Genomic DNA, 120,757 nt, shown 5'->3' on the forward strand with positions numbered 1-120,757 from the left:
ATGACCATCATTTTAAGGCTTCATTGAGTATGATTTTCTTCTTCTGAAAGGAGTTAATACTTTTATCAAGTCACAAAAGACTTATATTTCAATTAAATTCTGTTGTATTAAACTTTTAGGAGGGGGGGGGGGGGGGGGGATCACAGATTCCACAAAAATATGACGCAGCATAACTGTTGATAATAATGTGAAATGATTGACCACCAAATCAGCATATTAGAACTTTATGAACAATAAATTGCATTTTAAAATGTATTAAATTAGTTTTTTTTTGTTTTTTTTTACAATATTACTGTTTTTACTATTTTTGATCAAATAATTGCAGCCTTGGTGAGCAAAACACATTTCTTTCAAAAATCTGAATGTTGACCCCAAACTTTTGAATGTTGCCGTATATTAAAAACTTTTATAACCTACATAAAGAACTATAAGTCAAGAAGTAGAATGTATTATTTGCAAGGTCAAGACGCATTGTCCTATTGCTGGCTTCATTAACATATGAAACATCATCAGCGCAAATGCCTCAGGGGGCATTGATACAGGCAAAGAACAATAGTAGCCATCTTAATGCATGCAGAATACAAATGGCCTAGTTCTTGATATAGATAAGCCTTATTTATCTTTTGTAATTTACATCAGTGTTAAGTCGTTTTCTCATAATGCAGCACAAATAGTCTAAGAATTGTTAAGATGCCAGATTTAGGTTGGGTTGCCAGGTTTAGCCTCTCCCTCCCACTTTTAGCATGGCTTAGGGCGTCTAGGACTCACTCCGTAGGGAGTCATGCAAAACCAGCACACCCCCTCACTCTTTTGTTCTGCGATGGTTCTTTCTCCATGCCAAAAATGACGAAAACTCCCAATTCTGTCATCAGCAAAGTGTCGGAACAAAGCCTCGGGGTGGGAGGTCCCTGCTGAGTTCTTAGCCAATCTGGTGCCCGCTCTTTTCTTACCACCATGCATGGCATTTTTACCATTATACTAATGCTGTTTTGATGATGTCCAAAGTGTCCTGTACCAAAGCCATCTCCACCTCTTGATGTTGGATGCTTGTCCTATCATGTCCTCTGTTTGAGTCTGTGGCATTACATTTTTTTTTTAGCATTACATTCTCTTTATGTTAGGTGGACCCCAATATGAAACAAAGCAGAATAAAATGAAAATGGATAGCTGAATGTTTAAATACTTTCTTTTAAATACTCAACCCACGAGATTAATCCAACAAATTCATATTCATTGCATGCATTTACTGACAGTTTTTGCTGGTCAGACTCAAACTCTGCCTATAAAGTGAGGGTTCATTCTTCTTCTCAAACTTTTTCACTGACTCACTGTCTCTTTATAATGTTTTTGGCAATGGATGCAAAGTAGGAGACAATTTGGCTCTCTCTTCAAAGTCTCTGAAAATAATGAATATATATTTATATATATACTGTATGACTATTCAAAATACTATCCTTTTGCAGCTCTGGGGTCCTTCAACTACTTACTGACAATATGAAATGTTCATAATTAATGAATCATATTCTGTGCCCTGGTTTGCTAAGTCGTGTGCTTCATGGTTACAGAGCAACCAATGGCATCATGCTTGTGGGACAAGGTCATAATAATGATTAGTTAGTTCGACATCTCACAACATTGATTATATAATTCAATACCTGTGTTAAAAACACCTTGAAAACTGATGCCTAAGTAAAAATGCCACTGCATTATTTTCTTTCTAAAACTGTATCTGTCTCTCTAAAGTGCAGGTAAATGGACTTTCTCTCCATCTCATTTCATGTTGCACTACCAAAACTTTATAGATAAATTCATTCTCAACATCTGGAAGGGCTCTGCAATATGCACAAATAGTGCTGTGAGTGATAATTCTTCTGAAACATATGCACAAATAATTAACTTGATCCAACTTCTATCGCTCACGAGACAACAATGGCCAATTTAATTTAATTACAGCTCTGTGATGTTATGAAAATTAACACATGGCTCCTGTTGAAGATTCCACTAAGGTTTATGCTTTCTAGTAATAAAGGAGAAAAGAGCTTTGAGCTAGGCTTTATTGGTCAGACAAATGTAGACATGTTGCTGTAGTATTTCAGACAAAAACATTTGGTTACACTTTACTTCAATAGTCCACTTTTCTACTAACTATAAGTCATTTTGCAACTACATATCAACTAACAGTCATTAGACTAACACTAAGTCATTAGAGTATTAGGTGTTTGGGTTCAGGTTAGTAGAATAAGTTGACATGTACTTGCAAAGTTACTTATAATCAGTAGAATGTCTGTTGGAGGATCATCACAATAAAGAGTTAGCAGATATTAAGCAGACAGTCTACTAATACTCTAATGAGAGTTAGTTGACATAGTTGCAACTTATAGTTAGTAAAATGTCTAAAGTGGACCATCAAAATAAAGTGTCAAAGATGCAAATACTTTTGTATGTTGCATTTAAAATCCACTTGAAGATTTAATGTACATGATGCATCTGGTGATGATCAATAATGGCATCAACTCTGCAGTATGATGTCATGATTATGATGTAATAAATATAGTCAGAGAGTCTAAATAGCAATGAAAGGACGGTTATAGAGTCATTTTGCAAATTCACATATTGTGAGTGCTACTACAGGCGTGCCGATGACAGAATATGAAGGAACGCAGCAGACAGACCTTGGACATGTCAAGCCATCTGTTCTGAGATTCTGAAATGAGATATTGATGTAACAGGTTTGATGCGTGCTCAGGGAAAACTTATTGAATCAAATCTGAATGAGTATTTGACATTTACACTTTATTCTCACACTTATTCTCTGCTGCTCTTCTAAACACGTACACGCATGTATATTTTAGATGCAATATATATTCCTTCCATGCCATAGGATTGGCCGATGCTATTGATTTGTTGAGTTGTTGGGGCTGGTGCCAGGTTTGAATTCCAGCAGGTGCTGCGCATTGGTTTCCTTGGCGACAAACTTCAAACTGTCTTACAAGTCTCGTTCGGATTCTCTGTCCGTGAAGTGGAAAGCAGTGAAGATGGTCTGCCAAAACTCATCACATCCTCCAACATGTAATCCATCATCAGATTAGCATGCAGAGAGATTGACAAAATGCATGACTCTAAACATGTTCATTCGTGTGTGTGTGTGTGTGTGTGTGTGTCTCTGTGAGTGTGTGCGTGCTCGGTCTTTGTCTTTAATTTGACTCTTCACTTTGAATGAGAGAACTGATCTCCCACCATCACCAGAAACACAGCTTCCAGTTGCACAGATGAACATTAATATGAATATTTGCGTGGAAGATGCATTTCTCTGCATATTTTTATAACTCTGCATATCAAAGATATCTCCAGCTCTGTGTCAAGAATGTTACACTGAATTCCATGGTGATTTTAAAAGGCTGATAAATCCTGTTTTAAAAGATGAAAGAAATATTCATTTTAAATATATGAACTTGGAATGATCCCAAAAATGATAAAATCATTTTTAGCATTTAGAAAATTGGTTAACTGATATTGCTTCAGGACCCAGATGTTACTTTGAACATCAAATACCAAAATTGGCATTTGCTATTGTACAAAAGTAAAGAATCTAATTGCCCGTCCGTCTGTCCATCCATCCATCCATCCATCCATGTTTTGTTTTGGTTTTCAGTGACGAGGGTTTCATGTTTGGGTCATGGCCTACCGTTATAGTATTTTTGTTAATCGAATGCTTAAAAAGCCTTTAATGAATTGCTCCAAGAATTCATGTTTGTTAGTCAGTACTGTAGCCCACGCACAGCAATGCCTACAGTGATTCCTATGAATATATTATCTCTGAATATCTCACATGTTACATTTAAAATATAACCAATATTTACTTTGCGTATTGCTGCAATTTGTTTGTTTACAAAGCAAGAGCGGCAAATTTAAGGATGTACTTGTAAAGGGGAGTTCTGTTTGTGTTTGCCTTATGATTTACTGTTTACTGCTGCCCACTTTACATTTAATTACCTTGCTTCACTTTTCCAATCTGTAAAACAAAAAAACAAGTGCTGTGAACATAGTGAACTTTTTGGCTGGCTTCCTTTTAATAGGGTTTTTAGAGGATACAAATTAAAACGATGTCCTGCTGCTTGCAGGCAGCCTCCAAAGAATATAATTAGCTGGAACATCGAGAAATCAAAATTATTCAGTGTTTCTGTTCTTTTGTTTGCTCTAATGAGATACGAAGAACATGTAAGCTATATTTGTGCAGCGAATAATTTCTCCAATGACTCATGAAGCAAGAAATGGGATGCTTTTCAGGAAGTGTGTGTGCGCTCTCCAGAGAGCCTTGCACATTATAGAGGCAAAATGAGTGCCCTGAATGTTGATATCAGGCTATTCACACCTGCAGATCTGCGGGAGGTTTAGTCACCTCTGAATTCCAGTGCACAAGTTAGTCTTCGTCCCCCTTCTTTACTGACCCTGCAGTTGACCATGTGTAAATGTGGACTAGTACTTTCATCTAAACTGCATCTGACTGGGTGTTGTGCGTATTATGCAACTTTAACTTTGCACTTAGCTTTTTCTGTGGAAGTAGCATTGATGGTATCATTGTTGTTGGATTTTTATCAGCATCTCTTTCCAAATTTTGGCAAATGTCCAAAGTAGAAGAGATAGCTGGAAATGAAATAATACATTTACAGCAGTTAATGCTTCACATTCAAATAAGTGCAAATAGCGTTAAATGCTATTTATATTTAGTGCAAATATTGGCATATACTATTTGCACCTCAGTGTATTGTAGTATATTATAAAACATGCAATGATAACATATTCGGTGCATATGATTATATTTGTTAAAATCATAAATGGGTGCTGCTTTATTCTATATCTCTATAAAGCCCTCCACCCCAAACCCTAACCGTTAAACACTTGGTGTAATCTCTAAATACACTTTTGTACATGGTTTGAACAATATATTTAAGATGCATTTTCTGTCTCAAAGGAATTCACCCAATATCCTAATCAGTTCCTCACCCTCAAGCTTGATATCCAATGCTTTTATGGAAAAGAGAAGCATGAAGATTTTTCGAAATATCTGGTTTTGTTTTTGACGGAAGAAAAAAAAACATATGGGTTTGGAAAAATGGCATTGATAAATGATGGCAAAATTAAAGTTTTAATTTAAATATCTTTTAGAAGTTTTGCTTTTTATGTATGTTTATCTAGATTTAAGGATGTTTAGATATTCCTGATAAAAGGAAAGTTTTTCTCCCCAGTGTAGTCCAGAAGTTTTGCAAATGGCAAAATGCTTATAGGCCAAAAATGTAATCTTTAGAAAATCAAAAACTTTAGAAATCAAAAGTATCCATTAGTCACACATTCCCTTGCGTTTATGATTTCCAAGAGACACAGCCTATAAAAGCTAATAACAGGCATGTCAAAATCCTGACATTTTCTGTGCTGTATTAGCACTTAAAAAGAAAATAATTCTGCCAATAAATCCTAACATACACTTTGCTTCACCTGTTTAAAGCTCCTTTCAGATGGTGATTGAGGACAAACCTCTCCTTTCGGACTCCATTCACTCCACCCTTCATTTTTGTCACTGATCTTTTCCATCTTGCCAAGTGACTTCATCAGTAAGTGAAGAAAACTCGTATTTTACATGATATAAAACTTAACTAGCCCAACAAAACCAACTCGGTCAACCAGCTTAATCGGAAAAAAAAAAAACCTTGTTGATTGACCAGCTTTCAAGCTCCTGCTTTATGCATGGCTTTGCTGATTTACCAACTTTACCAAACCGGCATGTGACTATCGATCTCATATTTGCGGCTTTATTTTTCAGAAACACGTCTTTGTATCTCACAAAATGATTTTAAATCAAACAATGTGTCCTTTATATGTGGCAGTGTTACTTTATTTTGAACGTTTCATGTGAATTTGTGCTGGGACACAAAAGCAATTTGGTGTTAAAAACAATTTTGCAAAAACAAAATCACAAACAATTACAAAGAAACAGCAAGTAACACATTCAATTAAACAGGAAATTTGCAGTTGTTTGAAGTATTTGTATATGCTGGTCTTTTCAGTAGAGAAGGAAGTGACATCAAACAAACCCTATATGCAATATTTTAAGGAGAAAAATTATGCCAGAAAGAGGCTGACACCTAAATATCCCTGAGATCTCCTGTGTTGCTCTGATGACCCCTTTGTATCTATATGATGAATAAGGTAAAGCGCTCTGTCTTTAACTCATAACTATGCAGATCTCTCATGCACCACCGTACACACACACACACACACACACACACACACAGAGGCAGGAATATCAGGAATCGAAGCACGTCCCAGCGCCCTGCGCTCTCCTCCCCGGTGTTTGCATGCGGCTCTGTCTGACTCCAGACCTGCTGCCGAGGTTCATTATGATCTTCTGTAACACCAAACCGCTGTTTGATCTGCGGCTCACTGGCTTTATTATTAAGACAAGATACCAGACCCCCCCCCCCCCCCCCCCCCTCTTTACAGACCATAAAGACAGACGGAGCACCTGTCCGCTATTGAGCGCCGTCTCTGAGAAAGGCAGCGCATGCTTTTTAAACATTTTTGATTATTTCATAAAAGCAAAGGAACATCAATCCGTTGAATAAATATTTGAGGTGCTTTGGAGAAAGGGGTTGTGGATTTCCGTTAGGATTTGTGCTTTTGAGACAGTGAGATTAAAGATTACAGACAAACAGATGTCGTAGATTTATCACTTTAGACTTTTTAGATGCTTTAATTTTCAGTGAAATGGCTTCTAGTCATGTTTTGCTAGAAATTTGACCTCTAAATGTCAGTCATGTAGAAGACGATGGAAAGTCTCACATTTTTGGTTGTTTTTTTCTTGTTTGTGTGGCACAGAAATTTAATAAGATCTGTCATCTACACTCATCATCTCTCTCATCAGATACTCACGTATACACCTGAAAGAATGAAGGTCATTTTGACTTTGTCTTGTAACTTGTTTTGCATTTTACAATTGCACTTTATTCTAACAAATATGACTTTTATCTTACCCCTCAGATTTCTTATCTAAAGTCATTCAACTTTCTTGTAACTGTGGCTTTATTTCTCACAATTGCAATTTTTATTTTTTACATTGTGACTTTTTCAATACCTTTCATTAACAGAATGTTTTAGTTGAAGCTCTATATCTAGTAACTTTATATCTAATAAAATGTTAAAAAATTAAATTTTTATTTCACAATTACCTGTTAATGCTAAATCTATTGCTCCCATCCAAAGAAATGTAAAGGAGAGTCAAATAATGAGGTAAATTAAGATTATTATTCAGGTTTTATTATGACACTAACTTGACTAAAACGCACTGAATTTATTAGGTTAAGGAGCGTTCACACAGACAGCTATTAAATTGAAAGTCACTGTTCTTTTGAATGATGGTGGATGTCATGCTAAACTATATCTGTATCCGGTTATATATCAGGCGATGCCAGCTCTGATTGATAATGAATGACTTTCAGTTTCTTTCTTATAAATCGTTGGCCCATTACTTCACAAACACTCACCTTGTGACGCACACACTCAAAAGGTGCATTAGAGTACGAGTTCAACTGTCCTCTAGAGGTTCATGAGGAAAAATGAAGTTTGTTTAACTAGATTGTGTGCCTTCCACATAAACTCCAGCCGTCAAAGGTCCACGGTGTTCTCCACACATCACTGCGGGATGCGACACAAGACTCCATAAACCACATAACAAATTCACCCGCAGACGTCTCAGTTCAGCAAGCGTGAATTCATATTTCAGCTTCTAATCAGCATTTAACACCTCTAATTCTCCTCAGTTAGTTTCTCCCTCGATAATGCGCCGATGTGTACGGTGTGCATATGAGTGCATGTTTGTGTTGCTCTACAGCCCACCTGGGATTTCACATCAGGGTTGAAGAGTCAGCGCGCTGCAGTAAAGGCAATGACCCAATTAACAACAAAGTCACATCACCGGGTGGCCAAACAAGCTGCTTCAGTGAGGAACAAAAGGAGGAGGAGAGCCGTCCCACTTCCGTTTGAGGGGGGATAAAACACCGTCCGTGCGCGTTTCCATGGTGAACACCCCCACACGCCGTGCGTTTTGCGTGTGCTACCTTTGCAGGCATTAGTCATAATTAACAAGGCTACTCGAGAGATTATTTTCTGGGCAAACATTTTAATTAAAATTGTTCCCTCTGTTGCGCGCATGCCATCTCTTCACTTAGTGCCAATTTCCACCCCTCTGTCCTCTAAAAGCAGGGACCGCAGCGAGGGGGGCCCCCAGATGGTGGCTAACAGCGGGGACAGGGTGATCGAGTGGGGTAAAAAAAGAGAAATGAATAAACAGTGTGTTTGTTCTAATGAGATTCTCTCCTGGCCCAAACAATCAACTAAATTGCCCTCGGACAATAGCGGTCTGCCCCCTCCCTGGATAATGTTTGCGGAGTTGGAGTTGGAGCGAGCACCTGAAGGCATTGTGCTAGGATTTTAAAACAACTTGTTGTTGTTGAGGAAAAGGAAAGACAGAATAAAAAAAAAGAATTTGATGACATTTAAGGGGATAAATACTTGAAATAAAAAACAAGCCTGTTGAAGAGTGCACATGCACAAACAGACAATTATGATTGTTTAAACTTCATTCGCATCCTATTTTATTACATAAACTGACATTTCTGGTGAAAACAGAATCTTCAGTGTTTTATTCATTAGGAATTGATTGGATTTGTGAATATTGGTCTCTGTATGACAGGTGGTTGTAGGGGGAAGGGATGAAAAATAAGAACTATTTGTGATGTTAGACAAAAATAATTGCTCTTAATGAGACCAGAAGTGTTTAAATAGGATCAATTTTGGGTAAAACGTCCCTTTTACCCACCAATATCCGAAATCCTTTTCCTTATGGGAACATTTGTTGGTCCCCATGAGGAAAACGGCTTATAAATCATACTAAGTGATGTTTTTTGAACATTTTTAAATTCTGTGATGGGTAGGTTTGTGTGTGTGTGTGTGTGTGTGTGTGTGTGTGTGTGTGTGTGTGTGTGTGTGTGTGTGTGTGTGTGTGTGTGTGTGTGTGTGTTTTAGTCTGTGTCTGGGTGAAGACATTATCTGACTTCCCATCTTGGACTCTTTCCTCTCTGATAGTCATGTTCAGGTTCATCTCGCTGCATTATATCAACCGTCACTCAAGCAAAAGCTCTGCCTTCTTTCTGCTCTTATCGCTGACATATCTTTTTTATTTCACAGCTGCTTTTCACTGCATAACCTCCCACTGTCTCAAATTTACTTCAGTCTGAAGTCTGAGATGCATTCATAGTAATTGCACAGGAAAGAATGACCAGTATCAAAATGTCTCCTTTTGTCTTCCACAGAAGAACAAAAGTCATAAGGGTTTGGTATAACATGAGTGTGAGTAAATGATGACAGAATTGCCATTTTTGTGTAAACCATCCCTTAAGCAACTAATTATAGACTATATAATGCAATCGCAAGCACTGTTATAGCTTTAACATACTTTTCTGTAGCTCTTACACAATATGTTGTTTTGCAGTAAAAGCTAAAAGATTTCAAAATGTGATTGGCACAGTATCATTTTTACAAGTCGGATAGGGTGTGAAGCTGGCTGCCCGGGTTTACTGTATGTGTGCTAAATGCAGACTAATAAGGGACCTGGCTGAGTGAAAGCTGAAAGCAATTAGACGCTGTAGAAATGAACCTGTCACTGCGTATGCCCATGAGTCTCATCAAAATCCTGATGAGGAAATTTGACTGCCAGGCACAAAGTTTATGGGGAAAAGTCCTTGATGGAAAGGAGGGTTTTTCTGTCACTTCCCATTTTCTGTCATAATCACCCTGGTGCCTGATCTCTGATTGGTTACAATCCAGATGAGATGGTGTCCTAATGCCTAGACCCGCAGAACCGAAATGTAAGAGCTGTTGGATTCATTAGCCTAAATCCTCACATTTCCCACTCCATCTCTTTCTCTTTCTGCCGCTGTTCTCGTTAAACAGCGATTCCTGATTCTCCTCGGCAGCTCGAGCTGAAGGACGTGTCCATGTTTGTTCTAGGTGAGCAGGAAGAGAGCCCCGGTCACTGCCTTTAGGTTAGCTTCAATCTGCAAAGTTAAAAAGCCAAATGGGTGGGAGCTCGTGAAACTGCCTCGGGCCTGCTGAACTTCTGCACCCTTACCATCGCTTTCATCTCACAAATATATGCTGCAATTGATGTGTACGCCTTGATCTTACTGCGTGGAGTCTGCTCCCTGAAGCGTGGACAAGCAGGGATAATCACAGTCATCAGTACAACTCTATCAGAGAAATACTTGCTAGGGTTGAGAGGATACAGGGAAGATACGCAGGTGAATGTTTTTGAAAGAGTTGTTTAGATGTGTTTTCTAGTGATTGTGCCAGCAGTAATTCATCTAAAAGCTCATCTAAAGGAGAAGAGCATTATAAGTGACTATATATATACAGACGCACATATTTTTGTTATTTTAAAAGACCTTATTGGTGTCTGGATCACAGTGGTGAATTGATCTCATATGTCAAATTCCATTTGTTTTGCACCATTACCTTTTTACATGATACCTGTAGTACAGAGGCTTTCAAACATTATGATGCCAAGGACTCCCAAATATAATGATCCTCTGTGACCAAAATATATATTTTGCTGCTTAAATTATGTTTTTAATATGTGTTAAAAAGGATTATATTAAACATTTGTATACATCTTAAGTTGCCCTGTTAAGGTTTTCTCAGGCTACGTCGGCATTAATCCAGAAACATTTGAACACATCTTTTTCTATACTTTTTACCTTTCGTCCACACTGAGATGGTGTTTTTGTCCTGCAAATTGTAGACGCTTTCCAAGCAAATACAATTGAAAATGCAGTTTTTGCATTGTAGTGTGGGAAATGAAAACAGGTATTTGAAAACTATGTGTCATATTGTACCAATAGATATCTATGTGTATGTGCTATGTTATGCATAGTTTCTGTTACTTTGTACAATCTTCATATTGCATTCCTTCAAAGATGACAGAAAATGTACTCTCAAAACATGAGAGCAATTGCGTTTTAAACCAGACATGGAGTGCCGATTGACCAGATATTTTGCTAAAAAAGAGATTGTGCTAGAAGAATAGCATCTGGTCTCTAGTCTGTTTTCTCTGTATCATCTCATTGAGCTTTTATGTTTTACACATGTGCAGTAAGATTATTTAAGCATCTTCCGACGTTTCAGAAACTTTTGAGATGCGCTCAAAAATGCTAGTGTAGACGGAGACCGTTTTGAAATGAAAACGCCATTTTCAAATGTATCCAGATTAATAAATAAAGATTTTTTCTGTAGCCCTCCAGAGGTCTCCAGTTTGAAAACCCCAACTCTTGTGAACGGTTCTAAAACAAGTAAATAATGTGACGCTAACCATTCATTCTTAGTGAATTCCCTCAGATAATGACTGTGCGATAGTACTTTTCTGCAGGGATGTGCATTAGCTAGGCACCTGCAGTTGGACTGTGAAACCTGGCAGATTTATAGCAGAGCGAAAGGAGTCAGTCATAATGCCTCGTGCAAATGGACCTCCCTCATCATCCCTCAGGTCCTGGCACGAGAACGGAAAGAGGAACAGCTACTATATATACCCCACTGACTCCTGGGTAATCACATCCTGCTGTCGCCCAAAGAACTTCTGCTTTAATTGAACTCTTATTAGGTCCGCTGCCAAATCAAGCTCTGAAAACGAGAGTCTCCTCCCAGATGTGCTTTCGGCTGCCACTAGCCTCCCAAACTTCTGGTTAGCGGCTCAGAGGAGACTAAATGAGGGCTCGTTCGTTCTCAGATCGTGCGCTCGAATGACAGCGGCATCACTCGGTTTCACCTCTGCGCAGACATTGCCCGAGGAACATCATCTCTTTTATCATCTTGTCTGTCTTTTGTTTTCACTATGTCTTTTTGAATACACATTTCTGTAATTAGTAGCATTGCAACATGGAAAGGGGTAAAAACTTTTCATATCCTACAAGCAGGACAATTACAGCTGCATTAACTTAGCTTTACAATTCAGTCTGTGGTGAGGAAACATTGGCAGTTGGTTTTCATATATATATATATATATATATATATATATATATATAGTTCACAAGGCTTAAACTTCCTGAATTAGGAGCTAATTAGAAGTGTGTTAAAATCACAAAGGAGAAAGGAACGGATATCTTGAACAATTAATGAGCTGAAAGATAGAGACCTCATCTCATTTCTATTCATCTATCTTATTTTATCCCCTTGTCGTTCCCGTTGCATGTGTTCCCTTTAGCTTTCTCCCTCTCTCTTGTTCTCTCTCGGCAGAGCCAGCTTTCCATTAAGCGTTCGTCCGCTGACTGGCTTTATTTTGAGCTTGGCGTCCTGCCATACTTACAGCATGTGTGTGTGCGCGCGTGTGTGTGTGAATGGCTAGAGGACCACCAGACCTCAAAACATTTTCATGAGTTTTATCGCCAGTGTCACCATGTGCCAATTAGACGTCCATAATTAAACAGGAACAAGGGTACAGGGCATCTGTGACAAAATGTGTGTATTTGCAGCTTACGCAACCTCTAATAGATCCTCACTTTCTTTTTCCTTGTCTTTTCTCTTCTAAAATCCACCAAGGATTTAATAATTTTTTTGTCTACGAGCATCAAAGACACAAAAGAAAAGACTTGTTGTGTTGTCTGTTAACACAGAGTCCCACAATGCAACAGAGAGCTGAAGAGAAACTACATAACCTCTACTGTCACAATAAATTATACAGGCAATGATGCTCGGCTGATCAGTCTGTTTGTTGTGTTATGTTTTGTGTTATGTGTTATGTTTTATGTCGGCTAATCGGTCTGCTTGTTGAAGTGTTTGTTATGTTATATGTTGTTATGTGTTATGTCATGTTATGTTTTATGTTATTTTTATAGTATGTTATGTTTTATGTTATGTTGTGTATTATGTGCTGTTTTGTTATGTGTTATGTTGTTTTATGACGGTTGATCGGTCAGTTAGTTAATGTTTTATGTGATGTTGCTATGATATATGTTATGTTATGTTATTATTAACTTACGTTATCTTGTTATTTTTTGTCTTATGGTGTTATTATATATATTTTGTCTTAAGATGTTATGTTTTATCTTATATGTTTTATGTTATGTTACAGCAGATAAACTGAAGTCAGCGTTCTTTTAAGCATATTGCCACTTGTACTCTTTTTGTAGGCTTTTTACACTATGCATAACCCTAACCTTTTTTAAACAATATGAAGCAATATTTCACACTTGCCCATGGGAAAATATGAAAAGTTTGAAACCTAAACAGAGATTTAAGTCAGGGTTAAGAATGACCATAAGAAACTGCATTCACAACCAATTTTACTTCAGAATTTCCTGAGTGAAACAGGATATTTAGTGAGAGAGCGGGAAAAGGGGCGGGGCTTGATGTTGACTCTTGATTTGATTGGATAGTGAAAAGTCTTGATATGAAAGGGAGATGTGAAAAAATAAGTTGCTAGAAGATGTTTAAAAAAAGGACTTTGAGACATCAGATGAAAAGAAAACATTTTAAACAAAAAGTTCTTCACCATAAAACCAAGAGTGTGTGTTCAGAAAGTAAATACAGTCAATTTTATTTAGACTTTTAACTTGTGTTAAAAGCCCAAATGAGGTGGGAAATCAGAAAATGAAAAAGAGGGGACTAAAGTGAGTGTTAGACACAATATTGGTATCAATACTCTGTCTCTGAGGTGGAGGACTACTTTCCTCATAGAATATTGCTAACTGACGCCAGCGTGGAGGAGGAAGCATCTGTGACGAAGTGCTTTATCACTTGAGTGTGTGTATGTGTTTAAGCACATCAGTCATTAGCCTGAACAGCTGTTCTAAGCATCACACCACTGCTTCTAACAATAATCACCACATATACTGGAAAGCAGGGCTTGATATTAACACCCGTCAGCCCACCAAATGCGGGTGATTTCAGCAGTGGCGTGTCACACAGTCACTCCTACTAGCCACTTTGGCATGTTGAATTTTATATATAATAAATACTTTTTCAATTGTAGTCTTTTAAAAAGTCATCGGAAACAATAAATGTTGTCAAAAATATCTGATACGCTTCCAATACTCATTTTCTGCAGAACAGATGCATGATTTCAGCTGCGCTTTCTCTCTCTCTCATCTCTCCGACAGCAAGTTGACATATACAAACACACCTCTTCCAAATGAAACTCACTTGTTTCATTTGGTCTGGATGAATATTATTGGTGTTACAGGGCATGAATTTCGGTGTGGGATTTCACGTATTGCGCATAATTTTAGTCATTCCCGCAGATTTTGTGCTCACACCCAAAGTGAAACTCAATAAACTAAAAAAGTTTAAATTGATTACAAGTATTAAATTGAGTTCTTTTACCTTGCCTTTTACCTTGCTCACGTAAACGCAGTCAGTTTTATTTTAAGTGAACGTATACAGTTGAGAAAGAAAATGCATAACAGTATTGTATCCGTGTGTCAGGTCTTAAAGTGACAGCAGCCTTTATAGACCTGCTGCTAAATTATGAGATTATATAAAAAATATCTATATTGCAGTTTTTCCACATGGTATCGATGTCAAAATTGTGGCCAGTGAAAGTGGTAATTTTGGAAAACCACTAGGAATTGTTGTTTGAATTCTTTGGGATTTTTTGGTAGATCACAAAGCTTACTTTGTGCACATTGACTTTGGAGATTTAAAAAAAAAGACTATAATATAATATAACATAATTTCATTTCATTTGTAATAAAATTGAATAAAATAAAATGGTATTTTATAGTATGATTTTGATATATAAAAATGTATTTATTTCGATTTTTATATAACTATAGCTTTATATAAATACAATGGAAATCTACTGAATGTCTTTAGTTATCTAGGTAAACGTGGATAAATGCAAATGTCTGTTTTATTGCTCATTCTGCAAATGTGATGGTGGTGGAGAGGAAGGTGGTGTTACAGATACACAAACTCTGAAAAGAGGGAGGAGGCTGTTTGGAAAGAAACGAAAAAGAACAAAGAAAGAGAATGAACAAGGGGTTCAAAGAGGGATTGGGAAAAAAGAATGCAAAATGGATAAACAGAGACAGAACGAGTGGAAGGTGGTAAAAAGGAGAATGAAAGAGTGTCTCTGTAGGTCTAATTTGCCTACTTTGATTTAATTTAGTAAATTTCTCAATTTCATTATGCGGCGAACAAACAACCTACTTAATATCGGGAACATGAACAAAGAAAAACAAAGTAGGAATGCATTATTTTAAACCACCTACGCTTCCTGGCTCACTCTGCCTGATGCAGATTAATGCATTTAGCCCTTGAATAAAAATAACCGAGACACAAAAATGCTATTTGATAATCGAGTCACGCTCTTTTTTTATTCTAAATTAATTCGTAATTTGCAGGAAATGATTTTACCAACTGTACAATTGAACTTGTTCCATGGAGATTAAACGGTGTGGTTCAAAGTGAGGTTGTATTGTCACGTAAAATCATAATTATATGTTTATAAACTGTTTTTTTGGGGGGCCAGAAACAGATCAGAGGTCAACCTATTTGACTAGTAGCAGTCAGTATGAAGTATAGATTATCTCCAATGTCTCTTTTGAATTTGATATTGATCATAAAACGGTGGAAGCAGTTTTTCTTAAAGCTGCAGTTTTTTCTCATTAAATGTTTTGAATAGTACAATCTCACCTGGACTATAATGTCACACTAGGCAAAAATCTGTTCTGACCTTCCTTGTCTGTGCCTGGTGATGTGGTTATCTGCAAACTTGAATCTTTTTGGATGTGTTTGGTCCTGTCCTGTGATTGTATTGTCTATTTGTCTGAAAATCTGAAAATGCTACAATAAATATAATAAAAAAAATAATAAAAAAATGTTTTGAATAGTGCTTTTGATCAGTAATAAGACATGAGATGAAGACTCCAGCCATGACACTAGCCTAAAAAAGGTCTCCTCATGGGGGCTGACATGATCATGTGACCATCTAAATATATTTTATCTCAATAACCCCTTTATTATTGGACACTTTCGCTCACAGAATAAATTAGTCACTGCTGACTGCAAATAGCGTTGTTTGTCTTTGCCTGATGCTGCATCCACGTCACTAGATGTCTAAGATGACTGAGTGCACATTTAACTTCCTAACTGACTTAAAAGCATGTCTTGATTTAAAGCTGTGTATATTGTGCGATCCTAGAGCGGAAGTAAAAAGTAGGAAGTTTGAGTAACACTAAAAGTGGCCTCACATGGGAATTCTTGTTTTTGCAGGGTTGCTCAGGGACAGGACTTTCAACCTCAAAACACACACGCTGCACAGTAAGCAAAGCATGCCACACGCAAGCAGACACCTATTTCAGTCACGCATAATCAAAGCACAGTCTCCTATGAAGCGCTCTACATCCTGAAAATGCTCTAATCCACCGCACAAAGTCCCTGAAGAGTCAGTCAGAGTGGGTCCTATAATAGAGCGCATAGTTTTTCATTAACACGTATCTACTGCGTGTGTGTGTGTGTGTGTGTGTGGCTAATGGAGCCCGGGCTGGGCTCTTAACACTAGCGCATTCACAGAGGACTTCGGCAGATGGCAGATCTGGCACTGACTGAAGCCTCTCTTCCATTCAGTGATGCACCAGGACTGACAAGACAATGCATTAACACTCATTTTACTCTAGTATGATGCTTCTCTACTGGGTTTGCTTGGGGACCTAGATTGGACATCAAGTGACAAGCCAAAATGGGTCTAAAATTATCGTACAAAAGTAAACAAAATCATCCTTAAATAACACATTTGAATGTTTTAATATTGCACAAACCGCGCAAACCATGTTTGTTCTTGGTGCAAGTGAACCTGTATTGTACTTTGGGTCATGTTTTCTTTACCATGTGAAGTCTTGATCATTTTCAAGGATGCAAACATCATGCATCCTGTCTGTATTGGCATCTGTCAACTTGCATTTAAGGTTTACATTTTTGCAATTCATGCATTCCCTGGGAATCGTATGGAAGCTTGTTTCCGCCACAAAATAAAACATTTTAAAAGATAATTGTGACTTTTTATCTCACAATTGCGAGTTTACATCTCGCAATTCTGACTTTATTTCTCAGAATTGCGAGATATAAAGTCAGAATTGCGTGAAATAAAGTCGCAATTGCGAGATATAAAGTCAGAATTGCGTGTTATAAAGTCAGAATTGTGAGATATAAAGTCAGAATTGCGTGTTATAAAGTCAGAATTGCGTGTTATAAAGTCAGAATTCTGACTTTTTTTTCTTGCAATTGCGACTTCATATCATGCAATTCTGACATATTTTCTCAGAATTGTGAGATATAAAGTCCAATTCTAAGGAAAAAAAGACCGTTTTTTTTTTTTACCTCAGAATAGTTCATATCTCACAATTCTGACTTTATAACACGCAATTGCGACTTTGTATCATGCAATTCTGACTTTATATCTCCCAATTGCGACTTTATTTCTCAGAATTGCAACTTTATTTCTCACAATTCTGACTTGATATCTCGCAATTCTGAGAAAAAAAGTCACAATTCTGACTTGATATATCGCAATTGTGAGAAAAAAAGTCAGAATTGTGAGATGAAAAGTCGCAATTATTATTATTTATTTATTATTCAGTGGCAGAAACAAGCTTCCATAGAACCCATGAATTTGGCGTAGAAACTCTATTGTTTAACTCCACTGTTTACAGGAATAATTTGTGCCAAACTACTTGCACAACCTCAACAACAAAAGATTTATATTATTTGCCATAAATGTTTTTATTAGCTTTATCAGTTCGTGCATTTCCTGGGAATCGAGCCCATGACTTTGACGTTGTTAGCTCTACTGTTGGAACTACAGGAATAATTTGTGCCAAACTACTTGCGCGACCTATGACCTCAACAACAAAAGATTTACATTTATGCATTTGGCATACGTTTTTATCAATTCATGCATTCCCAGGGAATCGAACCCATGACTTTGTCGTTGTTAGCTCCACTGTTTAAGCTACTGAAATAATTTGTGCAAAAACTACTTGAAAGACATATGACCTCAACAAAGATTCACATACATTTGACATACTTTTTTAGTTTTATCAGTTCATACATTCCCTGGGAACCGAACCCATGACCTTGCCGTTTAAAGCAGGCTAATGAGAAGCATTTTCTCCTCTTATTTATTTTTCTGTCTGAACTATGCATATCTATATTGTTAGTTGCATTTTATTATTTTTATGTTCATTGCTTTCCCCTTCTGTCCACAGCCCAGAGCAGATTTTGGGGTGGCGATCCACCCAATGAGATCCACAGTCGAAGTGCCTTTTCCTTGGACATTTATTCACCCTTTTTCTCTCTGTCTACGATAAACTCTCTTGCTCCCTCTCTTTTTCTTCCACCGTCCCCCCACGATTATTCACATGTGTGTTCTTTTCTCATCTATAGCAATGACTTGCATGTTAAATAATTGATCAGTGGAGAAGTGCGCCCAGCTCTCAATCTTTATAGAGTGCCCGACAGCATGAGAGAGAGCTATAAAAATCAAAGAAATAATAATAAAGGCTGAAACAAGATGCCAATGGCGTGTCATTCCCAAAGCGCAAAGCGTCTCCAATAAGGCGCATCAAAATGTCAGGAGCACAGCAGCTGTTAACGTTAGCGAGGAGGATACGGGCCCGTAAAGTAAACTTTCCCCAACTTCCCTCAGACGAGGGAGGAGGGCTGATATTATGGAGGACATCAGTATGGAGAGGCAGACTGAAGCGAGCAGTCAAACTGTCAAATGGAGGCGGCCAGACGGAACAAAGACGTACAGAAAGACAATTATGACCGCGCAGCAGAGCCGCGGCAGAATCTCACAAACACACACTTGACGTGACACTGATGCGCACCGCTTAAACACACGCTCTCTTCTCTTGCACTTACATTTTGCCTAGTGCAGTTGGATGAGGGAAATTATTGCACACCTGAACCTGCATAATTGGAAATATTTCTTCTCTGTCTTTGACACCTTAAGGGGGAGCAAATAAGATGTTCTGCAATATGGTTTAGCCCAGTTGTAATTTATAGGAAGGAAAAGTCACCCTCAGAAAGGAAACCGTGTGTGTGTGCGTGTGCATGTGTTCAGCATAAGTGGGGGACTTATAACCAGTCCAGATTGTTCTTAAATGAACAATTAACTTGGTAATCTTCATTCCGTCTGCCACGGTATTCTTAAGATCAGTTTAAGGAGAAAAAAATTAATTGTTTATCTTGTAGGGCCAATTCAAGTAAAGGACAATTTAATAGTCTACTTAATCTATTGTCTATTTAATAGGCCTATTGGTAAAGTGGTTTTATATTCTGCAGGCTATAAATAATATATGGAAATGTTTGGAATAATATATATTTTTTTTTTATATATATATATATGAAAAGCTGCATATTTTCGTAAAACATTTTTTTTATTAATTCTCATCCTTTCAAAGTAATTACAGTCAAAATAAAAGTGTGCTATAAATTCAGTACATCATTTTATAGTCATATTCAAGAATGACAACACTGAATAATAACAAAAAAAATTTTTTTTTAGTTTATTTGACCTCATTGTAATGTTTTAAGCATTGCTTTCCAATGTCAACACATCTCTCTAGATCTACATGTACCAGGCCATGTGCTCTTGTCTCATATAATGCGCGTAGTGTTGTAAATGTGAACAGATACATGATTTATTATTAGAAATAAGTGAGTGGATTAAGGTGAGTGGTTCATGCTGAGCCATCAGTTGTGTATGAAGATGATATATGTTCTATATTGCCACTAGAATAATATCTGTTAAACTTATTTTTTCTAAGCAGCAACTTTGTCAGCAGATATTACAAGGGTTCTACTGAGTTTTATTGTCATGTTTGGATATATATGTATATATATGTGTGTGTGTATACATTGTATTGTAGGTATTGATTAATATATCTGGTCCATTGGTCCATTGACCATGTTACACTTATAAATAATAACACCATATTCTTTAAGAATTGTTAAAATAAACATCAAATAGTTTATTATATTATATACAACCCATCTTAACTTAAGATATCAGTAGTCATAATTGATGTGGAGAGAGCAGAAGTGGGCAGCCAGGGGTGCTTGCACAGACTGACACAGCAAACAGAATCTCTCTCTCTCTCTCTCTCTCTCTCTCTCTCTCTCTCTCTCTCTCTCTCTCTCTCTCTCTCTCTCTCTCTCTCTCTCTCTCTCTCTCTCTCTCTCTCTCACTCACTCACTCACTCACTCACTCACACTCTCTCTCTCTCTCTCTCTCACACACTCTCTCTCTCTCTCTCTCTCACTTCCTTAGTTGCACTTTCAGCTGCAGTAGAACTTGTAGAAAAGTCTGTAAAGCATCTCCTTCAGAAGAAAAAGAACAATTTTAACCCCCAAAGCCCAGGGCTGTCAATGCCTTTGCAGTCTTACAATAAGTGTGTTTTCCTGAGTTACAGATACAGATAGACATGCTGACAGTTATACATGTGCAGATTCCATCGGGAGAGAAGTCCTGGATCCAACACATTCTCTGTTATTCTGCACGGCTCCAACAGGAGAACCGGGGAAAAATGAATAATAATGAGTGAATTTTTTACTAACTTTCTCTCCCAGAGGACAACGTTTTTTAAATAACCTTATGTGTTTTTGTTTTGTTTGTTTTTTAGTAGATGTCCATCTTAAAATGTCACTCCTGTTACCATGATTTTGTAAAATATCTACTTTAAAACTGAAAATTAAAAAGGAGATATAATAACTTCTTTAAGACAATTTTTCCTTTCACCATCTTGAGCAAGTCAAATTAAACCGTGAAACTGTCATCAATGTTACCTTCTGAATGCATAATTATATCCCAATAAAGATGACAATGTTTGTTTAATTTAGCTTAAGATGGCACAATGCAGATTATTAATTACGTGTTGAAAATCTTACCAAAAAAAATGCACCAACAACCTTATCAAGCTGGAAAACAGAACACCTGTTTCATAGAATGCCCCAAAGAATAAAAGATCAATTTTAAAATGTTTCTGCAATATTTCTGCCTTTAGACTGCACTGCCCTCTAGTGATCACCAATCATTAGTCACTAATGGGTGAGCACTGTGGTCTTTTACTAATAAATGCTGTGGGATTTATTAATATATTTTGAGATGCATAAATGGAGCCTTCTTTATATCATTTGCATGCATCTGGCATGTATGAGAAGATGATGTTTGAGCAATAATTTCAAAGTCTTCAGGTTATTCACCATATGAATGAAATTTAAAGATCAATGCAGTGATAGGAGGGAATTATTAATTAATTAAAATACTCAAATCAACCGGTATAATTTTAATAATCTATCTAATGATAAAATTCTCAGGAATAATAAATAAAATATTTATTTTCTTACATGACACTAGTTTTTGCTGTAGTTCTCAATTTGTTTAATTAATAAAAAGGGGGTAAATAAAGTAATAGCATGGTAAAAACATGGTAACATTCAAAAGTGCATTCCCTCATTAATGAGAAGGTTCTGATTAGATACAATATGATTTTAATAGAAAAATAATAAGTTATGACTGTTTTATAAGCTTATGTTCCACCAGGTCCAAACGGACCCAGAAATGTAACCGTAAAAACAGTTATTAATGCATTATGAGGGTAAAGCTTGTAACTTTTGTCTCTTGTAAAGTTAAAGGGAGTTCACCCTCAAATGATTATTTGTTAATTGGGAGCAAACTATTTCTTAATAGCACTATTACCTGAGACCATGCAATGGTGTAACAGTAAAATACAAAGTTGCACAATTATAAAATACAAACTTTCTTTTTAATACCTGATTGGCGTTTAAAGGACACATGTGTGTATCAGAGGCACTGATTTGTTGCCATAGGAACTTAACTTGTCCTTTGGTGCCATCTGTGATTGTTCAGAAACCTCTTTGTACTCAGCATGCTTCAGTTTCCAACTGTTGTTAATCCAGCATCTTAGATTTAAGCCGCTGTGTTAGCCGTCTTTTTAATACTGATACGTTGTATTTACGCTCTTGGCAAGAAAAGAAGCAGTAGGCAAACTGAACTCCAAGGCCTGAAGATGTCACTTTATTAATAAACCAGCAAGCAAGACTGACAAAAAATAAAAACAATGTGTTGAGTTACATAAAACAGCATAGCAGTCTAAATCTGCAGAATGAGCAGGACATGTTGATAGTAGCCAATGAGTTTCGGTTGAGACCCACACAGTAAAGATGTGGGGAATCAGGCTAATACCAGAGACAATAAGCACTGGAAAGGGAGTATGAGCGTGAAGGAAGAGAAAATGGTGTAGAGGAATAAATTCAGTTACACTGATTGGATGTGAGGTTTCAGCCTCTCTCCTGTCTGTTCTCTTCCTGAATTAAGTGATTCGGAATAGCATACTACTCATACTATTTGCTATATGGGGAGAGAGTATGCTAGTGTGCCATTTCAAATTCAGCCATGTGCTATTTCCTAAATAGCATACTAGCATGCTACTCTTACTATTTCTATAGTACACAGTACAGTGTGCGCAGTATGCAAATTTTCTGTATGCATTAAATATCGGATTACCTACTAGCTTTTTCCAAATGTGCATTAGCGCACACTGCACAGAAAACAATGGAAGCTTGTTTCCACCATTGCATATAAAATATGTCAATTGTGAATTTTTATCTCACAATTCTTTTTCTGGGAATTGTGAGTTTATATTTTGCAATTTGGAGTTTATAGCTCACAATTGTGAGTTTACATCTCACAACTCTGAGAAAAACAGACAGAATTGCGGTATATAAACTTGCAACTGCGAAGAAAAAATTTAAAAATTGTGAGAAAATAAAACTCGCAAGAGAAAAAAACTATAACTATATAACTATGAGATAAAAAGTCTAAATGATGTTGTTGTTTTTTTTATTCCATGGCTGAAACTAGAAAACATAATGCCACATTAAAATGCACTCAACCTTTAATTGAACCAGATGTAATATCTATGTTATCGTGTCATTATATGATCAGAATGCCAAGAGATTTTTGGGATCAAAAATGCAAAATAGTCATTTTATTTTCTGACACAACCATCGCTCTCTGAATTAAACATGCGCTTAATAAGGTCATGTGACAACTGATTGAACTATTTAGTGGCATAATGCATACATACTATTTTTTTAACAATAGCATACTGTAGGCTACAGTATAGTATGTTAGTATTCCATTCTGAACTCAGCAATTGTTGGATATGTGAGTCACTTTGTTATGAGTGCTGGTATCTGAGTTCACCTTGCGCATCTTTTATACTTTTGACCAAAACATAATGATGAAATACAAACTCATATCTGCTCATAACAACACTTCTGATGCATTATTTTACGATATGCATGTAACTGATGTGAAATGTTCTAAAAAGATCCCCTTCCTACTTTTCGACAGAGTGTATGTTCATGTGAATGATCCTGGGGATGATGCAAATAGATGTGATGCACTCAAAAATGAAAATATAGATGTAATCAAGTGAACATAACCATGTGAATTACCTTTCGTTACGGTATCAATGAATAGCCATACTATACATACCATATAAGTCAAAGCCATCTAGAAGCCACTAAGAGAGGTGCACAAGAAGAAGCGAAATGACATTCCACACATACTGTAAGATCTTTTGGCCAGTAGCCAATCAGCATTCATCATGAGGCTCAGGTTTTCACGACCTGAGTTGTGATTGGATGACTGCATATTTGGTGCATCTATTAGCCAATGATTTCAAGAATCCTCCTGAGAGTTTGTCGTAAGGGCTTTAGCATATAGAATATAGTCTAAATCATTTTAATTTCTAATTTTTAATAAATACACATTTCATAAGCGCCTTTGGGATATGGAATAGCTCTGTACAATGTGCAAACGCAACAAGCACTGTGCTTACACTTCGGACTAGCACTGCTGATGCAATGTTAATGCAAATACACAAGAGGAAAAAAAGCCTCTTAGTAAATGTACTAAGAATTAACTTTCGAGTAGCTAATGAAAGCATTGATGAGCAAGAGATGGTGGGGATGGAAAGATAAAATCTGGATGGGGAACGTCCATCAGGTGACATTAAGCACAGCAGGTGATTGGTTGGTTGGTTTGTTGTTTGAGCGGTAACGGATAGTCCAGTGTCGCTTCCTCACAGGTTAAAGTCAAAGGTCAGGTCAGACTTTGCCATCTTCTGTCGGTAAACACCGTCAAACTTTTCGTTCATGGACACAGTGAAAACGTCCTTCCAAAGCCCAAAACGACCTGAAGCAGATGAAAACAGAGTTAGAAGAGCTCTTGATTTCAACATTACCTCACAGTTTTGGTTTCAACACTAGTTAAACTGTATTGGCAGCATTTGTGGCATAAGTTTGATTGCCAAAGAGAATAATTCATTCCTCAGTTGTGTTTTCAAAAAAAGCACTGACTGTAAAATCTTTCAACTTAAATATCATGCATATAATGCTGCTAACTTTTATATGATAGACCTTGTAGGAATTACATCAGTCAGACAGGTTAGGTAATCCATCCATTTTAAAAAGGACAATTTAGATTAACTATAACTATACACCTCAAATAATAATAAAAATTTACTGAATAATTTATGTTTTAATTAAGTGTGTCACGCTTCACATTTCTTCTTCATACCTTCCGGAATGTTGGCTTGGTTTAATTGCATTGTAAGTGCATATTTTTTCTTTATTTAAATTTTTTACTTTTTTTTTTTTTTTGACAATTCAGAGTTTTTTATGGTAACCAATATTATGGCAATCGGATCCAGAACATTGCTTAAAGACTTGACATCACCCAGACTCACCTTCTTGTACCTCTCTCACACACATTTTCCATCTTCATGTTCACTGTTTATATAATAAGTACTCCCTACTGTACTGTATGTAGTGAGTTGTCAGCATCATGCCAAGCCAAGAATCCATGCACTAAAAGAAAATGGAACAAGACACAAGAAAACAACAAAACAGAACTAAAGTGCAAATGATAAAATAATCTAAAATAAATGGCAAATCCTCTCTTTTATGTAAAAAGGGGGGGGTTCATAAAGTTTATTAAATAATAACAAAATAATAGGAAAAAGACAACAGATAGCAACAGAAATTTCCATAGAAATAAAGATGCACCATGCATATTCACCACATGATGGCAGTGGTTCCCAAACCGTTTCTGCCGGCCCGGGGCCCCCCTTTTAGAGGAAAATATTTTCATGCCTCCCACATAAAGACACTCTCAGACATGACCTTGCTTGAAACATTGTACAGTACAATACAGTACTACAGTTCAACAAGCTTCTCTTTGTGTTTGTGATGTGAAGTCTCTTAAAGACAGTTGATGGCACCCATTGACTTCCATGGTATTTTTTTTCCTACTATGGAAGTCAGTGGGGTCCGTCAACTGTCTGGTTACCAATATTCTAATTAAAATATATTTTCTGTTCAACAGAAGAAAGAAACCAGGTTTGGAAGAACTTGAGGGTAAGTATTTGTTTTAATTTTTGGGTGAACTATCACTTTAAGTCTGGGACACACGTTTTTGTCTTATTTTTTTGGTTGGCTCTTGTCAGACGCGTCTGCGTTTTTCGTCCGATTCATGTCGAATCAGAGGCGGAGCTCATCGGTGAGAGAGATCACTCTGATTGGCTGTTCAGCTTAGTGAATCAGCTAGTTCTTTGACGTCGGCGTGGTGTGTCACAGCATTAAGTGCCGTCTTTACTTGTTTGGCTTGATACTGTCAGAAGCTAATCTTTTGAGGCACAGCAGGCAACACACTGTGGTCTCTCTTTATTACCCACCGTTGAATTCAAGGGCGAGATATGTCTCATCATATTTTCTAGTCTTTAAAACACAGTGTCTACACCAGTCGTGATGGTTGTCGCGTCGCACAGCAACAGTTTGATGAGGCTGTCTATACTGGACAAAGCAAAAGTTGTGTGAGCGCTTGGAGTAGGCCTGCGTTAGAAATAGAACGGGGCATCAGTTTACTGTCCGGGATTTGTCGTGCCGCGATGCATCCAGTGTAGAAAGCATCACTGATTATAATGGGTTGTGTTTGCTTTTTTCTCGCCGTGCCGCTCGCGTCTGGTGTAGCCACGTTGTTGTTGTGAAGTAGATTCGTCCAATGCTTTACGTTTACCTGGAACAGGCAGTCCTTTTATAAACTTGTCCATGCTTAGTGCAGAACCATGCATCTTTCATTTATATTTTTACACGGCTCCCTGCAATACTCAATTCTGATTCTTCAATTACACCATCTAGCGGTCTGTTACTAAACGATAGAAACCACTACAAGTGATAACAGTACTGCGAGTCATCACAGGGTAATAAAATGTCAAATTAATATTTTGTGCTCAGTTATTTACTTACTGAGGAGGTTTCTTTTGCATAACAATCTTCTGAATGTACACTATCCCTTAGCCTTGCTGCGCCACCCCCCTTTATACCTTCAAGCGCCCCCTTTTTCTCCTGTCGTCTGTCTCTTACCCCGGTAGATGGACAGGGCCTCGGAGTTGCAGCACTGCTCAATGAGTTGGTTACAGCTCTCCACCATGCTCTCCCGCTGGGCTTTATCACACGCGATGCCCAGGAATCGAGCCAGCTGCTCCACCAGGGTCCCCAGATCCTCCAGAGTCAACAATTACAGGCAGCAGGAAAGGTGGAGAGAAAGAGAGAATGACAGTCTTTCAGTTATGTAATTATGACTCACACCTTGGTCTTACTCAGATGAATACATGAACACGTAATAGGCTTACATATTTAACTTTTTCAAATGATTTCAGGGACCTCGAGGTGCAGCTGACTTTTTATCTACCAGCTGTTCTGTGTCCAGAGAAAATTAATTGTTAAAAGTGCATTATGCAAAGCGACTAATTCATGGATGTGCAACTTTTGCTATTTGTTTATATTTTATGTTATTTTAGTTTATTATTTATACATTTATAAACAGTAATAGAAATGTAATTAATATTTCTTGAACTTATGAAGTGTTGAAACAATGAAGACAACAATTTTAAATATATGATAACTCTTTACAATAAGGTTTCATCATTGTTAGTTCATGCTAGTTTATGCAAATGGTGCCTTATTGTAAAGTGTTACCATATAATATCCTTTATGTTCAGCATATAGTCTCTGACCTCTGACTCTGCTTAAAGAATAACAGACTCCTGGAACATGGTGTCCTATCTATCTGTATTAGAGCCCGACCGATATATCGGCGGGCCGATATTATCGGCCGATATTAGGCATTTTCCAAACTATCGGTATCGGCTTTATAACAGCCGATAAATGAATATTTAAAAAATAAAATAAAAGCGGACGAAACACCCTGCAACCATGTTATGAGTGTTGGCGCTGCATAGTTTGTCCACCAGAGCGCACTCTACAAGGAAGACTGCTAACATCAATGAGCTTGGAAATCACAACAAACTTATTCTGCCTAAATAAAGTAATGATTACTGTATTTATAACTAGCATATCTGTAGTTCCAGTCCCTGCATTGTAAAACGTAAGTTAGGCACGCGAGGAGTGAACATTTAGACATAGAGAAAAAGTATCAAACATAGCAGCTAGCCTGTGCATAAAAGTTAGCTTTTCTTTTACACGCGTGTGAAATCCAAGTGTGCGTTACTGTAGGGGTAATTAACACATGGTTACCGAGTCGATCGTTCCCTGGGATGCGTTTTCATGAAAATCGAATGTAAAGAGTTTTATCTCTAAAAACAGATGATCTTATAACGCTAGTATATGGGATACAGAGTAAGTAAAAGTAAATCGCTAGTTAATACCACTAACAAGGCTCAAAATAGCCTCACACTAACACGGTAGCATAATGAGGGTCCCTACATGCAAACCGAAGCATTGAGAACTGTGTAAGTGTACAGACAGTTTAATAAGAAGATACTTTATAAAGACAGTACATTACGCGTTTACAGCCATTCGTCATCTTGGAAAACAGTCTTGACTAATCGAGTCACGAACGCCGTGCTAAGTGAGCTGGTCGATAGGAATTACGTTTGTGAAATCTAACGTAGCACGGCATTCGTGACTCGATTAGTCGAGACTGTTTTCCAAGATGATGCCTGTAAACGCGTAAAGTACTGTCTTTATAAAGTCTCTTCTTATTAAACTGTCTGTACACTTACAAAGTTCTCAATGCTTCGGTTTGTATGTAGGGACCCTCATTATGCTACCGTGTTAGTGTGAGGCTATTTTGAGCCTTGCTAGTGGTATTAACTAGCGATTTACTTTTACTTACTCTGTGCCCCATATACTAGCGTTATAAGATAACGTTAATCTGTTTTTAGAGATAAAACTCTTTACATTCGATTTTCATGAAAACGCATCCCAGGGAATGATCGACTCGGTAACCATGTGTTAATTACCTCACATAATGTACAGTATTTAGTGCATCACTAAGTCGTAGATTTTAGAAGGCAGGCAGCAAATGATGATTGAAAATGGTTTGTTGTAGCTTGATGGAATAGATGGATAGAATTAGGAGTGACCTTTGTCTTGTTTAATAATAATACAAATGATGATGATAATAATAATATCATCATCATTGATTTTTTTAAATTATTACTGTCAATATTAATAATAATAGTTGATTTTTTTTGTTCAAAGGACTTTAAGTTTCATATCTTAAGTTTGTATTTTTAATATACATTATATTTATCAGAACTTTAATATATTCTGTTCTGTTGTGACAATAAAGTTAATAAAAAAAAAAAGAAGTTTATTTTTAAACTGCATTATATTATTTTAGTAAGGCTGAGGACTCTTAAATAACTACAAATAATTAATGTTAGGGAAAATCTGTTCATGTTTTGTTACACGTTTCTGGATTTGTAAAAAAATATATATATCGGCCGATACATCGGAATATCGGATTTTTAAATCACCAAATATTTGTATCGGTATCGGCCTTAAAAATCCTTTATCGGTCGGGCTCTAATCTGTATGTTTCTATACATTAGTCTGTTGCCTCTGTCACATGCAGTGTGTCTCTGTTTGTCTGTTTGTGCTTTCCTGCTGGACTCTGAGCTCTTTTAATCGCATTACCCCATAAAGATATGGAAACAAGATATTCAAGCAGACTGACTATCAGTGATCCCCCTCCTATACACACATAACACACTACTATCTAACTTACCAGGAACTGTTAAGAATGAAATGTACTAACTGTGATAATGGGTGATTATCAGGGGCCTCTTTGTACATAGACAAATGTAAAAGAGGGTATGTTTAAAATACAAAACTAACGCACTGCTTCCTGAAATAAGAAATAGTGAAGACTGAATATACTGTACACTACTATTTTTTAAAGATCGTATGAAGCGGTATGCGTACATACACGCTATGAGATCATTTACCATCTCTGCATCACAGTTTACAGGAAACTGAATTAAAGCGGAAAGTAATATATCAGTGTTATTATTGTTGACTAAAAGTATTTAAAAAAAAATGTCGATACTTGAAATAAAGCTAAAAATTAAATAATAAATTTTAATAAAACATAAACTTAAAAACTTAAATGAATATTAGAAATGTTGCCTTGGCAAGTACCTGAAAGAAGTTGACGTACAAGTACTACGATTTCTAAAACTAAAATAAGAATGACTAGAAAGCTATACTGTGTGTGTATGTATGTATATATATATATATATTCTGGTATGTGATTTTTATATATATAAATATATAAATATAAATCACATACCAGAATTACTAAAACTTGAAAATATAAAAATAAATGCTAATTCAAAATATTCATAAATACTGTAATAGTATATAAATAATAAAAAAAAAACACTGATACGTCTACAAACAAATACAATCGAGCAATAAAATCAATCAATTACAAAATAGATTTTAAAAAAGCAACATTTTCGTTCAATTTGCAATAACAAAATCGAAAAACTGCACACTGTGGTAGGAGAAATTCTGTGCGTGTGTGTGTGTCTCAATGCAGGCGGTACCTTGTACATGTCCTCATATTTCAAAAAGAGAACATTAGAGTCCATGCGATGCTCCCAGAACTCCTGAACATGCTCAAACCAGGAACCGTATCCCACTGCAGAGACACAGGAAACAGTTTTCATTTTCATTCTCATACACTTTCCTTTTGAGCAAACCTGTCACTTTTGTGTCATGTCTCTTACTCACACTTGTCGTTCATGAATCGCCTGCAGAACTCCTGGAACGTTCCCCGGTAGCTCATGGTTCGTAGAGAGCGATGAAACTGGTAGTAGGACACCACCAGGTCTTTAGGGTTCCTGGCCATATATATCACCTAGAGGACAAATATTGATATGTTTGTCGAAAGGCATATTCATACCAAAATCTATACAAAAAGTGAATCACTGATGAAAAGACTCTTCAAGTAAAATACTAATGCAATCCATTGTACACAACTGTACTACTCTTATGCTCATCAAGGCTGCATTTATTTGATCAAAAATACAAAATACAGTTAAAAAAGTAATATTGTTTTCTATGTTTAATATAGCCTTTAAAATGTAATTAATTCCTGTGATGGCAAAGTTGAATTTACATCATTACTCCAGTCTTCAGTTACCCTGGTAATCCAGAGTTCTCGCGAGAGCACAAGTTGAATTTGCTCAGCGAGTTACTCTGGTGTCGAGTAATGATGCTCATTAAATATGCCCCTCGATCTGAGCTGCACCAATCACATTGGGTTATCTGATATAGGCGGGCCAGAGGCGAGCTAAACAGAAGACGACAGCGCTGTGACGTCGAAGTCATTAGTAAACATTGCAAGATGGCTATGGATGAACACCAACGGCTTTAGCCGCTACAATGAACGAGTCAGACTTGGCTTTTTATTTAAAAGAGGAACAGAAGACGGCGCTCGAATCGTTCCTTTGCAAGAAGGGCGTTTTTGCTGTTTTGCCGACCGGAGACGGCAAGAGTCTGATCTACCAGTTAGCTCCGCTGGTAGCTAAGCGTATGGGGCTTGTTGTGATTGGTCGTAGTGTTATCCAATTGCATGCAGTGAGATTTTCAAATACATGCTTGGTGCCGCCCCTCGAGCTGGCCGATTTTCATTAGTCGATGCCAGACCATTAATCTTTCAGATTTAGGCTAGTCTTCAGTGTCACATGATCCCTCATTCTAATATGCTAATTTGCTGGTAAAGAAACATTTCTTATTATTTTCAATGTTGAGAACAGTTGTGCTGCTTAATATTTTTGTGGAAACTGAACATTTTTATTTTCAGGATGCTTTGATTGAATAGAAATGTCAAAAGAGCTCATTTATTTGAAACAGTAATCTTTTGCAATGTTATAAATGTCTTTACTGTCACTTCTAAACACTTTATTGCATCCTTGCTGAATAAAGGTATCAATGGTATGTACCGTATAATAATAGAGAAAGTTTTGTGTGAATAGGCCCTGATGAACGATTGGAAGTCATGATTAATATGTTGGATTGTGTTCCAGCTGACCTTGCCTTCTCCGTTGTGCATGGCCGTGGGCAGGAATCGGTACGGCAGGTGGCTTTTGATCAGACGAGGCGACGTCAGTTCCTACGTAAACAACAAATAAAACTGCGGTTTGTCAGTCAAAGAGGTCAGAGGTCAGCATTCTCACGCTGAAGGCCATAGTTTTGGTAGAGAGTCTACCTGGATAATCTCCAGCCCAGGCTGTGGGTATTCCAACACAGGAAGCTGCTCATCAATATTCATGAGGCCGATTTCATCTGGGTCCGCACCCTGGCTCACCAGATACACCACCTCCTGTAACAAACTCGTGCCTGTGTGTGTGAGAGGCAGGAAGGAAAGCCATATCGGATGTATTATTGATGGGAAAAAGATGACTTTGCCTGCTGCACTTAACTGAATTGAGTATTAGTAAACGTATGCATTTGCCTGAATATAGCCTGACCTGCAATCCAAAACCATTTTAAAACCATTCTTTGGTTGACTTTTTTTTTTTATAGATATAGTGATAATAATTATTTTCTTTTCTTTTTTTATTAGTTTTGACCATCCCAGCTAATGAGGAGCAGCCCCTCCGTTTAACTCGTCCTACAGAATTACTATTGATAACAGGTGAAGATCTGATATTTTAATTTTATTTTTATTTATGTATTTGTTATAAGTTTGTTCTGACATTTAGCTTTGATGTTAAAGGGATATTTTGTTTAATGTACTGACCAACAGGAAGATGTCACATTCCAAGAAAACATCTTGCACAAAATGTACAAATGAAATATTTATAAGCCATAACAAATTAATTGTAAGAGTAATTATGCAAGACAGAAACACATGACAAGCATTAGACAACTGGCAAAAGAGCCTTTAAAGCCGGACAAGTTTTATTTGGATCCTCTAAAAAGCCGGAAAAATGCAAGTTTGTGGACTGATCGTATTAAGTGTATATAAGCAAGTAGATTTTATTTTCTCACTCTTTGTTGTGTGTGTGTGTGTGTGTGTGTGTGTGTGTGTGTGTGTGTGTGTGTGTGTGTGTGTGTGTGTGTGTGTGTGTGTGTGTGTGGAGGCGTATCAGTGTCCTCTTTCACTTCTTATTTTTGCTCATTTTAGATGAAAAGAACAGGCCGGCATGTGACTATTTTCCGTTTAGTTGAGGTTGTTTAGTAGTAGTTTTGCCAATTCAGCAGAACTCATATTTCTTCATGAGTTTTCAGGCCTTATGGGAGCACAAAACAAAGGCATAATGCAAAAATGACCTTGAAATGATCATAATGTGTCTCTTTCGCTCTCATCGAGCAGTTTAGTTTACTCTTGGCTGATTTGAGAGCAGATAAGTATAAATTAACTTCATTAATTAACAGAATAAACACATAATGCCTTCTGACGGGCGCTTCCTCTTAAAAGGACAATCAAGTTATTCTAAAATGTATGTAATCATACACTGGGCCATAGCTATGTTAACCGGGGCCATGGTGCGAGTGGTTCATTATATATTATGCAATTATATAATTTAACCATATTATATGTATACCCTATTATATATATAACCAACGTATATCCTGTATATATATATATATATATATATATATATATATATCCTACAACAGAGGTATCAACCTCAAATGACATATAGCCAGTTGAGGTTCACCATTAAACATTCTTACAACCATTAATTTGATCTATTTACAGCTATTGGAATAGTTATACAGATAGTGTACATTTTATTTTTAGGTTGGACTTTGTGTATGTAGCTAGCAACATCATTTTGCTTGTTTTTTGGTAGGGGAATCATATACAGTAGAGGCCAAAAGTGATGTCTAGCCTAGGAAAATTGACATCTTCAACTTTTATTAAAAATGTGTTTAAGATTTTGTAATCATATTGCATAGTTGTGTTTGGATTCAATTGTTTGTGATAACGCAATGAAACATGGCAAATTTTGCGGACATAATTTTTGGCCAAGCTGTTATACAAAGAAATCATGAACGCATGCAAACAGAGAAAAAAAAAGAGAGAACCAACAAAATATTAATAACTGATCATGTTGTATGTATGATTTTCCTGTGAGCATTTAGTTTTTCTATGCATTCTGTTTTTGCATAGTAAAATAAACCTGTAGCTGTGATTTTTGCCTTTTTTGCCAAATACTTTTGCCAGATAAATACATTAACCATGTGTAGGGGTTTATTCTTCCCTCATATATATATATATAAATTTTTTTTTTCAAAGAAAATATGTTCCTCATATTTCGAAGGTTTAATCGAACTTGACTGGATTCAGTACATCATTAATGATGATTAGAGAACATTAAATTCTGCATGCTAACTTTTACAGTAACAACATACACAGAAACACACAGAAATGAATACAACCCCACCACGTCTCTCCCTGTTATATTTAATAATGTCAAAATAAATCTTGATTTGCTGCACAGATTCCTAGAATATGTTAGCTACTTTAAAGATCTGGAACTAATTTTATGAATCCAGGATTTTAAGGGCATAACAAACATAAGGAGGGTCTATGTGTCAGTATGACGATGACGTGGGTTTATTAATCCATTTTAAATCAATTTTACTCCTTTCCTGACAGTCAAATAAAAGTGATGAATAAAATGAGAATGTGTTTGATTTGCAAATGATTTTTGTTCACAAAATCAATCCGCTTCAAGAAAACACACCAACAGGGTCACATGACCCTCCTAGTGGCCACTTCCTCTCACTGGACTGGAAAACAAAATGAGTCACTCAAAATAAATAAAAAATTGATACTTTATGCACTAGCAAACTATCTCGATTGATATCATTTTTATTTGAGAAGTATCAAGAAGCTTGTAATGTTGGACTCCCCCATTCCCACAACACCTACAGTATCAACAAGGCAATGTCTGTTTACTCCGCAGATTCGACTGGCAGTGCAACGTGTGACAGTGTTGACCTGTCATCCATCACGGCCCCGCTGGAGACACACATTTCAGTGTGTAACGCAGCAGAGCTCGGCCTTCCCTCGGCTCTCCGGACTCAATTACACAGATGCTGGTGCGACACAACATCCTCTGCAGAGCCAAGCCATTTCAGACCCTATTCTCTCTCACTGCTGTCTGTCTACCTCTCAATTCTTCTCTTTATAACGGTGCAATCATGGTATATATATATATATATATATATATATATATATATATATCATTTAGACTGTCCTAATGTTGTTTACAAGCCAAGGATGGTTTTCTTTTTGGCTTCTCAAAATTGCAAGCAGGTTTGAAAGCAATGTAATGCATATGCACGTTCCAGTCTAACTTGCTTTTTTTGATGCAGGACAACAAAAAAAGTTTGTCTGTTTTCAGCAGCCTTATTACACAAGTAAACTGACAAGCATGCGTGGGAGAGGGAGCAATATATCCTAAAAGGAAACAGCGCCTCTGCAGTGAATGAACACGTGTGGGCATGGCAATCATTTCATCTTGCTGTTTTTATTTCACATCAACACACAATACAAACACGCACCCAGAATTCTGATTTGTCATTCTTATTAACCAAACATCACACAATCTCTAAAATAAGCAACTTTACACCTTATTTTTTTAAATCAAACTCATCCTCTAAGATGTAAGGTGGCCATCAGACTCTCAGGGTGGACCAGACATGATTAGGGCTGATTTTATAATATTTTGAAAATTATTAATGTTTGAAACTAATAATATCGCCAATGCCATCCAGGCCGTTGATGAGACACATAGAAGTAAACATATTTTTCATCGTCTAGAAGTGCTATTTTTACTAATCAAACATGCTATATAAATATGCATATTAGCGTGTTTGTTTTTATTCATTTTATTATTTTCACAAGCTATCTGAAACATGCTTTGATGCAATCTAAATCATATTGTCTAAAAATAAATATGCAAAAAAGTGGCGTGCAGTGATCACGTTTATTTTGGTAAAACACCTCTGCATCCGCTATGAAGGAAAAGCGTGCGCATGTAAACTGTAGCTATATGATTTCATACCTGATTTGGGGTATGTAACGATCCATATGTCGCTACTTCTTAACGAAAAGTTGGCGATCTCGTCCATCTTGCCCCTGCAGAAAGGAGGGAGTCGAACTCCATGATATTCGAAGTATTTGCTCTCGTATTCAATCGGGGTGCTCGGCGTGTCCACCTCGCTTTCCGCCATGCTTTCAAACGATTACAGCACGAAAAGCTCGTAGGGATTGATTTTTTTTAAAAGATTTGGGGAGAAGAGGACGCATTTAATATCCACCAGCCCTTGATTGTTTGGTAAAGACGTGCCGCTTTGCTTGCGCCTTGACCTTCAGCCAATCAGGTGGCGTAGAGATGATGTAATAGACAGGATTCTCTCAGTGATGCTCAGCATCAGCACCAGTCAGTCGTCCGGGGCGGATCCTCGAGCACGCCAGCTCTTCATCAGTTATGTAAATAAACAACGCGTTTCTACAATTAAAACTATAGAATTGTGGTTGCTGAGTGAGAAAGCTGAATCCATTCATGCTTTAATAGCCTTCAATAATGCACTCATATCACGTTTGACTGATTTCTCAGTCAAAGCACACATTTTATCGTGCATGTACACTTAAATACGAGTGTATATTGTAGCCAATATATCAGGATATATGATCTAGGCTATTTTTAACATTATGTAATGACTAATAATGTTTGTTAATGATATGAATATCAAAATAGAGTGTTTTAAATGCCTACTGATAACTTGGAGAACTAGCAGTAACAAAAGCATCTATTGAGCTGCATTCAGTTCTCGGGATGATTTTTCCCTGGAGACATTCGTACTGTAAGAATTATAATAGTTTAAATTTCATCATGAAGTATTGGTATTTGATATAGGCCTATATAAATTATAGACTACAAGAAGTCTCAATTAAATGCTTAAACCCCTGGTTTCAAAGAATAGGCTTACGTCCAGTCCGAGACTAAAATGCATGAATGAGCTGTTTTATCTGAAAGCAACTTGCACTAAAATCTATGCCAATGCCATTGTCTCAAGATGATTGGTTTGGCTCGGCGAATGCATAGACTGTAAAAAAAAACAATAGGGCGAATGTAACGCAAACCACGTGACAACGTTGTGGAGAGAAGGCGCAGTGTGGACTGAAGAAACAAGCCCCGCCTATTCAGGAACTTGCTTACTCCCCTTTTCTACCTTTATTATGCAGCAAGTTTCCTATTGGCTCCAATGCTGACAGACGAAATAACTCGAGAGCAAAACTCCTAAACATCAGCAAGCAACTCCTTCTGCACAGAGACAAGCAAGCACCTTTACAGAAGGCATGCTAGTTACAACGCGAGCAAGAACAGCCTGAGATTTTGCCGCAGTCATGTTTGATTTAAAGGAAGGGTGGAATCTGTCGTTCGCTGGATGCGGGTTTTTAGGGATCTATCACATCGGTGTTTCGAGCTGTCTTCTGGAGCAAGCGCCGTATCTGATCCGCGGGGCCAGTAAGATCTACGGAGCCTCGGCAGGGGCTCTCACTGCATCCGTGCTCTCTACTGAGGCGTGCTTAGGTATACAGATCATCAGCTTGCCCCTTTCAAAAGTGCTGTATTATAATAGGCAGCTTACTAGACTTTTGAGTCATTTTGCTGATTTTAGTTTTCTAGGGGATTATTCAGTCTGAATTCAGTCTTTTTTCTTTTTTTTTTACTAAACTCATCTTTTTCGGGTATAGACAGTCACCAAGTCACACAATTCCTACTAGACTTGTTTTATGCATGAATTTAGAAGGCAGCTTATTTCATTTTTTAAGCATGCAAGCCATGCATAATCAATACAGTTAATGATTCTGAAACCATTATATCATGTTTGGTGAATCTCAAAAGTGGAAGTCTGTGTGATATCATCTGCATGACTGTATTCTTTCACTTTCGTGTTATATCTGAACTAGAAAGCTGATTCAGGAGCTAATCAACCTTTGGTTTATTACAGGATCAGAGATTGTATTACTAAAAGCAAAGATGAAAAATAATGTGCAATATCTGTGTTACAGTTAATTTTTGTTAATTTTATGTTCTTGACTTCCTTTTCATATTTCTTAAATCCACTTTTTGTGTCCGTTTCTTTTCATTGCTGTAGAGAAGTGTTGTGAAGATGTCATCAACGTTGCCAAGGAGGCACGGAAGCGTAATCTGGGCCCTTTGCACCCAACATTCAACATAGTAAAGGTGCTACGTGAAGGCCTGTATCGCGACCTGCCGTCCGATGCGCACACGCTGGCCTCTGGGCGACTGTGTGTGTCACTTACACGGGTCATGGACGGGCAAAATGTTCTGGTGTCGGACTTCAGCTCCAAAGATGAACTCATCCAGGTTAGGGCATCACTTTAACATAGAAACATGATTTTCTGTCAACACTTTTATTACTTTAATAACCCACGTTTATATACCGTTATCTATATGAAAATGATTTCATGGGGCCATAACATGACATCACACTAATTCTCATGATGATAATGCTCTTAATATTATGTCATTAAATTTCATTGGAGGAGTTTCCAAGAATCAGGCAAATTCCAGTGTTTGTTCATTATTGAATATTGCAGTTAAGCTAATTTCAGCTGTCAAAAGAGCTCAGTTGAACACATTTAGGAATCAGAATTCCCTCAAAAGTAGTGCAAAATAAAGTACAAAAAAGCTGCAGATTCTGTCTGGGTCATAACAATATCGTGGTATGGCAAAAATGCAATTTAAAATAACTTCATATTTATTGCTTTAGCTGAGCTAGAGTGTGTTTTTTTTCTTGTTAATTGAAATAAAGCAGAAATAAAATAAAGTAAAAACACGAGATTAAAAAGTTAAAAGACTTTGGAAACTATAACTGAAATGAAATAATTCATAGTTGAAGTACTAACATGGCTAAAACTAGAACTGCAATACAAAAATTAATTAAAGCAAAATATAAATATTTTTTAAAAAGCACAAAAATAACAAAAACCTCATTAAAATAAAAAATATAAAATGAAAAGCTTATTCAAAATCATAATACATACTATACTAGTATATAAATGCTGAGGATTGACACAAATTTCATGATTTGATTCAATATCGATTAATTGGGGCCTGTCAGGTACAGTACATATACATATAATAAAAATATTTTTATATTTTTAACTACAGAGAACCCGTTGGTACATCACTATAATATTAAAGGTTAGAATTAACTGATTAGTAGGCTACTTGCATTTAAATTACACATAAAGAACTTATAATAATGTTATAATACATTTTTAATTTATAACATAACATATATTTTTCTACTATTTTTTTTAATAAATGATGGCTGTCATAAAAATATTATTATTAAAGAACAGATTAATGAATATGTAATATATTTAGCAAAAATAGAGTTCATTTATCTTGCTGACTAACAAGTTTATATTCAGTGAATGGCTTTTCTGAGGTAAATGTAATATTACGTTACATTTACAAGCTGTTTCCTTGACGTCTCTCCAATGGTTTGAAACACTGATTGAGTGATTACATGAGACATGATTCAGAATTCAGTAAGTTGTACTGTATCTTTCAACATACCTTCTGATGTTCATTCATGTTTATTTCGTGCTGTAACTAATAGTAAAGCGAAAGAGACGATCAGTTCATGTGGCTTCGCTTGATCTGAGGCGTTACAGCGATCTGTCACGCCACATTAAAGAGTGCCAAAATGATGTTTATTGTTTAATTTTCGTAATAAAAGTGACAAATTTGAACTCTGAGACTTTGGATCATATCAGAAGTAACAAAGCACAAAGTTTATTGCGATTTATTGGATGGGAGGCACTACAAAGCTTTATTTAAAAGATCGATTCTTGGGATTTAAGAATTGATATCGGTTCTTCAAAATGAGAAACGATTAAAATAGAGATATCGATATTTTTAACCCGGCCCTAATAAATAACACTGCTTTAACTCTATTTACACTTTCTGTTTTCTCTCCATTCCCAGGCTCTTGTTTGTAGCTCCTTCATTCCCGTATATTGTGGTTTAATCCCTCCTGCCTTCCGTGGTGTGGTAAGTATTAAAGTTCATAACAGAAATGATGTCATTTTTAACTTCAGCCAATCCATGAGGCAATTTATGAGGTGACATGGCTAGAAAGTTGGATTTTATTAAATATGGAAGAATTGGGACATTGCAACTGGAGTTCATTGCACTTCAAAGAATTCAGTCACTGGGGTACACTGACCTAACATTGGCCTGAATAACAGTGTTACACGTGCTTATTGTTTTGATCAAGATCTTCAAGTAGAACTGTTACCTAGTGTGTCTGCAAATAAACCACCCTCCTCTCTATAGTCTGTACATTGTGTACTTGTTCTTTAGAAAGGGGAGGAGACTTCAATGTATAGAAATAGCTGAAAGGTCAAACAGTTCCTGTAAAGCTTCGTCTCTGTTTACCTTGACAGTTACAGCCCAGTGCTGTTCATTATTTAGTTACTGTATGGAACAATGTTCCTGGACTTTATTCAGGCAATACAGATGATACTTTACTCATACACATGCCAATTACTAATCATGACTTGCATTAAAAAAATAATAAAGCCAGATTAAGGAAAATCTATCAAAACTTTAAGTAGATTAAGCTGTGGCTAAAGTGGTTCATTGAGTAAATTTAAGCTGTGAAGTTGACCTATAAAGGCTGTTATATAAGTATTGTGGTCTGATCACACCACCAGTCCTGAATCAGCCCACCCTGAACTCGCATAGCCTGCAAATACCTCATTACAAACAACACATGTCCCATCAGGGATCAATAAAGTGCTGCGTTCTGGCTAGCTATCATTTAGTCATCAGGATCTGGTGAATGTGGGGTGGCTTCCTTTATATATTTTTTTATATTATAAACTTTTATCAAAATAGTGGTTCTAAAATGTATATATATTATTTTATTGTTCTGTTAGTCAAACTCTAAATGTAAAACTTAAAAAGAACAGTGGAAGAGAGGCGAAGTAAAAGATTGTGGGTAGTTTTGACATTCTATATTGAAACAAAAAAGTATAATTGTATAATCTGTACAAAATATTTAATTATTATATATTCAGCTTGTTGACATTAATTGAGAGGCTGCATGTAATATTTGTACTTTAAATTTGGAAAAAAGTACTACATTTATAAAAAAAAAAAACATCTGTATTTAAAAGAATATGTATTTTATACATAAAATGTTCAATTATAAATGTATAAAACAAATAGACATACATATACTGTCATGTGAAAAAGAAAGGACACCGTTTTGAAATCTATGGTTTTAAGTTTCAGGACATAATAAAACATCATCTGGTCTTTAGCAGGTCAACAACACATGACATATTACACTGTGTCGATTCTTTTCTTTGATTCTTTTCTTTTTCACCCATTCTAGTGTAGATTTGCAGGTGTGCTTGTGATCATTTTCTTGTTGCATGATCCAATTTTGGCTCACATTTGATTCTAGAATACTTTGGTATAGAGAGGAGTCCATGGTCGACTCAATGACTGCAAGGTGCCCAGGTCCTGTGGCTGTAAAACAAGCCCAGATCATCACCCCTTCACCACTATTTGGCTTTATTTTTGTTAAATAAATAATGACACAGTGTAATATGTCATGTCATGTTGTTGTTCATTTGAGGTTGTATTTACCTGATATTCAGACCTGCCAAGAACCAGATGATTTCCTGATACATAAAACCACAGAATGTGTGTGTGTGTGTGTGTGTGTGTGTGTGTGTGTGTGTGTGTGTGTGTGTGTGTGTGTGCTTGTACAAATATCTTTGTGAGGACCAGTTTGAGTTTTAGACCATTGGAGTGAGGACAAAGAGAGTAAAGTGAGGATATTTTGGCCGGTCCTCACTTTCTGAGACCCCTTTAAAGGCCTGTTTGAGGGTCAAGACTTGGTTTTAGGGATAAGGTTATAATTAGGTTAAGGGTAGGTTTAGGGTAAGGGTTCGGGTAGGGCACTTAGTTGTGATGGGTAAGCGGCTAGAGATTGCATTGTGTCAATGAATGTGCTCATAAAGATAGATGTACAAGAATGTGTGTGTGTGTGTGTGTGTCTATATATACAGTATATATTTATTCTTTTTTTTTTCATTCACATCAAAGAATGATCAATGAGACCTAAAATAGCACATCTCTCTCTTTTTCTTTCTCGTCAGCGTTATGTGGATGGTGGAATCAGTGATAATCTGCCCCAGTCGGAGCTGAAGAACACCATCACTGTTTCTCCATTCTCAGGAGAGAGTGATATCTGCCCAAAAGACAATTCCCCCAGCTTCCATGAACTGCGTTTCACAAACACTAGCATACAAGTCAATCGTGACAACATGTACAGACTGAGCAAAGCCTTGTTCCCCCCAGAGCCCAAAGTAAGAACACCAAGCACACACATTCACATGCCTGAGCTGCAATGCAATTACACAATCACCGTCTTACATATGCCTTTGAGAAACGTGCTGTTAAATGCCTCATATTTATTGCTCAGTGGCTGTTAGATGCACCTTTGGTCTTCCTAGAACATGCACAGTACATTTCCAAATTTCAGATTTTAACATAAGCATAAAACTTAAAGTCGACATGAAACAGAAGTTGTGTATATGTGAGTGAAACAGCTTTTCGAACAAGAAAAAATGTAGGAGAGGACTTGGTTTTGTCCATGGGGAATTGATTGGATGATTGTGGCTTGCTATTGGTAGATCTCATGTGAGTGACAGGTTGTCCTTACCTTCGCGCCAGTGAACACGTCATCAGAGAAGAGATTAGATGTTGCTGCCAGTGGGGAGGGAAGTTGTTTTAATTAAAGATTACGAGGGCACATGAATACATTTTTTTTTTTTAAAGTATTGATGTACACAAATCAATCATTTATAAAATACTACAATATTCCATAAAAAACAAGAATTATCAAATTTAGATTTTATGGTGACCCTAAAACGTATTTACTGTCAGATTAGCAGTCTCACTTTGATGGATATTTTGGATCATTTAATTTATTTTATAACAACATCTTAGTTTTCACCCATTTAATTTGCCATGATAATTTCTGTCATTTCTATCCGGTTTTAAATGGTTAAGAAACATGAATCCAGAGTTAAGTGTAGTTAGAAAATCCCTATTTCCTATTTCATTGGAGTCACTCATGTTCATATTTATCTAAGCATCATTTTATTCATTTAATTTTTAATAATGAATTAAATCATGGTCTCTGCATGTGTTTGGCAGGTGCTGGCAGAGATGTGTCAGAGTGGGTATAAAGACGCCTTCCGATTTCTCCAGGAAAACAGTGAGTGCTTTTTATCTTTAGTATCTCAAATGTTCATTTAGACGTTATGCCAAATATGAGCTTTAGAAGATAACCACTTTAGAAGATAACCGGTGATGTCTCTTTATAGATTTGCTCCAAGCGGCATGTCCTAGAGCAGACATGGCTCTGATTCAGGCGTCTCCCACCTGCTGCTGCCCAGGCAATCAGAATCCTGTCGTGGTAGAAACCACAAAAGAGTGGGTGCTGCGGAGACTCCGCCTTTTGAGAAAACACCACTGGTGGTTGGATGAACAGCTTGTCGATAACCTGCCAACGCCCATTAAGAAAGGTAGCACTGAATTATACTTAATGTTAGATATTCCAGATATTACCTTTCATGTAGTGTGTAAAATAGCTGTTTGTGAATGTAAAAGCTCTGCAAAGTTTCAAAAATCAAAGTGCACGATAAATAGAGTTCTTGTCTCCCAAAAGAAAGAACCGATTCTGAACTGCTGAAAAGAGTCATCAGTAATTCCAGTCTTATGAACCTACATTTGTTACAAATTTGCATAATGGCTGCCCGCAAATAATGTCTACAATGACCCGAGATGACGCTGTTGCATGCGCTTTCAAAGGATGAGGACTTGAGCTTGAATTGATATGGTAAAACCGATGCCATCATTACTGTTGGTATCAGTGTGTATCAAGTGCTGAAGATGCATGAAATTCAGATGTGGTAATGTGCGTTTCGTTTCTGACACTAGCTGTAAGCGGTAGACCAATCACAGCAGACTGGGCCATCTGACCAATCAGAGCAGAGGAGACCAATCACAACAGACTGGGCCATCTGACCAATCAGAGCAGAGTTGACCAATCACAACAGACTGGGCCATCTGAACAATCAGAGCAAAGTAGACCAATCACAACAGACTGAGCCATCTGACCAATCAGAGCAGAGTAGACCAATCACAACAGACTGGGCCATCTGACCAATCAGAGCAGAGGAGACCAATCACAAAAGACTGGGCCATCTGAACAATCAGAGCAGAATAGACCAATCACAACAGACTGGGCCATCTGACCAATCAGAGCAGAGTTGACCAATCACAACAGACTGGGCCATCTGAACAATCAGAGCAGAGTAGACCAATCACAACAGACTGGGCCATCTGACCAATCAGAGCAGAGGAGACCAATCACAACAGACTGGGCCATCTGAACAATCAGAGCAGAATAGACCAATCACAACAGACTGGGCCATCTGACCAATCAGAGCAGAGTTGACCAATCACAACAGACTGGGCCATCTGAACAATCAGAGCAGAGTTGACCAATCACAACAGACTGGGCCATCTGACCAATCAGAGCAGAGTAGACCAATCACAACAGGGGCACGTTCAAGCTCAAACGTTTTGCTACTTTTTCCGGGATGAACGACATGTTTCCTGGAAACGGTGTGCAACAGGGTTTGATATATGTTTTCTACTGTTTGGTGAGTGTGTCAAAAATGTCAGCTCAATCAGCAGCAACATATATATATACAGTGAGGAAAATAAGTATTTGAACACCCTGCTATTTTGCAAGTTCTCCCACTTGGAAATCATGGAGGGGTCTGAAATTGTCATCGTAGGTGCATGTCCACTGTGAGAGACATAATCTAAAAAAAAAAAATCCAGAAATCACAATGTATGATTTTTTAACTATTTATTTGTATGATACAGCTGCAAATAAGTATTTGAACACCTGTCTATCAGCTAGAATTCTGACCCTCAAAGACCTGTTAGTCTGCCTTTAAAATGTCCACCTCCACTCCATTTATTATCCTAAATTAGATGCACCTGTTTGAGGTCGTTAGCTGCATAAAGACACCTGTCCACCCCATACAATCAGTAAGAATCCAACTACTAACATGGCCAAGACCAAAGAGCTGTCCAAAGACACTAGAGACAAAATTGTACACCTCCACAAGGCTGGAAAGGGCTACGGGGAAATTGCCAAGCAGCTTGGTGAAAAAAGGTCCACTGTTGGAGCAATCATTAGAAAATGGAAGAAGCTAAACATGACTGTCAATCTCCCTCGGACTGGGGCTCCATGCAAGATCTCACCTCGTGGGGTCTCAATGATCCTAAGAAAGGTGAGAAATCAGTACAGAACTACACGGGAGGAGCTGGTCAATGACCTGAAAAGAGCTGGGACCACCGTTTCCAAGGTTACTGTTGGTAATACACTAAGACGTCATGGTTTGAAATCATGCATGGCACGGAAGGTTCCCCTGCTTAAACCAGCACATGTCAAGGCCCGTCTTAAGTTTGCCAATGACCATTTGGATGATCCAGAGGAGTCATGGGAGAAAGTCATGTGGTCAGATGAGACCAAAATAGAACTTTTTGGTCATAATTCCACTAAACGTGTTTGGAGGAAGAAGAATAATGAGTACCATCCCAAGAACACCATCCCTACTGTGAAGCATGGGGGTGGTAGCATCATGCTTTGGGGGTGTTTTTCTGCACATGGGACAGGGCGACTGCACTATATTAAGGAGAGGATGACCGGGGCCATGTATTGCGAGATTTTGGGGAACAACCTCCTTCCCTCAGTTAGAGCATTGAAGATGGGTCGAGGCTGGGTCTTCCAACATGACAATGACCCGAAGCACACAGCCAGGATAACCAAGGAGTGGCTCTGTAAGAAGCATATCAAGGTTCTGGCGTGGCCTAGCCAGTCTCCAGACCTAAACCCAATAGAGAATCTTTGGAGGGAGCTCAAACTCCGTGTTTCTCAGCGACAGCCCAGAAACCTGACTGATCTAGAGAAGATCTGTGTGGAGGAGTGGGTCAAAATCCCTCCTGCAGTGTGTGCAAACCTGGTGAAAAACTACAGGAAACGTTTGACCTCTGTAATTGCAAACAAAGGCTACTGTACCAAATATTAACATTGATTTTCTCAGGTGTTCAAATACTTATTTGCAGCTGTATCATACAAATAAATAGTTAAAAAATCATACATTGTGATTTCTGGATTTTTTTTTTTTAGATTATGTCTCTCACAGTGGACATGCACCTACGATGACAATTTCAGACCCCTCCATGATTTCTAAGTGGGAGAACTTGCAAAATAGCAGGGTGTTCAAATACTTATTTTCCTCACTGTATATATATATCTATATATATATATATATATATATATATATATATATAAACCACGCGGTATTAAAGAGACAGCTCGCACAATGGGTCCAAGTAAAGTCGTTTACAAATGTGTCCGCTGCAGCTCGGTTGCATACGCAACAACTGAAGATATTAGAAGACATGTTTGTCGTAAGAGTTTTATAGTAAAAATATAGCATATCAACAGTGATCAGCAATAATGATAAGCCTAATACTTACAATAAAAATAATAAGGTCATATAGATCATAACACAGTCTCTGAGGTAAGTGGATTATCCTTCACCTGAAATGCTTGTCTTTTCATCTTGAAATGCGAGGCAAATGTTGGATCACAATAATTAGGAACCACAGTTTCCACAAATCCCTTCACTTGATTGGGATGTTCTCTTTTATACTGGACGGCAAGGGCAGTGACTGTAACATCGAGCGTATTTTGCAGTATTTATACAGATTTCATCAGGCTCTGAAAATTCTTCAAAAAGAACACAAAGAATGGCCTTCTCAGCTGCCATAGTTGCAACTCTTGTGTCGTTAGAACAGGGTGTTCAACACGCCACCGTTTCCGTTTAAAAAAGCATTTTTTGTCAGGGCGTTTTGTTGAACACAGCCCAGAATGAGCCGTCTGACCAATCAGAGCAGAGGAGGCTCTCGGAAAGGAGGGGTTTAGCGAATTGAGGTGATGCTGCAATGTATTTTATATATGAAATATATTGGATGGATAGAAAATATTGTAGGAGACCTCCAAAACAAAATTAGGAACCTTTAAAAAGCACAATTTGGGCAATTTAAATGGAGGAATGTACTATTTAACTTTAAATTGTGACTGTGACTGTATAACTTCAATCTATGCTATATGCATGTGTTAACAGTGTTTTGCGACGCCTGCAGAGAAAAGCATGGTCTACTGGCACAGGTGACTGGTTTGCTGCCGCTGCGCGTAGCCTCCTACATGCTGATGCCGTACACGCTCCCGGTGGAATCAGCGTACTCTGCAGCTCAGAGGTCAGGAGCATCACTTGAACTCTTTATAGCCCAGTGACTCCCTTTCAGGCTCTGCTGATATCTGTATGGATGCCAGAGTGTTGTGTCCAGATGATTTTTTTAACTTCGGCTGTGTGCTGTTCATGTTTGAAAGGTTTTGGGAGTGGATCCCAGAAGTCCCTGCAGATGTGCGCTGGCTTGCTGAGGTAGCAGGCGGTGTTTACAAACTGGCTTGGAAAGGTGCAGCGTCAGAGACGAGCAGGTAAGATCCCTCAGGAATTGTTCAATTGTTACTCTCAGCCTCAGACGTCACAAACCGTTGGCTGAACGTCTGATTTTTTATTTCAAATCTGTAATCTTAAATATTTGAAATTTGAATAAATCCAAGTTCATTAATTTTGTGTTTGGGATAAATATGTGAAATATAAGTTATAACTTAATTGAGAAATGAGAGATCAATGTTATTCCACTAAACAGCCAAAATCAAAATGTCTTGATTGTCTTGTCGTCTTTTTTATTGTGCAGTGACGCCCCCTTGAAAAGATGCGTGAGTGAACCGCCAATGGTAGATTTACAGATGCCCGTCACAAACTACAACGGACACATACTTCATTCTGCCAGCAACCTTGATAGTTACAACTGGACTTTTCCAGGAGACTTTAATGCGGCTTCTTCTCTAAACCCACCGGACAGTCCTATTAACAACACAAGCCCTTCCTCTAAGCAGATGTGCTTTATTGTTGGCTCACAAAGTAATCATGAGAAGCAAATGGACCAATGCAGAACCTTTTCAGCTTAGGAAACTATATACATGACTGCCCTGGTCATTCATATCAAATTTAGGCAATGGGAGAGATGAGCTTGGGTAGGTAAATGCTCTGGAATCCAGCGTCGACAGTAAATATATCATGTCAAGCACTCCTCCCGTGATATTTTGAACAATCTCCAAATGTGCCTTTCTCTATTCAGAACCAAAGATGTGTTTTGTAGTTTGATCTGTTGTATCAGCCTGTACCTTGTGTTTTGCTGATGTGGACAGTGTATGCATGTCAGAGTTTACATTATAATTGGTGCTAGTACTTCTCTAAGACCTCAATATACTCTGATATGTGCCTCACAAGTCCATGCCACAAATGTGTACAATCAAATAAAACGTTTGGGCCCATTAATCTTTTGATTTAAGATATCATGCATTAAAGAGCCTGTTCATCTTCCATTCTCTCCCCCTCACAGCAATTTCTTGGCAAATGGTGACATTTGTAAAGAAAAATGGTACTGAACATGATAAAAGACAGAATGTGTTGTTATTAAAGAACTTCAATATATAAAATAATGTAATTTGTGTATGTGTATGTGTGTGTGTATAAAAAACAAGACAGTTTTAGAAGAAATACACTTTTAGTATTTTTTATATGTTTGCATGGAAAAGCATTCTGTCATTGTGCTACAAATTCAGAATGTATTATATGTATTTAATTAATTACAAGTGATTTTAATATAAATATGTGTCTAATTTTTTTTTGACCATATCGTCATTTCACTATCAAAGGTTATTTGTAAAATAACTTGGAAAAAGTAACCTTACTTAAAGCGTTGCTTGCAGATTTCTGGAATGCTTCATTCTGATTGGTCAATCGAAACAGAAATAAATATTTTGAGCATAAAACGTTTTATAGATAAACAGAAGTTGTGAAGAACAACGAACCGGCAAAAAGTCCACGAATAAATGTTAATTTGCAACTAAAAGTAACTTGGATTTTATATTAATGATAATACATAAAGCAATATAGTTCGGTATTGGTCTTGTTGCTGGGCAGATTGTTTTATACATTGTAATTTTTCTTAGCGGATACTAATCTACAAATCCGATTTAAACAATAATAATAATTTGAACTCCATTAATTAATTGATTTATCTACTAAGTAGCCGTATTCTTACAGTTAATTCAAAGTAAAATTGAAAGGATAATAAATTAATTTTATACTGTGTGTCCCTCATTTATTGACCGCTTTTCAAACTTAAAATTGGCATAAAATGATCGGACTCTCTCATAGACTGTAAAAAATACAGAATTCTCTTGAGTATAATACAACAAACTAAATCAGACGCGCTGGCCCTTTAAAAGCGTTACCCATAATGCACCGCTGCCTGCACAGTGCACACATGCAAGTTGTCAGAAAGAAAACTAGCAAAGATGCAGAACGGTAAAGTGGACGGAGAGGAGGATGAAGAGTATCAGGTCTTCCTCTCTCTGCACACTCCCGCTTTAAAGGCGGCAAGAATCCCTCCGCTTTACTGGAAGAGTTTGTATTTAAAACTAGCCAATGAGGTAAATTACGTACACAACCATCACTGCAGTGAATGTATGTGTGCCAGTTTGACAGCGTCTGGAAGTAGTTTTATTTTTATGAAACTGAAAATATTCATAAATATTTTTATTTAAATAATAGTCTTACTGTCCCACGATTAAAACCAAGTATCAAGGCTCCAATGTTGTTTGAACTTGTATGGAGAGGTAAATGAATAGATTTTCTTTCTCGTTTAGGTGTTTGATGCTGGTGAAGTATTTGGGATTATGCATGTGGAAGAAGAGGAAGATGAGGACAGTGAACGCAGAGCCAATCCCCAAACTGAGATGGGTTATAAAGTGATTGTGACCAGCGAGAGTGGCCTGCAGGCTGCTGATCCCACCAGGTGAGGGCAGCAGGGAGTCATTTGGCGGACAGTCAGGGAAGTTTAATAGGCTGTTCGATTCCGGATTTTTTGGAATCGATTCCAATTCCGATTCCTGTTTCTGGAATCAAAAGAATCGATTCCAAGAATCGATTCCTCACTGTTATTTTCGATTCTTTTTTAAAAAAAATCCATTTGTCCTTCCTATTAGATGTATTGCGAGTGCAGCTTGGTCATAAAAGGAACGAGGCATTTACTAAGGGGATTTGTCACGTTGTGCTTCCTGCGTCAGGTGTAGACAGTAGACACAGTGTAAAGACTAGGAATATGTTCATATATGTGGTAGATTCTATTTTACATACATTACCTACCTACACACACACACACACACGTATACATACACTTGACTTATGTATGTGGATAGATAGATTTTTATTTATTTGTGGTACGTATATTTCATCCAGTATCATAAAACTATAGCTAAAATTCCTGTTAAATTCTAAAAGCATTTTGTTCAGGAACTGACTCATGCACACTTTACACACACAAACTTTTTTTTACGGCCTTTAGTTTACACATATAAACTTTTTTTTACGGCCTTTACACATATTAACTTTTTTTTTAGGCCTTTACACATATAAACTTTTTTTTAGGGCCTTTACACATATTAACTTTTTTTTAGGCCTTTACACATATAAACTTTTTTTTTAGGGCCTTTACACATATTAACTTTATTTAGGCCTTTACACATGTAAACTTTTTTTACACGCACACCTGCAAACTAACACCGTTTTTACGGCGACACAAATAAAGCACGAAAAGAGCTCTTTTCTGTCTGTGTCATATGTAGGTCACGTGCCCACTATAATGTTCGCACCGTCTATGGTTCGCACCCCTACACACAAGCACTGTTCCCACAGTAACCATTCCTCCCGCTCACGCTGCGAATGCAATAAATGTAGGTCACGCGACTTTGAAGTGCACACCACTTCACATAGCACTGTTCCCACAGTTTCAAGTTTTCGTAAAAAAAAGTTAAATACCTTGGAGGCATTCTTCTTCGCGTGACTGTGATTGATTGTTGTTGTCGATTGATTTAATAAATCAGATTTATTCTTCTTGTCCTAAACTACAACGAGTAAGATCAAACCCTGCCCAGCAACCGATTCTAAAGATTTCATTGGGTCAGTCATTGCGCTGATTGCCTACACAATGCTGAAATAATCATCCTACCCTAAACCACACTCTGTGTCACGACTGGATCCATTTATTTAGTCTGAACTTTATTCTTTACAGGTGACGTGGTTGTGTTGACAAATGAAATCGGCTACAGGACGATTCTTAAAGAGGAGTCGATTCCTCTTAATGGAATCGATTCCAACCTTTGGAATCGACTCAATTCCCAACGCCTCGGAATCGATTCTTTTTGGAATCGATTCCCAGCCCTATTAATAGGTTTGAAGCATGGTTTGAAGACTGTAAATATGTATTGGGCTCTCAGTTCTCTTATGTAACTAACCAGCCCTCCGGTCTCACACTATTATTACTCACTATATATATAAAATACCCAACAGAACGTGACAGGTGTCAAAACCCACACAGGAAAGAGAAAGTTCACTGAGATGGAAACAGGGTCTTTATCTAATCTACAACAGTTTCATGTCACAAAGGCGAGTAGCATTTTTTTTTTTTTTCTGGGGAGTGCATATGGAGAGGACACAAATATGCTGGAGGCTGTTTGGTTTTGATTTGGTAGTCTAGAGTTGATAAATATTGTTGTATTTCTATCCGGCTGTAACCTCTAGATCCTTTCTAAAACATTCCCATAATTTGCTGCAATCAAATATTGCCCTTACCTTTAGATTAAAGATGTAAGATGTCGATTCAGGGTCCTCGGCGGTGCCTCTAACCAGTTCAATCTTGGATTCGAATGCACTGGGCGTTTGCCAATATTAATATTTCATTACAAAAATCATGGAAAAATTAAAAAGTTTTACGAATCGCCACAACATGATTTCGTTTCATTTGAAAAAGATTCAGAATAATACAAAGACAAAAAAATTCCAAAGTCAAAAATAACATAAATATGTATAAGTTCACCTGAATTGCGGTCCCGAAAAAACCTCCTCAAGGCTTTTTATACTAACCTTGCTATAGTCCGCCTTCTAACTATGGGCTGTCATTATAGAACAGCCAATTCCCTTATAAGGTAAAACTTTGGACTTATCTTAGTCCTTTATTAACATATGCATAAGCACATATTCAAAAATATCTATTTCCTTTTCGCACCCATTTTATGCAGCACATACACAAAAGCTTTATTTGGTACGTTTTTCTATCACTGCCCTTTTGACCTTTCTCTAGTTTCACACATTTTCTATGTCTGAGGCAAGCGACGTTCACAGTTCCCCTTTTAAAAATACATGTGGCCCTAGAAACCTAAACATGCTGCGACATATACACCCACACATAACACTTCTAAAAATGACCCTTAAGTTCAACACATCCTCATTTGAGCCATCTACTTCATTTTCAACCATAAAACTGTTCACAATGTGTATTATTTTCTTATTTAATCGTTCGACTCGTCTGATCATCTTTATTAACTGCTGTGCACGATGAATCTTCTCCAGCGCCTCTCCGTCTTGCGAACTCTCCTTGCGTTGTCCCTCTGGAGATGTTCAACCATAAGATCGTCCATAAAAATATCAACCTTGCCTGTTACATCAACATTTCTTATTTCTGGGTCATCTCCATCCGTTACATTCAAAGCATGCAGATAGTCTTTAATATATACCATTTTTGGGGATTTATCATAAGAATTCATAATCATTTGTTCTCCATTTCCAACATTTATTACAATATGCACATGCAAAAAATAGAAGATTTATCTGGGTTAGTAGCAGGTGTCTTATGTCAGAAGTAGAGTTTTTTGAGGAAACTTCTACCACAGTGATTTCATTTTGAGGTGAATGATTACTTCAACAAAATGTGCAATAGATGGAGGCAAACTGGTACAAACAAATTCACAAATGACAGTAATAAGCACGCTTTTAATCACCATGTTCTCTGCCTTTACACAAAAATGATGCCATGAATGATTAATGAAGAAAAATAAAAATAAATATTTATTGCTTATGTTTTATCATTTACTTATGTTTTATCATTTAATCATGTAGATCTTAAATATCATAGCCTATAACCAAATGTAATCAATCATATTTTAAGAAACCATTATTATCATTTGAAATGCATGTTGAATTTTATTCTTTTATCAATCTTTATGTTTCAAATGTAGCTGATTGACTTAGGGTGAACTTTTGTACTTGATGTTTAAATGAGGTCAAAAGTCTATAAGTTTCCAATAGACAGACCACAAATGCTCGAATGTCTCAGAATAAAGTGGTAAACGAATGTTATCTTGGCTAAACATCTTGCAGAAGAGACGTTGTGCAGTAGTTTTTTATTGTGTATTGTAACAATAACAACTTTTAACAACTTTCGGACACATTGGGGTACAAGACCATGTGTACAAGATCATGTCATCATGGTTATTTGTCCAAAAAAATATTATGGTAAATACAATGGTACATATCCATGAAAACATTGTATTACCATGGTGAAGGTTTTTGAGAGTTTTTTTTTGTGTGCAGACATGAAGGTTGTTGTTGTTGTTACATTTACATTTATATGCGTTGTGGTGGCAAATTCACGATCTTTGGTTCAGGTCTTAAAAGAAATCTTTCAGAGTCAAAGTTTCAGGTCTCAGAGGAATAAACTTTATTGAGCAGTTCAACAAAGTGAGATGTCAGCTGTTCATCTGATCTTACAATGGTCTGCACTCAAGTCTTATATCTTTTTCTTATCGTTTGTTGTCCAATTAGCGTTCATATAATTATCTTTTTCTTTTTGCCCCTCCTCGTCACTTCGCCACGATTAGAAACACCTGCATCGATGTCTTATTTTTATTGGTGGCAAGTCCTTGTGCATGCGCTTTTTTAAAAATGACTTTATATATGATTTTTAGGTACTTTTCCTGTCTTGTCTTCTCACAACCTTTGACCTAGTTTTTGTCTTCACATACTCTTTGACCTGTTTTCTCTGTCTTCCCATAGTTTTGTCTTCCCATACTCTTAGGCCTAGTTTTCTCTAACATTACAGCATTTATTTGGACCCATGTATGAGACAGATGAAATTCTCCAATAGCGTTTACAGTTATGAATTTAGCAAAGCGACTTGAATGTATCAAAGCTATATTTATTATTAATATTATTTATTTCATTTATTAACTTTTTTCTGATCAAGCTCTCCCTTGGAATCAAACCCATAACCTTGCCATTGCTAGCGCTAGCGCTATGCTCTACTCTATGAACAATTGCAAGAACGCTTGGATTTTTTTGGTTGATTTTGAAAATGTTTTCTCTCTTTTGTTTTGTAGTGTGTTTCTTGTAGATCACGCCTGGACGTACAGGGTGGAAAGCGCCCGGCAGCAGCTGCTGGAGATTCCCGGACTGCTGATCCGTATGGCCAGTCTGATGGGTCTGCCTTTCCACGGAGAGGCTCCTGATCCGGACATTGTGGATCTGGTCCTGGACAACATGTGGAAATACAACCAAACCTATCAGCTTGCCCAAGGGGTAAGAGAAGGAGAAATATTAAAGGGGCCATATGTAAGAAATTCATGTTGTAATAGCCTTTTTTTGCCAATGTGTGAACAGCCTGTAACGTTCCCTAAATGGGGTCAGCCCTATGTTCCCACGCCCCTATGTTCCCACATTTCTACGATTTTTTTTTTACTGAAAATTTAGAAAATTAGGCCCTATGTTCCCACAACCATATGTCCCCACAGTCCTATGTTCTCTCATTTAACTATGTCCCCTATGAAGTAGGGGTGCGCCAAAATATCGATATGGCGATATCTCGCGATATTTACTCCCGCAATCGATTCTCGATGCGCTCTTGCCAAGTATCGATCTTAAAAGCCGTTAGGGCGGGCGTACACGGTGCGAGTTCGGACACTCGGGAGGTCGTCAGATATTGCACACGTTGCGAGTCAGTTTAACTGATAATCGCGTCAAAGCAGCTGGTAGGACTGTCCTGCATGAATTTTATCCCGAGCCGGCAGCAATTACGTGGGCTTTCGCGCTAAACACAGAGACCGTCATGTTGCATGCATGCAGGCAAAGCTTCAGTAATGTGTGTGCAAATGATTTGTTGAAAAGCAGAGAACAGTAGCCATTCCTTTCAACATAACAACTGTATGGTTGCTGCCACTGAGGTATAGCCCCATCAACGTGGTTGTGTATGATTTGGCAATAGGGGACAGCTGGTGAAAATCGGGCCGACTCCCCAAATTTTTTAAACATGTTTAAAAATTATCGGGAGGTCGGGAGGTGCTCGTAACGTGCTCGGCTCGGCTTGTAATTCCTCTCACACGCTGCGAGCCGCAACCATGCGAGCATCACCGATTCCACTCGATTTCTCCCGAGTGAAAAAAATCATCTGCGAGGAAAACAAAAATAGTGTCTGTGACTGTTTTGTTGCAACTGATAAGACACAAGTTGTTTTTGTTATTGTGTTTCATCCAAAAAAATAAATGGAGATTCATTTTCCTAATTAAAAAAAAAATCTTTTTATTTATTAAAACATGATATATTGTGAGTTATTACTGATAATATATCGATTATCACAGTATCGCCATTTCGTGATATTATCGGTATCGTGAACAATGTATCGCGTATCGTATCGTATCGTGAAGTACCCAGTGATTCCCAGCCCTACTATGAAGAGTAAGTTTTAGTGCTTGTGCTGGTACAGGGATAGCCCAATTACATCCCAGACAAGTCTCCCTCCTGTGAGGGGTAGGTTTAGGTATGTTAGGGTTAGGGTTAGGGCTGTGGGAACATAGGCAAGCTCCCACCTAAATATTGAGACCTTACCCGACTTCCTAGGTTGTCCGTGAAAGCCTGTAGACTGATTATTATGTGAAGGACTCATAATGGAAAATCAATAGCATGTGATGTTTACTCGTGCTCTCGAGATCCTCTCTTCCGTTCTAAGACACATGTAATTAATCATTATGTTCAGGATAATGCCGAAAGAGCCATTCTGTACTGTAATGTCAATGTGTCATGCAAAGAAAATGGATTCATTCAAACTATACAGTAGTCTCACATAACCAGTAGGGGTGTAACAATATATCGTGTCACAATATATCGCAATAGAAAAAATCCAACATTATGTATCGTGGAAAGTGACAGTATGTATCATGGATAGTTCACCCAAAATAAAAATTACCCTGTGAGAAAAAATTGAAGTTTTCAGAGTCAGTACTACAATATATTATGTTGAATATAATGTATAATAATGGGGGATTATTTTAAATCATAATTATTATTTTAAATATATCTAGCCAGTGACAGAGTGCAAGCATATTCGTCTAAAATAATTCTGTATTTTCAGAATCATGAATATATTTATTCTGGTGTCACCATTGTCCAAGCCTATTCATTTACACCCACAATGTTATATAAAATTTAGCATTTAATCAACAGTACATTTTTTCTTAAACTTTTATTATATGTCTTGGAGTATTGCAATAATATCGTATCGTGAGGTTAGGATCGTGATATGTATCGAATCGTGAAATTAGGGTATCGTTACACCCCTAATAACCAGATATATAGATGCTGGTGAACAAGGGTTTCTGAAATCTACATATACCCCTTTTATCTATCTCTAAGTGTGAGATATGATGTTGCTCCTGAATTGTGATTTGATGATGATGATGTTGCAGTCTGCAGAAGAAAAGGTGCCTGTGTGGTACATCATGGATGAATTTGGATCTCGGGTTCAGCATTCTTCCCAGCCGACTTGCTGTTTGGCTCCTCTGTTCTACTCTCCGCAACAGATCGCTTACTCAGTGCTGTGGCCACTGCAAGACCTGGACAATGGAGGTATGCAAACACTAAAACAAGTACAAAATCAGAGCAAAGACACAAAATAAGAATAGTTTTGCATCTCAACTTTCTGTTGTACTTTAATATAAATGTTATGTCAGATGCCAGATACCAAACACAGACACCCTGAGTGCACTACACTCCCTACAATATCTAAATGTCTTTTCCAAAATTTATTCGTGAGTGTTAGATCATTTGTCATATAATTTAGGTCATGAGCTAGAAGGTAAGGAATGTTCAAGGATGTCTGATGTCTCCAGCGTAGATAAGGAGCAGGGAGGGAGATAAGTGATATACACAATACACACAGAGAGCAGGTTTTTATTCTCACGGTGAGTAATGGTTTTGCAGTATTCCCTCTGCAACATAATATATAATACAAACTTTTTTTCAATGAAGCAGTCAAGCTAATTGCAGAATTGCTCTGAATCAAACACACGCCATCGGAATCATTTGAATTGGTCAGACAACACACTTGCACAGTAAATCGGCTCAGATGATTCGCTCTCTCACTGAACCACAGGTCATTATGCTTCTGTGTAATGTGTAATTAGCAGCAATGTTAAATGGGTCATGATATGTCTATTTTTCATTATTTTAATATGTTTATTGAGGTTGATTTATAATTTTAATAACGTTTTTTACACACACAAAAAAACAAATATGTGTGGAAAAATGGGTTTCCAACCCCTCTGTTTTTTAAGGGGCGGCTCCTTTTAGACTTGTCAGTAAACGGCCACTGTTATGATTGGCTAACGTCATTGCATAGGAAACAATATCGACGCCCCTTTGCTGTTGCATGTGAGTGTGAGTGTTGTGAAAACATCCATGTAAAACCATCATTCACAGACAAAGCATTATAGTTTACTTATGGTTTGCGACGCAGCTGCTGTCAGATCTAATACAGCTGGCTGCTTACAACAAAACTTTATTTGCTAAATCTCCATTACACCTTGCCTCTTTTACAAAACAATCTGCAGTCAAATGCTCTGAAAAGAGCTGCACATTTCTGGATAAATTGAGTGTCATGATTTTTTTGTGTAAAATGGTGATCGCGATTCTTCCATGATTCTGCAGAAAAAAAACATTGGAGAAATATTTGTTTAGTTTCCACCAAAGCTTGCTCTTTTTCTCTGTAGATCATTAAACCGTTACACTGCCTCAGAAGTCTGTCTGAAATAAGTTTTGTGAGGTGCCTTTGTTCACAAACGCTGGCTGTGAAGTCATTGCCTGACAGGGCAGAGAAGCAACAAGTCAGACTCCTACGTTTTCGGAAATAGCCTTTATCTAGTGTGAATGGCCTGTCCTTGTCTACACTGATAACAAGCTTTCAGATATTTGTTTTCTTAAGGGAGAGCAGACTCAATCTCCAGGTGTCTGCATGGTTTTGTAGCTTTGTGCCTTGTGCTCTGTGGTGGGATAATTCATCTTGCTCCAACATTTCCTGATGGATTCTCCCTGTAGGATTTTAGCAGAAATAATTAGGCTGTGTTTAAGCAGTACATGGCTCTTTCCTTTTATTACAATGACAAATCTACATTAGAGTGAACAAGAGTTGTTTTTAAGAGTCATTTACTGGAATAAGCCAATATCTGTTGTACTGATATTGATATCTGATTTGATAAGTATGTTTTTAGTATTTAAAGGCAGAACCACTGTTTTGTCATGTGCATTTGCATATATCAGGCATTTCTGATGTTAAATGCTGTAGTTTACCTCTAATTTTAACATATGTCAATGGTTTATTATATATTCACTTATGTGTCACACTCATTTTTCATTGGCTTCTTCTAATCTTGTGATTCTTTGATCATAAAAAATATGAATTATGTTCCAGGAACAGGGTTATTATTGTTACAACTATTAAAAACATTTCTGTTCATTTAAATAATGCTGAAATAAAAAAAATAATAATAATTTTTTAATCAAATCAAATCATTAATCAAATTAAGTTGGTGATGCAAGGAGGAGATCCAGTCAGGTGATAAAATCTATTTTATTTTCTTAGCAGCAGACGATCAAATAATAAATAATATTTCATCCATAATCAGGATTTAAAGATTAATAAAGAAACATAACATGAACAGTTAAAAATGACTTCTAATATTTCTAAATAAAATTTGTCACACTCTCAGTATAATAATATTCTTGCCTAAAAAAAAGTTAAGTTGTTGAGAGATCTCTCTTTAAAAAGACAAATTGCAAAAAAGTCCAAGGATAGACTGACCTGAAATTGATCTCCCTCTTATACAGTTGCTTATTTTCATAGTATCCTCTTTTCATAGTATGTTGCAGCAAAACAGCCCCACAAAACATAAAGATATCTAGCTTTTATGGTTTCACACCCTGAGATGTGGGCACATACACACATCGTCCCGTACCACCATATGTGTCAGGAAGTCGTTAATATCAATGCAATGCAAAAGAATGAAACTGCTATACAACATCTTCAACAGATCCACATTATACATTTTATAAAAATTTCTCTCAAATTCCAGATGGGGTCTCCCCAAAACTCTGGCTTTGTCATTATTGTTCTGTATCTCCTCTCCTCCAGTTTAGCCTGCACCTCCAGTCTCCAGTCAGGACCCCTTTCTCTTTCCCTCCCCTCTCGTCTGACTAGATCTTTTCCAGATGTTTCATGTGCATTTTTCTTCTCGTTCTGTGGCTTCAGCTATGTTATAGAAAATCTGCAACTAAGACTTTGTGACTAAACTTAACTTACGAAACAAAATTTTCAATGGAAAAAAAGACCAATTGACCAATTAGACATTGTCTTTATTTTGGGGTGTAACTATTTTCTCCTTCCATCACATTATAATCAACGTTATCTTCTCAGTCACATGGTTCCATATATTTTCGCTCTTGCAGTGTATATATTTTAGTCATGATTTCTATAATGAGAATATGATACATTTTACCCAGAACTGATTAATATCAGCATTTGGGATTTAACAAATTCAATTAACAATCCATTTGAATTAACAGGACGTTAGAGAAATTCGTATTTCACAGGCATACTTTGCGATATTAATCCCGTCTGAATCTGCCAAGTCATGTTTTTCCTACACAACTTCTGTAAAAATTCCAGAGCAAATTACCTACTATTTTCCCGCAAACGCAATGGTCCTCTGAGAAATCGAATGCCGTCTGCGATTGCGAATGCCTGTGATTGCCAGAATATTGTATTACATTATACTAACGCTTCTCCGCATGTCTTTTTTGACCTACCTGAGCTACCATTCGCTCACCAATCTTTCGCATGCTGTCATTTAATTTCGATGTAGATGGTATCCGACGAAAAAATGTAATTAATAATTAAAGCTGCAAGCAGCCTCACAGGGGCCAAGCCCTCCAATGGTTCCCTGGGTTCAAAAAGTAGCTAAAAATACTTTGCTTTCAAAACTTTATAAGAAACTTTAATAACCAAAGTATTCTTACTATAGCAGTGCAGAGCCGCAAGAACAAAAACAGCACAAATTGAATATACATGTAAATGTACATCAAGCACAGCAGCGCAGCAAGCATTTAAGCACCAACAGCAGTGCAGAGCCGGAAGGAATTTAAATGACAACTTTATACACAATTTTAAAGTTGTCCCACACAGGATTCAAACCCACGACCGGAATGGTTCGGTACTCGTGACATGTGGTTTAGCAACTTGCGCCACTCAGAGGACGTGAATTATACAGCTGCTGAGGAGAGGCTTCAGTGTATGAATGAGCACACAAAATCATGTTAACGAGATTAGCATGCTAAGCTAGCTTAATGCTAATGTAGCTTATGGTTATCCTGATAGCTGAAGAGCCACATTAGAAAGAATGGCATCTGGTTAGCATGCTAACCAATTATTATGCTAAGCTAACTAGCATAAGGCAACAAACACAGGCTAGGTCAACTTTGGAGACGAATATCTCGGGAACGGTAGCGAATATCAAAAATCTATTCAGTCATTTCTGTGCGGCTTGGTCCAAAGATCATCTGAGCGAACTTTGGGCAAAATTGAGCAAGATTTGAAGGAGGAGTAGCGAAAAAACTGTTTACCATTTGCTTCAATATGGCGGACAGTCACATTGTTGGAAAATGACAAATGAGATATCGTCGGAATCTGCATAATCCAAGGAACGTAATGACATAAAGAAATCAAATTTTAACCTATGTTTTCAAAAGTTATAAGCATATTTGCAAAACACCTTATACCTCTGGAACACTAGGTGGCGCTGTGTTCAAAGTTCTCAGGTACCTTCAGGCCATGCTAATGATGATCCTTACCAATTTTGGTGCCGATATGTCATATACTTTATAAGATAATGCAATTTATGACAAAAATCAAAATGGCGGACAAGTGGTTCATCCAATCCTGGCAAAATCAGTATCCACGGATTCGTCATGACCCAAGGAATCCATAGATACCAAATTTATGATTTTCTGACAAAAGTTATTGGCCAAAATAGCCATTTTCCATATCTCATGACCCGTAGGTGGCGCTGTTCCCAACTTTGGCAGGGCATACTTCCGATGAAGCGTACCAATTTTCGTTTCGATTGATCAATTTTTGGCTGAATACAGCCTCTGAACCAATTTTGGGTCGACCTCGTTAACTTTGTGACACCATAACTTTGAATAAAAAAAATCTGTTCACTCACTTCTGTGCGGCTCAGTCCAAAGATCATTTGAGCAAATTTTGGAGAAATACTGTATTGAATACTGTACTTTTCAAAATGGCCACTACTGTAATGGGCGGAGTCTTAATGTAAGGTATTGGTTGTGATCAGCATGATGAGAGGAATCAGATGTACTAAGTTTCATGTCTCTAGATCAAAGGGTTCAAAAGTTATAACCATTTCAATGTTGAAATTTTGAACTGGTGGTGGCGCTATAGAGTTGGTCCTAGAGGCTCAAAAATTGGTCTAATTACTATTCATTAGCATCACTAGAAGTGTACCAAATTTCATCATTTTCCTATGTACGGTTCATAGGGCTGCCATAGACTTCCATTGGCGGAAGAATAATAATAAGAAGAAAACTAACAGATACAATAGGGGCTATCCCCTTCGGGGCTTGGCCCCTAAATAGAGCCAAATCGCGGAAACTGCCCATTTTAATCTCAGTGTCAGGTCTCTTATGTGGGTTTATTATTAATAGCCCACATAATCTCCCACATTTTCATAATAAATTAAAATGATATAAATAAATAAAAAATTAAAAGACTGCACAACACATGATCATTTAGAATCAGAATCATATTTGTCCTACTAGCAATTTTTTTATTTTTTTAGAGCAGTGTTTCTCAACTGGTGGGTCGCAACCCAAAAGTGGGTGTGCAGTCAAAGAAATATCAACTCTCAAACATTGACTCTTCTGTTAGACGCAGTTTAAGTAAAGAGTGCCTGAGGAAAAGCGTGTTGCCTGATTCAGTATCTGTGGTCAGATGAGATGTTGTCAGGCTATAGTGTCGTTGTTTGTGAGCATAATTGTTTGCACAATACAGCTCTCAGCCTTTCTCTCTCTCTCTCTCTCTCTCTCTCTCTCTCTCTCTCTCTCTCTCTCTCTCTGCATGTTCACATATGTATGTTCACATCTGTTTTTCGTTATCTGCATATATGCTTCCAAAATGTACTTTTGCAGTCGGTAAATGCAAGATGGGTCAGTGGGATTATTTGTGGGCCAACAAGGCAAAGAGGGAGAAATATCTCTTTTGTTCTAGAAAGCTCCTATAGATGGACTTGTTATTCTCCGTATTGTTTTTGCGGGAAAGGATTTGCATGCAGGTATTATGTTCATTATATTCATCAGGAGCAGTTTCTGCATGTTTCATCAACAGTTCATGTTAGGATTACGTGTTTTCCATGGTAGCTGTTATCTCTGTGGTATATGTGACATTTTTCATATTCAAATTGATTCAGTTTGCATGCGCTTTTGCATGCCTTTTGGCTTGGAGAAGAATATTTCCTGATTGGAAATCAAGCAAACCATCTATTGTTTCACTCTGGCCTAGTGATGTGAAGCTGTTTTTGAAATTGGTCTCTATAAGATCAACTAAACGTTTTTATTCAGTATGGACTCCATTGATCTCATGTTTTGAATAGGTTGATTGTGAAATGAAAAGGCCTGTGCACATTGTAACAGATAACGCAATCAGACACAATGGGTTAACAGTTATGTAAATTATTTCCTCTGTTTGTATTATCAGAACTTCGAGATTTTGTTTTTCCATTTTGGAATTTGTATTTGTTATGTTTAATGATTGTTGATTTTTTTTTTTTTTTTTTAAATTTTCAGTTTCCAATTGATTCAGTTTTATTATTTTTATTGATGTCTTTTATTCACTTCTTTTATTAATTTTTCCTTTTTATGTTACATTATTTTTCCTATACATGTTATTAATACCTTTTTTTCCCATCAGAATTGATTACGTGATGTACCTTTGTATCAATATGTTTTCATCCTGTTTCCATCTCTGCAGATAATGCAAAATCTGCGATATTCTCTTAATGTTGTTCAAGTTTATTTGCTCAAGTTATTCCATATGCCTTACAAGGACCATAGTGACTTAAAAAGACCAGCTAGGGTACATTTTGTCTTGAGTGCATCACTAAATGGTTGCAAGGTTCAAAAGGTAACAGGAAGGAACTAGGGCTTCTGCTTCTGCTTCTCTTTTTTCCTCTCCTTGTCTTCTGCAAATGTCTTACTACTTTTTCTCTATACTCTGATCTTTATAAACTTCATTGTGAAATACAATACTTTGGATATTAATGCTTAGATTTATTTTTCTGTCTTTTCTTGAAACTTATTTGCTACATTTTAATAAGATATATTTTAATATTTCTTAAAGGGTTTGTTCACCCAAAAATTAAAATTCAGTTATTTATTACTCACCCTATTGTCGTTCCAAACCACTTTGACGCTTCAAAAAGTTCATAACGAGATCATAAAACTAATCCACATGAATTGAGTGGTTTGGTCCACATTTTCTGAAGAGACTCGATCACTTTATAACAGAAATAATCATTGATCAGCAAACATTAACAAGCTCAACCGAACCTGTTTGACGCATGAGAACAAATCTTTTTGTTTCTCGCTGAAGCTCAAACGTGCTGCGTAACACGAGAATGAACCTCATTTGTTCTTGCTGAAGCTCAAACGTGCTGCGTAACACGAGAATGAACCTCATTTGTTCTTGCGGAAGCTCAAACGTGCTGCGTAACACAAGAATGAACCTCACTGGTTCTTGCTGAAGCTCAAACGTGCTGCGTAACACGAGAACGAACCTCAATGGTTCTTGCTGAAGCTCAAACGTGCTGCGTAACACAAGAACGAACCTCATTGGTTCTTGCTGAAGCTCAAACGTGCTGCGTAACACAAGAATGAACCTCATTGGTTCTTGCCGAAGCTCAAACGTGCTGCGTAACACAAGAACGAACCTCAATGGTTCTTGCCGAAGCTCAAACGTGCTGCGTAACACGAGAATGAACCTCATTTGTTCTTGCTGAAGCTCAAACGTGCTGCGTAACACGAGAATGAACCTCACTGGTTCTCAAACGTGCTGCGTAACACGAGAACGAACCTCAATGGTTCTTGCCGAAGCTCAAACGTGCTGCGTAACACGAGAATGAACCTCATTGGTTCTTGCAGAAGCTCAAACGTGCTGCGTAACACGAGAATGAATCTCATTGGTTCTCGCGGAAGCTCAAATGTGCTGCGTAACACGAGAATGAACCTCATTGGTTCTCGCGGAAGCTCAAACGTGCTGCGTAACACGAGAATGAACCTCATTGGTTCTCGCGGAAGCTCAAACGTGCTGCGTAACACGAGAATGAATCTCATTGGTTCTCGCGGAAGCTCAAACGTGCTGCGTAACACGAGAATGAACCTCATTGGTTCTCGCAGAAGCTCAAACGTGCTGCGTAACACGAGAATGAACCTCATTGGTTCTTGCAGAAGCTCAAACGTGCTGCGTAACACGAGAATGAATCTCATTGGTTCTTGCTGAAGCTCAAACGTGCTGCGTAACACGAGAATGAACCTCACTGGTTCTTGCGGAAGCTCAAACGTGCTGCGTAACACGAGAATGAACCTCATTGGTTCTTGCGGAAGCTCAAACGTGCTGCGTAACACGAGAACGAACCTCATTGGTTCTTGCGGAAGCTCAAACGTGCTGCGTAACACGAGAACGAACCTCATTGGTTCTTGCGGAAGCTCAAACGTGCTGCGTAACACGAGAATGAACCTCATTGGTTTTCGTGGAAGCTCAAACGTGCTGCGTAACACGAGAATGAATCTCATTGGTTCTTGCTGAAGCTCAAACGTGCTGCGTAACACGAGAATGAATCTCATTGGTTCTTGCAGAAGCTCAAACGTGCTGCGTAACACGAGAATGAATCTCATTGGTTCTTGCAGAAGCTCAAACGTGCTGCGTAACACGAGAATGAACCTCATTGGTTCTTGCAGAAGCTCAAACGTGCTGCGTAACACGAGAATGAACCTCATTGGTTCTTGCTGAAGCTCAAACGTGCTGCGTAACACGAGAATGAACCTCATTGGTTCTTGCTGAAGCTCAAACGTGCTGCGTAACACGAGAAGGAACCTCACTGGTTCTTGCAGAAGCTCAAACGTGCTGCGTAACACGAGAATGAACCTCATTGGTTCTTGCTGAAGCTCAAACGTGCTGCGTAACACGAGAATGAACCTCATTGGTTCTCGCGGAAGCTCAAACGTGCTGCGTAACACGAGAATGAATCTCACTGGTTCTCGCTGAAGCTCAAACGTGCTGCGTAACACGAGAATGAACCTCATTGGTTCTTGCAGAAGCTCAAACGTGCTGCGTAACACGAGAATGAACCTCATTGGTTCTTGCTGAAGCTCAAACGTGCTGCGTAACACGAGAAGGAACCTCACTGGTTCTTGCAGAAGCTCAAACGTGCTGTGTAACACGAGAATGAACCTCATTGGTTATTGCTGAAGCTCAAACGTGCTGCGTAACACGAGAATGAACCTCATTTATTCTTGCTGAAGCTCAAACGTGCTGCGTAACACGAGAATGAACCTCAATGGCTCTTGCATGTCAAGCTTGAGCTTCCGTTTACCACAACTGATGTGTGAGGGATGTTTATATGTGAATAAAAGCATAAATTACTGTCAACGGAGGAACAGAAAACTCTCAAATTTCACCAAAAATATCTTCATTTGCATTCCAAAGATGAACGATAGTCTTACGGGTTTGGAACGACATGAGGATGAGTAATTAATGACAGAATTTTAATTTTTGGGTGAACCAACCCTTTAAGCTTAATTTTTGACACTCTTGTGTAAGACTGCCCTTGTTTAACTTCTTTCCGTTATGTTATGTGCACATCATGGACACACCTAGACAAAACAAGAACTAGACCTTGGCTTGGACACACTGGTACACTCGCACAAACCCAAGGCACGCACCTACATTAGACCGCTCTTACTTAATACTATATTTCTTAACATGCCATGTATGGTAAGGTCTGATATTTGAGTACTATGATTGGATGTGCGGTCTAATGTATGTGCGTGCCTTGGGTTTGTGCGAGTGTACCAGTGTGTCCAAGCCAAGGTCTAGTTCTTGTTTTGTCTAGGTGTGTCCACGATGTGCACATAACATAACGGAAAGAAGTTAAACAAGGGCATTCTTACACAAGAATGTCAAAAATTAAGCTTAAAGGGTTAGTCCTGGATGTTATTGCCTAATCTTGTGTGTATAAATATGACCCATCTTCCTTAATAAATGGGAGAATGTTGTGGTATGACACTGGCTTTGCGTGGACTTGATAATTCTCCCGAGATATTTCACGCTGCTGCTGCCGACACACATCACGGAAGTTTATGCACCTGTTTCCAACTGATGAATGATGATTGATAGCATTGAGGCTTCAGATAGTCTGCTTGAAAATTAACCTAACAATTTATTATTCCTTATTCAAATTTGATCTCTAACATAATCATTGCTCGTCTGCCTGGATCTCACTGCATCACTCTGCAACATCAAAATAAGTTATTTTGTTTATTTTTTAATTAATGTGGTTGCTCATACCAACTTATTAGCTTTACTGTATTAACAAAAACTAGTTTGGGACTGCTATCACAACACACTTTATGTATACTACAATTTATGTATATTAAGTAAAGTGGCATGGTACTTGTGTGTGTCAACCATGTAAGGGGGGGTACAGTTGTAAGACCCAAGACCAGATATGATGAAAGAAGACCAGGAGTCGTTAAGTTCAATCAAATAGGTAAAAATTTACTGAAGAATAGTTTGCAGTTAAATTGGTAGAGCCAGCATCAAAGTCTCACGAGGAGGTCACAAGCCAACTCTACCTTACACAAAATCTCACACCAATTATACCTTTTCCAAGGACATGCATCACATAATCTGTTACTTCTAATTGGCTAAGAGAACATAAAGTCTAAACAATAACACATTTTTGATAGATAAGTGGGTATATCGCTGTGAATCAGAACAGTTGTCACCCAATTCTAAGATTTAAGTCCTTGGTGGTGACCTTTCAGGGTCTGAGAATGGTGTCTTCGAGTTCATATGTTGTATATCACAGAGTTCAGAACCTGCAAAGAACATCAAACGCACACACACAACACTGACGAACAACAGTCCTCTTCAAGGCTGAAGAAGGCCTGAGCTCATTATCAGAAGAACAGTACATCATAACAGACTGAACACATTTCACTCCTTAGGAAAGCAGGAACGATAATATGCTTTACTCTCTAGAGAAATACACATGAGGATGTTCACTTAATGAACATAAGGTGAAATTATGTATAAATTGACCTTCGAACTTATACAAGTCACCCAAGACAGATATATAGATGCAGATAAATGGATATAGTGACCCTCGAACTTATACAAGTCACCCAAGACAGATAAATAAGCAACACATGGGTACAGAGTCCTTCTCGCCGCTCTCTGAATCCCAAGAGAATTATCATCAAAAGGCCCCTTGCATGTGAACACAGCCCAAGGGCACACATTTGAATGCACCTAAAAGAAATTTAGTATTTTTAGTAATAAAATTTATAAAATCAGGCAAATATGAAGAAACCCCTCTGTAAGACCCTTCAGAATATAGATAGTAATAAAACTGTAAAGGTTGGTGTATGTAAGTGCTACTGAAGTGGAGATTTCTGACTCGTCGTGGCCTAATGTTTAAAGAGTCAGACTTGTAACCTGAAGGTCCTACACAATACCGTTTACATTTTTTTAAATGAAAGAAGTCTCTTATGCTCACCAAAATTGTTTTCTTCTTCAATTTTATTCAAATAAATGCAGTTTTAAAAAAGTGCAATCGAAAAAATTAATCATTATTACAATTTAAAATAGCCGTTTGTTATTTAAATACATTTTAAAATGAGAGTTTAAATAAAGAAACATTTATTATTATCAATCTTAAAAACAGTTGTGCTGCTTAATATTTTGTGGCAAATGTGATACTTTTTTTTTTTTCAAGATTCTTTAGATAGAAAGTTAACTAGAACACCATTTGTTTGAAATCTTTTGTAACATTGTAAGTGTCTTTACTGTCACTTTTGATCAATTGAATATGTCCTTGCTGATGTTGTGGAAATAATTCTATTCGAAAAGTGAGGAGGAAGGAGACAAGTGGAACCTTTGAAAAGTCAAAGTATCAAAATGTTTATTTCTTGCAAGAAATTGGCATTCACATACAGAGAGCATCTGATATGAGAAGGCAAGGGGTTAGTTCCCTTTGCCAAGGTTATATACCCTTAACACATCCTGGGTAGGCTGCATCTGGTAGGCTGCATCTGTCTCAAAAGATCGCCTTCTTTACCTTAAAAGGAAACGTCTTTGTTCAAGATCTCTTGTCTAACATAAATTCTATCTAGACAGAACAATACCATGTCTGCTGAAGGTTCCTGTTCTTAGCTGCTGCTCGAATTCACACATTTTGCCTATCTCTCGTTCGATCAAAGCTGCGCACATACACTCACCTAAAGGATTATTAGGAACACCATACTAATACTGTGTTTGACCCCCTTTTGCCTTCAGAACTGCCTTAATTCTACGTGGCATTGATTCAACAAGGTGCTGAAAGCATTCTTTAGAAATGTTGGCCCATATTGATAGGATAGCATCTTGCAGTTGATGGAGATTTGTGGGATGCACATCCAGGGCACGAAGCTCCCGTTCCACCACATCCCAAAGATGCTCTATTGGGTTGAGATCTGGTGACTGTGGGGGCCATTTTAGTACAGTGAACTCATTGTCATGTTCAAGAAACCAATTTGAAATGATTCGAACTTTGTGACATGGTGCATTATCCTGCTGGAAGTAGCCATCAGAGGATGGGTACATGGTGGTCATAAAGGGATGGACATGGTCAGAAACAATGCTCAGGTAGGCCGTGGCATTTAAACAATGCCCAATTGGCACTAAGGGGCCTAAAGTGTGCCAAGAAAACATCCCCCACACCATTACACCACCACCACCAGCCTGCACAGTGTTAACAAGGCATGATGGATCCATGTTCTCATTCTGTTTACGCCAAATTCTGACTCTACCATCTGAATGTCTCAACAGAAATCGAGACTCATCAGACCAGGCAACATTTTTCCAGTCTTCAACTGTCCAATTTTGGTGAGCTTGTGCAAATTGTAGCCTCTTTTTCCTATTTGTAGTGGAGATGAGTGGTACCCGGTGGGGTCTTCTGCTGTTGTAGCCCATCCGCCTCAAGGTTGTGCGTGTTGTGGCTTCACAAATGCTTTGCTGCATACCTCGGTTGTAACGAGTGGTTATTTCAGTCAAAGTTGCTCTTCTATCAGCTTGAATCAGTCGACCCATTCTCCTCTGACCTCTAGCATCAACAAGACATTTTCGCCCACAGGACTGCCGCATACTGGATGTTTTTCCCTTTTCACACCATTCTTTGTAAACCCTAGAAATGGTTGTGCGTGAAAATCCCAGTAACTGAGCAGATTGTGAAATACTCAGACCGGCCCGTCTGGCACCAACAACCATGCCACGCTCAAAATTGCTTATATCACCTTTCTTTCCCATTCTGACATTCAGTTTGGAGTTCAGGAGATTGTCTTGACCAGGACCACACCCCTAAATGCATTGAAGCAATTGCCATGTGATTGGTTGATTAGATAATTGCATTAATGAGAAATTGAACAGGTGTTCCTAATAATCCTTTAGGTGAGTGTATTTTTCACACTTGGAGTACACAAAAGGTCACTTGGAGTACACATAGTCTCTTTGCTACTTAGTCTTCTATAACCCAGAACATTTTGTTCCTGCAAGCTTGTCTTAACTTATGCATTTCTAAAAGCTTGGTTACATATCTTTAATAATGTGCTTTAGCTTATATGATTATATTTCTTTAAATGCTTATGAGTAAAAATAAATGTTCAACGTTAATACAAGTTGTACACACCCAGAAGTAAAAACACATCTAAAAGTAAAAGAACACATCTAAAAGTAAAAGAACACATCTAAAAGTAAAAGAACACATCTAAATGTAAAATTTCCATTACACTGAATAAGCGTGTTTATTTCTTTTAAAAAATAAAAACTTACTGACCCCAAACTTTTGAAGGGCAAAGTAAATTACCAGCTTTAAATTATACATATAATAATATTTAATTTAATAATAATATAATTTGACTTAAGTCGGGTGATTTGTGGGTTTGTAGAAGCATATCTCAGAACATGTTCTGGACCATATGTGTCATGAAATTGTCTCAATACATAATTTACATAAAAGAATGAAGCTGCTCTTGCCCCTACATGCAAGATGTATTTAATGCAGACATGATGGTTAAGATAATATATTTTATCATTTTAACAAAAACATTTGTTCTACTGTGCCACAGTCTATTGGAAACTTTAGACTTCTGCTCATGTCTTACAGAAAGAACAAAAGGTCAACCTAAGTCAACTACATAGAGACATCAACATTAATAAGTGAAAAGAGCATTGAACATACATTTCAAAAGATAATAATGATAAACACAACTAACTACATGATTAATTAGATTTGATTAAATTATTAAACAAACAAGATATATAGAAATGTTTCCGTTTTCTGCTTCTCCTTTCTCTTTTAAATCAGGTAACTTCGGTTGATTCTTACATCTTTAATGAGCACGTCTGTCTTTACTGACTGGCTGTTTTAGTGATCAGGTACTCCACCTCTTTCTTTTTATCTCTTGAATGACAAGATCAAATAGATTGCAATCTCTCTGACCTTAAGCTCCGCAGGGAACAAAGGGGATTATACCTCAGTGGAATGACTCGGGCCACTTTAGGCTGCCCCTCATGGAGATAAGCGTGCTTCACATGTCTGCGCATCATGACAAAAGGCAGATCAAAGATGCTCCATGAAGTCTACCAGTCAAAAATTCAAGTGAGAATGGGAGAAATGGCAACTCTAGACGAATGTTAAGATCAGAATGAAGAGTTCAGATGCAAAAGCCTCTAAGTGCCATCTGAAATTTTCTTCTAGAATGATCATTTTTATCAAGCTCGTATATTTAAGTTCAGTAATTTCACTTAAATGACAATTAATAGGTCATTTTCATTTTCATTTAAGTGAAATTACTGAACTTAAATATATGAGCTTGATAAAAATGATCATTCTAGAAGAAAATTTCAGATGGCACTTAGAGGCATTTGCATCTGACCTCTTCAGATGTTAACAGGGCTTTTCACACTCGAACGACACGTTTGCTTTCACGCTCCACAGGAAACAAAGGAGATTATCGTTCACACCATTTTACAGGTCTTTTACTGCTTGGTACTTATGTCGTCAGTTCGTGTATTCATTTGATCCTGATAAGTTCTTAACAGAGCAAAACCTGGCATATGAAATAATAGTCCAAAAACTGTGATATATAAGGCTGTAATGGCTCATATAGTAGAATATGAAGCTCACACCCAAAGAAGAAGAAGAATAAATAAAAAAACGGAGGAATCTAAATATGCAATTGATGCAGTTGCTGATATTTATATTGCCAAAAAAGTAAGATTAAATTCTGATAGTTTATGATGTAAATCGCTGAAATCTTTATAACAGCAGCAGGCTATTATATAAAATGCATTGAAATATCAGTTGTCACTCTATATCTCCCAATATGATGTCTAAGTAAGATTATATTTCAATATTCAGTTGTATGATCAAACCTCTAGTTATGAGGGCAAAACATATAATGCTATACAATGGTGATTAAGAGATGTAAATGTTCATCAAAAGCTTGGTGTGATTTGATATTCACATTTTAACATGAGATAACAAATATAAAAGTCAAATATTAAATATTTTGCAGCAAAAAGTATGCATTTCTCAGCACACATATATGAAAATATGTGAATCAAAGTTGTTCATAGAGAATTCTCCACATTTCCTAAATCCATGGTAAATAAGAGGATGCAGCCTCTCATTAACTTAGCATACAGAAACGCCAGTACCTATTGGCGTATGGAAGGCCAGTTTGACATCATTTTGGTTAACAGTACACATAATTCTAGCAACATCTAGATTTGGTGTTCTGTTGTTTGTTTGTTTTTATGCAAATGTGTATATTTAAAGACAATATCTCGGGTGCATTAAAGGGATAGTTCACCCAAAAATGAAAATTCTGTCATGTATGAATTTCTTTCTTCTGCTTAACAGTGAACACAAAAGCAGAAATGTCAGTAACCAGACAGTTCATGGCCTTTATTGACTTCCGTGGTATTTTTTTCTCTTTCCATACTCATCTGGGTATCTGATTCTCCTGGAAGCTGTTTTTTTGGCATCCTCACATGTTTATCATATACATATACAACCCCTGCAGACGCAACATTAGATAAAACATAGGCAATATCTTTTTCCTTCAGGGTTGAGTTGCAGCACATCACTGGAACACAACAATACATACACACAAAGCAAACTACTACTTAAGAATCTCTCATTCATTCATGCAAATCTACTGTCTCCAGCTGTTTTATGAGAGGTCAAAATAAATACTTCTGGTGTGAATGGTAAAGGGGTTTCATTCCCGCAGCAGCAGAACAGTCAGAACAAAGAAAACAATGCCTGTTCTTCTGATGCAGGAGATGCCCAATAAAGATCCTTGATAATATGTCAAGCTTGGGGCACAGGAAAAGGTCCAGTGAAAGCTGAATAAATATTTTCAAACCACTCAAGGAAGCATCTGTAAACAGAACTTCGCACACTGTTGCTTTGTGTCTCTATTGCCAGGTATGCTGACTCTTTTAAACTATTTTTGATACTGCATTTTGAATTTTGTTTGTATTTTATGCTGATCAGTTATGTATTGTGTATTCATTTTAATCCTTTTAATTGATGTTTAACTCAATGTTTAAATAAATGTTACATCTTGATTTATTCTGAATTATTCTGCAATCATTATTTTAGTAGATTATAAGGAGGCTGATGCTACCGCAAATCTTAGTCAGGGTAGGTCAAACTAAAGGCGCATGTATGAACTGAGCAGTTGGCAAGTCATCTGAAGACCTTTTGATTTCTGTCTATCACTGATTTAGCAAGTTGTATGGAAGTGGCTAAAATAAACTACACTTTTTGCAGGATAAACTTGAACTAATGTGGTTTCGCGGTCTTAAGTGATCACTATCGCTGGGCCCTAAGCATATGTGAATGAGTTCATCTTAAATCTTTGCAGAAATATAACATCAGAAAGGCACAGTTGTCTTTATCATGAGAACGGCAAAATAAATATAAGAACAAAACATTAAACTTTAGAACTCTTGATTCATTTGCATGATGATCAAATCAGTTAATTACAAAATAAGTGCAAGTGGAAGCCAGACTAAATGAATAAAAACTGAAGATCTGGCTCACGCTAGTAAAAGTCACTTCTCAGATAACAAAATACAGATATTTTCCTTTACATTAATAGCAGAATGTATGCAATGATTTTAAGGAAACTTATGATTCCCTATACATTAAATAATAAAAGAGAAAGGGATTATAAATCCACCCCTTCATTACAAAGTGGTTTTATTCAAATTTCTGCCTTTGATTTGATGAAATTTTTGACATTTTGACATTTATCAGATGAGGTGACGCGTGATTTTGCATACGGAGAAGCAGACGCTTTGGTGAGGAGATGCCGCCTGTTGCCATGGATACCCGATGACCTTGAGGCAGTGAGCGACGACATCCGGGAACCGTCTGACCTTTACTATGAAGTGAGTGAATTTAATCATCTTTAAAATATTATTTGGAAGTGTTTGTCTATGTGGAATCTTATTTGGTTGTTGGCATTCCTACTTGTAATATGTCAGACTGTTTAGGTGTTTTTGTGGACATCATTTTGATCCAGAAAAATCTTTAAGTACCATTTTCTCTCTACATCACTGAATTTTTCCAGACGATTCTACAAGAGAACAAGGAGAAGCTTCCTGTAGACATCCAGCCTTATGGTGTACCAGATGGAAAAGTTCTAAAGTAAGCCTTTATGTGAATGTCAAGTATTGTTTCATTGTGGTCTTTGTCACTCTAAAGTCTTATTTCCATGTCAAAATTATTTCTACATTATTTTGTACAGTATAAAATCCATTACGTCGATGGAATGTCCCCATTTAGATAGCTTAGTAAGTGTGTGCGTGTGTGTGTGTGTGTGTGTGTGTGTGTGTGTGTGTGTGTGTGTAAATGAGGATCTGGAACATGTCTCTGCATGTAACAATTACAGCCCCTTAATGAACCACGCTAAATCTTGGGTCACAGTGTGGGCAGTGTTCTCTGTCTAGATCCTTCATCCTCCAAGGCTGGGGAGGTTTACAAAAACTGCTAGGCTTTAAAGGGTCATGAAAGGGTCATGATTTTTTTTTAGATGTTAAAGGGATACTCCACTTTTTTTGGAAATAGGCTCATTTTACAACTCCCCCAGAGTTAAACAGTTGAGTTTTACCGTTTTCGAATCCATTCAGCCGATCTCCGGGTCTGGCGGTACCACTTTTAGCATAGCTTAGCATAGATCATTGAATCGGACAGGACCATTAGCATCTCTCTCAAAAAAATGACCAAAGACTAGAGTTTCAATATTTTTCCAATTTAAAACTTGACTCTTCTGTGGTTACATCGTGTACTAAGACCGACAGAAAATAAAAAGTTGCGATTTTCTAGGCTGATATGGCTAGGAACTATACTCTCATTCCTGCGTAATAATCAAGAAACTTTGCTGCCGTACCAGCAGGCGTAATGATATGATGCAGCGCCTGAAAATAGTTGACCCTATAGTCTACCGAGCTGGGGACTATTTTCAGGCGCTGCGTCATATCATTACTGCTATGCTAATGCTAATGTCTGATCATGAACGCGATGACATGATTAATTATTCTGATACCCACAAGACAATGTAGACCAAAAATTCAAAGAAGAATGGACAAAAAGTAACTGTCTTTATTCTCTCTGTTAAACTGATGTGTGTTATTTCTTCAGAGATTGTAGTGCTTGTAAACTTAATTAAAATATTATTAGACCTTTTCTTCCTCGTTTTCATATAGACAAATTAGGCTATAGCTCAAAGTTATAATCCTTAGGTGTTGATATTTCTAAGGATAATTTATCAAAACGTATATGATTTGTTCATGATAGTGTTAGGGAATTGCATCTGTCTCATGCAGAAGTCTGTATGCTGTAATGCCAAGCAGAAACTAGGTCACAGGGTTTTTTAAGGATGGAAAAGTACCCAAAAACCTGAAGGAGGGATGCAGGTGGTTGTTATATAATATGTTTGAGGTTCTCCACCAATAGAAGGAATGTCTCAGGGAAAATGTTTCTAACGGTGGCGATATCTTGAGGAGGAGCAAAAAGATAACTGTACAGATGCCCATTGGGTACCTAACGAGAAGAAAGAGATACATTTTCAGAGATACAAAGCCGAGTTGGTCTGCAGACTAGAGACTCGAGTCTGTCCTCACACACTCTTTTAAACAGTTTTCCATATGCTCTTCCCCAAGATGAGGTCAATACATTACATACACAACACACTTCTTTATCAACTTTTTTGACTGTGGTGAAGCAGGAAAAATGATATACCTTACTTATGTTTTTATCATTTGCTTCTGTTTTATCATTTAGTCATTTAGATCTTCAATAGCATTTAATCAAATATAATCATCATATTTTAAGTAATCAATATTATCATGTTGATGTGTTTCTTATTACTATAATTTTGATGTGTTTACCATTATTATAATTTGAAGTGTATGTTTAAATGCTTTTATTTTATTAATCTATTTCTTAAATGTAGCTGATTGACTTAAGGTGAAAGCTGTACCTTTTGTACTTGCTGTTTTTACTGTCTTAAAGAGGTTTTGTTGTGGCAAAAAATTATATTAAACCCTCATCACTGCGTAAGAGACACTCTGAATCAAATTGTCTTTTAAAAAGTATTTATTCTTGCAAGAAGGCCCAGTCACCACACAGAAGTTACGCTGTAGGGTGATTGAGACACAGACAGGAAGATCTGGGCAGCCTTGATACTTGTTTAAATGACTTATTCAGCAGGGCTTCTTTCCGCCACACATTCCATAGATAAAGGACCCACTGTTGTGTAAGCTTCGATTCATCACTAGCTGTCCCTTAAGACCTCTGGGGTCAAAGGTCCCTTCCCAGCTGACACCAAGTCTCTCACTCTTGCACTTCCACATGTGTACAAACATGAATAAAGTTCCTGTTCACATACATATGTTCCCCGTTACCATACCACACTACAAACAATATAAACATGTTACTCACATTCCTTTGTAATATCTACTGAGGATCAATGAAAATCAATTTTTTTTATTACTGTATGTACCACCAGACAGACCACAAAGACTTCAACATTTCTTAGAGTAAATGGACATGCTGATTGTATCTTAGCTGAACATCTTGCAGAAAGGACATGTTTTGCAGTTGGTCTGTATTGTGTATGGTATTAAGATTGACAAATGTCTGACACCTCAGGGGTACCAGGCAATGTGTGCACCCCCCCCCCCACCCCCCCCCCCCCCCCCCCTCCTGCTGTGAAACCACAAGTGACTGATATGTCCCTTGCATGCGTTCATGTTCTTATCATAGGAAAAGAGGAACTTAGTCCGGTGCTTTGAGGCATCTGCATTAGGAGGAGAATATTTTCTGTAATTGTCAGTCTCAACCTGGACAAGACCCTGCTCCTTCGCAACCTATCTTTTCTTAGAGAGCTCTCTAAAACAACTTACCTTTAGGCAAGAATATTATACTTTATTATAATAAAGTAAAGTTTGGTATAATAAAGGTTTTGAATTATATTTTACTTAAGAAATATTAGAAGTGATTTGAACTGTTAATTGTATGTTTCATTATTAAACTTTTAATCATGTTTATGGATGAATTAATTTTACTCTTCATTTATTATTTGATTGTCTGCTGTTAAGAAATAAATTTGACTTAATCATCTGACTGGATCTCCTCCTTGCATCAGACTGTACGTTTTTGGAACGAGAGGCCTCAGCTCATCACATATTTTCTCTAATAGCAGAATGAGTGTCTCAGCCATAGACTGTAAAAAATAGGTCTCAGCTCACCATATGTGAGCACATTGCATTCTCTTACAGGCCTCTGCACACACACACACACACACACACACACACACACAGTCAAAAACATGACTATAATAGAATAACTCAACATAAATGGCTATATTCACATTGATCATTCCTGATTCAATTATGTTCTGAAATATTCCATATTCACTTTGTCTTTTCTTGTATGCACAAATCAGGGTCTACACTGAGATGAAGCAGGTTTTAGACCATCTAAAACATCCACGTTTCCAATTCACTGAAAACGAGGAAGAGGCTGACGTAATCTGGACCTTCTCCCATATCCGAGATTATCGGTGAGCAGATTTACACACACGCACACTTCAATCCGATCCCTAAACCTAACCCTCATGCAAACCTTTTTTGCAATTTTAATTAAGACATTGTTCATTAAGCTATTTTTACTTGATGGTGGGCGGTTTCAGGTTTTTATCCTTGTTGAGGACGTATGGTCCCCAAATGTTCCACAATTTGGGCAAAACCTGGCCCACACACTTTAGTCTGTCTGCCTTGGCAATTGGTGATCTGTTACTTTTCTTGTTTCACTTAAATACTTTTGTTTGCTCAACTGACTAATAGGAAACTGAGTGAGGAACGGCCTCATGTCCTGCTTAACCAGTTCCCCTGTGAGACGGTGCTGACCACTAAAGACTGCCTGGCATCTGTGGCATGGAGAGCCAGGGGAGGTCAGGGGGCTCCGTGGCTCCCCAAGACCTTTAACCTACAGACTGAGTTGCCTCAGTTTGTCAGACATTACTTGCAAAGACAGGAGAGGTGAGCGTCTGTCCGATCATAGTGCTGCAAAACTAATTTGTAAAGGATTTTGGTAATTCTCTCACACTATGTAATCAGACTCAACGTGCTAGGGAAAAAGAGAAACGGCCGGGAGTCTATTCAGTCGTGGAAAAAGAGCGACTGCCTGAACAGAAAAACGCACACACATTTATATTTAAATATTACATAGTTGCGCAGAATAGATTTCCTTCTATTTGACTGCACATCAACAGTTTCCCATTGTTAGCCACTTCCAAAAGTCTAGACTTCTTAATCATATGGCAGATCTAATTAAAGCATACTCTTGCTCCACTTCCTTTTGTGGCTGGTCTTTTGAACTTCCTAAAAAATGCACAATAATTTTTTAAATATCGGATTTCGACATAAGGATAAAACTTAAAATCCGCATGAAAAGGGAGTTGCGATAGTCTTTCCTTCCCTATTTTGTCACATGAAACGGCTTCTCAAACAGAGAAGATCTGATCTTCTTGACTTTTTCAAGAAGATCTTCTTAAGGATCTTGATTTTTTTCCCATCAGGAATTGATTGGATTGGAAGGATATGGTTTGCTATTGTTGTGAACTCATGTAAGGACAGGTTGAGAAGAGATGACGCTGCAAGTGCAAGCCTATACACAAGAAACGTTATTTTGTAGCTGAACAGTGACTAAAAAAAGGCTGGGGAAGCAATATCTGAGTCTTCTACCAAGAGCATGATGAGCAGGGAACTTGTGTCCAGTTATCTGAGGCCCTTAATATCCTTAGTCATATTTCTAAGTACTAATAATTATATTATAATAGATTATATATAATATTAACTATAGTAAATGTAACATTTTAGAATATTATATTGAAGAGGACCTTTTATGCTGTTTTACATCTTCAATTTTCTTTAGTGTAATGTCGCTGTTTGAGCATAAAAAAGGCCTTATAAAGCACAAATACGCCTCAATTGTAGTCTTGAGTTTTCTTCCGGGAACGTACATATCATATTATCCCTCATTTATATAATTCCTGCCCATGGAAAAGGTAAAATAATGATGTGAGGCCTGGTTGAGTTGCTAAAGTATTGTGTTAAAACTCACCGTTATGGTAAGGGGCGTTTCTGAAACACGCTGGAAGCAGTTGACCAATCACAACACACTGGTCTAGTGACAGAAGCTTATCTGTATTGTTACAGTTACTGATCGTATCAGTATTCTTTTAACAATCTTCTCACAATTTCCATACACTGTTTTTAAAGAAAACATTTCACTCTCCATCAAGAAATTTCCATCACTGGATACAAAGCAAATTAAAATTATAAATCTCTTTTAGTCTAACATGACATTCTGCATAAAGGATGGTCCTAAGATGAAGTCTGAAATATCAAGCTTACGTGTTGTCTATTATTATTTGTAGTGTATAATGTTTGTCAATGATAATTTCAGAGGACTGGAAAACCACTGGATCTGCAAACCTTGGAACCTGGCCCGCGGTCTGGACACACACATCACGAACAACCTCAACTACATAATCAGACAGCGAGAGAGCACCCCAAAGGTATACACACACACACACAAGCCTGTTATTAGTTTGGATTGACGGTATGGTTCCGTTCTGGGCAAGAACTCCCTGCGCATCCATGCAGCCTCGCATGGATAAGAGCAGAGAGAGCAGCGATAACCCCCCCTTGGGTAAACAGAACAGAACCAACATGAATGTAAGCAGATATCATTAATTCAAGATTTTAAAGTACAACATAATTCGAGATTTTATTCTGATTCAAGGGCAATCAGAATGCCAAATCCTGACTGGACGAGAGGAGGAGCTGGGGATGGAGGAGGGTAATTAGCTCCTGACCTAATTAGCTTGATAACAATCCATTCAACACGCTGTCTATAATTAAATCTGCTGTGGTCTATTGGAAGAGCAGCACAAAAGATGGCCTGTTGTACTCCAGAAAAGAAGGCTGGTGGTAAGTCATGGGGTGGCTGGAGTTCCTGTCTCTAAGAGTCTCCCTGAAGGCTTAGTCACTGTCACATGCATTATAAAATGAATAGTCCCTTCGGGCAGACCAACAGAGAAAACAGTGTCTTCGCCTGTCAGGGTCAAATGTCTTTTGGACATAGCTGGAATGCACAGCCTCAAATATTCTCACGACACTGAAACAAAACCTGGAGACAAAACAACTCCTTCACTCAGACCCGAGGAAGAATGAACTACTTCACATTTATTGCAAAATAATTAAATTACAGCATAAAATCAGCTATGCAAAAAGAAAAAAAGAAAAGAAAAGAAAAGGTTCTTGCCATACTGTTCCTTTTATAATAAAATCATTCTCTGACACTTCTTTCTGACCCACCAGATGTTCTTTCCTTGTCGCCTACTCTATTTTTGCCTTCTCACTTTTTTTTTTTCCCTCTGTATTCTTTGACGACATTGTTTTTGCTTGTGGTTTTCACACTTCATATTTACTACCTGTGCCCTATCAGTAACATTGTAGAAAGCTGGAAACATTTCTATCTATATTACAAACAAAGGAAGTCACTTAGACAGTGACTTTCAAATTAAGCAAATAATGTTTAATCATTTCTTTAAGCCAATAGCACTGCTTATATGATGTTTAGAGCATTTCTTACATCATTTAAAACCACTTATTTTGTTTTAATCAAAAAGGCATCTCTCATAGCAAACCTTATAGTAAAGTGCTACCATGTTTTTCTATGTTTGTTCTTAGTTGTTGTGTATGATGATTGGAAATTAATACTTTTATTTAGCAAGGATACATTAAATGCATAGTATGCAAGTTTCACCCCTAGAGGTTGTCGTAGATTTTTCCCTAAACCTAACTAAGTCCCATCTCATCTGACCTAAGTCTACCTGGGCCTATAATATTTATACTCTAGCGCGTCTACACATCGACATCGGCTGAGTACAACCCTACCCTAGCGCGTCTACACATCGACGTCGGCTGGGTGCTAATCCTATACTCTAGCGCATTTACACATCGACGGCGGCTGAGTCTAATCCAAAACCCTAGCGCGTCTACACATCGACGTCGGCTGGGTGCTAATACCTGTTCCCATATCTAGCTTACTTCCTGAGCAGGAATAATCGACAAACAGACCTCAGCAAATGTCCTTTAAATGCTTTAATCACGGCCAGAGGATCTCTCGAGCAGTTCTCAGAGAATTTCCCCCAAGAAGAAGCCAGGCCGGAGGATCTCAGACAAATTCCATTGAGAATCCCACCAGCTAACACGAATACAACAGTTTTTATAGAATAAGGAGGTATGGCAAAAATGTCATGCTGCATTACATCATTTCCACACAATTTGATTGGTTTTCATAGAAAAACCCCTCTGTTACCAGGTAAAGCAAACTTTGTTTTAATGATTACTTCATTAATCACAAGGTTCAAATTAAGTCATCTGTCTAGTTTCAATTCCCATATTTGTTATTTTTACACTCACACAACCAAAGTAAAAGGGGTATGGCAACACAACATACAACATTCAAAAACAGGGCCGAACGTTTTAGTACATTGTGTTTCAAAGTGTTATCATGTTAGGCCTAAAAAGAGAAATAAGGTTAGATGTTAGAAACATGGTTAGTTTAATATATAGTTTACTATTTTATCTATTAAAAATCCACCACAAGGTCACTTGTTCAAAACAATTACAAAGATGTATCTTTGGCAACAGAACCCGTAGCAAATGATAATTATTAATTGTAGTCCATCACAAATGTGCAAAACAAACAACAACGGCTTGCTAGAGGCAACCAGAGGTCGTCGGCTTGGACGCTACAGCTTCTACTTCCTCATTTTTTCAGGAAGCGCACTGTGTTTCTACTGAGAGCTGCGAAATTGCAAATTTCTCTGCATTTAAATATTGTTGGAAACATTTGAGATAAAGTACGTACACAAGTCAACAGAAAGATCAAGTCAACAGAACTCTGCGCTGCACAAATGCGTGTTTACCGTGTGTTGCAGGTTTTCATATGTGGTTTCGGTAACTTACAGCAATGGAGATATGAGCTGTGTGTTATCTGAAGATTTTAGATCCAGTCACTGTTCTCTACCAGAGCTGCTGCCGTCAGTTTTGTGTTCTACACACACTCTTAAATGCTCCACTCTCCACCCAGATATAAAAGCTGCTGTCAGGTATAGACGATTTGACCGATGAACTCGCGGCTCGATTGGATTCTTGACGTATCTAAAGTAAATGGTAAAATGGTAAATGGACTGCATTTATATAGCGCTTTCAACAGACCCATGGCCACCAAAGCGCTTTATATATTGCCTCACATTCACCCATTCATTCACTCATTCATACGCCAACGGCATTTCGAGATTCAAAACTCCAAACTCAAAGAGACTCAAAACACACTCCAAAAACTGGCGTTGTGAACAGAGCCTAGTGTGATTTGATGTACATGTCTGTGAAAATTGCAAAAGCAATGACATCTGATGACATTAGATATGTTCCTTCACACCCATGAGGGCTTAACCTGTGTGTATGTGTCTCTCTCAGGTGGTGAGTAAGTATCTGGAGGACCCTGTGCTGTTTCAGAGAGATGAGGTGGGCATGGTGAAGTTTGACATCCGCTACATGGTGCTGCTGCGCTCTGTGGAACCTCTGCGTCTTTATGCATATGACGTGTTCTGGCTGCGGTTTGCCAACAAGTAAACCTCCACACACATTCCACATCCTTTTGACATATCTGGGTGACACTTTATTTTACAGTGTCCTTGTTACATATGTTACATGTACTTACCATAGAAATAACAGTAAATTATGCATAATTACATGCAACAACCCTCAACCAAAACCTACCCTAACCCTATAGTAAGTACATGTAGTTTCTTAATATTACTCAGTACTTAAATATATAATTGCACTGTAACAATGACACCTTAAAATAAAAGTGTAACCCATATCTGAAAACCCTTTGTCCAGAACAAATCATATAAATGGCATGTGGCTAAGTATATTATTGCAGTCGAAATAGCTCCAAAAACAGTGGGAAACCAGGTCACCTAAAGGTCAGGGAGATAACAGATCTGAATGTCCTGATGCTCACAATGTGTTGCTGATTACCAACAGAATTTAGCTTGATGAATGAGAAAAAGTGAAAGAATGAAAGTATTAAGGTATTGAAAAATAAGAATGTGATATTTGATGCTATGTAATTGTTTGTGTTTTATTTGTACTTTTAGTTTGTCATGATATCACCAAACCTGTCTATGCATTTACATTAATCATACAACACCATGTCTGCATATTTTCATACATCTCTGCATTACAATGCTTGTCTCTCTGTCCAGACCTTTCTCGCTGGATCACTTTGACGACTATCAAAAACACTACACAGTGATGAACTACGCCAAAGATGTGCAGCTCAAACAAGTACAAAAACTCTGCTTAGGTTATATGCTTAGGTCTGTAAGGTTGATCTCAGATGACTTGGATGTTTTTGTTTCCCATCAGATTCACTATGATGAATTTATCCCTATGTTTGAGAGCCAGTATCCACAGTATCCATGGAAACAGGTTGAGGTATGGCTTTATGCACTTCAAATTTTGTGAAATAATATTCTTAGGATTGATTACACATATACAGATCTCTTACAGTCAATAATTGTATCCAATAAAACCAGTGGTGTGCCGTCAGAGCCAGCAGGGCCTTCTCTGCTGGCCCTGTCAAAATAGAAAAATAGATATTTTTTCTATAATTAAATTAATGTGTGTCTGAACATGTCTAAATTCAATTACTGTCTATCAGTACGTTACAATTATATTTCCAGAAAGAATATGGTTATTTTTTTGTGAGTCTGAGCTGGATTTTACATATGTCATCTAAACGCAGCTCCGTGGACCAGCACTAGTAGTATAGCTAGCCTTCCGTTGAAGCTGCCGTTTTCCATTTGATCATAACTTTGATTGATGTGTTTTATCAGCCAATCAAATTGTGATGCGTATGACAGAACGCCCCAGAGGCCCAGCGATGTGTCGACGGCTAGCCCGCGCTGATGTCATCGACATCGTTACGTTAGATCGTTACTGAAGGCCCTGACTGAAACCCCACGGTACACTACTGAATAAAACTAATCTTTGATAATCACAACTGCATATTTAAACGTTTTTTCCTGTAAAAAAAATGCCTTAAAATAGCTTGAATGTAACTCTACACCCTTGCTTCATTTAGTATATGCGGATCTATGAAATTAGTCCCCGCCTCCAGTTGTGTTTCCACTGTCACTTCCTGGGCTTGTTCGGGCCTTCTCAAGGGGGGGTTTTGACCCGCTGTATAACTTAGTCCAAAGCGGGTCAGGAGAGGTTCAACGCAGCTGCTCATTTCCTATGTTTTCATATCAGGCTACCAGCTAACCTCAGCATTTAAGATTTAAGCATTTAGGGAGGAAGAGAAACCCACAACTCTCTCTCAAGGTTAAGTTACTCCAGACAGTTGCTGTTATTTGCCCTTTTACCGAAACAGCAGATTCCAGTGAACATTCACATGGTTCTTTCTTCAATAGAATGATTAACGTCGAAACGGAAGAAACTAGAGTGTCTCTGACCATAACCTGTGACCATAAGCACTTAAATCATCAGTGAATGTGACAATATGTGCATACTTGAGTGAGTGTAAATTGATATAGTACTTCTTGAAGAGACGAAAGAATTAAAAACAACTGTTTAAATCACATTTTCTTATAAATGTATTATACTCTCTCAATAAGGGATCAATACTAATGCAAGGAGATCCAGTCAGGTGATAAAATCAATTTATATTTCTTAGCAGCACATGATCAAAAAATTAATTAGAAATAACAATATTTCATCCATAATCATGAGTAAGTGTTTAATTAAGAAACATAACTTCTAATACTTCTAAATAAAATATAATTATTGCCTATAGAAAAGCAAAGTTGACGAGAGATCTCTCTTTCTGAAAGTCAGGTAGCAAAGGAGCCGAGGTCTGAGGTCTTCCTTTTTATACAGTTAATTTAGACGAGCAAAGCCAAGTTCCTCTTTCAATTGCCATTTGCAACAAGATAACCTCACCAGACACAACTACAAGATCAGATATTTGGCCTTTGTGGTTTAGAGGTATTCAGGGTGAAAGTACAGTTTGTCATATCCTTCTATACCATGGTAACATGGTATACCACTGGTAACAAATTAACCAATCAAAGTCAAAGTTGTTGTGCAAAGTTATTTGTTGTTCTTTTGAATGTTGTTTGTTGCAGGCAGATATCTTAAAATCGTTCTCGGAGCTCTTCCAGGCAGCTTCCTGCCGTCCTGCTCCATACGGGATCTGTGCGTACCCCTCCTCCAGAGCCATATACGCCATTGACCTCATGCTGAAATGGGACCATACGGTGGGAGGTAAATCCTATAGACGCTCAAAACACACTCCCCTATATTCATGCTACATAAATTCAGAAACACCTTTTACTCTGATTTTTGTTTTGGAGAGAAGTACAACAAAAAACAAAAAAGCCATGAAGGTGTTATTTAGTCTCGGTGCACGTGGAATCAGCAGAAAATAATTTGACTGTGAGATTTGAATTGTCTTGTTTTGTAGTGGTAACATAATGGACATAAACGAAACATGGTGATCCTGAGCCAAAATAAATTCAGAGCGAGGACATGAGGACATGCGTCATGGGAAAAGAAGTGGAACTTCCTTGTATGTGAAAATGTAAAGGACTCACATCGGTTAAAGTGCAGAACTCGTATGATTTTTCTTTTTTCAGGAGAACGTGTGATGCAGCCTCAGATACTGGAGGTGAATTTCAGCCCAGACTGTGAGCGGGCCTGTCGTTATCATCCCAGCTTTTACGACCACATGTTCCAAACGCTGTTCCTGGATCAGACAGACCAGTGTCCTGTCACTCGGATTTTATGACCAACCTGAATTCCAGTCCTAAAATAACATCTATATGTGTACCATAAATAAAGACGACTAAAGCCTCTTTAACACAGTGTTTATGTCATCAGATTGCTGTGGTCTATGTAGCAGTTACACAGATGGATCACTTGTGTGAGGATGTGTGGATTGTTCACTCCTGAATCTGTTAACTTTGATTTTAGTGTCTTAATGGAAAACTCAGTATAATGAACAGAAACAGAAGGAAATGAAGCTAAGTTCAAATAGTAATATAAATATGTTTATGGAGAACGGTATGTTTATTAATATTTGTTAGATCTTTTCTTTATTTCTGTTTTGTCATTTCAGTCAGGAATGATTCAGCTGAGGGAAGATGTTTAAGCATCAACATAGCTTACACCCTCAGATTCTTAAAATAAGATCAACAAGCTTTTATACATTTTCAAGGGGTGGTGTAGTGATCATCCAATAAGAATATACATTACATCATATATAAGTCCTTTTATGGAAAATCTCCATTCCATCCTGCTTTCCTAGATGAAATACATGCATACAGAGTGTATATGATGATTAAAAAAAAAAACAGATATGGAAAAGAGCAATATGTAGTAAATAAAACGCATGTAGGCCCACCAGACAAAGATACAAGATTACCCATCTGGCCTTTGCAGTTTTGAGGCCCCTGGGGTGAAAGTACATTGAAAGTTTGTCATATCATTCTGGACCATATGTGATAAAAATTGTTAGTCTCAATCCATACATACACATTAGTATCAGGAGCTGCTCTTGTCCCCTTTCCTCATACTAGATGTTTCCTCTGCAGACATGGTATTTAAAATTACATCTCAGCACTTTAATAAGTCTGTCTTTTGGAAACTTTAGACTTCTGCTCACCTCTACAGGAAGAACAAAAGGTCGACCTAAATCAACTAGGAATAACAGGTGAAAAGAGCATTAAACATACATTTCAGATGATAATAATAATAGTAAACACAAACTATATGATTCCTTAAGATATGATTGGTTAGATTTGATTTAATGATAAAACATAAACACGAGATATTAAAAAAAAATCTACTTCATCAGTAATAATCAGTTTTTAATAATAAGTAGCCTGACAATAAGCAAGTCTTTAACCAAATTAAATGGTTGCATCGATTCGAAAATACGAATAGTCATGCGCAGATCTATCTATCATGTAAAATACCCGTCAATGTGCAGATACTGCGGCTCATAAGCATATGAAAGAGTAATTAGTGGCAAAAGGCGCCAGCACTGGTGAGAACTACTTCTCACTTCAGATGGTTGAGACGATCACCATCAGCTGAAGAGTGTTGCGCCCAACCCCCATCGAGACTATTTATCACTCACTGCCATTTGTGACTTCAAGAAATGCATGTGTTTCTATAAAACTGGTGCAACAGAAAAAAAATATATATATATATTCCTCCTGTTTGCTTTTCATCATATAATCAAACATATTTTATCATATAGTATTAGGGAATTTCATTTGTCTCATGTAAAAAGTCTGTGCTGATGTAGGCCCTAGCTATCAAGCACAGGACAGAGGGTTTGTGCAGATGGAAAAGTAACCAAAACGCTGTACATGAATCATATGGGAGGAAAATGGAAAAGCACAGGAAAAGGTTATATAAGATGATTTGGAAAGATATTTTCCACCAATAGAAAGAAGGCCCAGAGGGAGTTATTTTTTATTGTGGCAAAACTAAGAGGAGGGGCGAAAAGAAAAGATAGCTAAAGGTGTCCATTGGATAGCGATAAGAAAAAGGTATAGAAATGAACTATGGCAATGGAAAGATCAGATGAACAGCTGGCATCTCACTTTATTGCTTGCCTTGCTCAATAAAGCTAATTCTTCTGAGACATTTGAATCTGAGAGCTTTCTTGAGACCCGAAAACTGAAAAGACTGAGAAACTTTTAATCTGCTACAACAAGTCAATCATATCTTCTTGTGTTGATTTATCATCTGTTTCCTTTGATGGTTTTGCTTCTCAAATAGTATCAATGGTGGATCTATATTTTTGACTGTACCTTTTGTTCTGAAGATGCAGCCTAAGCAAGTTTCCAATAACTGCTGGAACAAGTTGTTTTTCTGTAAGTGTATAGTAGCCTATATTTTAATGCCACGACTACCAAGAGGCGTTACTTAAAGGAACTTGCCCTTGCTTATCTGATCAAACTCATGTTTAAGAAGTGTGTTTCCATGTTTCTTGTTTAGCTAGTCTCTCTTTCAGACTCAAATCTCTCTCCTTCTCACACTCTTACTCACTGCAATACAGCTCTCGTCCACTTTTTTCGCCTTAGGTAAGAATATTTTCCCTTAGATATTAAAAGTGATTTTTAACTGTTATGTTTATTTTCCTTATTAAACTCTAAATTCTGAATATTCCAAAATATTTTATTCATTTTTAGTTTTCCATCTGCTATTAAGGAATAAAATTGATTTCTATCTGCATTCCTTCATCTCACTGGATCTCCGTGCATCAACATACATCACAGAACATCTCAGAATTGAGAATAATATTCTGAGAAGTATGTTCAATGTCCTCAATATGCACTTCCCATCTTGAACCGCTTTTCTCCAAAAAGCCAGTTCCTAAATTACATCATCCTGCAGGAACTTCTGGTGGGGCGACTATGGAGCCCCTAAAGGGACGTGGTGGTGGAAAAAATTTGTGATGGGAGAATGTTTTTCAAATCTTTTGCGTTCCCCCGACAAACTTTATGAAATGCGGTGTTGTGGCAAAATTTCTATTAAATCATCATCACTGCGTAAGAGACACTCTGAATCAAATGGTCTTTTAAAAGTATTTATTCTTTCAAGAAGGTTCAGTCTACCACACAGAAGTTACGCTGTAGGGTGAGTGACACACAGACAGGAAGAGATGGGCAGCCTTTATACCCTGTTTCAAGGTTCCTTCCCAGCGGCTGTTTCTATAGATAAGGGACCCATTGCTGTTCAAGTTTCTATACCTAAAGACGCAAACTGTCAGATATAGGGTCAAAGATCCTGTCCCATATGTTCCTGAAGCGTCACACCAAGCCCCTCCCCAGGCACGTACATACATCTTGTTTCACACATTGACAATATAGACACGTGACACATTACTTTGCAATATATGTTGAAGATCAATGGAAATCAAATGTTTCCATTACAGCGGTCAGTGCTTAACTCAAGGTGGAGTTATATATATTCACAGATTCGAACTTCTCGGATCAATAACTAGTGAGCTAAACGTTGTTAAAACACAAATTATACTTGTTTAAATTAAAGTAACTTAGAGCTACAACCAAATTTCCCTCAAAACGAGCTTTATAATATAGGCTAAATGGATCTATGAGCAGGCGGCTGAGAGACAAGTCCGAAGGGACCAAAAACGTGACTACAAAAATAGTCATTAACTTCAATGGTACAAACTGTAGTGCCACCCAATTCAGTTTACACATCAGTGGTGTCCCACTGGTCATAGGCTATTACACTGCATGCTTTTGCACATTTTATATTATGAAAAATATTCAATAACTTCACTGTAACGCCAAATTTAGTTCACACATCACTGCGTTATATAACACTTTAGTTTGGGAAGTAATTGCACATAAAAAATAAGAATAGGCCATTCATACAGTGGGTTCCATTCAGACCTTAACATTAAGTATTTTACTGTTTTACTGTATTCAACAAGACATTTTCACCTGGCTATAAGCCTACCCAATGTTTAGACCTGTTGTGCTATTTATGCAAATTAGCACATACTTTATTAGATTATGCACCGTTTGGCCATGTTAACAAACAATTTCGAAAAAACTTGTAATACATTTTTTGTTTGTCTTGAAGTAAGTAATCAACTCAGTAATTTTCATGGTGATATCTAAAGGTTCAAATTTTTACCCTATTCACATGAATAAAAGAATGAATAGGCGTATGAATAGGAACTTTCCCCTAATGGGATTCTACTGTGTTTTTTTTTTTTTTCCTTACTCAGGACATATTGAGGATACAAAATCAGTTGAGTTCGCTTCTGTTGCAATTTGTTCAAGGTTGACCCCCATTTGGGCTTAAAATGACTGGACTAGAAGTGTCTGTCCGAGCTCACAACAGGTTTTGCGTGGGAACGCAAAAATCTTTGAGAGGGAACGCAAAGTTTCTCGGGGGAAAGCAAAAGTTTTGAGATAATTTTTTTTTTCTCCCATCCTAAATTTTTCGGGACGCCGCGACAGTAGGCCTATAGTTTTATTTTAAGGAATAAAATATTTCCACCCATTTCATTTTTTTAAAATGAATTTTAGTTGCTCCCATAAATTTTTACTTAATTGTGGATGACATTTCAACTTAAATTAGGCCTATATTAAACTGTCTTAGGCCTGGTTTCACAGACAGGACTTAGATTTAGCCAAGATTAAGCCTGAGTTCAATTAGGACATTTAAGTAGATTTTTACATTTTCTTTAGAAAAAACATTACTGATGTGCATCTTGAGATAAAACAATGGCACTGACATATTTTAAGATATGTCAGTGCATGTTTCTTTCAGTTAAAACAGCTCAATAATGCAATTTAGTCTGGAACTAGGCTTAAGCCTTGTCCGTGAAACCGGGGGTTAATGTTGAAATCGTGTTAAAAATCCCGTATTAAAAATCATTTAAATTGATTTTGATGAATAATGTTAAATGCAAAAATATACGTTTCTATGACTTACTAATCATACTATACATGGTTTAAAGTTGTTTTGATTTATAAGTTGTATTATTAAGTTGCTTTAATGTAATTATGTATTAAAGCCAGTATTATCTCCTGTATGATTTGAATATTGTATATGCTCTTTTGACATATGTTTTAAAAAAATAGATTTGTTGGCAGTGCGCCGCCATTAAAAAAGAGGCCAAGAAAGTTAATAAATAACTGTGGAAAAGGGAATGGGGTGGGCTTACAGAAAGTAACAATATAAAACAGAAAGCTGCACTGAGATTGTTAGATGTATGGCTACAACTGGCATCTCGGCTTTGTTGACTGGAACAATGATCTTTGGCATGTGGAACTTCTTCACTTGAGAGATTTTTTTGTGGATAAAATAAGATTTCACACCAAAAGCAGCAGTACAAACAACAGTAAGTATAATACAGTAAGTAATAGGCCAGAGGAAATGCATCACGAGAGCTCCCCAGGAAACCCGAATTTAGCTCAATTGGTGCTCAAGGGTGAAGATAAAGCAGTATTATATGCTAAACAGTGTGAGCAGACTTGTGAAGGACGTTGTTTGCAAATTTATCACATACATCTTAAACTAAAAACCACATGCATGTCATGCAGAATGTTGCAGTAAGAGCAAAATGCATCAAAATCACACTTCATGTTTCACATGTGTAAGAAGATTTATTGTTATGAGGCTGGTAGAATTGTCCTGAAAACTTCTAAAATGCTCAGACGTTTTCTATTCGCTGATTGAGGATATTGGGATCCTATGCATTTTGCTGTTGCTCTTTTGCAAGGCGTGTGTTTGGACGTTGTCGTCGCAGGTGGTGGTTGTCAGTGGATGTTTCTGGGCTGGTTACGTCAGTCCTAAACACACTTGTACATCTGCAGCAGGATGTTGTGGTTTTCACCCCCCACCCCCAGGCTTTATATTTCCCTTTAACGTTACATGTATAAAATGCGTGCATGCTCACAAAACCTATTTCAATTGGGTATTAGTATATGCTACATTGAAAAAAATGGAATTAAAATGCTATTATGCAAATAGGACATGTATAAAGCAAGAAATAAAATAATAAGCTTAAGTGAATGTCAATGAATAGTGATCGATCTTTTCGCACCTGGGTGCATTGTTTAGCTACATAATGCTGTTTATTAACAATGTTGAAAGAAGATGATTTAAAAGAACAAAAAAACAATTCCTTAGCTTACATGTGGAAATTTACATATGACACCCCCCCATAGGTGATAAGTGATGGGCGGAGGATGTCTTAAGACAGCCCCTTCTTTTGTCATGCATTGGCATCTGCACATTCTGCAGATTCTGTAGGCTACAACATGTGCTTGGGTCGCGCCCTCACAACGCGAACTGAGTTCCATCCGCGCTCATCTCAACTTCCATGACGATTATGGATGTGCGACAGACGTTTTGCAAGTTTAATGCAACGCGTTAAAACCAAGAGCGTCCGGGATTCTCATGCGGATTACATCTTTGTTTTTAACAGGATAAGTTTGGAGACCCAAACGTGGACAAGGTGGATGTCAGAGATGCACTGTAAATTGTGAGTATCGAACTATACGGAGTTAGGAAAGTTCAAACTTAAATGGGGGGTCTTAAAGGCTTAGAAAGTATGTTACAATTGCCTGGTTTGTTTTCTGGAAATGTTTCTATCTTTTTTTTTTTATCCACCCATGTTGTTTTGATGAGATGCATAATGTGTTACATTATCTGCATCATTTGTTTTGCATCGCCCACACACTTAATGTGTATAAGTCGTTAAACGTGTATTCTTTTGAACTAACTAGTATATATATATATTATGTCACTATTAACCCAGCTTTTAATCACTAAGTTATCTTATAGAGAGACGTTTCTTCATATTAGTAGATGCAAGCAGTGTCTGTCGCACGAGCCCCGGTTTATTTTACTGATAAACAGAGTTGGGCAGATTACTGGCAAATGTTAGTCCGTTAACGTTAACGTTACTTATTACAAATTAGGCTACTTGACGAAAATTATAGTATACTATTATTAGTATTATTATTACACATTACTATTAGCCTATATAGGCTACTACTATTATTATTATTACGTTGCCTGCCGAATGTATAAAGTGATTATTTCCGAATTCGCCATTCAATAATAAATCTCCATTAAATCATGAATCGGTTAGTCTTGATTAGCAACGCCTTTCGCCTCGGGCTCGCGCTCCGCCAGACGATTTCGAGCAGAGCGAGAGACTTGAGATTGAGAAGGGAGTGAAAGCGTCCAGGTGAAGCAGAGAAGCAAAACTAATGACCTGTTCAGCTCTAAAGTGCAGGTCAGTTTCATCTGTAATTGTAAAATAGGCTAGTTTTGTCTTTGTTTACTTAAGCATTAAACTGCTAAGTTAGCGGAGTTAACATTATCACCCCATTAAGTTACCTATGCTTAATTTAGTTGACAAATATTCACATCGTTTTATAATCGGTTTAGTGCGAGCTAGGGCAGACAACAACACAACAAATTAACCATGGCTTTACCACAAATAAAACCATAAACCATGGTAACGATAGTTAAATCATGATAACTAACCACAAATTAACCATGGTTTTGCTACACTAACCATAGTTTAACCATGACATTTATTGTAAAGCTCTGATTATACAAATGGTAATTTATCCACCAAAAAAACGTTACTATACTTTTACTATGATATCACAGTCAACATTTTAAATGATTAAGATTTTTCTATAAAGATATTTTTTTTATGATGTAGTTATTGTACTAATTTTGACATTTAGGCAATTTAGAAAATATCGGGGTTTTTTTTATTTTATTTTTTTATCTCGAGTATCTAAGTCATTTTAAGATGATACAATAACACATGGTCATAATGTATACTCTAAATTTAACCAAAATAAATGTATGCCTACAGAGATAGCGAAGAGTGCTACCTACAGTTCCTTTGAAACAAAACCTGCAAATGCATCCAGGTGCAGATCATAAAAGACTCTGTGTTTCCAAGTATCAAACCAATAACAAGTACAAAAACGGCACTACATTACCAGGTTCTTTTAAACACGTACCCTGAAAATATTATAGTATAGTTCTATTAGAAATCCAGTATGTTTACTGTATGGTTTGGGAGCAAAATGAGCAGAATTAAAGAGACTGCTCCTGAATTCATGACCACATATCAATACCGTGGTGTGGTTATGAAGTGTGAAGTGTGATATACAGTAAAAGTACGTAATATAGTTAAAAAATCTTTAACACATTTTTAATAACATTTAAAAAACAGTTGAATATGTCAATTTGTCTAGGCTGTACATCACTTTTGGTCACTACTTTACATGTACTACTACTATATCAGTATGGTATGTGTTTGTGTATATATATACATACATACATACATACATACATACATACACACATACCATACTGATATCCAATACCGCCACTGCCTCCATGCCCCTAAAATATTGGTGCTACTTATTCATTAGCTACTAATACTCATTCCAGTAGTAATTTGTATATATTCAATTAGTCTCTAGTGCAACAAAAATGCAGTTTACCAGTTACAATGGGAAAGTTACTTGTCAGTCTTAGTATTAGCTAAGTATTAGTGACAAATTGAGTAGTTTCAATAGGCTAGTCACACTATTGGAAAGAGTACTAGTATCTAATGAAACGTTACTAGTGAAAAATACTCATCAACATTTCATATTTAATTCCTTTTTAAAAGAAAAAGTACTAATAACATTCAAATAGAGGAATAAATGTTAAAGCCGTCTTATAATAAATGCTAAAATGCAGCTGAGGGTGTTTGTAGGCTCTGTATATAAAATGGAATGACACTGAACACAGACAACAGCTTGAATCTGTTCTTATGTGAACTTCAACATAATTACAGAAGCCTAATATTACACTAAAAAGAATGCTGAACTATAGTTAGACAGCATTTGAAGTCATGACTAGTCACAGGTCAAAGGGAACAGGAATATGGGCATCCTATTACCATGAACAACAGCTGCCAGTGTTTGAGGAACGGGTTGGTCGCACCATCTATGCTTTACAACTTAGCCCAGTTTTAAATGTTTGACTCAAGGACTGTCAAAGGACATTTATTTTGAGTGATATCTGTAAGGTTGCAGGGACATTTTAGGCATGACATTAAAAAAACTGCTTGCAGCAGCATTGATGAGATATAATTGTTTTCTTTTCTTTTCTTTATCATCTAATCCAGGGTTTCTCAAACTCGGTCCTGGAGGGCCACCATTCATCATTATATAATCTGAAATATCAGCATCAAAGTACTGCGAAAGTAAATCAAAAGTATACAGAGTCTGCGCTCTAATCGCTCTTGTGGTCACTTCAGTGTCATACACTGATTGGTCTGCACAGCGCGAACACAATGACTTATCAAACAGATTTCTAGAAAACACATCCCCCTTTTCCATATCTCTGCATATTAAGCTAGGACAATTCCTTCTTAAGTGTTATTCCTTTGATTTGTAATGTTATGTGACCCGATTTCCATATTTGCTTTTATTAACATATTTTTCTTTGTTTAGAACACTCGTTGAGTAACTCAGCATAAGAGCAAAGGCAGCAGCCATTGAGGAACCTTTACCATGCAGGGATACACATGGTGTTCAAATCAACGTCCCCCGCCACAGTACCAAGAACGTCCTCCACCTCAGTACCAAGAACGACTTCCACTTCATTACCAAGAACAATATCCACCTAAGTACCAAGATGTCAGGAATGAACAACCCAATATGTTCCAGGCACAGTTATACCAACATTATACCACATCAGAGACAAGATATTCCAATGGACAACAAGAGGCTTCAAATCATTGCCAATCTTTTCGATCAAACTTGCATGGATATAATACACAGACAAACCAGGCCCATCCCCAATACCCATATGCAGCCTCCAACACACTGCAGCACTACCCATCTGGAAACCCAAACACAAATGGGTATTATGCCCAATTTGGCACACAATCAAACGTTTCCTCCCCTCAGAACTACGGAAACACAGGGCACAATCACGCTCATGTGTATCGGTCTCCACAGTCAGACCATGGCAGCTCTGTGCGTAACAACAGCAATTGGAGATTCCACATGTACAACAATGGCAGCTCTTGTTCCATGGACAATCAGCAACAACTTCAACCTCCTAGAACGGCTCCTCGTCATCATCAACAACAACAATTCTCTAGACAACACTCAGGCAAGAAACGTAAAATGCACAACCGGACACAAGGACACCATCCACAATCCTCTTCTTGGGCCCATAACAATGGAGTTTCCCAAAGAATTTCCAACAGTCAAGCTCAGAGCCAAACGGTGGCCAGTTATACCTCATCCAACTCTACAACACCACCTTCTGGAGTACAGAGCGAGATTTCATTGCCTTCCAATAACTTAAACCAAAGTCCTGTTACCCATAACCAGCCAGAACTAAGGTCAAATGCAGGTCCAGATGTATCGGCGACCCACTCTCAGAATAATCAAAGCACTGAGCAACAGTCTCAGGGCACAAACGGTGGGACATATAACGTTAATGAGACCTCTCAAATGACATGGACCAATGAAGCCCAGCCTCAGCCCAAGTCTAGATTTGTTAATTCGCTAATATATAAGTTACTGAATTCAAATGACAATGAAAAAGCTGGTAAGCAGCAATCAGATGAAAGAAATGCACATCATAACACTTATTCAGAACAGTCGGAGGTTTGTGCAACCAACAAGACTGATCATCATTCACATTTTTCTGAACCTAGTGTACAGTGTACAGTTGAACCCCCAAGTAAGAGAATGAAGTATGCTGTGGTTCAGAGAGACTATTGGAACAAAGAAACAAGTGTTTCCAAAGACAGAAGTGATTTTGGAGTGCAATCTCTCCATCCTGGTACCCATCAGTCAGGTAGCAATAAGAACAGACCTAAAGAAATGAGTCAAGACAACATACAGTACAGTACGGACCCAGCAGACTGTCTTGAAGCGGTGTTTGCACTAAGGAAAGTCTCACAACAAGTTCACAAGGCAATAGCCATCGTTCCACCCATTTCCCAGCAGACCTCAAACACTGCACAGATGGCTGATACCAGCCCCAAAAAAGCTGACAGTCCACCGTTAAAGACTGATTCCGTTTGGTCAGTTGTTGAAGAGTCTGATGCACAAAAAACTGCAGATGACAAGTTGTCTGAATCCCCCTCACCAACTGCCCAACAGGAGGACAAAAGCCTTGAAATTGAGACTACAAGTAACATTGCAGAATCTGATATATGCTCTACTAGCCCAGTTGAATTTCAAAATAATGTTCAGCAAGGTGACTGTGATTCAAGTGATACTTCATTTGACTTGTCCAGTGTGCCAGTGGTTCAGTACACACTAGAGAAACTAATTGACTTAGTGAAGTCTTTAGAGATGACGGAATTATCAACCGAACATCCAGAGAAATCTGAGAGCTTTTTTGATACGATCTTGAAACTCTTTTGGAATGGGAATAAAGCCAATTTTGTGGAGACATTGAAATCATTTAGAAAGGAGGTAGAACAGCACTCATCTCTAGAAATCGTAAGGGATTATGAGTCTGTGGTATTTGAAAGCATTGAGACTGAAAACCTAAAAAAGCTCGCTCATTGCGACGTTCTCAATGATGAGATGTATTCATCGTCTGAGGAGTATAGGTCTTCTTGGTTAAATGTTGATGGACAGCCAGCAGATATTGAAAAGGTGCTTTCAGAGCCACTGTTGGATGACATAACTGTGATCAAGACGACATCACAGTTATTTTCAGATAACACTGTTGCCACTTTAGCCAATTTAGGTGTGAATTCCCTCAAAGATGTGCCCACGGTTTCATTCGATGAAAAAAGTGTAAAGCCAGACACATGTAGTCCAACAGCTCTTTTCACACCCCAGTCAGGAAATGACAGGGAGGAAATAGCCACAGAAAACAATGGCCATTCATATGCAGGGCTGTCTAGAATTACATCTCTGAGCAGCATCTCCATTGAGAAAGAGACACTTCTGAGCAGTGTCTCAAGTGAGAAAGAGACATTTCTGAGCAGTGATTCAAGTGAGAAAGAGACATTCAAGAAACAAGAGGACATCAAACAAAACCACAATTCGAACACAAAACTTTCACATGACTTCCCATTAACAAAAAGATTCACAGAGAAACATACAGCCTGCAGCGATGAAATAGAAGTATTCAGACAAGAAGGTCATTATGAGCAAACACGTCACAACGTGTCTGTGTCAGATTCACTTCCTCTGAGCCCTGAAGACAATGTTTCAGATGGTGTAAAAAACTCTGAGGAGTCTTTTTCTACTGAGACTCGTTGTAATTCCAAGGATACATGGCAGATAGAAGATATTTCAGAAGATGAAAATCCAGGCAATAAGGAGGTTCTTTATAAGTCCTCTGACACTGGGCTGGTAGAAGATATTTCAGAAGATGAAAATCCAGGCAATAAGGAGGTTCTTTATAAGTCCTCTGACACTGGGCTGGTAGAAGATATTTCAGAAGATGAAAATCCAGGCAATAAGGAGGTTCTTTATAAGTCCTCTGACATTGGGCTGGTAGAAGATATTTCAGATGATGAAAATCCAGGCAATAAGGAGGTTCTTCCTATCTCCTCAGACATCTGGCATGTGGAAGACATCTCTGATGATGAAAATCCAGGCAATAAGGAGGCTCTTAATAACTTCTTAGACATTGGGCTGGTAGAAGATATTTCAGATGATGAAAACACTGGAAATAAGGAGGTTCTTCCTATCTCCTCAGACATCTGGCATGTGGAAGACATCTCTGATGATGAAAATCCAGGCAATAAGGACACTCGTAGTAACTCCCCAGACATACGTGTGGTGGAAGATGTTTCTAATGATGAAAATTCAAGTGATGATTCCTTGTTAATGGAAATCACAGTGCTATCATCTGAAGATGCTAAAACATTTTTCCAACAGTTGGAAGATGAACCTGTATGCAGCATCAAAACTACTACATCAAAATTTGACTGCCCAGATCTTGTAGAGTGCTTTGAGGTACCCAGTCAGCCTTGCCATGAAGACAGCAAAGCAGATATTTGCTCTCTTTGTGGTACCAAAATGGCGATATCCAATTCCACTAATGTGACGAACAGTGATGGTGATCTTTTCTGCCTCCAGTGTTGGGAACAGGCACCATTGCTGGAGCTAGAAGAGCAGCCATGCTCTCCTATGATAAATGAGGCTGATGTACTGGGCTCCCCTGCTAAATCAAACAAACAAGGCCAAAATTGTAGTCCGCTATGTGTTAAACCGGAATTCAATGAGCTAAATATGGCTTCAACAAAGGAATGCATTGTGGACGAAAGGCTGACAGGACAAAGAAGTGACCATTTGGTAAAATCAGAACAAAATTCGCCATCTCTTGAACCGAAAGACAATGAGCCAACTGTTGCATCAACAGAGGAACGCATTGATGATGAAGGCCTGGTGGGACAAAAAAGAGACACTATGGTAAAACCAGAACTGGGACAATATCGCAATTCACCATCTCTTGAACTGAAAGTCAATGAGCCAACTGTTGCATCAACAGAGGAACGCATTGATGATGAAGGACTGGCGGGACAAAAAAGAGACACTATGGTAAAACCAGAACTGGGACAAACCCGTAGTCCACCATTTCTTGATCTAAAAGTCAAGGAGCTAACTGTTACTTCAACAAAAAAATGCATTGATGATGAAGGACTGGCGGGAGAAAAAAGTAAAAGTTTGTTCAAATCAGAACTGAGACAAAATTGTAGTCCACCATCTCTTAGACCGCAAGTCAAGATGCCAAATGTTTCTGAACGCACTGAAAATGAAAGACTGACCGCACAAAAAAGAGAAAGTATGACAAAATCAGAATTAAGAAAAAATTGTAGTCGACCATCTCTTGAACTAGAAGTCAATGAGCCGACTTCAACAGAGGAACGCACTGAAGAAGAAAGACTGATGGGACAAAAAAGTGAACGTTTTATAAAATCAAAACTGAGACAAAATTGTAGTTCTGAAACGCAAGTCAAGGTGCCAAATGTTGCATCTCCAGAGGATTGTGTTGCAGATGAAGGACTGACAGGACAAAGAAGTAACAGTATGGTAAAATCAGCGACACAGAAAGTGCCTGAAATTCAGAGGCCAGCTGATCAGGAGAAAAAGGAGAAAAACAGATTAGTTTTTATGCAAAAAACACCTTTTTTAAAGCATAAACTAAAATCAGGTAGCACTAGGACTGGTTCTGATGACTCTGTGCTTTTCGCTCCAGATATTGTGGTTAAAAAGATTGCAAAAAAACGTCCTAGAGGTGGGAGTCTGGACTGCAGCAAGGGGAAGAAATTAAAAGAACACAGGAAAGAAAGACAAGATTGTCCTGACAGAAGAACCTCACCTCACCCTAGAGAAAACCTACAGAAAGTTAAGGAGAAAGTGCCCGGTCATTCAAATGACACGCCACACCAAAAGTCAAAAACGAAGCTTGAGTTATGTGGTATTCTGTCAGTGAATAAAACTAAAACAACTGAGCCAAAGAAAGTGAGATTTGACTTATTTGGATCCAACGGAGAAAAAGAGATCAATATTCCTGAGCGGCGTGTTTCAGCCCCCGCTACCGTAACAGTCTCTGATCATTTCAGAGAGTATACCGATGGGCTTTCTGCTAAACAAAAAGTTCACAACCAGTGGAGCAGCACCTTTATACCTAAAACAAAGACCTTTTCTCCCAGATCACCACCGAAGAAAAAAACTCAGAAAACTCAGGATTGCATTAACATGACTGCATTAAAAAGCCATTTGACTCACAGAGCCTCGCTGCCGTCCAGCAGTAAGAGAGAGACAAAACACTTTAGAAAACCAGGTTTTCATCAAAAGCTTACAAAATCACTAAGCAGCTAACCTAGATGCTTGATTATTGCTGTTACTATGTTTACTTAAATGTTTACACATTATAGCGGTGGCTTGAAATGTGTGACAGTTTTCTGTTGATGACAGTGATGGATGTGTTTTTTTTATTGTTGTTGAAAGCAAAAGAGAAAACTTTATTTTTCTAGAGCACCATTGTTTGTAATATACTGGACTGGAAAATTACTGCAATCTGTTATTTTATGAGAATATTTTTTTATGGTTATTTTAAGTACTTCTTGATGTTGTTACAAAGTGTAAAAATATAACATTTGTACTTGGAAATAAATGCCAGTTTACTGGAAAGGCAGTTGTGTCACTTAATAAATCTGTTGAAATTACATGTTCTCTTCCACTTGTTTAGAGCTTCTTTGGTTATTTATTTTGTTATTACAGAAACTCAGTCTTAGAACATTATAGTTCACATTACTCATTCCTTTATAACTTTTTTTGTACAATTATGATCTATATGATATTTAATTTAGTTTTTTATTTATTTATTTACAACACAGTCAGATTGGTATAGAATAATACACAATAATGCAGCAAATCCAGTTTCAAAATATACTGGTATAATGCCATATAGATTACTTTTATTATTATAATTTTTTTTTTTTTTTTTTTTTAAGTGTACAAATTGTTAGAAATTATTTTGAAGTTCCAACAAACTGATCTGTGTTTCAGTATCTGTGTATGCTGTCTAGGCTGCATGATAAGAACGTGACACACAAGCAAGTATGCACTCTAAAAGTATTCAAAATGTAATGATAGTTACAAACAGCTCTATATAATAATGAAAATTAAGAACTAACAACTAATTGTAATGCAGTCGTGAAAAAAAATTGTTCTAAGAAATAACAGTTACACAGGAAGCACTTTTGCATGAACACGAGAAAATTTTGTTCAGTTAGAGAGAAGCTGTTTGAGACCTAAATATACTTTAACAAATGTCAATAAAACACCAAATAATAATAAATAAATAAAAAGCAGTCACATGTTTCTGGCCCTCTGAGCTCCCTTGCGCCCCCTGGTGGGAGATCAATTTAGCTCGTTGCAGGACACGAGTATTTATTACTCAATAAATCAGTCCAACGCTACACGCTAGTAACACGATGTATGATATATATATATTTTTTTACTTTGTTCTTTGAGTTTTTTTCCCCAAAGAAATATTAGGGTTCCAATAAAAATAAATTGGGGTTGTAAAAGGGAATGCATGGTTCATTAGTCTTTATATATGTTGATTCACATACCAGTATTGTTAGAACTCATCCACATTTCAGAGAAAGTGCACAAACTGCACAGTGCACATAGAAAGTGTCTTTCCAATGTAACCATACAACCAGCAGGTATAACAGTAGATGCACTTCATCTTTTAAACCACCAGTTGGCGCTAAAGAGAACGGACCAGCAGTAAAAAGTTTAATTGGCCAATCACTAAAAAAGATTTGTTTAAAGGGGTCATATAATGGTACATGCACTTTTACAAGTTGAGTGTACTGAAATGTGTGTTGGCAGTGCCTGTACACAACCATCATAAAATGATAAAAATCCATCCAGTGTTTTTTTTTTTAATCTCCTTATATGTTTTCCCCCATCTCAAATCAAGCCGTTCGATTTTGTGATGTCACAAAATCGACGCCCCTCCCACGATTGTTGATTGACAGCTGCGTTTCAACCTATGGTTTCAACACAGACCTGCGAGCTGTCAATCATAGTTCGCGCGGTCATTGTTGATACGCTGGAGCACTGTCTATGAGCAGAATGGCGTCTAAGCGATTGTGGTGTTCTGTTCTTGGGTGTAATAACGAACACAGCAGTCATTTTGATGTTCCTAAATCCGAACCGCGGCTATTTTTACACTCAGGGTACATTAAGGCATGTTTTCTATGTACGACGTTCTCAATATAATTCATAATCCCACGTTTATAATGAACAACGCGTTATGGTTATTGTGTTATGCACAGAACAGAGGGGCGGGGTGAGCAAAGCTCATTATCATTTAAAGACACATGCACTTAAATGGCGTGCTGAAAACAGAGCTGTTTTTGACCAGGTAAAATTAGTGTTTTCTTACAATATGAGAATTTTTAATTAAAGTATATTGCAAACTTTTAATTTAGACCCTAAAGAATCATATTAGCTTGTACAAAAATGGCATTATATGACCCCTTTAAATCATACCTGTCAACACTCCCGTTTTCCCATACAGAAAAAAAAAAACGGTAACAGTGAACAAATTCATGATTCATGCACGCTTCAATCGTTGTTTTGTAAATCGTTCTTTCGCAATAGTTGTTTGTAATATTCAGTTCCTGTGAAAAATTGTGAAATACTGTTCTATAGAAGTTACGCAACAATATGCTGATTGATTACATAACAATATTTGGATGTAATATTCAGTTCCAGTAAAAATCTGTTCCAGTTAATGGAGTAGGCTTTACACAGGTGATGTGTAATATTCAGTACCAGTAAACTCCACCCACTGGAACAGTTTCTTACAGTTGGCTAACTGAATATTACACAACATCACCTGTTCAGTTTTGAAAACTGTAGCCTACTCACAGATTTGTGGCCTATACCTTATTTTAGAAATCTGTTTTTCTGTATATTGATTTGTTGTGTATTGTTAAGATGAATACAACTATCTTAACTGAATGTTTCTATGATTTGGCGATGGGGTGTGTAATGTAGGCTATAGATGACATGAAACCGCATGTGGTTGAACTGAACTGCGGGAATCGATTAAGCTCCGCGGTAAGTAACTTTGCACATAAAGTGATTTTTTCTAGTAAAATGATAACGCGACGCTTAATGTTTTGTATAATTATATTTGTACTGATTCATCGTCAAATGTCATCATAGCAGGGCTCGTCAGTTTAATTTCCATGCTGTCTGTAATCTAAATGTTGTTTAAGCTTTTTATTAAATTAAGGCATTCGCGTCTTCTATAAAAAGTTTAACACAGACTTTGTTGCTCTTTTTCTGAACTCACACTCAGACCTTCAGAAGAGCAAATTAATCTATAGGTGTTGCTTTACATTTATAATCTTTGAATTATTCGCCCTCTGATATATTATTAAGCAGAATAATAAGGAATGGTGTGTTTTTGTGTGTGTCTGTTGTTGTAGTCTTAATGTAGGTAATAATAATCTACTGGATTGATGTTTGTTAATAGAGTCAGTTGGAGTGAGAAGCTCTGATATTTCTGCTGCTTCATGCTTTTGTAGAGCTGCAGTGATTTTACTGCTAATGAAAAGCATCATATATACAGTCCAGAACAGAACAGGGCTAAAACCATGTGCAGGAAACCAGCCTTTTAGGATTACTGTAGATTTGAAAATGAAAGCTACACTTTGTAGGATTTTCTCCCATCTAGCGGTGAAATTGTTTATGACTACCAACTGAATATTACTTTCTAGCCCCTCCCATTCCGAGGGCTTTTTAACTCCTACGGTGGCCGTATTATTTCAAATCTGCCGGCTGTCGCGAGTAATCTCCCCCTCGCATTCGTCACGGTGCCACTGAGTGTCAAAACGCGAAAGGCGAAGCTTGAATTTCCGGGTATGTCCCTCTTTGGCTAATGTATTTTCAAGATGGAGGCGCAACATGGCTGCCGCCATTCGAGCGACTCGCTCGTATGTATTCTAAATGGCAGATTCTACGCTTACGAGAATACTTGATTAGTTGGTAGAAGTAATTACACATTAATGAGCACATATGATTTTGAAAGAACAAAGTGTTTTTTGCTAAGAATCAACTTAAAAAAATACACAGTGTAGCTTTAATAGAGTCAGTTGGAGTGAGAAGCTCTGATGTTTCTGCTGCTTCATGCTTTTGTAGAGCTGCAGTGATTTTACTTCTAATGAAAAGCATCATATATACAGTCCAGAAGAGAATAGAGCTAAAACCATGTGCAGGAAACCAGCCTTTTAGGATTACTTAATGTAGATTTGAAAATTCAGCTTTCCCCCGTTATGGTTGAATCACTGAAGCTACCAGTTATTTTGCCAAGAGATCTCTTATTTATTATATTGTTACATGTCAGACATACGAGAGAAACAGCCATAGAAGAGGAAGGTTACAGGAGAGGTGTTTACATTCGTGGTACATCAGTGAAATACATTCCTTTCCTTATAAAGAACATGCCAACTGCAGAGTGCGAATTACCATAATTGGGGGGTACTGCTCCTTCACTTCTTCTATGACCATCATGGTCCACTACCATATCAATCCCCACCGTGATCGCCAAGTGCAACATGTGTTGTGCAACACACATACAAGGTCTAAACATGCGACAAACTGATAATCAGTAGGCTACAGAATAACTCATTGTTATTATATATCCAAAAGAGAACTGATTTGATCAACTCCCAAAAGTTAGAAGTTAGAAGTGCACTGAAATACCATAATTACTAGTAAAAGTAATACTAGTAATAATAATAAAATAATAAAAGTAAAAGAAGCCTATTGCCTATTTCAGGGTTTTTCCTGGCTCAAAATGAGGCGGAGGTGGTAAAACCATAATAATGTATTTTAATAATAAGCTAATTAAATGTGTATTTTTTTGTAGATCATCATATAGCCTAATGTGTTTCCCACATTTTTTGTGGGAGGAGTTTGGTATATCTAGGGGGGTCCGGGGGCATGCCCCCCCGGAAGAAAATTGTGTACATTTTAAAGATAAATTCATTAATCTGGTGCACTTTGAGTCACCCGAATCCACTGTTAAAAATAAATAATCCACCCGCAAACCGCCCATATTCTTTGATTTAGATATCTGCATCTGATCATCACATTACAATTATTCCAATTCTTAGTGTTAAGCATGATAATATGGTAACATATCACACTGAAGTAGGCTGATTTAAAATGAACATTTATTTAAAATATAAATAATAATTTGCCTTCTTTTGGCAAAATTACATAATTCCTTAATAGCCTAAACAAAGGCTTTACTCCCTTCAAGCTTAAATTGTCAATGTTTTATTACATCACTGTTTGAAAACACTCAGAATAATTGTTTGTACCTTTATAAAGGGCATTTTCCCCTAATTTTATTAAATGTATGCTCCATCTTTCATTTAAAATTCTTAAATATATATTCAATTAAAATAATTAGACACTAGGCTGTTACCAATACAATTAAATAATTTACATTGTAAATTAGATTATTTTAAATATTTTTGAATATACAAATAAGGAATGTTGAAAATAATGATACTTTATGAAACTAGCGTTTTGTCATTCAACGTTGACACTTGCTTGAGAAGTTGAAGTCGTTCTCTATCTCCGTTGCTTCTAGCCACGGTGGTTAAAAATGGTACGGTCCACAATAGGGGTGTCTGAAATCGCTTTAAATTAAAATGTTCCTACAGTGAAAATAGGAGTTGACTTGTATTGTAACTGTAATTATATTTTTTTCACAATATCAGAAAAATTATCTGACCCCCCCAAAACTGTAATTTCTGTTCCTTTGGGGGTAGTCCAGTCATTTTAAGCCAAAATGGGGGTCAACCTTGAACAAATTGCAACAGAAGCAAACTCAACTGATTTTGTATCCTCAGTATGTCCTGAGTAAGGAAAAAAAAGTCCCGAAGAATCCCATTAGGGGAAAGTTTTGAAAAAGACCCAAATATAGCCTATTCATACGCCTATTCATTCTTTTTCTTACGTGAATAGGGTAAAAAATTGAACCTTTAGATATCACCATGAAAATTACTGAGTTGATTACTTACATCAAGACAAACAAAAAAATGTATTACAAGTTTTTTTTAATGGTTTGTTAACATGGACAAACGGTGCATAATCTAATTACGTATGTGCTAATTTGCATAAATACCACAACAGGTCTAAACATTGGGTAAAGCCAGGTGAAAATGTCTTGTTGAATCTTGTTGACATATAACAGTAAAATACTTAATGTTAAGGTCTGGATGGAACCCATTTAGGCTACCCATGAGCATTAATACATAGAGGCAGGAAGAAGTACTTTAAAACAGCCTTTATTAATTATTATTGCAGAGATGGGGTTTGGGGCTGGGTCTGTGGGACTGTTTCTGGGGATTCACTTTTTATTTTGCCTACCTTTTGTCTTCTGCATTCTCCTTACCATTGTCTCCTGTTCTTCCCTCAGACTCGTCCCCCAGAAACAGTCCCACAGACCCAGCCCCAAACCCAATCTCTTAAAAATAGTGGGCAATAGTGGGATTTGAACTCAGGATGCCGTGATTGAAGCACAACGCTTTCTCTCCTGAGCCACTGAGGCTGCAGAGATGATGAGCATTTGAACAGGTTTGATCCAGAGCTTTGTGTTAAATGATGAATAACTTCTGCTAATGTTGCGCTTGAACCAGAACTTTCTGGTTTGAAAGGGAGACAATTATCCACTGAGCCACAGAGCCTGAGATACAATGATGATGTTTTAGATTTAAAGTTTATCTTAACGTATGTTTAAGCTGGGTAAAAGATGGTCATCATTGACTGATAACTCATTGACTACTCTGCAAGATTGTTTGTGTATTTATTTCTGGACAAAGTATTTCTTTAGATTTATTATACAATTCTGAAAAAACCAAAGCTACTCTTATAGAAATGTTTTTTGTTCCCTTTTTGAAATATGCAAACTGATATATAAGCTGTGTGTTACTCATTGTATCAACTGTATCAGTATCTGTGTGTGATATTGTTGTCCTGTCTACTTTTTAAATAAATAAATATATTTATATGTGCAGAAAAGTCAGAAGATCTAAAATAGTTTCGCCCTCCTGTGGTGATTTGTGTGAATTACACCGTTGCAAATCGAGTTTAAGAAACTTAAATGGATTTTTTTCTTCTGTCCTTCTGTTAAAAACATTCATAAACATGAAAGACCAGACTTTCTCGTTCAAAGGCAAACAATTATTTTCTGCGTCACTGAACTTATATCTAATGCATGTGTATGAAGTAACTTAGGCTCAGGCTTTGTAAAAGATGATCTGTATCTGTGGGATTTAAACATGTTTCTGATGCTGCTTCATGATCCAAAGTCTCAGATGTGATCTCGCCACTATAATCCGACAGTAAAGTGCAGTTCTTCATCTGCTCCACTAGGCGGCAGAAGCGGGTTCTCCTTCAGTCTGACACTTCTGCTGCTTGACAACATGACGCTTGATGACAATCACAACAACACGTGCAGATCCTGCAGATGAGATGACAGCTCTTAATGTCACTTTAACTGCACATATTCCAGCTCAACTGCAAATTAAGCCAACACACAGACGGATAAAATGAAGGAAACGAGTGTCACGCGACTCACCTGTAAGTAACTTTTCACATTAAGTCAATTTCTCTTGTCAAATGACTTGCACGAACTACATAGCAAATCAATCGCTAGTTGTAGCGTTACCTTTTTAGTCTTTGAATGAATCGCCCTCTGATAGTCACACTATAAAGAGTAATAAGGAGGTCTCAGTTGATATTGCAGTGTTGCAGTCAGCAGGAGTTGTGTGAAGCTCTGATGTTCTCCTGTTGCTTCATGCTTTTCTACTTCCTGTTATGACTGGGATATGATAGTAAAACACAGCCTTTAATATGGTATTTTAATTAAAAATGTCATAATACTACAGGCATGAAACAATGAAGTCAAGAGCAGTGTTTAGACACTTTGCTCTTGGTTTTCATTGTGTATAATTTCTGTAATCTTGCTCTGATGTTTGTAGGTCTGTAGATTCTTCTGGCATTCTTTGAATGAGGAGTTTTTAGTTTTATTCAGTGTTTTCTTCATTCTGTGGCCTGGAAGACAGTAATTGAAAATCAACGAGATGAACAGTAGATTGACTGATACAGCATTAATGATGTATAACAGATTTAATTTTAGACTACTATAAATCACTGATCTATATAATGTCATTCTATATAGATCAGTGCTATAAATTCAGATTTTTATTTTATTTTAAGATATACAGAGTGTAATGATGTGTTTGTTTATGCCGTGACTCTACAGAATCAGAGATGTGTTGTGGAGCGTAAACCCGGCCAACAGAAGCAGAGCTCAGAGTCGTGTGACAGACATCGACTGTAATGACGGACTTCTGCTCATGGACAGGTGTGATGTGTGATTGTGTGTTTTACTGTGTTAAACATGTAGGTTCCCATCACTTTCTTTTTGAAGGGCCTCCTCTTTGAAAATCAAATGAAGGGAACCTAAACAGGTGGAGAAGGGAAGGGGAGTGAATTTTTTATTTATTAACTTTTATTATTTTTTATTTATTTTTCGTGCCCAAAAGCATAACCGCTGCTGGTGACTGTGCCAGAAGCTCCGGGGGGAGACCGCACTGGTTTCCCCCTCCTTTAGGCGCACACTGCTTACACACACTCATATCGCAGAGACCCAGCTGGGATTGAACCAGTAACCTCTGAACCCGCGAGGCAGCGCTCTTACCTGTGAGCCACAGATCTCTTGTCTGTTCATGTGAAGGAACTTCTATTTCACTATTTACTTGTATGTGACCTGTGATTTTTAAATAAACCAGTTAAAGCTTTCATTTGTGTGATTTGAACCCAAGCCTCAATCACAGTCTTGTTACCAGAGAACATGTGTTTAGCCACTTGTGCCACTGTGACTTTCACACTGAATCCTGGAGTTTGGGCCACTTTGTTGGATATAATGCCAAATACACACAATCATAAGAATTTTCAATAAGAACTTTATTCACTTTACATGCCAAACTCAAACTGATAACAGTAAATATAATGTCAAACTGGAAGTATTAACATATGTCATCTTATATTTATGAACTATTATTTAGACTAACTTTTCAAATCTGATATTACTATATATGAAAATACTATTTGGAGTAACGTCTGTGTTTATGTATGTCTGTATCCTACAGAATAAGGGATGTTTGGAGCGTCCAGTCAACAGAAGCAGAGCGTGTGGACAGACATTGACTGTAATGATGGACTTCAGGTAACTCTTCTAATGTGTGAATGTGTGTCGTTGGCTTGTAAATTTGTAGGTTACCATAGTTTTCTTTTTGAGGGGTCACTCCTTTAAAATGCAAATGGTGGTAACCTAAGTAGGCGGGGAAGGGATGGAGACCTAACTCGTCAAACAGGGAGATATGAACAAGATAATCTTATACCATATTGAACTCGCAGAGAAAGGAAATGTGTCCCATTACATTACATTGGGGTTTCCCAAACAAGGGTTCGTGAAGGAATTTCAGGGAGTATCTAAGTTCATGAACAATGTATAGTTTTTTGCAATGGGGGTTGAATAATTTCGATTGCAACTGTATACACACACACACAAACAATATTGGCATTACCTTGTTTGCAAGATGTCTAGTGTTCAGAAGGTCCAGATTTATGACCGTCTGTTGGACAGCAGAAAGTCTTTTTGATTGAGTTTAGAGGAAAAAGTCAAAGCTAACACTTGTTTGGACTGAGCTTGTTTCGTCTGCTTAGGAGTTTTGAACCAAAATCAAGAATCCAATAAGTTCTGATATCTTTATCAAACACAAACTCAGCATTCACATTCATCTCAGAGGTAATCACTCCAGTTCTACATGGTGCTTTGGAAGCGCATGGCCTGGTTTCTGCCATCTTTGCTTCATGGTCACATGGTTCCACAACATTGTTTTGAGCCAATCACCTGAGTCATAATTGTCATGTGACTAATCACTCCATATTTGAACTCCTAAAACACTATTAAGATTCCTATACATCTACTATATAATGTCATGATGACATATACTTTTTATTATAGACTCATTTTATTTCGAAAGATAAGTGCGCCAGGAGAACTGTTGGAACTGAGTCGTCTTCGGTGGTTCAGTGGTAGAAATACCGTTGCTAAAGTAAAAGGTTACTGGTTCTATTCCAGCTTGTTGTGGTTTTATACAATTTCAGATTCAGATTTCGAAAGACAAACATACCAGGAGACCTGATTTAATTGTGTTGTCTTTGGTGGTTAAGTGGTAACGGTACCGTCACTGAAGCGAAAGGTTTCCGGTTCTGTTCTAGCTTGTTGTTGCGGTTTTATACTCTGTTGTGATTTCAGACTCGAAGATAAATGTACCAGGAGAACCGGCCGAACTGTGCAGGTGCTGGTGGCGCAGTGGTATAGTCATGGTATAACCTTCCCAAGGTCCATGGTTCAAGCCCGGGTCAGGCGTCTGTACACCCCAAAAACCAAAGGGGGGGGTAGTGTGTGTGTGTCCCCCCCCCGAGGTTTCGGAGTGCCTGTCGCTGTGTTTATGCTGCTTTGCGCTTATTTTTTGCTACGTTTAATAATATAATAAATAAAAACCTTATTTTTTAGGGGGGGGGGGGGGGGGGGGCTTTGACTTTTTTTCTTTTTTGGACTTTGACTTTCTTTTCTTTTTCACTATTCTTTTCTTTTTCATTTTTGGACTTTTTTTCACTTTAATTTAGTTGTTAAAAGTAACTAAGTAACAGTTACTTTTAACAACTAAGTAACAGTTACTTTTAACAACTACTAAGTTACTTTAGTTACTAAACTAAGTAACTAAGTAACTAAAGTAACAAAGTAACAGTTACTTTTAACAACTGCTAAGTAACAGCTACTTAAAGTAACTAAGTAATTAAAGTAACAAAGTAACAGTTACTTTTAACAACTGCTAAGTAAAGTTACTTAAAGTAACTAAGTAATTAAAGTAACAAAGTAACAGTTACTTTTAACAACTGCTACGTAAAGTTACTTAAAGTAACTAAGTAACAAAGTAACTAAAGTAAACTAAAGTAACTAAGTAACAGTTACTTTTAACAACTGCTAAGTAAAAGTTACTTTTAAAAGTAACAAAGTAACAGTTACTTTTAACAACTGCTAAGTAAAGTTACTTAAAGTAACTAAGTAACAAAGTAACTAAAGTAAACTAAAGTAACTAAGTAACAGTTACTTTTAACAACTGCTAAGTAAAAGTTACTTTTAAAAGTAACTAAGTAACAGTTACTTTTAACAACTAGTACTTTTAAAAGTAAAAGTTACTTACTTAAAAAGTTACTAAAGTAACTAAATTACTACCTGTGTGAACTTCTGACAGTTCTCCTGGCTAGTCAAGTTAGTTAGCTTAATTTGTTTATTAGCAATTTAATCATTGCTAAACTTAACTAAGCCTATTTACACTTTGCCTATTAAACACTCACTATATTTAAACTGTTAAATAGAAGTCAGCTTATCAAAATTTATAAATTTATAATTCAAAATGTATTGTTTATAATTGTGTCTGTGCTTAAGGAACAACTGATGGTTGAAGATCTTTATGCAACTGAAGATCTTTATGCATACCTCAGAGTTCTTTCTATCCTCTTTATGATGTTCAGCAGGCAGTTTATATGATAATGTTGTGTTTTATATTCTCTCGATGTTGAGTTGTGGGTTCCCATCATTTTCTTTTTGAAAAGCAAGTCATTGGGAACTTAAATGGGTGGGGAAGGGACAGGGAGTGAACATTTTTATATGCAATTAAGTTTAGAGAGTCTCCTGAAGAATTGTCCAAAAAAGCCAGTTTATGATTTGTTGAATTATGCAACTTAAAGAAAAAGAAAAACATACGCATGTTGAGCATGTAGTACACATGAAATGCATCTGTTTATGTGCCATGCACCTTATTCTGTATCAAGACACAATTTTTATTGGGCAATAGAAAACTTCTTGTACAGAGGAGTTGTTCATAGATAGCAAGATATGCTGTTTTTTTTAACACCAAACTGCATGATACTGAAACTCTCCACATATTTTGTTGTAAGCCCTGAGACTGAAACCTCCATCAAGACATTAAAAAGCCAAGCTTCGGCCAATGAGAAAAACGTTCTGCACATTAACGCATCTGAGGACTAAGCTGAAGCACAGAAACACTGCCTGCACATAAGACGGTCAGAAAGCAGCATTTTAGCCATCGATTTTCAGATCCTTGGCCACGAGCATCGCTGTGACGGGGTGCATTGCTCCACGGTGCTCCTTAAAAGTCTTCACTGCCTCGTCGGTGTACTTGGAGAAGTTGTAAACTTCCCTAAAAGGGAAAGAGAGAGAGAAGGGTCAGCAAGTGCACTTTTGAAATGAAGAGCTCTCGACAATGAACAAACAGAAGTTTAAGCAATGTTTTGTTGCTCAAGCAAGGAAATTACAAAACTTTCTGTAACGTCCTGTTCCTTTTGGTCCATTTTCAACAACTGACCCTACTGCTGTTGCTGTTTTTGGTCCAATCATGGACTTCTCAGAACAAATGAATGAATTTACTTGAAGAGCGGGCGAGTGAATTTCATTCTGCCCTGTTCGATAGCCATCTTCAGCGCCAGGGGAACGGCTTCCTCCCAATGTGCCCTCACACAGACACGCAACCACCTGCATAAACACAAACAATTTGACATGAAATACTGAAATATGTGATAATCAGATAATTTAAAGAAACAGGTCTGCTGTTTACCTGAAGCGAACCTCTGCGTTTTTAACACTGTTCAGCTGGTAGACCTCCTGCATCTTCTTGACATGGGACAGAGGAAGCGGCTCCTGATACAGGCAATACACAGAGGAAACAGACAAGACGTTACAAGACTACTTCTGCTTTCTGTTCCTCTCTGTCTTTTGATCTGAAGTGCTAAAATGTGTTTGATATGGCACAGCATGACTTATTCTGCATCAACATAATGGGGCATCACAGACTAAATTAGATCTTTAAATTTAATTTTTAAAAAGTTAAAAATGTAATTTAATCCATAATACACCCTATATACATCATGGCAAAAAAATAATTATAAATATATATATATATATATATATATATATATATATATATATATATATATATATATATATATATATATATACAGTGAGGAAAATAAGTATTTGAACACCCTGCTATTTTGCAAGTTCTCCCACTTAGAAATCATGGAGGGGTCTGAAATTGTCATCGTAGGTGCATGTCCACTGTGAGAGACATAATCTAAAAAAAAAAATCCAGAAATCACAATGTATGATTTTTTAACTATTTATTTGTATGATACAGCTGCAAATAAGTATTTGAACACCTGAGAAAATCAATGTTAATATTTGGTACAGTAGCCTTTGTTTGCAATTACAGAGGTCAAACGTTTCCTGTAGTTTTTCACCAGGTTTGCACACACTGCAGGAGGGATTTTGGCCCACTCCTCCACACAGATCTTCTCTAGATCAGTCAGGTTTCTGGGCTGTCGCTGAGAAACACGGAGTTTGAGCTCCCTCCAAAGATTCTCTATTGGGTTTAGGTCTGGAGACTGGCTAGGCCACGCCAGAACCTTGATATGCTTCTTACAGAGCCACTCCTTGGTTATCCTGGCTGTGTGCTTCGGGTAATTGTCATGTTGGAAGACCCAGCCTCGACCCATCTTCAATGCTCTAACTGAGGGAAGGAGGTTGTTACCCAAAATCTCGCAATACATGGCCCCGGTCATCCTCTCCTTAATACAGTGCAGTCGCCCTGTCCCATGTGCAGAAAAACACCCCCAAAGCATGATGCTACCACCCCCATGCTTCACAGTAGGGATGGTGTTCTTGGGATGGTACTCATCATTCTTCTTCCTCCAAACACGTTTAGTGGAATTATGACCAAAAAGTTCTATTTTGGTCTCATCTGACCACATGACTTTCTCCCATGACTCCTCTGGATCATCCAAATGGTCATTGGCAAACTTAAGACGGGCCTTGACATGTGCTGGTTTAAGCAGGGGAACCTTCCGTGCCATGCATGATTTCAAACCATGACGTCTTAGTGTATTACCAACAGTAACCTTGGAAACGGTGGTCCCAGCTCTTTTCAGGTCATTGACCAGCTCCTCCCGTGTAGTTCTGGGCTGATTTCTCACCTTTCTTAGGATCATTGAGACCCCACGAGGTGAGATCTTGCATGGAGCCCCAGTCCGAGGGAGATTGACAGTCATGTTTAGCTTCTTCCATTTTGTAATGATTGCTCCAACAGTGGACCTTTTTTCACCAAGCTGCTTGGCAATTTCCCCGTAGCCCTTTCCAGCCTTGTGGAGGTGTACAATTTTGTCTCTAGTGTCTTTGGACAGCTCTTTGGTCTTGGCCATGTTAGTAGTTGGATTCTTACTGATTGTATGGGGTGGACAGGTGTCTTTATGCAGCTAACGACCTCAAACAGGTGCATCTAATTTAGGATAATAAATGGAGTGGAGGTGGACATTTTAAAGGCAGACTAACAGGTCTTTGAGGGTCAGAATTCTAGCTGATAGACAGGTGTTCAAATACTTATTTGCAGCTGTATCATACAAATAAATAGTTAAAAAATCATATATTGTGATTTCTGGATTTTTTTTTTTAGATTATGTCTCTCACAGTGGACATGCACCTACGATGACAATTTCAGACCCCTCCATGATTTCCAAGTGGGAGAACTTGCAAAATAGCAGGGTGTTCAAATACTTATTTTCCTCACTGTATATATATATATATACAGGTTTACATTTAAAATTTAAGATTTTGTGATATGTGATTTTCTCTTGCAGATTCAAGACAAAACAGGATGCAAAGATATTGTGGTTCCTAGATATGATCAGGTCCCATTTTTAACTTATTTAGTACCTCTTGGAGTAACAGAGCCACAAACTCAATGAGTTGATGAGAGTTTAATTGCTTCACATCTGCCTCAGTGAAACTCGGAAGATCCCCTTCTTTTGCCTAAAATGCACAAACACACAGAGAAAGAGGAAGAGAGGGGTTTGTAATTGTAAATGTAATTTAATTTAGATGTATTTTAGAGAAGCTTGAAAATTGAAAGTCTTTGGTGTAGTTTTTGACTGAAAACACTGGTTGAACTCTCTTCACATCCTGATAACAATCAATAATAGAAGTTGTCTAGATATATATATATATATATATATATATATATATATATATATATATATAAAAAAAAACCTGTACATATATCTTTTGTGGAAGTCTCAGGACCAAAAAATGCAATGTTTAAATCCTGCCTGCCTGCAAACATATTTCCATACCTCAACACACCCTGCTCTCACAGACACTGCACGTCATCAGCACGTTTCATAAGGCTATGCAGAGTTGTAGACAGTTTACAGTTCCTTCTGAACCAAAACAACGAGCTTATGCTGCGTTCATGCCATAATTAATAGATTGACAATAATTCGTTATAAAAATTAATAATTAATGACTTGACAGTCTACTCGGAGCCGTTCATGTCCTCGGACTCAGAATTATGCGTTTCTATGTCAACACTATCAACGGCGAAATGAATCTGCAGGAGTCAGGTGATACAAGTCAGAGCTCGAAGTTGTTTATGTTCATTATTTTTGTAATGTTATGTGCTTTGAGACACGAGGTAGTTTAACGCCGCCGTGATTTGCAGACTCTGCTCTGGCTGTATGTTGCTAGCCTCTGGGAAGTTGCCTACCCTACCTTTAACAGGAGAAAGACTCACCTTCACCCATCTCTGGCACAGAGCAGTGCAGGCATCGGCCATACTGGTGTCATACCTGTGCACAAAGAGGCCACAAACACAAGTTTTTGTGGACTTTCCAGAGACATAATGATTTTTAATGATTTCTGGTATTGCTATCCATGGGGGGACATTTAGTCCTCACTACATAGGGAATACCTGAACCACACACACACACACACATCCAAAAATGTGCTCTGGTGCTCACTGTGGTTTGACAGGGGCATTCCTGGTGTGTGCATCCATGCATTCCAGTCCACTTTATTCAAGATGTCCACCTGACAAAGAGACAAATAGAGACATGAAGCACACATTTTTTTACTATATTGATAGAACATAAGAGATAGCATGAAAAAAACTAAAGAAAAGCTAATGGGATTTTAATCATAATTTTGTTATCCAACAGGAAATTGATTCTAAATGATGAGACACATTCCATTAGCAGTCTTTTTTGACAAAAACCTGGAATGAATATACAAGTATGTGTATTTCTACATTACTGAGCTTTACTGGGCAACTTGCATAAAAAGTTGAATACAGTATACTGCCTTATAATTAAAAATAATATGTACATGTACTTGTAATATTAAAAAATATTTGTTTCTGTATTTAAAAAAAATAATATATATATATACATATATAATGCATCACTTTATGAGCAACTCAGAACACTGGGTCACTATATTTTCATTGTTTCTATAGGAAGTTTCTTCTGCAGTGTGTTTGTTTGCTTCCCTGCATGTGCAATCTTGTCGTTTTCATATTCACATTTCCATGTGTACATGGTATTAGAGTCATGCATTACCTGTCCATGTCTCTGAACTCTGCTTCGGTTGGGTAGGTGTGCAACATTTTTTATTCTACAGGTTAAAAAGACAAATAAAGTCCTCATGAACATTGTATTTAATTTTAATTGAATCACACACACACAAAAATTATCTTTGCAATATAAGGTTTTAGGCTGCAGAAAAGAAAGTTAGTGATGTGTAGAATCTTAAACAGAAAAATATCTACTCTCATGCCGTTAAAAAGGTCTGAATGTGTTGTGGCCACTGCAATCCAGCGCCATAGGGATCCAAGGCATTATGCTGGAAGTGAAGCGCGCTGACGCCGCCTAGTGGAGAGGCTTAAAACTGCATCAATCATTTGGTTAATTAAGGCAGGTGAAATTATCGTCGCATTATTAAACGAAAAGATGTGGTGGACAGTCGCAGATGAAAGGAGTGCGATGTAAAATCCATTTATTTGAAAACAAATATATGATATTGTTGTCAGAATCTCATCCAGCACGCAGTTTCGACGACTCTCAAACAATACGGCAAGAGTAAGTATCTATAAGATATTTCTATATTAGGGGACTATGATTGATAGATTGATTTGAAATATTGTTTATCATGCATCGTAATTAAACATTCAGTTTAATTTCTCGTTGTTGCGTCGGTTTTTTTGCCGTTTCAATCAGCAATAATGACGACGCATTAAGCAAATGGAGTGAACGCAAAGCTCGCTGACTTCTTTAATAGAAAGTTTAACCTATAAAACTTACTGTAAATATGTTTATAACTTTGCTTTATTTGAATCAAATACTGTTTATGTAAATTTAAAGCGTTTCAGAGCACGTTAAAGTTAGTTTTAGGTTCGAAATGCATTGGAGGACTCATGAACAACTATCACAAAACATATGAAGAGTTCAGATGCAAAAGCCTCTAAGTGCCATCTGAAATTTTCTTCTAGATTGATCATTTTTATCAAGCTCGTATATTTAAGTTCAGTAATTTCACTTAAATGACAATTAATAGGTAATCTTCATTGCCATTTAAGTGAAATTATTTAATTTAAATATACGAGCTTGATAAAAAATGATCATTCTGAAATTTTCTTCTAGATGGCACTTAGAGGCTTTTGCATCTGAACTCTTCATATAGTTGTGGTCAGAGTTATTGGCATCCCTGTATATGATCAAAGATGGCTGTATAAATTAAATATGCATTGTTTATCCTTTTGATCTTTCATTAAAAAAAATTTTTTTTTCTTTAATGCTTTAAGCAACCTCCTTTTGCCAAGATATCAGCTCTGCGTTTTCTCCTATAATGCCTGATGAGTTTGGAGAACACCTGACGAGATCAGAGACCATCTCTCCAGATCCTTCAGATCCCCAGCTCCATGCTGGTGCTTCTTCTCTTCAGTTTTCTATAGGGTTCAGGTCAGGGAACTGGGATGGTCATGGCAGAAGCTTCATTTTGTGCTCAGTGACACATTTTTGATGTTTGTTTTGGATCATTGTCCTGATGGAAGATCCAACCACGGCCCATTAGAAGATTTCTAGCAGAAGCCGTCAGGTTTTGATTTTTTTATCTGTTGGTATTTGCTCAAATCCATGATACCATGTATCTGAACAAGATGTCCAGGACCTCCAGCTAAAAAATATGCCCACAACATTAAAGATCCAGCATTTAACCGTGGGCTTGGGGTACTCTTTATCCCGGTTTCCACCAAACCTATCTGGTGGGTTTGCTGCCAAAAAGCTCTTTCATGATTAAGGGAATTTGGCCTTTGTGTTTCCTCATATTTATACTCATGTGAAACAAAGTCATAGCTAGACAATTTCATGACCCTGGTGTGCTAAAAAAAAATGTAAATATTAATGGGAATATACTTCAGAATTATTTTACTCATAAAAAATTCTAGGGCTGCCAATAATTGTGGCCAACGTGTTCTGGAGAAAAGCATTTATTTCCTAATGTGATTTACCCCACACTTTCTATTCTTTTACTTCAATGAAAGGTTATTTTTTTTCTTGAATTTTTTTAATAAAAGATAAAAAGGATAAACAATGCAGATTTATTTTTACAGCCATCTTTGATCATATTTTGCAGGGGTGCCAATAATTCTGACCACAATTGTAAAAACAGTTGTGGATCATCCAGGTAATGACACAACTTTTTATTTTTATTTTATTTTAGCTTGTAAGCATCATCTGCTATGTGAAATAGGGCAGTAGAAATGTGAACATGTTATCCTTGTGTTTTTGTCCTGATATATTTAAATAATATACCCATATTAGACTTGCCCCCATGTATAATAATTTACACTATATGCTGTAATATCCGCATTTAGACTCTATACAGGTAACAATATTTTACTTGACGAGAGTGCTAAATTAAATTAAATATTAATGTAAATGTATAAATAAAACCAAAATGTGAGGATAGTCCTTGTTGTGAAAACCTGAGCTCCCAAATAATAACACTTTGATAAAAATATTGGTAACACTTTACAATAAGGTATCATTTGTTAACATTAATGTATTAAACTAACAATGAGAGCAATATATCTGTTACAATATTTATTAAAATTCGTTAGTTAATAAAAATACAGTCGTTCATTATTTGTTCATGTTAGTTCACTGTGCATGAACTTATGTTAACAAATACAACTTTTGATTTTAATAATGTATTAGTAAATGTTGAAATTAACATTAAGATGAATAAATCCTGCAGTATTGTTCATGTTAACTAAAGTAGTTAACTAATGTTTACTAATGAAACCTTACTGTAAAGTGTTACCAAAACATTATTGTCGACCTAATAGAATATTGTTAAATCTATGTTTTTGTTCTTCGTTGTCTGTGTCTTAGACGTGTTTCGGTCCGCAGATATGGAGAGAATGTTTTCACATTCTGACTAGCATAACTCAAGTTCACTTGTGTGTTCAGGTCATTTTGTGCAGAGGCAAGTTGAAATATTACATTGATGTGTATTACATTAATGTGTCAATCTCATGTATAGGATGCTTTTGAATGCAAGGGCATGCATTGGTTTCATGAACAGAACAGGTCTTTATTATTGAAATTATTGATGACAATATTATTTTACATTGCAATATTTATATCAGGAAGACAAACAGACTAACACATTTATTTATGGCTAAATTTAATTTCCATTCAAATTCTTCACATTTTTTAAGTAATACAATATATTGTACAATAATTTACATTTATATTATTTTAATATATGCCAAAATAATTTGGCAATTTGGGCTGATCCCTTGCACGTCACTGCTTTAATGAATCTTTTGTTTCAAATCAGTATTGTTGTTGTCGCCGGCGCCGCCATGTCGTGGAGATGCTGTGTGTATCGTTGCCAAAGAAAGAGGACACAATTAGAAAACAAGTAGACGCTTCTGACTCACAGACACAGTAACTTAATATTTTCATATTTTAAGAATTTGCTATTGATTATTCAAACGCGAGTTTTGAGCAGTAGAGTAGCGCTTGCTTTGTCGTTGCTACGATCACAAATGCAGACATGGTTTTATGTTTACATGGTGTTCTCCCCCGTGGCTCGACGCGTAAAAACACAGTAAAGTCATTATAATCAGTAGTAATTATGTCCCCAATGAAATAAAACTTTACCAATCTGATACGTTCTGTTCCAGTCGCGCTGCAAAGTTGCTCGATCAGCTTGGTCATCTGCATTGTCCAGGTCAGATTCGGGCTCGATTTGATCAGGTAATTTCCGACATCATCACCTGTCATTATTGCTTTCGGAGCGGATGTTCCAAATATGGTAAGGGGCGTGACATTTCGTCACACGGTTTGGATCGCTGTCCAATCAGAGCACACTGCGCTTTTCAGAACGATTTTTGTTATTTTATTTAAACAAATTTTTTTTTTTTTGCTTTTCAGAAAGATGAGCTTTGGGTCAATCACTAGATTGACACAGCATAGAGGCGTGTCCTGAAAGCACGTGAGTTAAACACGCGTTTCGATTCACTGATTTGAAACAAAAGATTCATTAAAACAAGTGATCAGACCAAATTGCCACAAAAAAAAAAATTCGCTGTCATAAACCATTTG

General features: G+C 37.3%; 5 protein-coding genes across 5 annotated transcripts; 3 read left to right on the forward strand and 2 right to left on the reverse strand.

The window, feature by feature from the left end:
* Positions 1 to 22,117: 22,117 nt before the first annotated feature.
* sult4a1 (sulfotransferase family 4A, member 1) lies at positions 22,118 to 35,847 on the reverse strand. The gene is made up of 7 exons (XM_084111518.1): positions 35,538 to 35,847; positions 31,721 to 31,851; positions 31,544 to 31,624; positions 30,241 to 30,367; positions 30,054 to 30,148; positions 26,560 to 26,698; positions 22,118 to 24,331 (listed from the first exon to the last, which is right to left on the reverse strand). Exons 1-7 carry the CDS (start codon positions 35,704 to 35,706, stop codon positions 24,219 to 24,221), a joined length of 855 nt encoding a protein of 284 aa, XP_083967644.1. The 5' UTR covers positions 35,707 to 35,847; the 3' UTR covers positions 22,118 to 24,218.
* Positions 35,848 to 36,740: 893 nt separating this feature from the next.
* Positions 36,741 to 48,427, forward strand: pnpla3 (patatin-like phospholipase domain containing 3). The gene is made up of 9 exons (XM_084111445.1): positions 36,741 to 37,070; positions 37,639 to 37,871; positions 39,504 to 39,569; positions 41,693 to 41,902; positions 42,756 to 42,816; positions 42,926 to 43,126; positions 46,814 to 46,946; positions 47,080 to 47,187; positions 47,451 to 48,427. Exons 1-9 carry the CDS (start codon positions 36,884 to 36,886, stop codon positions 47,722 to 47,724), a joined length of 1,473 nt encoding a protein of 490 aa, XP_083967571.1. The 5' UTR covers positions 36,741 to 36,883; the 3' UTR covers positions 47,725 to 48,427.
* A 645-nt stretch (positions 48,428 to 49,072) lies between these two features.
* On the forward strand, positions 49,073 to 87,731 carry ttll12 (tubulin tyrosine ligase-like family, member 12). Its single transcript, XM_084112624.1, has 14 exons — positions 49,073 to 49,254; positions 49,471 to 49,619; positions 54,037 to 54,235; positions 56,395 to 56,554; positions 73,642 to 73,775; positions 73,958 to 74,034; positions 77,336 to 77,452; positions 77,736 to 77,930; positions 79,360 to 79,471; positions 82,446 to 82,597; positions 83,240 to 83,321; positions 83,403 to 83,471; positions 85,166 to 85,304; positions 85,676 to 87,731. The coding sequence occupies exons 1-14, from the start codon at positions 49,120 to 49,122 to the stop codon at positions 85,825 to 85,827; spliced, it is 1,872 nt and encodes a 623-aa protein (XP_083968750.1). The 5' UTR covers positions 49,073 to 49,119; the 3' UTR covers positions 85,828 to 87,731.
* Positions 87,732 to 91,839: 4,108 nt separating this feature from the next.
* Positions 91,840 to 100,785, forward strand: LOC311082299 (uncharacterized protein). Its single transcript, XM_084113047.1, has 2 exons — positions 91,840 to 92,082; positions 95,078 to 100,785. Exon 2 carries the CDS (start codon positions 95,138 to 95,140, stop codon positions 100,436 to 100,438), a length of 5,301 nt encoding a protein of 1,766 aa, XP_083969173.1. The 5' UTR covers positions 91,840 to 92,082; positions 95,078 to 95,137; the 3' UTR covers positions 100,439 to 100,785.
* An 11,150-nt stretch (positions 100,786 to 111,935) lies between these two features.
* On the reverse strand, positions 111,936 to 116,160 carry LOC311081053 (leukotriene A-4 hydrolase-like). The gene is made up of 6 exons (XM_084111450.1): positions 116,108 to 116,160; positions 115,882 to 115,936; positions 115,026 to 115,121; positions 112,876 to 112,958; positions 112,689 to 112,793; positions 111,936 to 112,461 (listed from the first exon to the last, which is right to left on the reverse strand). The coding sequence occupies exons 1-6, from the start codon at positions 116,143 to 116,145 to the stop codon at positions 112,341 to 112,343; spliced, it is 498 nt and encodes a 165-aa protein (XP_083967576.1). The 5' UTR covers positions 116,146 to 116,160; the 3' UTR covers positions 111,936 to 112,340.
* Positions 116,161 to 120,757: the final 4,597 nt, after the last annotated feature.

This window comes from Abramis brama, assembly GCF_963993115.1.
Source record: "Abramis brama genome assembly, chromosome: 4".
Lineage (NCBI taxonomy): Eukaryota > Metazoa > Chordata > Actinopteri > Cypriniformes > Leuciscidae > Abramis > Abramis brama.

Excerpts from the sequence above, each read along its gene's own strand:
- LOC311082299 (XM_084113047.1), top strand. The coding sequence starts at position 95,138 with ATGCAGGGATACACATGGTGTTCAAATCAACGTCCCCCGCCACAGTAC.
- ttll12 (XM_084112624.1), top strand. The coding sequence starts at position 49,120 with ATGCAGAACGGTAAAGTGGACGGAGAGGAGGATGAAGAGTATCAGGTC. Across the intron at positions 54,236-56,394 it reads CCTATCAGCTTGCCCAAGGG|TCTGCAGAAGAAAAGGTGCC; the intron begins GTAAGAGAAGGA and ends ATGATGTTGCAG. Across the intron at positions 85,305-85,675 it reads ATGGGACCATACGGTGGGAG|GAGAACGTGTGATGCAGCCT; the intron begins GTAAATCCTATA and ends TTCTTTTTTCAG.
- sult4a1 (XM_084111518.1), bottom strand. The coding sequence starts at position 35,706 with ATGGCGGAAAGCGAGGTGGACACGCCGAGCACCCCGATTGAATACGAG. Across the intron at positions 31,625-31,720 it reads CTGGGCTGGAGATTATCCAG|GAACTGACGTCGCCTCGTCT; the intron begins GTAGACTCTCTA and ends TTGTTTACGTAG. Across the intron at positions 26,699-30,053 it reads AATATGAGGACATGTACAAG|GATCTGGGGACCCTGGTGGA; the intron begins GTACCGCCTGCA and ends TTGACTCTGGAG.
- pnpla3 (XM_084111445.1), top strand. The coding sequence starts at position 36,884 with ATGTTTGATTTAAAGGAAGGGTGGAATCTGTCGTTCGCTGGATGCGGG. Across the intron at positions 42,817-42,925 it reads CCGATTTCTCCAGGAAAACA|ATTTGCTCCAAGCGGCATGT; the intron begins GTGAGTGCTTTT and ends GTCTCTTTATAG. Across the intron at positions 46,947-47,079 it reads GCGTACTCTGCAGCTCAGAG|GTTTTGGGAGTGGATCCCAG; the intron begins GTCAGGAGCATC and ends CATGTTTGAAAG.
- LOC311081053 (XM_084111450.1), bottom strand. The coding sequence starts at position 116,145 with ATGGATGCACACACCAGGAATGCCCCTGTCAAACCACA. Across the intron at positions 115,122-115,881 it reads TGTGCCAGAGATGGGTGAAG|GCAAAAGAAGGGGATCTTCC; the intron begins GTGAGTCTTTCT and ends TGTGCATTTTAG. Across the intron at positions 112,794-112,875 it reads AACGCAGAGGTTCGCTTCAG|GTGGTTGCGTGTCTGTGTGA; the intron begins GTAAACAGCAGA and ends GTGTTTATGCAG.